General features: G+C 39.7%; 2 protein-coding genes across 3 annotated transcripts; one reads left to right on the plus strand and one right to left on the minus strand.

Annotated features, from left to right (window-relative positions):
- Positions 1-3,353: 3,353 nt before the first annotated feature.
- On the plus strand, positions 3,354-29,052 carry LOC125399859 (cytochrome P450 3A31-like). Its single transcript, XM_048433470.3, has 13 exons — positions 3,354-3,599; positions 4,988-5,081; positions 7,680-7,732; positions 12,717-12,816; positions 16,323-16,436; positions 16,525-16,613; positions 16,911-17,059; positions 20,202-20,329; positions 21,228-21,297; positions 23,297-23,457; positions 24,040-24,266; positions 25,712-25,874; positions 28,497-29,052. The coding sequence occupies exons 1-13, from the start codon at positions 3,526-3,528 to the stop codon at positions 28,590-28,592; spliced, it is 1,518 nt and encodes a 505-aa protein (XP_048289427.2). The 5' UTR covers positions 3,354-3,525; the 3' UTR covers positions 28,593-29,052.
- An 8,431-nt stretch (positions 29,053-37,483) lies between these two features.
- Positions 37,484-82,407, minus strand: LOC125399858 (cytochrome P450 3A25). 2 transcript variants are annotated; one of them, XM_087902522.1, is made up of 13 exons: positions 82,229-82,407; positions 80,550-80,643; positions 76,998-77,050; positions 73,966-74,065; positions 59,644-59,757; positions 59,308-59,396; positions 58,925-59,073; positions 57,150-57,277; positions 55,231-55,297; positions 51,726-51,886; positions 41,640-41,866; positions 40,030-40,192; positions 37,484-37,975 (listed from the first exon to the last, which is right to left on the minus strand). In XM_087902522.1, exons 1-13 carry the CDS (start codon positions 82,309-82,311, stop codon positions 37,880-37,882), a joined length of 1,524 nt encoding a protein of 507 aa, XP_087758648.1. In that variant the 5' UTR covers positions 82,312-82,407; the 3' UTR covers positions 37,484-37,879. The 2 variants fall into 2 exon arrangements, with proteins under 2 accessions (XP_087758648.1, XP_085541423.2); XM_085685297.2 differs by lacking the exons at positions 55,231-55,297; positions 57,150-57,277.
- Positions 82,408-134,476: the final 52,069 nt, after the last annotated feature.

Consider the following 134,476-nt stretch of genomic DNA (forward strand, 5'->3'; position numbering starts at 1 on the left):
AACATTTGTTCAACTATATTCATAGCAGCATTATCTGTAATAGCCAGAACCTGGAAACAACCTAGATGCCCTCAATGGAAGAATGCGTAAGGAAAGTGTGGAATATATACATATTAGAGTACTACTCAGCAGTAACAAATAATGATATCTTGAATTTTCATGCAAATGGATGGAAATAGAAAACACCATCCTGAGAGAGATAACCCAGACCCAGAAAGATGAATATGGTATGGACTCACTTATTTGTGGACTTTAGCCATAAACCATGGTCATTAAGCCTGTAGTTCACAAGCCCAAAGAAGCCTAATAAAAAAGTGAACCCAAAGAAAAATGTATATAAATACTCCTGAAATTGGAAGCAAACAAGATTGCAGGGCAAAAGTTGTGAGCTTGGTGGGGTATGGGAGGGTGAGGTTGGGGGAAAGGGTAGAGGGGAAGAGGAAAGGGAAAAGGGAAGGATTGTCAATAGCTTGAGTGAGTGGGATGTTGGAGATGGAGGAAAGGTAGATACAGGAGCAGAGAAGAAGATACCTACATTAAGGGATCCATTTTATGGTTGGCAAGAGGCTTGGATCCAGAGGGGATCCCAGGTTTCCATGGTAATGTCCCCAGCTAGGTCCTTAGACAGTAAAGGAGAGGGTGCCTGAACTGTCCTAGCCCCTCTATCATGCTTATGATTATCTCGAATATCACCATAGAATATCACCGGCAATGGATGAAGACAGAAACAGAGACCCTCATCAAAGCAACGGACTGGCCTCTCAAGGCCCAGTTGAAAGGCAGAAGGAGGGAGAAGATGAGCATGGGAGTCAGGACTGAAAGGAGTTGGTCCACCAACTGAGGCAGTGTGGCTGTTCTAATGGGAGCTCACCAAATCCAGCTGGTCCGGGTCTGATTGAGCATGTGATCAAACCAGTCTCTCTGATTGTGCCTGACAATGGGGGCTGACTGAGAAGCCATTGATAAAGGCACTGGGACTTGTTTCTACAGCATGTTCTTGCTTTTTAGGACCGTAGTCTATATGGATGCACAGCTCCTAAGACCTGGATGTAGGGGGGAGGGCCTTGGACTTCTCACAGGGCAGGGTTCCCTGTCCTCTCAAGCAGGGTAGGAGAGGGAGAAAGGGGTATGGGGGAGTGAGAGGCGATTGAGAAGAGGGAAGGAAGTACAAATAATTGAATGGAAACTAAAAGAAAAAAGAAAATAACAGGAATCATTAAATAAATAAATAAATAAATAAATAAATAAATAAATAAATAAGGGGTATCGCATTGTAGCCTAGGCTAATTAACTTAAACTTGCTATGTAGACAATTTAGTCTTGAACTTCTGATCTTCCTGTCTCTACCGCTGAAGTGCAGGTATTAGCACCACCAACAGGCCCTGTTCTGCAGTGTCGATGATCCAGCCTAGGCTGTGAGTACATGACAAGTGCTCTCTCAACTGAGCTACATAAACAAACAAGAGTATCACATCATACTGTGTTTTACTTAATAACTGACAACTTTACATACGTACATAATGCATTCTGGCTAATATCCCACATTCTCTTATTTCCTCCCACCACTGTCAATCTCATGTTTTCCATGAAAATCTCTTTCCCATATGCCTAAATTCCTTGGTGTCCTGCAGATTAGAACTAGTGCCATCTGTGTGACAGTGGTGTTAGACCTCTCCACTATAGCCTGTGGACTCACCACTCACCAGTGGGCTAACACACAAATGAATACAATGCTTAGGTGTCACTAGTTCAGTAGTAAGTGGTAATGTCTGTCTCTTTGTCATGTTGACCGCTGTTATGGAGTGGCAGGTGTTGAATTTTGGTGGATAGAATGAGTACAAGTATTTGGTTTTTGTTCGTGTGTTTTTCCCTGAGACAGGGTGTCATGTGCCCCAAGCTGTTATCCAATTCTCTAGGTAGTTTTGAATTTCCTCTTTCAATCTGTGATCTCCCACCTCTACTCTCTCAGTCTGGGATTACAGAACTGCACACCAATTATGTGCTGCTGGGGATAGAACCTGAGCTCTGTGACAGCTGAGCTGTCACTCTCCAAGCTGATTCTTATTACTACTCCTTGATTTTCTTTTTCACAAACAAACAAGCATCTGTGGTCTAAAATAAAAATAAAAACTTTACACAGTACATCAGCTTTCATGACACGCATAGTTCATACTGCATGATTTATCCATTTACAGTGTAATTCTCAATGGTTTTAATATGGCTCTACAAAAGCTACACAGTCAGTGATTTTTTTAAAACATTTTCATTACTCAAAAATAAAAGCTGCACGAACATTTACAAACAATTGATCAGAGGGATTCTCCCTATTTTAGGAGGGTCACTTGTTTGTTTTCTAGCCACCTGGCCCTCAGACCCAAAATAACCACACAGAAACTGTATTAATTAAATCACTGCTTGGCCTATTAGCTCTAACATTTTATTGGCTAGCTTTTACATCTTAACTTAACTTATTTACTTATTTTATATTTCACCACGAAGCTTATGGCCTACCAACAAGGTTTCAGCATATCTGTCTCCAGTGGCAGCTCCAGGGCTTCTCCCTACTCTGCCTTCTTCCTCACAGCATTCTGTTTAGTTTTCTCCACCTAGCTAAGTTCTGCCCTGCTATAGGTTCAAAGCAGTTTTTTTAATCATTAATGGTAATCACAGCATAGAGAGGTGGAATTTCACAACATCCTTAACTTTCTCTATAGGCTTTTTTACTGACCCATAGCTGTTAGGGCCACCTGCAGACTTTAGTCTTATTTCCTCCTTTTGTAAGGCATGACATCATTGAACTGTGTAAGCAACTGGTCCATTGGAACATATTAGACTCAGTCCTCTCTGCCAACTCAACTTGACAGGTCTACACTCTATTACATAGTGGTGTGTATTGCCAAGAATATTTTCATAATCTGGTAAGTTGGGTATACAGGAAGACACTTAGTAATGGGCTAGAGGGAAGGAGATAGATATGTGTAAGTCATACTTTAGGAGAAGTGACTTTATTTGTTAGGAGGCAAAGTGAGGACAAATTGTCACAAGTTGCTATTGTTTTGCTGAGTTGACTTGTAAAAAATGACAAAATATCTTTTAGAGAGGGAAAAGGGCATTCTGTAAGGATCTCCATGCAGACGGCAAAATGTATTTTTTAATGAAGCCAGTCTTGGTGAGAGGACATTTCATGTCAATGAATTTGTTTAATTTTTAGTAGAAAGTAAGAACCTTGGTCTTCCAAAATGACAACATCATTTATTGATTCTTCCCAAAACGTTAACTCACAGAACAGCAAAACAAGCTCCTCGTGAACTTTATCATCAGTCAAGGCTAAGAGATACCAAATTCCAAGTGATTCAGAAATGAGCCATCTACTGGCTGGAGCCCTGGCCCTACCTATCATTCCTGATTATAAATACCATAGGCTGGGAGTACTTCAGCACAAGTGAGCAGAAGGCAAGCCCTGGAGAGGGTAGCACACACAACTGGAGGCAGAACACAGAGGGGTACATTGCTGAGAAACAAGCAATGATGGACCTGACTTCAGCCCTCTCACTGGAAACCTGGGTGCTCTTGACAATAAGCTTGATGCTCCTATACCTGTGAGTAACCAGCAAACTCCCTCTCCCACTGTGTCTTTGGTATGGTGTTATATTCAGACATGTATTCTGGTATTGACTAGAAGGTCACAACTGACATAGGAATCAGGGCTAGGAGAGATGGCTCAGTGTTTAAGAACACAGTCTGCTCTTCTAGAGGACCTATTTTTGTATCCTGCATTCCATATGTGGCTCACAATCACCTGCAACTACAGTTCCAGGGTTCACATGCCCTCTGCAGTACACAATATTAAAAATTGATAATAGAACTTGAAAATAACTCTTATAAAAACACATTGAATTTACATGTTCTTATTGGGGCTAGGAGTAGCATGTGAGACAGTGTGTGTGTGTGTGTGTGTGTGTGTGTGTGTGTCTGTGTGTGTGTCTGTGTGTCTGTGTGTCTGTGTCTGTGTCTGTGTGTTTATGTGTAGCTGTGTGTTTATGTGGAGGGGGGTCAGAAGACAACTTTGGGAAGTCAGTTTTCTCCTATTGTGTGGGTCCAGCAGGTAAAGCTCAGATTATCAACATTGGTATCCAGTGCCTTTATAGCGCAGGCTCCTTGAAGGACAGAAATGAAGTGATAACTGAGTTCACCATGCATTTTTAATTCAGTGGAATGAGAATCGATGAGAGCCTATATGTCCTAGGCAAGCACTCTACTACTGAGCTATATTTCTAGTGGTACTAACTCTTAAAGTTAATATTGACATTATAAAGATCTTCTAGAGACACCCTTACACATTGTCAACTCTCTCTTGCTGAAGTCTGGAGGTTTAGTAATAAGAGTTTTTCTTGGGATGATCTGATTTATTGCAAGGAGTCCTTTGTTGGTTGCTGACAGCACTAACCCAAAATAATCGCACAGAAACTGTATTAATTAAAATACTGCTTGGCTCATTATCTCTAACTTCTTATTGGCTAATTCTTACATCTTACTTTAACTCATTTCTAGTAATCTGTATATCACCACAAAACGGTGGTTTACTGGCTAAAATTACCAGTGTCTGTCTCCAGAGGCTCCATGGCTTCTCCTGACTCTGCCCTTCTTTCTCCCAGCATTCAGCCCAGTCTTTCCCGCCTACCTAAGTTCTATCCTGCCAGGCCAAAGCAGTTTCTTTATTCATTAACCAATAAAAGCAACACATAGACACAAGGACCACCGACACCACTGATTAACTTTCATATTCTTCTTATATCCACCAGAACACAGTAGAAACAGACACAAGCCATGTGCTGCAGTGCACACTGGACCCTTCACCCTTTTCCTAGGCTCTCTAGGAACTGGAGAGGCAGCTAAGTTGTTGGTTTGCTTCATGTTTTGGTTTTGGTCATAGTTTTCTCCTCACTTCTGTATGTATGGTGGCAAGTCTTTCTGTTTCCTTTTATAGATTTGGGACCCAAAAACATAACATTTTTAAGAAACAGGGAATTCCTGGACCCAAACCTCTGCCAATTTTAGGGACTCTGCTGAATTACTACAAGGTAAGTGTTGATTCCTGATAGTCAATAATACTTTAGTTCTATTAAATGCTCCTTGGAAGTAAACCCTGAGATTCTAGGTCTTCATTCTGTGTGTTTTCATGAGGCTATAGAATGTCCCAGTGATTCCTCAGGGATCTATTGCCAACTTAAAACTATAAAATATTTGTGTGTGTTTATGCATGTGTGTGTATTTGCTTTGAAGTGTGTATTTATGTATTTGTATGTGCATGAGTGCTCATGTTCATGCAGGTGCATATATATGAATATGCATCTGCATGTAGAAGCCAGGGGTTAGTATTGGGTGTCTTCTTTTTTGATCTTCTTTTCTACTTTGAGTTAGGGTCTCTTACTTGAACTTAGCTCTCTCTGAATTGACTAGTTCAGTTCATCAGTTTATTCCAGGGATCCCTTGTCTCTGCTTCCTGCAAGTGGGGATACTGGAGTGTATAGGAGAAGACCCCTAGTTAGTTTCCAGTTTCCTGGCTAGCTTAGATCCAAAATAATCACACAGAAACTGTATTTATTAAATCACTGCATGGCCCATCAGTTCTAGCTTATTATTGGCTAACTCTTATATTAACTTAACCAATTTCTATTCATCTGTGAATCACCATGAGGTCATGGTGACCAGCAAAGTTTCAACATGTCTATCTCCAGTGGCTCCAAGGCATCTCTCTAACTCTGCCCTTCTCCCTCCCAGCATTATATTTAGTTTTCCCCACCTACCTAAGTTCTGCCCTATCAGTAGAGCAAGGCAGTTTCTTTATTCATTAATGGTAATTACAGCATACTGAGGGAAATCCCACATCAGGAGTGCTTTAACACCTTACTGGCATTTAGACAGATTCTGAGGATCCAAACTCTGTTTTTTTGGTGTGCTGTTTTCACTGAACCATATCCACAGCTCCCATTGTCAAATTTCACCCACATTTATTAATTGTGGGGAGCGTGTGTATGTGTCACATCATGCATTTATAGGTCAAAGGACAATTTGTGAGAGTCAGTTTTCTCTTTCCACCATATGATTTCTAGGGATGAAACTCAAGTTGGCAGCGTTAGTGGCAAACACGTTTTCATTTGGAGCCATCTCACTGGCCCTCCTGTAAGTTTATTGAGCCTCAAGTTTACATTAGATAAAATACACAGATCTCTAGCCCATTTAATCTTGATATTCAGGACATGATGCTCAGGTTTTGTGAGCAAAAGGAAGCTTGTTTCTTACCCAGTGGAGATTCCAGGAAGGCACTTCTGAACTTATTTGAAAAAAATTTTGAGGAAGTTTCCAGCTTCTAGGACATCAACCTGTATTCACTAGATTAAAATTCTTCTTTTTTTGTATCTAGTTCATGAGCTCCATTTTCTCTTTTTGCTGAATATTTCTGAAGCATCAGGTTATCACAGACCTACATATACATATTTAGGGGACTTTTCATTTACTTGAGCTCTTTGCATAATCATTATACCTTGAAGGTGTATCTATAGATCTAACCTCACCATAGTAAAATCTTCATGGCATGTTGGAATTTCTTGAGAATTAGCACTTTGGCTTTGTCTCTACCTATAGGAACTTGTGGACAGACTAGTGATTATTTCTTTCAGAAATGTTTTATTTGTATATATGTGTATCTGTGAGTTTATGTACATAAGTGAAGTATGTACAGAGGCCAAAATAGGACACTTGATTCACAGGAGCCAGAGTTACAGATGGTTATGAGTTGTTGGATATGGGTTATGGGTTCAGTACTTGGACCATCAGGAAGATCAACAAATGTTCTTAACTTATGAGTCACATCTCCAGCCCCACTGACAGATTTTCTATCATGTTTTGCTTGTGTGGTGCTTAAAATAAGACCCATGACTTTAGACACGACAGGCACTAAAATGTACCTACAGTTGCTTCTCTTTCTGTAAAGGAAGCAGCATGTGCACGAATATGAGCAGCCAGTGTGAAAACCTGAGACAAGATGATGGCTGTCAGTCACCTCATGCACCCACTACACAATGTACTTTGTATTTGCATTTAAAAGTATTAAAGGCAAAACCACTGAGAAAAGGATTGTTTAACAAAATAGAAACTTTAGTAATAAGCATGTCATTTTGCCACATTTAAGTCTTGTTGGATCATTTGTAACAAGCCTGATTTGATACCCGACGCATGGTCAATCCACAGCAGACCTTCTCAAGCTCACATCCGGAGAGCTACTAGCAATGCTTGCTCTGCCGTCTGCTCAGCTTTTTCTTCCTAAATTTTCTATGCTAAACTACCACATTCTTTAAAAGGATTTATTATTATTATTATTATTATTTTCATAATCATTATCATCATTAGGTGTGTGTGGTATGTATCTGCTGCTGTGCACATGTGTACGTCTATGACTGTGCATGCAGAGGCCACAGGAAGGGGTTAAGTGTCCTGCCCTCTCACTCTGCCTTTTCCCACTGAGCCATCTTGCTGGTGCCACTGCATCTAATTGAAAAACTTTTCTCTGTCCGAAATGATAAACCTTGTTTCACAGGATTTGAGGGCTTGGTTTTCTGGCAACAGAAGTGTTAGTGCATACAGGACAATAGTGGATTACATGTTATTTCTCTTTACAGGGTGTATGGAAATTTGATGTTGAGTGCCATAAAAAGTTCGGAAAAATATGGGGGTGAGTATTTCTGGAAATTTCTGTGAGTTGACTCTTTTTAAAAGGATGTACTCTACTTTCTCAAGGAAAAATCCAGTCCAGAACTGTAGTATTGCACTTTTCTGTTGTAATGGTGACAACGTGTGTCTTTAAGTGCCATGGATTACAGGTCTAATAATTTTGAGACCATTGAAAACTGTGACTTTGGGACAGGCTTTGAGGTTCCATGAACTCTGGATATCCTGTGTGGGTTTTTTTTATTATTTTATTTACTAAATTTTGGAGGCAGGGTTTTTCTGTGACAGTTCTGGCTGTCCTGGAAGTCACTTTATAGACCAGAATGGTCTCAGTGTCACAGATATCTACCTGCATTTGCTTCTGAGTGCTGGCTGGGATTAAAGTCATGGGCCAACATGGCCAGCAAGGCCTTGTGTTTTATCCAGCACAGGCATCTTATTTTTTTTCTAAAACTTTTTATTACATGAAATACACTGTTTTAAGTCCTTTAATCTGTTCTGATAAATGTGTGATACCACCAGTTGTGGTGGAGCATGCTGGGAGGATTTGCTGAAGGAGTCAGAGTCAGGTAGATCATGAGTTTGAGACCAGCCTGGTTTACACAAGGGTGTGATATCATCTCTTTGCCACATTCACTCATTTCCCTTTAGAAGTGCTTACTCCTTACTCAATGTTGACTTTAGCATATCCATTGACATCAGGGAAAGAAGCACATAGCTAAACCCTTGGGAAAAGATATATGTTTAGCATTTAAAAATCCTTTGCAATGTAGATATTTTGTTATTATGGTTTATATTTTATTTTTCTTCTTGGGGGTCATGTATCATTGTGCATATATGTAGGTCAGAGGAAACTTGTGCTCTACTTCCAGGGTATTGAACTCAGGTTACCAGGCATGGTACAAGTGCTATCTTCTGCTGAGCTATCTATTAGCCCCTGTCAAGATTTTGTTTTTCAGAGACAGGGTTTCTGTGTTTAACAGATCTAGCTATTCTGAAACTAGCTTTACTAGACCAGGAAGGCCTTGAACTCACAGAGATCCACCTGCCTCTGCCTCCTGAGATCTGGAATTAAATAAAGGTGTGTGCTATCACTACCTTGGGCCAAGACTTTTGTTAGAAGTGTATTTCACTTTGTCCTGTCTTCTTGAGCTGACTTTGGAGATGCAATGTATTTAAAAATCAAGTGTTTTTCCTTGAATCTATGTCCTTAATGGTTCTGTAAAGTGTCTGAAGCAGAGGCAGGAATTGTTCACTATCACTGATGCTGGAGTTTGGTTAGATCATTGGAGTAGGTGTCATCATTGTGCTATGAGACAGAAACAAGTGGGAGGAGACTCTGACTCTTCCTGCCTCTTCATCACTTCTCATCCATCCTTAACAGAGGGGTCTTCTGAGATGCATAGCCCATAAAGACCAAGTCACTCAGAGTCAACATAAGGTTTTGTTGTCTGTGTAATGGCCCTGTGTGAATGTCTCCTTGCAGTATTCTTGTTTGTCAACATTTGATAGTGTTTTTTTTAGCTTTTCACTGACCTAATATCTTTTAATTTTATTTATTCATTAATTGCTTTTTAAGAAACTTGATCGCTCTATGTAGCCCTGCTGTCCTGGCATTCATTATGTAGACCAGGTTTATCTTGAACTCAGAGATCTATCACCTTCTGCCTTTCAAGTGTCTAGATTAAAGGAGTGTGTCCTACCTGAACCAAGTAACATTTAATATGAAATATTTTTAACAATCCTCATTAGTTTTATGTGGCTGTATGTATAACAATAAATTTAACTGGACTGACTTACAGAACCATGAGTGAGCAAGAGGGTATTTACAGAAGTGTGTACAACTTAGCAATGTTCACCACTGACATAGACTTCTTGCCCTTCCCCAGAAATTATTTTCTCTTTCATTTTTTTATTATATGTGCTTATGCCTTCCATGGAGCACATGTTAAGGTCAGAGGACAACTTGTGGCAGTCAGTTCTCTCATGCCACCCTGTAGATCCCAGGGATTGGACTGGTGTTGATTGAGCCATTTTGCTTTTCCATTCCGGGAGCTAGCTGTGTGCAAGTCCTCAGACAGGTTCAGGACCTTGAGCTTCCTACTTTTGACTGTCAAATCACCCACAGTGGTGCCCAGGTAGTCCTAGCTGCAGGGAATTCTAGAACATGAAAGACAGCATTGCAGTTTTCCTCTCTACCTCCTGGCTCTAATGTTCTTTCTAGCATTGCTTCTATGTTATCAAAGTCTTGGAGACATTGGTATAGGAGCCTCATGTAAATTTTGTATTTTCATCTGTGTTTTAGTTCAGTATCAAAGCCAGGGCCTGGGGTACTCTACGCAGCCCTTGTAACAACGAGCTACATCCTAAACACAGATACTGAAATATTCGACTATTTTTTTAATTTTATTTTTTAAAAAGCTATCTTTCATATTTTATATACCAATCCTAGTTCTCACTCCCTCCCCTCCTCCCACCTTCTCACCACCTTCTCCCCACCTACTCACCATCCGCTCCATTGCTTTGAGGAAATACCAAGGCCCTCCATACTATATTTAGGCTGAGCAAGATATCCCCCCAACGAGCATGGGTTCCAAAAATCCAGTACAAGCAGTAAGGATGAATCCTGGTGTCACTACAAATGGTCCCTCAGTCTGCCCTAGCCATACAACTGTCACCCACATTATGGGGACGTAGTTTGATCCTATGCTGGTTTCTTCCCTTTCCAACTGGAGTTGGTGAGCTCCTATTAGCTCAGGTAAGCTGTTTCAGTGAGTGTGCCCATCATAGTCTTGACCTCTTTGCTCATATTCTCACTCCTCCCAGTATTTGTCTGGACTTTGGAAGCTCAAATCAAAGCTCTGCTGTGGCTCTCTGCCTCTGCTTCCATCAGTTGCAGGATGAAGGTTCTATGGTAACATTTAAGATATTCATCAATCTGATTACAGGGCAAGGCTAGTTCAGGCACCCTCTCCAAAATGCTTAGGATCTTAGCTGGAGTCATCCTTGTGGAATTCTGGGAATTTCACAGGTGCCAGGTTCTTTGTTATTCCCATAATGGCTCCCTCAATCAAGATATCTTATTCCTTGCTCTCTGTCTCTGTCCTTCCCCCAACTTGACTCTCCCATTCTCTCAAGGTCTCCTCCCACTATCTTACTCCTCTCCTCTTCCCCTTCCACCTTCCCACCTCTCCCCACCCCATGCTTTCAAGTTTTTCAGGAGATCTTGTCTATTTGCCCTTTCCAGGGTGATCTATATATGTTTCTCTTGGGGTTCTCCTCATTACTAAGGTTTTCTGGGCTCTTGGACTACATGGGCTCATTATCTTTTGCTTTACAGCTAGTATCCACTATGAGTGAGCATATACCATGCTCATCTTTCAGGATCTGGGTTAATTAACATAATTTTTTCATTTAAAATTTTAATGTTTTGAGGATTTATTTTAACTTTAAAATATTGAATTTTTACTTTAACATTTTATTTTAAGCATTTAATTATAAATTTTTGTTTAATATTTTATTGTTAAATATATATTTATATTACTTTTATTATATATGTGCATGTATGTAAGTGTATGTCTGCACATGAGTATTGATGATGATGAATGTCAGTGGCATTGGATTAGTCTGGAGCTGTAGTTTCAGATGGTTGTAAGCCAACCAACATGGGTGCTAGCTAGCAACCAAAAGTGAGGTCCTGTGCAAGATCAAAATGTACTCTTAATTGTGATTCCATCTCTCCAGCCCATTGCAGTATTTGAAATATATAAAATTATGTAAAATGGTATAGGCAACTTTCACATATTCACATGTAGACTTAAAATTTCCACCTGTAATTTCTAATGATGATGTCTTCTGGAACTGTTTGTCTTTAAGTGACTCATTGTGTCTTGAATGACTTTACAAAGACTCCACTGTATTCATCCACAGGCTCCTTAAATTAGACTGTGACCTCCTGAGAGAATATGTTGTATAACCAGAGTGAAGGTCATATAAAATGAGAATCAAAGTCTGAATTTGGGGTTCCACTCAGAACCTGGCTTGGGTTAATGCAAACAGAACTTTCTGTCCCATTTGCTCCCACAGACATTTAGTCCCAAAGAAACGAACAGAGGCTTATATAACTATGAACTGTTTGGACTATTAGCTCAAGCTTTTCATTAACTAGCTCTTAAAACTTAAATTAACCCATAATTCTTGTCTATGTTTAGCCACCTGTCTTGGTACCTTTTCTCAGCAAGGCATTCTCATCTTGCTTCCTCTGTGTCTTGCTTATGACTGACTTTCTGTCTTACCTCTTCCCAGAATTCTCCTAGTCTGGTTATCCTGCCAATACTTCCAATCTGACTACAGGGCAATCAGCATTTTATTAAACCAATACAAGTAACAAATCCTTGCAGCATACAAGAGCACAGTCTCACAGCATTAAAAAGCCTCAGGCAAATAATTCTTTGTGAATTTTTACCCCAAATATTGGGCACCAAATGTAGCAGGAAACAGAGATGGATAGTTAGGGTTTAATATGCAGACCAGAAAATCAAAACAGCCAAGCCACCAGAGAGCTCTTAATTCTAAGAAACTTTCAGAATAAAAGAGAGCAAGTACCTGTCTCATCCTAATTTATATCCTTCTGGGATATTAGTACTGGGATTAAAGGTGTGGTCACCACTGTATGGATCTGTTTCTGCAGTGATCTTGTGTAGTCCAGGGTGGCCTTGAACTCACAGAGATCCATCTGCCTCTGTCTCTCAAATTCTGGGATTAAAGGTATATGGCATCCCTGCCTTCCCTTTAGTGTCTTAGTTTATTTTCTGGTATTCAGACAAGCTTTATTTAGAAAACAGAAATAAAATATCACTACAGTTTGATCAGATGTTTTTACCACACAGGTTTTTTGATGGTCCAACACCTCTGTTTGCTATCACAGACCCAGGCATGATCAAGAAAGTACTTGAGAATGAATCCTATTCTGTCTCTCTCCCACACAGGTTGTTTGATGGTCCAATACCCCTGTTTACTATCACAGACCCAGGCATGATAAAGAATGTACTTGTGAAGGAATCCTATTCTGTCTTCACAAACCGACAAGTAAGTAACCTCTGTTTTTAACTTTAAAAAAGGGAAAGATTCATTTTGTTATATTATTTGATTTGTCTATATGGCTGAATGCCACATGTGTGTAGGTTCCTGGGGTGGCCAGAAAAGGGTGTGAGATTCCCTGGATCTGGCATTTCAACCAGTTGTGAGTGGCCTGACAGGGGTGCTGGGAACTGAACCTGGCTCTCACAGAAGAACAGCAAAGACCCTTAACCATTGAGCCATCTTCCAAGCCTCTTGCTTTAATAATGCAAACCTTCACATTTTACTTATTGAATATTTTAGAGAGAGTGTAGCCCCAACTCTCCTGAAACCCACTCTGAAGACAAAGTTTGCCCCAACTTAGCAATCTGCCTGTCTCTACAGGCCTCTGTTTTCCAAGTGCTGGGTTTAATGGAATGTACCAGCCTTGTCTAACAAAACTGGGTATTTGGTTCCTTTTTTTTCTTTTTCTTTTTCAAGACAGGATTCTTCATGCAGCCTTGGCTGCCCTGAAATTCACTTTGTAGACTAGGCTGGCCTCAAATTTACAGAGATCTACTTCCTCTGCCACCTGAGTCCAGGTACAAAGTTGTACAGCACCATGACCTGGCTACTTCTTTTTTTTTTTTTTTCTAAAGTCAAGATAACTTTATGTTGGTTTAATTTAGCAGTCCATATAATGAAATGTCTCTCTCTACTTAGTTTCTTCACAGTCAAAAAATTAAAAAAATACAATAAAATACAATTTCCAGAGTCTCGATGTATATTCCATTTTTTTTTAAAAAAAATGAACTGAAAAATGTGCATAATATGTATTTACAGTGGCTTTCATAATAATATACAAGCAGGATCTAGGAATTCATTTTACTAATACTGATGACTTGAGGAAGTATAAATATACTATATTCTTTTGATCCAGTTGTAGATGAACACTGTTGTCATCTAGATTGTGTTTACATTTCCTGTTTCACGGGTCCATTCTTATGTCTGTGTGGTAAAGTACAGTTTATCACTGGTATAGATTTATGTGGTGACAAACACTCAGAATAGAAAGCAGCTCCTTGACCTGCCATTCTCTCATGCTAGTCCATTAGATACCACATAGGGCCTGCCTTCTTCTCTCCATTTGTATCTACTTCCATTCCCAGTGAATTATGCAGTCAGTGTGCAGTCTGATCATTATTCACCTGGTCTGTCTGTGTGTATTTGCTTGTGTGCAAATTATACCCCTTTGAGATTATCTCTCAAATCTTTGTTTTATCTAATGTTAATTTTGTGTGAGATATGATTCTGAGCTCAATATTCTTTCTATTTTTTATAATCATGGCTACCCCACTGTTCTATCAGGAGAAACCTATTGGTTCTCTAAATGCCATAGTTCCTGGGTATTGAACTCAGGTTGTTGGACTTAGCTGCAAGCACATTTATCTAATGAGTCATCTCTCTGCCCCTCTTTCAGCCTTTGATCTGGTGAAGTTAAATGAAGGACTAGTTTGCAGCTACCCTTCATCAAGGGAAGTCACTTCCTTCTGTTGACTGAGGTTATTACTTACCCGGTTTCCACAATTGTTAAGTCACAAAGAAATTGCACAGAGGTCTACATTAGTTATAAACAGATTTGCCAGTAGCCAGGTAGGAAGTATAGGTGGGACAACCAGACAGGAAGTAGTATCGAGTCAATGAGAATAGGAGAAATCTGGGAAGAAGAAAGTTCTAGAGGATGCAAGGCTGGCCCAGCCATAGAAGAAGCAAGATATGACTACCTCACTGAAAAAGGTACTGAGCCATGTGACTAACACAGATAAAACTAATGGGCTAATGTAAATTGTAAGAGTTAATAAGAAGCCTGAGACACTAAGCCAATCAGTTTATAACTAATGTAGACCTCTGTGTGATTTCTTTGGGACTTAACAATTGCGGGAACCAGGCAGGAGAAAACCCTCAGTCAACAACTTCCATTGCTTCCTGTTGTGCTGAGTGCTTTAATATAAGAGCAGTTGGGAGACTCCACATTGTATAAAATATAAGTGTTGTGGAAGATTTATTAAGGGGGCTGTTTGTTTGTTTCTCTGCTGCCCAGACTCCAAAATAACCACACAGAAAATGTATTAATTAAATCACTACTTGGCCTATTAGCTCTAACTTCTTATTGACTAGCTTTTGCATCTTAATTTAACCCATTTCCATTATTTGATGTTTTACCATAAGGCTCGTGTCCTACCAGCAATGTTCCAGCATGTCTGTCTCCAGTGGCAACTCCATGGCTTTTCATTAACTCTGCCTTCTTCCTCCTAGCATTCAGTTTAGTTTTCCCCACCTACTTAAGTTCTGCCTTGCTCAGGCCTAAGACACCTGCTTTATCAGCCAATGGTATTCACATCATTCAGCGGGGAATCCCACACCAGAATAGAAGGAAATTCCCACCAGGGAAATTATATTTTCCCTCTTATCAGTGCACAATGAAGTATGGAAAGAGACATCTTCAGCACTACTTTTAAATAAACAAACAACCCCAAACCAAACAAACCAGGGTCTAGGGAGATGACCGAGAAACTGACAGCTCTGAAAGAGGTTGGGGGGTTTGTTGCCTACATCCACATCTAGTGATTAACAAGTATTTGTAACTCCTACTTCAAAAGTTCCAACTCTCCTTGGTCTCTGAATACACTGCACACACATATGCATACATTCACATCACATACAGACAGACATGTAAAAATAGTAATGTGCATCTTTAAAACTCAAATTCCAAATCCTTTGAGTTTCTCACGCTAAGGAGATGCTCAGTGGATAAAGGACCAGAATTTGGATCCCAGCATCACTTAAAAACTGGGCATAGCAACAGGCATGTGTTACTTCAGAGCTCTGTTTGGAAATAGATAGGTCCTAGGGACTTGCTGGAAAGCTACACTAGCCAAACCAGAACCTTCTAGATTTACTAAGGGACCCTGTCTCAAACAAGGAGGTGGAGAGTCGTAGAGGAAGATTCCAGACCTCTGGTATCTAAATGAGCATGCAGACTGGTACTCTAGTCTATACACACACAAACACACAGACATACACAGATACACACAAGCACAAACACACGCACATACCCTATCAAGAAATCCCTTTTCTTGTTGCTTATGTTGTGAATACAGAGCTGGGAGAACTTGTTTGATGAAAGATAACTTTCTATCTGCCCATTTTCCATCTACATAGCTCTGAAGAATCCACTAAAATTTTTGTACCCATCTTCTACCTCAACCCTGGAACTAATTTTCCAACCAAAGAGACATCTACATTTAGAAGGATCCTGGAATGAAAAGATTTAAAATCTCAACAGGCAGACCAGTGAGCACCTGATTTCTTAAAGGTTGTAGGAAATTCTGACTATCTTTGCATCTGGTATAAGGCTTGATCCATAGTAAACAGTCAATAAGTAATTGTTATACACCAATATCCACTTAGCACTCCTGTAACCATGAGAAGTTCTGGACTTACAGAGATAAATATTTGTATTTTTTGGACTCTAGGATTTGGGCCCAGTGGGGATAATGAGTAAATCCATCTCCATATCTAAGGATGAGGAGTGGAAGAGACTTCGAGCCTTGCTATCTCCCACCTTCACCAGTGGAAAACTCAAAGAGGTGACTTAAATGACTTCTAGCTGAAATGTTTGTGTGACTTGAGTTTCCACACCTAACAATCATGGATGCCTTTGTGTTTTGTACTTAGATGTTCCCCATCATTGAACAGTATGGAGATATATTGGTAAAATACTTGAGAAGAGAGGGAGAGAAAGGCAAGCCTCTCAACATGAAAGAGTGAGTAGTGGTACATCCACTGTGGTTCAAGGAGAGGAAGGGCAGCAGGGACAGAGGGTCATCCTTCTGTGTGTCTCACATGTTCAGCTGCTCATTTATCCCTTTTAGACACTGGATGACAAATGTACAGTTGAGAAAGAAACATGAGAGTGCTCAGCTCACAAGGATATAGGGTGGGTAGGAGGGGAAGGTGCTTGATCAATACTGAGGTGAGGTGGCTTAGCCTGTGTTGGCCAAGAATCTGAATATTTCAGACTTCTTGCTCATGTGTTAAATTCCATGTCTCTCTCTCCTCAGAGTGTTTGGAGCCTACAGCATGGATGTGATCACAAGCACAGCATTTGGTGTGAACATCGATTCTCTCAACAACCCAAAGGACCCTTTTGTGGCAAAGGCCAGGAAACTCATAAAAATAAGTTTTTTCGACCCGTTATTCGTGTCATCAAGTATGTGTGATGGGTTTTCTGACTTTGGACCACTGCTCTTGTTTGTAACCATGTTTTTCATTTCTGTTTTTTTCTTCCACATTTACCAAAACTAACAGCTCTATTGGGATAAATTTCACTCCCTTAATGACAAAATCCAATATTTTTTAATGCATTCAAAGATATGTAACCCATTACTTTTATTTTGGAACTTCATTCTTATTTTAGACAGGGTATAATTGTGTTGCTATAGCCTGCCTGAAAGCTACTATGTAGACCAGGTTGACTTTGAATTTAAAGTGATTCCTCCACCTCTGTGTACTGAGTGCTGGGATTACAGATTTAAGCCATCACTCCTAGCTTTGTTTTGGAATTATTTTATGTATCCTCTGAGAGTATCATACAGGTAGACAATCTATCTTGATTATACCCTCCCCTAATTTTCACCTCCCACTTCCCTGGGACAACTCAGCACATCTTCCTCCAAACTTATGTCCAATTCTCTGTTTTAGTCACCCATTCAGTTAAATCAGCACTGCCTGCTAGATTGCTGACCAATATAATTGGTACAATCTCATGCAGGTTGTCAGTTAACCAGTGGGCCGTGACATGTCCTGGATATAACATTTCACACCACCCCTCTCTGGCTCTTACTTTATTTCTTTACCCTTCCTCATGATGGTCCTCTAGCCTGGAGTGATGGGGGTGTTGATATAGATGCTTCAGGTAGGACTCGTCACTCAACCCTCACTTATTCTCAACTCTTTGATCACTCAGGGGTCTGCACTGACTGATGGTCCATATGGCCCATCATCAATGTCAACTGCAGAGTAATTTGTTCTACCATGTTGCATATTTGCACCATCATCCTTCAAGCAGCCTTGACCTGAGCAACCACCAATTCACTGTCTGTATATTTACATATTCTGAGTATTTCACATCAATAGGATCTTAGACTATGCTATCTCTGTGACAGGCCTCTGTCATTTAGTATACTATTAACGGAAGCAAGCATCACTGTCTCCTGTGTCTATGAGCAAGTAATATTCTAATCTGCTGTAATAGACACTGAAGCAAGTATTACATATTTGCTATGATTTTTTTTCTGTTATGACTCTTTGTATACAAGATTGTGTTTCAATATTTGTTTTTATGTTTTAGATTATACCTTCAGAATCATTGTTGCTGAGTCACAAAGTAGTCCCATTTTTAAAACATTAAACAACTGAGTTTATGTTTTTCACAGTAGCAGCAGTATTTTTTATGTCTTCTAGAAATGCAGGAGAGTTCCATGTCCCACTCAACACTTGGCTTGCCCATGGCTTTGATCATTGCCACTTAGTGGATGTGCTGAATGTTGGACCTGTAGCTTTGATTAGCAGGACTGAATTTCCCCAGTCCTAATTCAGTTAAGAAACAAAGTTGATGTGTTAATGTCTGTTTAAATTGTGAGTTTGAGGCCAGACTGGTCTATAAGGGCTAATTCCAGGACAGGCTCAAAAGCTACAGTGAAACCCTGTCTCAAAAATCAAAAAAAAAAAAAAGAAAAAGAAAGAAAGAAAAAAATTATCTGTCTTTCATTGCTGAATTGCTTTGATATTTTAAAAAGATTTATATATTTTATTTTGCATATACTGTGTTTTGATTGCATGAATGTTCACCACATCCATGAATTTCCTGCTGAGGCTGTAAAAGGTCCTGGAACTAGAGTTGCACATGGTTGAGAGCAGCCAAGTGGGTTCTGGGAAACAAATCTGGATCCTCTGCATTCATTCCTTATAGGCTAGTCTCTGGAAGTGATGGCGATTGTGTGATTTTACTTTCTATGTGAGTTTGGGTCACCGGCCTTTGAACTTGTCTTTAAAGGAGTGCTGGGTACCAAATTCAGATACTGTGCTTACATAGAAAATGTTTTAACAATGAGTCATCTCTCTGGCTCTGGAGTTAGTAGTTTTAAAATTTTATTTTATAATGCAAAGTTTGATTATTTGAGATTCAAAACTGTAAGGCTGCAAACCTCTCTCTGTCTTTTCTCTGCATGATCTTGGTTTATCTTCATTTCATAATTTTTTGAGACAGTTTCAATTCATTTGCTGTGTGGAGGAGATCCTAGAATCTCATGCATGCTAGGCATGTACTCTATCATGAACTGTATTTCAACAAATTTTCCCATCACTACCTGGAGTTCTTTGACATATTTTTATTTGATAAGAGTGTATTGATTAATTGGACATACCTCTGACTTTCCTCAGATCCTTTATGGTGCTAGTTTAAACAAAACTATATTATGTCAGTTGAGAAACAAATGAGATTTTGGCTCTTCTTTCTTATTTTTTCGATAATAACAAATTTATTTATTTATTTGTGCATGTGTGTGTGTGGTTGTGTGTTAAACCTTTCTGTGACTTCACACCTCACAAATAATGACTCAGAGACTTAGTATTAATTATAAAAAGTTAGCTTTACCTTATATTTTACCCAACTAGCTCTTGCATCTTAAATTGACCCTTTTTTTAATCTATGTTCTGTCATATGGCTTTATTAGCTATCCTCGGTACTGTATGTCTGACTTCTTCAGTGCTTCCCGGGGTATCTCTGCATCACTTTGTCTTACAGTTTATCTTTTCCCCAAGAAGTCCTGACTGTTAGTTATTGGCCATTAGTTCTTTTTTAAACCAACCATAATGACATATCATCACACAGTGTAAGTGAATATTCCACAACGTGTGTGTGTGTGTGTGTGTGTGTGTGTGTGTGTGCGCGCGCGCGCGCACCTTGGTGTTTGTGTGGTGTGTGGCATGTGGAGATCAGAGGACAACTTACAGTAGTTGGTTCTCTCCTTCCACAGTGTGGGTTGCAGGGATCAAATTCAGGTTGTTGGACTTTTCTGCAGGACTCTTTAGGTGTTGAACCATGTCAATGGTTCCTCTCTATATTTTGGATCCACACAAAATTCAGGGGCACAGTTAAAACCAAGAGTTAAATTTATTCCTACAGTTACTCCAGAGTGCAGGAGGAGCATTATGATGGTGAACCAGTGTGAGCAAGGTCACAGTGAGAATGATCTGCTTGAGACACTGATAACTTATTCTTTGGATTGCTTCATGATTTCTCTAAATGAAACTTGCATTTCCACTAAAACATTTTTATCTTTCTTTTTCAGGACTCTTTCCATTTCTCATCCCAATATATGAAATGCTAAATGTCTCCATGTTTCCAAAGGATTCTGTAGCATTTTTTAAAAAATTTGTAGGGAGAATGAAAGAAAATAGCTTGGATACTAACCAGAAGGTAAAAAGTGGTGGCCTCATGAGAGGAAAAGGATTTGACAGTGGGTTGAACTGTGAATATGTCAGCTGTGTATTTTCCATCATCAATCACTAAAGTTATCCAGAGAAGGCTAGATTTACAGAGATAGAAGGAGCACTTATTTTTTTTCTGGAGGATGAGAAGATGGAGTTTTGAAAAATTGATTTAGAATAAACCAGAAATTAACACTTAGCAGTAACAATGAAAACAAATGTGTCCTGCATAAGGACTGAAATAAAATAATCATAAATCATAAGACCTGTGCAAGATTAACACCACAAAATATCCGCCTTATAGGAGAGAGAGAAACTTTTTAATCCCTATGCCTAATTGAGGAACTATAGGCATTTGATAAACACAGAGGGTAGGTGTGGCCAACAGTAGCTTACCCATGCACCAGTGTGTGACCCCACAGGAAATAACATATAAACAGTATCAATTGGACTCATTGGGATATTAAAAAGAAAAGGTCATGAAGTTTGAGGGAAGAAACATTGCAAGGATATAACAGGAATTGAATGGAGCAAGTGGTGGGGTAGGTATGATCATATTTTATTGAAAAAATTTATGAAATTCTCTAAGAATACACAAAAATGATTAAAATGGGGGATACTATTTTCAAAGAATCAGTTATTGCTTTAAAATGTACTTATTGTAATTTATTGCAAGAGTGGTTGTTAGTGTACACGTATTGCTTCCTGGTTTAGCCACTGGTGTTTTTGTTCTATGATGACTGAAGCAACACTAGGCACGCTTGTGAATTTAAGGGAGCTACATTTTCAGAAAGGAGGTTAAGATTCTGCACTCCTGGTCCACCTCTGACCTCTGACCTTACCAACCATTGACCTTCAATTTTTGCAACTTCTCTTTCTGCTTCCAGCACCGAGTGAATTTTCTTCAGCTGATGATGAACACTCAAAGTAATTCCAAAGACAAGGAGTCTCATAAAGGTAACCAATGACTCCCTGGCCTAGGGACAAGGAAGATCTCATGGACTGAGCAGTTCATTCAGAAAATGTGTGGGAAGATTTTTTTTAATAATCCCTCTGTCAGGTTACTGAAAGAAGGACATGGTCATTATCTACATGGAATTGTCTAGAAGTACATGGGCACAAGTTCAGTCCAAACATGAAGGGTAGCCATGATGGGAGTCTTCATTGGTCTCTCTGTGTTATTTGGGTCTGCAAGGTGTTGTTTTTGTCTTTCCAAGAATGACAGACTAAGAACTACCTAGAAAACTAAGTCTACATCCAGTCAGGAGACATGTACCCAAATAGTGTTGATGTTTTCTGGGAGTTTCTGGTGTAAGGGACTCTATCTTAATCTATAGGGAAGATTACTTTACTTTTCTTTGTTATGTTGAATGAGTGGCATCTGAGGAAACCTTGTTTGTACACACACACACTGGTTCTCTTCATTATTTTACTTACTTAAACCCAAATTAAAGAATTCATTTTTTCAGATGGCATATGTATGTGTGTGCCTATTGTATGTGCACATGTGCATATGAATAGGTGAGTGAATGGGTAGCAGAGGAAGTCAACAAGTGTCGTGCTCAATCACTCTCTGCCTTATTGCCTTCATACAGGGTCTCTTATTAAACCTGGAGCTAGTCTGTCAGTCAGCAGGTCCCAGTGATCCATGGATTTGTGGTTACAGGCATGTGTTACCACAGTTGGCTTTTCACATGGGAACTGAGGATTCAAACTCAGGTCCTCATGCTTGTGTAGCAGGTTCTCTTACCCATTGAGTCATCGCTCTAGCCACTATTCTAGGTTTTCATTTTAATTTAAAACCGTTATTATTGTCATGGTTGCAAAATAATGGTATCCCAACTCTAGGTTTAATTCTACATGTGTGCATCCATAGCTAATGTAGAGTAAATCTTCTGTTCTTACATATCTTCTTATTTCTAGTGCACATAATCACTTATATATAGCAATATTATCTTCTAGGGTCCCAAGTTTGCTTGCTAAAGTCATCGTGCACTTTGTGTTAAAATATTCTCTAGTCTTTTCACTTGAAAGCCTTTCATGTGTCCAGATAACTCCAAATTCTTCTATATCTCCTTCTCCTTTTGTGACCAGGTCTTACGTAGCCCAGGCTAATCTCACATTCATGGTGTGCCTGAAAATTACCTTTTTAACGTCTATGCTACCATGCCTAGTTTATATAGTTTTGGAGATGGAACACATGGCTTCATACATGCCAGGTTGATGCTCCACCTACTCCTCAGCCCTTATGTTTCATTTTTTGATAGGTAAAAAAGATGTTAATTTTGAAAATACCCCCTTATTGTGACTTATAGTCCAGTTTTTATTTAGTAGCAAGTACTTACACTAATTGGTAGATAGAATTTGCCAAGAACAGAATCATAACACTCATGGCAAAACGTTTACAACTTCTTGTAACTCAAGCTCTATGGGCTCCAAAACCATCTTCTGTTCTCCATGTGCACTTGTATACATGTATATGCACACACACACACACACACACACACACACACACACACGTAAAATTTAAGCTCTATCAGAGAACTGGAGTTAAGTACCCAGCACCTACCCCTGAAAGCTCATATCCTTCTAAACTCCATCTCCAAGGTATCAGAGTCATCTTCTGTCCTTCATGAGCACCCCTCCACACAGAACTCCTACACAATAAATACACAAAAAATAGAAAAAATCTTAAAAACAGAATAAATAATGTGTCTTGAAGTTATCTAATGTTGATAAGGAACAGATCATAAACCATGGGACATCCTAACTAAAGCAATAATCCCTTCCTCTGGCTGTGTCACATGGATATCAAAGTGATAACAGTCCCAGGGTGACTGAACGGCTTCTCCATATTTATCTATAGGGAAACTGGAGCCTCAATTGATTTGCTTCTCATCTCTTCTGTGTTGGTCCACCCTAACCTGACTTTCCTGAAATATCTTTTTACTTTCAGCCCTGTCTGACATGGAGATCGTAGCCCAAGCAATTATCTTTATTTTTGCTGGCTATGAATCCACCAGCAGCATACTTGCCTTTGCTCTGCATTCACTGGCCACTCACCCTGATATCCAGAAGAAACTTCAAGAGGAGATCAATTTGGCTCTGCCAAATAAGGTGAATGGATGGTGTGAGTATCTGTGTATGTGTGCATGTGTGAGTGTGTGTGTGTGTGTGTGTGTATGTGTGTATCTCTCTCCTACTGGGATTTAAGATGTGGGCCACTGTGTCTGGCTTATGAATGATGTGTATCTGAACTCAGGTCCTCAGGCTTGTATAGTAGACATTTCACTAATTGAGACTTCTTCCCAGCCCTAAGTGTTAGTTAGTTACTCTAACAACTTGTAAGAGGCTGGGTAGATGACTCAATGGATGGTCTTTTGGAGGATCGATTCAGTTTTGATTTCCAGCACCCAGATGGCAGGTATCAGCTGTCTGTAGTGACAGTTACAAGAGATATGGCACTCTCTTTTGAGTTTTGTGGGCACAGTACTCATGTGGCTCAAATAAACATAAGTATCAAAACACCTCCACACATAAAATAAAACAATTAAAGATCCCTTCAGAATGTATTGTAAATACCTAGGTCATTTAAAATGCTGAGTTCAGCTTTGGAGCTACTGAGAACTCAAAGGTACAAGGCAGACCTATTGAACATTAAGGCAAAATCCCAGTACAAATCTTTTTCTTTCTTCTCAGGCACCTCCCAACTATGAAAAATTGATAGAGATGGAGTACCTCGACATGGTGTTGAATGAAATCCTCAGATTATATCCAATTGGTTTTAGAATTGAGAGAGTCTGTAAACAGGATGTGGAAATTGATGGTGTGCTTATTCCCAAAGGGTCTGTAGTAGTTATACCAGTTTATGCTCTTCACCATGACCCACAGTACTGGCCAGAGCCTGAGGAATTCCACCCTGAAAGGTACCAGAATCTCAGGCATGGGAACCCACCCTGAGCTATGTTGGACTGTGTATGCTATGGTATCTCTTATAGGAAGATGATTTAAATGTGACTTTGTATACATTTTTATTCTATGAGGAGAATGGCAAGGAAAGGGAAAAAAAACAAAAAAAAGGGGAGAGAGACAAGAAAAATTTGACAATTTAAATAAAGAGTGATTTTTTTTCCTCCTTCCTCAAGTAGTAAATGACTGAAGTGTGAGACAGGAGCCCATTTTCCTTCAGTCTAACTGATGTGCGCTTTTCAGGCATGTAACGCAGCATTATTCTGAATGAACGTTTAGATTTAAAAATGTATTTTTTATCTTTTTTTCATTCGTTGACAATTGTATGCATATATAGAGTATTTTTGGTCATTTCCACCTGACATTGCCCTGCCTTTTCTCCCTGCCACTAGTGTTGAATCTCTACATGTTGCCATCAAGTCTTCCTCCTGCTTTTACTAGTTCCTTTTTTCTTGTGACTCATAAGTTTAATTAGTGTTGCTTGAATAAATGTAGATCTAGGAGTTAATTACTGGAGTATGGACTAATCACCCATTGTAGCTACTCTATTGAAGAGAATTTTCCCCTCTTCCGGCAACTATTCATTGTCAAAAACTTTTTACTGAGATGAAACTTCTTGAAATTATTCCACATACATGAAGGAATACATCAACATATTCTAGCCTTGTGTAAGCAACCACAGCTGCTGGGTTGTGTCCGGCTCAGAAGATAATATTTCACAGCACCCTTTTTATTCCATGGCTCTTACATTTTTCAGCTTCCTCTTCTGAGATGTTCCATAGCTTTTGGTGGGGATGATTTAGACATTCCATTAAGTACTGAGTACTCCACCATCACTCACCCTCAGCATTTTGAATAGTTAATGGTTTCTGTGTTAAATGTCTCCTTGGGAAAGCAGAAGCTTCTCTGACCAAAACTGAGAGCAGCACTAATTTTTGTGTATAAACAAATATTTAGAAGACAGTTTAATGACAAACCCATTTAGCAAAACAACAGTAGTACATTCTCCCCGAGAGCCTATGACCACCCTAGCCATTGGATTTTGACAAAATTTACAGTATCAGGCATTAATATCCCCTATAAATTGGAACTCCAATGCAATCAGAGAGTGATTAATTACCTCTAACCCATAAAACCACTATTGTATGCATATTGGGCACACAGGATGCATTTTCTCTCAAGCAGCATTTGTTTCATCTACCTTATGGGAAGCCTTATAGGACAAAGAAAATGGGAAGGACTTTAGTGTACATTTCTCAGAGTCAAATACCTGGAAGCAGAAGTTCAACAAATCTTTCTCAAACAGCATGTATTTAATTGGTTAGATGTCTAAAAGAAACTTCACATATGTAGCTCTTCTGTACCTATTCTTTGCTAACTTGTCATTCATGTGTGTCTCCAGGTTTTGCAAGGAGAATAAGGGCAATATCGATCCTTATGTATACATGCCCTTTGGGAATGGACCCAGGAACTGCATTGGCATGAGGTTTGCTCTCATGAGCATGAAACTTGCTCTCACTAAAGTCCTTCAGAACTTCTCCTTCCTGCCTTGTAAGGAAACACAGGTGAGGGAGAAAACAATCTCAATAAATAATGTTCTCAATTGAAGGTTAAATGTAGGGAAATTAATCCACTTCTTTGAGTTTTGCTAATTTGTTTTACGGACAAATGAGTTATTTGTACCCAGGGGTCTTTTGTTCTGTGTCAATAAAGAGTCAACCTGTAACACTCTGATAAGTTAGTACAGGTCAGTATGAAAAGATTATATGTATTCTGTTTAAAGTTCTAATCATGCCCATAGGAGTTTGAGTATCATGTGCTAGCAAGAGGTGCAGGGATCATGACTTCATTGGGTAGTGTTCTCTTCTACAAGAACTAAAAGAAGCCCTCCTCTGACAATCTTGTCAATGCCTGACTGTACATTAGGATCGCTGAGGAACTTTAAAGCTCATATATGGGGTCTGAGATGTTTCTCAGTTGGCAAAGTTCTTACCTAGCATTCACAAAGCCCTGGTTCCCATGCACAGTACTGCATGAATTAGCTGTGGTTTTGTCTTCCTGTAATTCTTGCGCTTAAAAGGTGGATGCAAGAAGATCAGAAGTCCAAGTAATTATTGGTCACTTAGTGAATTTGAAGCCAGCATAGATTACATGAAATCTGGCCTCAAAAGAAAAACAGAAACCTATGATTCCTGGCCAGTTCTGAAACCCTAAAATAATTCACCCATAGTATGGCTTTAAAAGCTCATTGCTGACTCAGCATGTGAGAGCAATTTGAGAATCATTATATTAAAGCACAATTGCTAGGGCTCATGAGATGGTTCTTATCTCATGATACTTATAAAACACTTGGTGCTCTCAGAAATGATCTGGGTTCAGTTCCAAGTTCCCACATGATGGTTCACAATCATTTGCAACTCCAGGTACAGGGGCTTTTATATGCTTCTATTACTTCTGTGAGACTGCACATGTGTGATATACATGCATATGTGCAGACAAAACATTCCTAAACACAAAATGAAAATAAATATATCTTTCCAAAGTTCCTATTTATGATGAGCTCTAACTTCATGGAGTATCTTGGCTGTTATGCCTCAATTCTCTGGGATTCTTTCTCCAGAAAACAGGTAGTTGTCATATTTCCATAAATCATGTATCTTCCCACATTTATTCTGCTCTTCTACCTTAAGTTCTTGTTCATTCCCCAAATCAATATTCTTCTTGGGTTTCTTTCCTCATTTATTTTATTCTCTTCTTTTGGCTTCCACAGGCTGTTTTCATCACCTATGCTAATGTTTCATCATTAAAGCCACCAGTTTGATTCTTTTTATTCTCTCTATATGGAAGAATATAATTTCTTTTTTATATCACCTCATACCATTTCTTCCACAAACTACAAATCATTTTTGAGGAAAGTATGTACATTGAAAGTCTTTAGTAAATGGCTTAAAGTATGGTTAACAATTATAATGTTCTTACAAGAAAACATTAAGCCAGTAAAACCTTTAACAGACACCATTAGTATGCATATTTTATACACATGTGCTTTATATACCTCTATGGAAAACAGTTAAAATACAATATATACATATACCTCTATGGAAAACTGCTTAAAATCGTAAATATGATTACAAATATGATGGAGCATTTGGAGAAAGAGTTTATATTTTTCTGAAAAACTTATTCCTATTCATGCAAAGGGATATAGCTAATTTATAGGACTTCTGTATTAGGCTATGACTTCTCTTTGTCAGTTAGTTTTATTTGCGGAAGAATAGAAAATGAAAATGTTTATTCCGTGATTTGTGGCTTAAGGTAGTTGTGTAGTTTTACCTCCACACAACCTCACTTATTTTACTATTTTCACAATGAATTACTTAAACCATAAGCATGTAGAGGGATTCAGACAGACAAAGCAAGGTTCTAGTTTTGAGAGCCCATGAAACACCTGACATGGGAAGATGCACTGGGAAGCTCTAGTCATCTTAAACATAATATTTCTATATATTCATGACAACTTTTCTCCCCTTCCTTGTCCTGTGATCAGAAGGTAACTCTGCTGGAGGCATTCCTCCACCATCTCTGAATAACACGAGACTAAAGCATGATGGAAAAACCAGAAGAACTTGGAATTCTTCATGCACCCCATCCGTGGAACACAAGAGTAGACTCTTGAAAAGCAAGCAAATATCTTTCCTCCTAAAGCCTTGTATAGAATGGGTTCAACTGTAGTGGCAACATATATTTTAGTATCTGAGGACTGTCCACAGACTTGAAAAGTATCGTCTCATAGTTAGCTTGCAAGTATCAACAAACCAAAAATAGCATTTCAGGGCTTAGAAAATAATATGACAAAATAACTAGGAATCAGGTTTTAAAATGTTAAACTTGTCTTTTTTACTCTGAATTAACACAGAAGAGAAATAACTTAAATCAACATGACTTCATCTCAGGTCCTATATACAGTAGATTCTCAATCAGCATTTTACCCAAATGCATGGTTTGGATGTATGCTCTCACTATCTAATTGACACATCTTGGAGAATAAGGAAGTCAAAATACTTTATCTTAAATGCAGCTTTTAGGTTTCTGCAAAGAATTATCATCTTGAGTTTTTTTAAGCATTTTTTGGGGATTGTTGTTGGTTCACTCACTGATTTTTTCATGTTTTTCTTACACTGTTGCAGATCCCTCTGAAATTAAGCCAAAAAATAATGCTTCAACCAGATAAACCCATTGTTCTAAAGGTTGTGCCACGGGATGCAACAATGAATGGAGCATGACTTTCCATCAAGGAGTTTTGTGTTATTCCTCAAGAAGGTGGTGTTTAAGAACATTGAAATCTTTAATTTGCTTTATGAATAAAACCCAGGTGATAATGGGGTTTAATTGAATGGCCTTGATGGATCACTATGAGCTTTCATACATGAATCGAGCTTTCTCAGTGTCAATACTAAATGTAAAAAAATGACTAAGTCAGTGACAGAATGAGAAATTCATCTTCACTGGTCCTCTTGGGACCATCTCAATCCATTGTCTCCATCCGTTTCTTTGAGCTCTTTTGAGAGTAATCTTGCCTCTGCAATTTGATCAATAACAGTTTTTTAATGAAACTGTGAAGCATTGTGACAACTCTTCTTGTATTATTGATATGATGCTTAGTTGCAAAATTCTACAATAAACGTTACACTGAAAATGTAAACATCTCTTTTAAAAAATAAATACATTTGTTTGCTTGCTTTCCATCCTGGCCAGTTTCTTCTCCCTCCTCTCCTCCCAGTCTGTTTCCCTACAACCCTGTTCTGTTTTTATTTCCCAGTCCACTCCTCCCCTGTTTCTGTTTAGGAAAGGGCAGGTCTCCCATGAGAAGTATGAATAAAACAAAGGATATGAAGTTGCAGTAAGACTAAGCTCCTCCACATTTATCAGGGTTGGACTGAATAAGAAGCAGGGTTTCAAAAGCTAGGAAAAGAATCAGACACAGCCCCTGCTCTCTCTGTTAAGAGAGACCAAACTACACAATACTAACACACATGCAGAGTTCCTAGGTCAGTCCTATGCAGGCTCCCTGGTTTTCAGTTTAGTCTCTGTGTGTTCCTACAAGGTCAGGTTAGCTGATTCTGTGAGTTTTATTGTGGTGCCCTTGACTCCTCTGGCTCCTACAATCCTTTCTCCCCCTTTTCTGCAGGATTTGCTGAACTCTACCTAATGTTTGTCTGTGGGGCTTCATCTTTTTATATCTGTTTTTGGATGAGGTTTCTCTAGTGATTATTGAGCTAGGAACCAGTCTGGTCACAAACAATGGCCAATTAAGGGTATATGTCTGCTTTTTCTAAGAGTCTTAGCTGGAGATATCCTTGTAAATTTCTGGGAGATTCCCTTGCATCAGGTTTTTACCTACCCTGAAATGCTCTTCTATTTGCAGTAGGCTCAGTAAATTCCCCCTCTGTGTTCCTACAACCTGATTGCTCATGTTCCCTTACCTACGCACCCTCAGATCACTCAAAAAATCTCTTCTCTTTCCCCTTCACAGGATATCTGGCCATCCTACCTATACAGACTTATTTAAAATTCCATTTTATATTAATTGAGAGCTTCATATTTTGATTATAAGAATTCATTTTCTCAACTCCTACCAGGTCCTCCTCTACCTTCCTTTCCATCCAACTTTATATTCTCTCCAAATATTTCAAACCAAACCAAACCATGACCTCTAGTTCATGTTGAACAGTTATCCTAGGTGTGAGGCCTACACTGAAACGTAGTTGGCAACCCTAGTGTCACCCCACTGATAAAACTGACTTTCCCTCCTTCTGTGGTTATAAGTTGACAACATCTCCTTGATAAGGGGTATAATGCTTAGCTCCGGTATGCTAGGATTTTGTCTGTTTTGAGCTTGTGGACTTCATATGAATTCTATCACAGTCTCTGTGATTTCATATGTTCACTTGCCATGCTGTGTAGTAGGAGAAGTGGGCCACATCCTGCCACCTGGCTAGCTTAAACCCTGAGATAACCACACAGAAATTGTATTCATTAAATTACTGCTTGGTCCATAATCTCTAGCCTCATATTGGCTAACTTTCACATCTTGATTCTACCCATTTTAAATAATCTGTATGTCATCACGAGGTCGTGACTTACCGGGAATGATTAGGCATGTCTGACCTGGATGCTTCATGGCGGCTCTCTCTGCCTGCCTTCTTTCTGCCAACATTCAGTTCACTTTTCCCCACCTATCTCTGCCCTATTAAAAGGCCAAGGCAATTTCTTTATTTAACTAATGAAAGCAACACAAATACAGAAGGACCTCCTACACCATTTCCCTTTTTTCTGTTTAAATAAAAATGGCTTTCACTTTAACATAGTAAAGTTACATATAATAAAACAGTTATCAAGCAAGAATTATAGCTACAATATTTATATATACTTTTTCTTTTATCATAACAAATGGAAACTGTAACTATAACTACCTATCTATTCTTCAACTCTATCAAAGACTCCAGAAGGATATAATATTTAACTAAGTAAATGAGAAGTAAGCAACTTTCAAGACATTGTGTTGCCTGTACAGTCACCCAAAGTTCTTCTGTACCATTGGGGCATCCATCTTCAGCCTACAGGGCCATAGTATCCAGCAAACTTTTTCATGAAGCAAGAAATTTCAAAGACAGTTCAGTCACTTTCTTCTGTATCCTGCAGAATGTCTTGCAGACTCTTTCATGAATCAGGAACCCTGAAGGATCATCTCACCCTTAGGCAAGTTTAACTGTCTTCTCTCTGCAGGTTCTTTGTGTCCAGTTAAGCAGTCCAGGCAAGAACACTTTCTTGCCCATATGGCTGACCAACTCCATAAGGAGCCTCTTTGATGCCCATTTTATTCTTGAAGTAGATTGGTGCTGCCAGGAGCAGACATGTCTCATTGACATGAAAATCCCTAAGTTATTAGAACATTAAATGCCATATTCTATAGTCTTTGAGAGATATGAAGAATACCTATCTAACTGGAATATATCTCTATATATCTAGAAAATCTAACTAACATGACTACAAGCTTGACTATTATTGATGATTATCCATTAACAACCTATATTTCTAATTATGCATTACAGTTTTTAAATGAACTACACAAACACAAAATCTTTATAAAGGTAAAAAATACACATACATATAACAAAATTGACCTTAAATTTATATCACTAAAGCAAAATCCATACCAATGAAAATTATCCATATCTATATCATATTCCCCTTTAAATGTAAAAGAATATTTATAAACAATATTTGGGAATATGGGTGCAGTTTTTTCTCTCTAAACAGCTTCCTGCTGTATGGGGGCCTGTTAATCTGGTCTTTCATGGTATATCCTGCATGCTAGCTTCATCTCAGTCAGCAGTTGAGCAAAGTAAGTTTTTGAGGGTATTTATGGCAAACCTTTTAGGAGGGTGTATCAATATGGTCTATCATACCATATCATATTGGTATGATAGATACCATATCATGTCATATTGGCCTGGAAGCAATCTACAGGTTCTCATCTTCTGTGAAAACAAAAGAAGAACCTCTTTTCCAAAGCATCATATCCTTAGACCCAAATTTTGAAGTCAAGATATATTTATAATATACATGCTGGTTTACCTTGGCAGCCCATATAATGAAATGTCTCTCTGCATTTTTAGCTCCTTTACAGTAAAAAAAAATTAAAGAAAACACAACATATATAATCCAGATTTTCAGGAGAGGGAAAAGCGAGGCAGGGAGGAGGTGGGAATTTTTAATAAATTAAAAAAATTGAAACCTATAATCAAAAAAATAAAATAAAATCAGGGAAAGGTAAAATAATAATAATAATAATCCAGACTCTCTGTGAATTTTCCATTTTTATGTGGCTTATTTTTTCTTTACTTCTTTTAATCTCTAACTATCTGTACTCTGTCTCTTTAAAGACTTTATCCTTTTTTAAAGCATTAACTTTATTTTATAACTTTTTAAAACCTTTCTTCGTCTTTCTCCCAAGCCTACGTTAGTCTATCTAACACTTTGACCCATTTAGAGGTCTTTTATGTCTGAATCTGTCCAATTGTATTGTCTTTAATTCTCTACTGTCTTGAGGAGCTTTTAAAATTCTAAACAGCTTGGTTGCAGCTGCTCTGGATGTTGGCTCCACCTCTCTCCAATTTCAAAATGGTGGATGTACCATTTCTGTTAGCTCTAGGGCTGCCAGGTAGGAGTCACTCTCAGCCCTTTAACTCTGAGACTTAGCGTGCAGCACATAAACTCTTTTTATTTGAGTTACAGCCAAATCAGCCATGCAGAGCACAGCACAGCCTGGAAACATCTCTGTGTATGGCAGCAGGAATCCATCATGCTCTCCCGCCTGCCTTACCCTGATCCTGTTGTCTGCCCAGATGGAGAGCACTGAGTCATTGGCATGGTCTCAGAGTGCTTTCTTTCCAATCTCGAGTGGGCACATAAACATCCAGTCCCACCAAAGGCATTGAAATGTTTAATAGCTGGCATTTGTACGGGCGGCCCAGCCCAGGAAGTCACGTTTTACAACTGCACAGCTTTTTTTCCTCCTGTGGCTGCTGAGTCAGGAAAACTTCTCTGCAGCAGCCTGCCAGCAAACAGCAAAAGGCTGTATTAAACTCTATATTTGTGTCTAGAATTTCTTTTCCAGCCCTCTCAGGTTTAACATGGAGTCAGTTTACCATGTTGGAGAGTCAATCTGTAATAGGAGTGGGCCATGTCCTGCCACCTGGCTAAGTTAACCCCTATAAGAACCACACAGAAATTGTATTCATTAAATTACTGCTTGGCCCATAAGCTCTAACCTCATATTGGCTAACTCTCACATCTTGATTCTACCCATTTTTAATAATCTGTATGTCGTCACGAGGTTGTGGCTTACCGGGAAAGATTCAGCATGTATGACCTGGCCGCTTCATGGTGGCTCTCTCTGCCTGCCTTCTTTCTCCCAGCATTCAGTTCTCTCTTCCCCACCTATCTAAGTTCTGCCCTATCAAAAGGCCAAGGCAGTTTGTTTATTTAACCAATGAAAGCAACACAGATACAGAAGGACCTTCTATGCCAATTCTGTGTCTGGAAAATGTTGTTTTCTTGAAGTCACCCACTGCTTTGGCTCCTAGAACCTTTCTCCCTTCTATTCCACATAGAACCCTGAGGCTTGAGGGGATGGGTATGATATAGACATCATGGCCAGAACTGAGCATTTCAAAGTCTCTTCCTCTCTTTATTTTGATAAGTTGTGGGTTTTCTTGCTAATTACTATCTACTACAAGAAGTTTTTCTGATGAGTGTTGAGTGATGTCCAATTCTATGGAAATAGCAGTATATCATTAGAAATTTTTATTATTATATTAATTTAATAGATTAGTGGAGGTAGGTATTCTCCCAGGACTCAAGGTTTATCTAGTCTCAGGTTCTTGATCTCATTGAACTCCGTGCTGCATATGCATTCTATCTAATAGAATGGGCCTGAAATACCACTTAATATGTGTTTGGCTATTCCCATAACATTTCTACACAATTGCACCAGTGGCCATAGCTTTTAGGCAGATCATTATTGTTACTGACATGGTTCACACTTGGGTGACACTGTAAATTACTTTTCTCATCCAATACAGTGTATGCCACCTTCAACCACTGTGAACACTTTAAAATAACATCAAGAGGGAAGATAGTAATCTGAACCAAGAAGAATCATTAATAAAATACTTTTTATAAATATAATTAAGAATTTTATTTGACATTTTCATAAATGTACACAATGTAATTTGTTCATGTATATATCCTACTTCTCTGATCAAATTCCTTTGAATACTCTTCCAAATCCCCCTCCCAATGCCATGTCTAATTTTCATTTATAAACTACTTAGTCTAAGTAGTGCTGCCCATATGTTCATAGTGTGGCATCATTCACTGGAGCAGAGGCAACTGTCTGGGGCTACACTCCTGGGAAAATTGACTCTCCCTTCTCTAGTAACCATAAATTTTCATGAGGTACTCAGGTATGTGGTTAGAACTGGAAAGCCCCTCCACATCCATTCTAGAAATTTGAACTGGCTGATCTTGTGTGGGTCCAGCAAGTAACCAGAACTTTTGTGACTCCATGAGTGTAATTGTCCTCTCCAGTCCAGAAGACACCAAGAAATTAAACCCTTTTACCTTCTTAGTCACTGGAGTTTGGGTCTGGTTGAGATCTAGTCTTATAAATGCAGGCGAGAGTAACCCTTGTGAACTTTTCCTATTTCTTGGAAATATATTCATTAATTCTGCCATTATTTGTGTGTATGTTGTATGTTTGTGTATATGTTTATGTGTTCACATGTGTGTGCACATGCGTGTAGGCTAGAGGTTGATATGATGGTGTCTTCCTCAATTGCTCTTCGTTTTATTATTTTAACTTATATTTTAGTGTGTGTGCAGTCATGCATATGCATCACGGTGCCTGTGTAGAAGTCATAAGACAACTTGAAGGAGCTGGCTCTTTCCTTCTAATGTGAATCCTGGGAATTGAACCTAAGTTGTAAGACTTGACAGCTGCCACATTTAATGTGTCATCTTGTTGGGCTTCCACTTTATCTTTGAGATGGGGTCTTCAGTGTTTTGAAGCTCATTTCTTGGGGAAGATTATCTGTCCAGAAAGCTCCAGGGATGGTCTTCTCTTGCCTCTACTCACTAGAATTACAGGCATGCACCACCTTACAAACCTTGTCTTTGAGCATGTGTGTACTTCTGGCACAGGAAGGAATTCTGAGCACCTCTTGGATTTTCACAACCTCGGACTATGATATTTCTTCAAAGAACCAAAAACCTGGTCATCTTAAACCAGGAGTTGGGAAATAGGACTGATCATGTTAGCTAGAATATCTCTGTTTCCTAATTCTTTCAGAGAAGTGGGAGCATCTTCCCATCCCTCCTCTATCATTTTTTTCTACCACCTATTTAGAGAAATAGGATTCTAGCACCAAAACACCCTACTCCACCCTGCCTACCTAGAAAGATTCTTTTTTGCTCTGAACAAGTTTCATTTTACTAAGACTGAGAAGCTGGGCTTTCATTATTCAAGATATTCTTTGTAAATTGGTCAGCTTATTTTTTGTTGTGGTTTTGATACAGGATTTCTCTGTTGTCCCAGAACTCATTTAGTAGACTTGAATGACCTTGAACTCACAGAGGTCTGCCTGTTTCTGCCTCCCAAGTCTTGGGATTTAAGGCAAGTACCACCATACCTGGCTAGGTCAATTCATGTTTTACTGTCATGTAATCATTATACATAGCACGTAGTAATATTTTCATTTAAACATATAATGTTCTTTCATCACAATTCTTGACATATCCTCCTTTATTCTTCCTCTTATTATTCATTTTCCTAGACACTTCATCTTCTACTCTTAGGTCAATTCATTTTTAGAAAGTTGCTTTGTGTCTGGCCAAACAAGCAGATCAGCCATCATCCAGAGCAGCAGATGGAAACAAATACAGAGACCCACAGCCAGACATTATGCAAACCTTGGAACACTGATTCCTAAATGGGATGTCTCCACCAAATCCTTGCTTTCAGGACTCAGGGAATCCTGGAAATGAGGAGGCAGAAAGAGTATAAGACCCAGAGGATATGGAGGATGCCCATAAAATAGGCTCTCTATCAATGCATGTATGAATTCACAGAGACTGAGGCTGCATGAAGAGCCTGCACTGTTCAGCACCACGACCTCTCTATATGCATTATGGCTTCCAGTTTAGTGTTTTGATGAGATTCCCGGGTGTGTGAATGAAAGAATCTGACTCCTATACCTTCTCTTAAATTCTTTGTTTTAGTTTAATTTTGTATTTTATTTTATTATCCTTTAGAAACCTATTTGTTTCCTAATGAGATACAGTGAATCTAGATAGGAATTGTGTATATTTGGAACTGGGAGGAGTGGTGAGGAAAGAAAAATAAGAAGGATATATAATGTGTTGCAAAATTGATTTTCAATTGAAAGAATCTCTCCCCAAATAAACAAATGCTCATCCCTACAAAAAATTATCTTATTTAAATTTGTGTGGTTGTGTATGTGTGTTCTTATGTGGGCCTGTGCATGGGTGAACAGTTGCCTGCAGAAGCTAGAAGAAACATCAGGTACTCTAGCACTGAAGCCACCAGTGGGCTCTCTACTCACCAAAGCACAAGCTTCTTGTGTAAGGACATGCCTCAGTGGCGGCTATATAGCTGGCCTGGCCTCACACCCAGCCAGGCTGCCTTCCATGTAGACCTCTTCCCCATACTAGTGGGTCTCAGAGGGACCTCCTTCATGTGCCCCTCACAATGGTTTTAGACTACATGACACAGAAAGAGAATGTAAGGTTGGACATTAAAGTGCAAGAATCCAGTGAGGCTTCTGATACTAAATAAGATGGAACAATCTTTGTTGCCCAATCCATTGATCAGCCAGCAATTTTTATTTATGATACTTGTTATAGGACAGGGAGGAGTTCAAGATTGGTTCTATGTTGGTGTTATTATGATAAGCACCCTGAGAAAAGCACGATAAGGGGAAAGCAGTTTATTCTGGCTTACAGTTCTAGTGGAGAGTAGGTCATTGAGGGAAAGCCAGGGACAGGAGCTAGAAGACTCCACAATTAGGAAGCAGATGGTAATGAGTCCCTGCTGTTCAGCTCCCTTTCTTTACATATATGGTCCTGGATACCAGATGGCACCACCTACAGCAGGTAGGCCTTCACACCTTAGCCAACTCAAACACCCATCACCCACAGGCATGCCTTGAGGTCCTTATCCATCCCAGATTATTCCAGAGTCTCTAAAGTTGACAATAGCAACAACCATGCAATCCAAAGAAGACTGAGGAAACATAGACTATCAGAGAAGTAAGAGGAGATAAAGATGATAAAATAAATCAAGCCTAAAAAAATAATATTAACATTTCACTTCAGTTAAATTAAAAATCCTTCAAGGACTACAAAATTGGACTATGAACAAATTTCTTAAGCAATATGCCATTTCAAAATGGGACAGTGTCAACAATCTTGAGAGTCAAGTGTGGATCCCCAATTGGCTCAAACAATGTGTGACCATGTTTATTGAAAGGATTAGCATCTTGTTTTGTTGATTAAGTGTTTTCCCATTAATGTGTATAATGATATCATATATTTTTGAAAGAGATTTTTATTTATATTTTCAATAACATAAAATTTTTCCAAAAAACAATTTGATATACTTTTACTAACAGTCAATATGATAGTTCCTATTTTCATTAAAAATTATTGATAGAACTATAGAGAAACAGTTATTACATTTAGAGTTCAGAATGGAAGGAATCAATTGTAATCAGTGTAGATGGTCCCAAGAAAATCAGAAAGTGAATCTCCATACCTATCAATCACTTAATTATTTATGTTGAATCACACAATAGATGATACTCTGTATAGACACTGAGCATATTCAATGAATTATTGAACACTCAATCATTGTATGGTGTATTAAATTTGCTAGTGTTTTGCGTACAGCCCTCCTGAAGCACATAACATGGTTCCTGAGGGAAATTCATGATCCAGTTATTGGGTTATCTCTTGACACAACCTTCAGGATGATGGGTTTTTCTGGTTGGAGAATTGGTTGTCTGCTCAACTTTGGCGGGATCTGTAGTAGTTCAACAATCACAGTGAGAAGCAATGGGTGACACACCAGCAACAATAGAAGCAAAGAGAACAGATACATTAAGGAGCATGCTCTATATACATAAAATACTATTTATCAGTATCCTATTTCCTTATTTCACTGAGACTGGATGGGAAAAGCACTTATCTATCTTCTTAATCAGGCAAGTATTAGCTGAGCACCTATTGTGTGTACAGAGCCAGGGAAAAAGTTATGTTGGTTTGTGTTCTTTAGTGATTTAAATTTTAAGTCAACAGGCCAAGTTAAAAGTTGAGATTATTTCATAAACATATGGAAAATGAATTTTGAAGGCAATATAAAGTTACTTTTGCATTCATTGAAGTATAAGGTAATCCTGAGCACGTATCACAATTTTGTTCTTATGGAGTGATTCAATTATCAAAATGCCTGGACACCAGGTTTGCCCATTCTGTTTGATGGTGGACAAGGACTCCAGAAAGCATCGGCCCTTGTTTTCTTAGATTCTAAGGATAATTTGAAAGGGAACCTTGAGTAATTCAAAGTTTTCATATAATCATTTGCCTCAGTTTCTTCAGTCTTGAGGGGATGATGACGTATACAACACAACTGTTTGGTCTTAGTACAGGAAAGGAAAGAAAATTGTCATCAGAGAAGGGTATCAAACTGTGGGTGACTGGAGCTTGACAGCTGTTCCAGAGCCTTGTTTGCTTCCAAGACAAATGCTCTGTCCATCTATTCATCTAAATAAACCCTCACACATTTACAGGACAGCTACATTGCAACTTATATCCACTTATATCCTCCTCGCCTCCCATGAAGAAAGGCAATGGAACAGGAAAGCACTGCATACTTCATGTATGTGTGTTAGAACTTAATTGTCAGGTGGTGATTTACATAGCATTTTCATAGACTTAGTCACCATTCCTTTGCTATAAGGAGACACCATGACCATGACAACTCTAATAAAAGAAAGGATTCAACTGGGAACTTGTGCACAGTTTCAGAAGCTTGGTCCATTATCTTCATGGTGGGGAACATGGCAGCAGGCATGGCAGGTGTAGTGCTGGAAAAGGAGCTGAGAACTACATCTTGATCCACAAGCAGAGAAGACTAGCAGCATTGGGCCTACTGTGGGCTCTAAACACCTCAAAAGCCATCCTTAGTGGCACACATATCCTGTGTCACATCAATGACTTTCAACTTTGGTTGTGGAGACTAACCTGTATGTTTAACAGCCACACTATGGGTGAATCATTTCAACATAGCAGATATGACCAGACATTTTGAATGTTTAAGGCTCTTTAGCAGTTCTAAAGCACAGTCAGTGATTGGGAGCCCCTGACACATGGAAACTTCTCTTAAATCATAGTGACATCCACCAGTCACAAATCAATATAAGGTCTTTATCATATGCTGTGTGCACAATATCTCATCTCCAGTTTATTTGAACTCAATGTCAAGGAGATTTTATTCAGTCATCTCCCACTAATCTGCACTAACTCTAAATGAATTCCTTATTTATGTTTTATTCAGATGCAGTTCAGTATGAAAAGACTCATATCAGACAACAAATACATTCTTTTTTACATACATTATTAAAATGTCAGTGAGCAGAGTGGTGGTTTACATAAGAATGGCCCCCCAAGTTTATGTTTGAATACTTGGTTCCCCAGTTGCTTGGGAAGGATTAGGAGGAGTGGCCTTGCTTTAGGAGGTGTGTCACTGCGGGTGGGCTTTGAGATTCCAAGGGACTAGTGCCATTCATTTACAGTCTCCTCTCTCTGTCTCTCTCTGTCTCTCTCTGTCTCTGTCTCTCTCTGTCTCTCTCTCTCTCTCTAAACTCTCAGATGTACCTGCTGCCATTTCTTCACTCTGCCATCACAAACCTTAATCCTCTGGAACCATAAGCTAATTTAAGCACCTTTTAAGATATAAATTGTCTTAGTCATGGTGTTTTATCACAGCAACAGAAAAATTATCAAGACAAACAATTTATTTGTGTATATAACACTATAAGTTTTTAAATAAAAGCTATTGAGAGTTTTCTGCCTCACCTGTGTTTCTTCACAAGGATGAAGGGTGAAGTTCTGCAGGACACTGATGACAGCCAGTTTCATGCTGATGAGAGCAAACCTCATGCCAAGGCAGTTCCTGGGTCCGTTCCCAAACGGCATGTATATATAAGGATCAATACTGCCCTTGTTCTTCTTGCTGAACCTGGAGACACAGTAGGGATGAAAACAAGGCTATGGAACATCAATCCAAAGAGCTCTCTGTTTAGAGTCGTCACACCCTCAACCAGAGTGGTTCAGTGTACATTTATGGACTTGCAACAGAACCCTTGCTGCAGGTGTCTGACCAATTAATTGTGAGCTAATTACCTCCCTTCCACCCCAAACAGGCATTTTTCTGTGTTATTGAGACAAGTGGAAATGAATGCTTTTTGAAAGAAAGCACATCGTTAAACACAAAATATTCCATTCCAGATGGTGAAGTGTTCTATTCTGAAAGACATATTGGGATTGGCCAAACTGATGGCCAAGAAGTCTCCTGCCTCACACTTTGGAATGGGGAGACAAAAACTCTCTCTATCACTATTGGAAATGCAAATTTCCCCTCCCCCATTACTTCCCTTTCCTCTCATTACATTCCTTTCTTTGTAGCTCCCCCCATTTGTATTTTTCTTGTCCACTTCTTCCTCAGAATTGCTTTTGCTTTCCCCCACTCCCTCCACAGAATGGCTAAAGCCCATTACCTTTCTGGCACACAGGATGAGTCTCTACTGTAGCATCATGAATGACATCCACATCTACATTCTCCACTAAGCTAAAAATATCTACTAAACATGTAGAGCTGAATTTATTGAAATTTGACTTTTCATTGATTGATTATATAACTGAAAAGAAAATATTGTGAAAAAGTGACAAGAACAAGAATAATTGGTGTTTTAAAACTGTTTTGTTAATTTGTAGGGAAAAGAGGTATTTACATATGAAATGCTATGAAATAACGAGAGAGTGTGGGCAAATTAGGTTATATATGGATAGAGAGTTCAGGTAGGTAAACATGAGAAGTGTATTGTAGTAATTATATGGGACTTGGGAGGTGGCTTATGTAGTAAAGTACTTGTCTTGTCCAGTAAGTGTGACAGCCTGGGTTTGTTGCCCAGAACTTACACAGAAAGTTGGGCATGAGGGGGTGTGCCTGTAATCTTAGCAGTGGCAAGATAGGAAGTAGAGATGATCAGATTCCTGGAATGTGCTATCAAGCTGCACACACATTGCTCTCTCTCTCTCTTTCTCTCTCTCTCTCTCTTTCTCTCTCTCTCTCTCTCACACACACACACACACACACACACACACACACAAATACTATAATTCCAAAAGGATTCATAGATGTAAAGAAGGATTCATAGATGTAAAGGGATATAAAATCACATGTATGTGCTTTTCTATAAGAGAAATTATGGTGGTTTGAATATTAATGGCCCCTATAGACTTGTACATTTGAATGCTTAGTCACTAGGGAATGGCACTATTTGAAAGGATTAGAAGGATTATTAGGTGTAGACTTGTTGGAAGAATAGTGTCACTGGAAGTAGTTTTGAGATTTCAAAAGCTCATGTCAAATCCAGTGTCTCTCTCTTCTAACAGAATCTCTGTACCTTTCAGGGCGGAACTCCTCAGGCTCTGGCCAGTACTCAGGATCCCGATGAAGAGGATAGATTGGTATCATAACTATAGTCCCTTTGGGAATCAACATTCCGTTGATTTCCACATCCTTCTTTGAGACCCTCTCTAGTCTGTTAGCAATAGGGTACAATCTGAGAGTTTCATTTACTACCATGTCCAGGTATTCCATGTCCATCAGGGCATCATAGGTGACAGGTGCCTGGGAAGAGGAAACATATGTTTTTTGATGAAGTTTGGAGTCATGTCATATCAAATATATTAGAATCTCAAAGGGCTAACCTCAGTTAGTAAAAGCTTATCCTTAATCACTCTACACTGATGATGACTTTCATGCTGATTATGACCCATTAGGATGTGAAGTATAATTTTTAGCACAGGAGCCATTTGGGTCACTCCTCTGTCCAGATCCCCTCATTGTCATGCACTGATTTCTTACCCATGTGAGCATATATGATTAACATCTTATGACAGTTACACTCAGACATCTCCATAGCTCATCTGTCTACACCAGGGAAATATGCCATGGCAAGAACAAACTCCTCACTCCTGGTCCAACCAGGCTAAAATTGACAATGCTACATCTTGGTAGCTCCTTTGATTATGGGCTTAGTTCAGTGAAAGGTACCATAAAGAATTCTGGGTAAGATGACAAACTTAGAAGCTGTTTCTGTGTGAGTTGGTTACAGAGAAGATTTGAAGGGGAAAAAATATCTTTTCTAGAGAAAGAAAGAGAAGAAGAACTTTTGCAACACACAAAGGAAGTGGCAGGACAGTTGAAAAGTATGAGGGAAAAATGGATGAACTCATTGGAAAGAAGCCAAGCTGAAGTTGGTCCCAGCTGCCCTGTGTCCTAACTTAGGGAGGAAGGTAAGTCAGGGATACTTCAAAAGTCAAAGTGGGCATTCTGATGGAAAGAAACTGGGGCCCTATCTACAAGAGAATCTCCTAGCTCTCACAAGCCTAAAATCCAGTTTGGATCTGGGTGAGATAACAATTGTTTCTATGACACAGAGAGAGTCACTCAGTATGACTCAGGGAACTTATTGTTGCAAAATAACCACTCACTGGAGCTAGCCAATATGGCACAACAACAAGACTTGGATTCTTTAGGTATTTCTAGGCTATATACAGGTGACAATTCATTCCATCTGGGACACACACACAAACACACACACACACACACACACACACACACACACCCTTAGTATATATCTAGAAGTCTCTAAGCCAACACACTACAGAGATACTAGTAAACAGATGTTTATTGTTGCACTCTTCACAATAGCTAAGAAAAGGAACCAAACTTGATGTTCAGCTACAGGAGAATGAAGAAAGCAAATGTGGTACTTATGCAAAACAGAAAGATTTTCTACCACAGAGATGAATGACACCATAAAATCTGCTGGAAACAGGTGCAAGTCAAGATGTTTAGGTCAAGCAAGACAAACCAGACTCAGATAGAGTGCGGACACAGGGAGGAAGGGAAGGAAGGGGAGTATATGTGAAATGAAGGCAGTTCTGCATACTCTTTAAGAGAAGGAAGAAACCTGATAAGAGACCTCAGGGAGAATGAGGGAGGGCAAAGTGGGAGAAGGATGAACATGAATCAGTTTTAATGGCATGTATATAAAAATGCCAGAGTGAAGCACATTGCTTTGTGTACTAACTTTAAAAAGTATATACATTTTAAAATGTTTAAAGCATTTTTCAGTGGGGTCCAAAAGTCACAACTGGATCAATGGATCAGTTGATGCTTCAGGAACTGACAGTGGGCTCTGGAGGAGATGCATTCTGCACTACTTTGCTCAAATAGTCACACAAGCCCTTGATAACTTCACATTACCAAACCTTGCAGTTGGAGCAAAGAGATGAAGACAGTATGGACATTATGGCTGTCATTTAGTGTGACATTCAAAAGACTATCCTATAGATATTTAGAGTTTGGTTTAGGCTGCTAGCGATATTGATTAGGTGGTAAAGGAATTTGCTGACAAGTCTGATGGCCTGAACTGAAACTCCAGAGACCAAATTGTGGAAAGAGAAAAATGATTCATGTAAGTTATTCTCTGACCTCCATACATGTGCAATGGCATGGACACTTATGCACACACACGCTCTCTCTCTCACACACACATACACAGAGTGAATAATTTGTTATAATAATATTTTTACTTTGGAGCTAGAGACATGAGCTCATCGTTGGCTTCTTCACCTCTAGCTGCACCACTGAGTGTATTCCCATACAGCTGGAGCTAGAACAATAGCTATCTGTGAGGGCTTGACCTGGAGACTTCCAAGTGGGTGACAGAACCTATCCAGAACACTGACTGAAATACAAGCAAGGGTCATCAGACAGCACCGACACTCAAATTATTAAAGTTATTCAAGTTAGCACTCAAGGCTTCAGAGAGGAAGTAGTCTGATATACTATCTAAACCACAGAAAAGAAAAGAATCCCTAGTTGATTCACACACCACATATATAACTATAATGCTATTGGACTGAACAGCAGAGCAATTGAGAATAGTTTCAAGCCAGCCAGCTGAGACCAGTGAAGGTCAACCTAAAAACAGACATATCAGGGACTGCACCCCGACTACATCAGCAGAATAATTGTTCAGACACTGAGGGACTATTCCTTTTTCTTAAGTGTCACACAGGTTTTCTTGGTGTCTCTTATTTAGTATTTTTGTCATAATAAATAAAGATAAAGATATATCAGAGCTTCAGAGGGGTGAGTGTGCTTCGGGCCCGCGGCAGGGGCCCTGTGAGGAGGAGTTAGGACTTTCCCCGACCCCATAGACTCCCAGGTCAGCCTGCTCTGCTGGTTCCAGCCTGCTAGCGCCTCCGCCAGCCATCCCAGCTTCCATCCAGAGGGCCATCAGAGGGGTGAGTGTGATTCCGGCCCGCGGCAGGGGCCCGGCGAGGAGGAGCTAGGACCTTCCCCGACCCCATAGACTCCCAGGTCAGCCTGCTCTGCTGGCTCCACACTGATAGCGCCTCCGCCAGCCATCCCAGCTTCCATCCAGAGGGCCTTCAGAGGGGTGGGTGTGCTTCGGGCCTGCGGCAGGGGCCCTGCGAGGAGGAGCTAGGACCTTCCCCGACCCCATAGACTCCCAGGTCAGCCTGCTCTGCTGGCTCCAGCCTGCTAGCACCTCCGACAGCCATCCCAGCTTTCATCCAGAGGGCCATCAGTGGGGTGAGTGTGATTCCGGCCCACGGCAGGGGCCCGGCGAGGAGGAGCTAGGACTTTCCCCGACCCCATAGACTCCCAGGTCATCCTGCGCTGCTGGCTCCACCCTGATAATGCCTCCGCCAGCCATTCCAGCTTCCATCCAGAGGGCCTTCAGAGGGGTGAGGGTGCTTCCGGCCCACGGCAGGGGCCCGGCGAGGAGGAGCTAGGACCTTCCCCGACCCCATAGACTCTCAGGTCAGCCTGCTCTGCTGGCTCCGCCCTGCTAGCAACTCCTCCAGCCATCCCAGCTTCCATCCAGAGGACCTTCAGAGGGGCGAGTGTGCTTCGGGCCCGCGGCAGGGGCCCGGTGAGGAGGAGCTAGGACTTTCCCCGACCCCATAGACTCCCAGGTCAACCTGCAGTGCTGGTTCCACCCTGCTAAACTCTCCCGCCTGCCATCCCAGCTTCCATCCAGGTACAAATTTCTATATTTCTCCCCTCCCACTGGGGCCATAAAATCTCCCCAGCTCAGCTGCCTTGCACACTGGTCCTGCTCTGTAGGCACATCCCGGAAAGAGGGAGTGCATGTACTTCAATAGCCTGCCTGAGGAAAGGTAGGCATTCTATCAGTGAACTCCCTGCCCAACAAGGGAACCTGACCTGCTACCAGAAGTTCTAATAGAGAGCATTTGAACGAAGAGATGGGCAGATGCCAAGGCAAGACCTCCTCCAACAATCTGAAAAACAACATGAAAATATCAGATCCCAACGACCCTACAACAGAAGGATTTAAACACTCTAACCCAGATGAAGTGGAAAAAAGTGCCATTATGAAAGCAATAGAGTCCCTTAAACAGGATATGAATAATTCCCTTAAGGAACTGGTCAAGAAGTATAACAAAAAGTTTGAAGAAATGAGTATAGAAATGGATGAGAAATATAACAAAAAGTTTGAAGAAATAAGTAAATCCGTGAATGAGACCCTGAGAAACCAAGAAAAAACAATCAAACAAGTAAAGGAAACAGTCCAAGTATTGAAAACTGAAATGGAGGCAATGAAGAAAACACAAAACGAGAACCGGCTGGATATGGAAAACCTAGGTAAACGAGCGGAGACTACAGAATCAAGCATAACCAATAGAATACAAGAGATAGAAGAACGAATCTCAGATTCTGAAAATACCATAGAGAAAATAAATGCTCTGGTCAAAGAAAACAGCAAATTCAACAAATTCTCTTCACAAAACATTCAGGAAATCTGGGACACAATAAAAAAACCAAATCTAAGAATAATAGGGATTGAAGAAGGAGAAGAACTGCAGATCAAAGGCCCAGAAAATATATTTAACAAAATTATAGAAGAAAACTTTCCCAATCTAAAGAACGATATTCCTATGAAGGTTCAAGAAGCATACAGAACGCTGAATAGACTGGATCAAAAAAAAAGTCCCCTCGCCATATAATAATCAAAACACAAAACATCCAGATTAAAGAAAGAATATTAAGAGCTGCAAAGGAAAAATGTCAAGTGACTTATAAAGGTAAACCTATCAGGCTTACACCAGACTTCTCTATGGAAACTATGAAAGCCAGAAGATCCTGGATAGAGATACTGCAGAAACTAAGAGACCAGGGATGCAAACCCAGACTACTATACCCAGCCAAGCTATCGTTCACTATCAACGGAGAAAACAAAATATTCCAGGATAAAAATAAATTTAAACAATTCGTAGCCACAAATCCATCCCTACAGAAAGTAATAGAAGGAAAACTGCAACCCAAGGAATCCAACATTGCCATCACTGCCTACAATAACTCAGACATCTAGCGACCCGTCACATCTACAACTCAAAGAAGAGAAACACACAAACTCTACTACACACACACACACACACACACACACACACATAATAAACGGAATCAACAACCGCTGGTCATTAATATCTCTTAATATTAATGGACTCAACTCACCTATAAAAAGGCACAGACTTAGAGACTGGATAAGAAAACAGGATCCAACATTCTGCTGTTTACAAGAAACACACCTCAACCACAGAGATAGACATCTACTCAGAGTAAAGGGTTGGGAAAAGGTTTTCCAAGCAAACGGACCTAAGAAACAAGCTGGTGTGGCCATTCTAATATCTAACAAAATTGACTTCAAACTAAAATCAGTCAGAAGAGATGGTGATGGGCATTTCATACTCTTAACAGGAACAATTAATCAGGAGAAAGTCTCAATCCTGAATATCTACGCCCCTAATATAAAAGCACCCACTTATGTAAAAGAAAAGCTTTTAGAACTCAAGGCAGTGATCAAACCACACACAATAATAGTAGGAGACTTCAACACACCTCTCTCACCAATGGACAGATCAATAAAACAGAAACTCAACAGAGAAATAAGAGAATTGCTAGAGGTAATGAATCAAATGGACTTAACAGATATCTATAGAACATTCTACCCAAAAAGGAAAGAATATACCTTCTTCTCTGCAGCTCATGGAATCTTCTCGAAAATTGACCACATACTTGGTAACAAAGCAAACTTACACAGATACAAAAGAATATTTGTAATCACCTGTGTCTTGTTGGATCACCACGGAATAAAGTTAGAACTCAATAACAATTCAAATTCCAGAAAGCCTACAAATGTGTGGAAGTTGAACAGTCAACTACTGAATCATCCTTGGGTCAAGGAAGAAATAAAGAAAGAAATTAAAGTCTTCCTTTAATTTAATGAAAATAAAGACACAACATACTCAAACCTATGGGACACAATGAAAGCAGTTCTAAGAGGAAAGTTCATAGCACTAAGTGCCTAATTAAAGAAAACGGAGAAAGCATATATTGGAGATTTAAAAGCACACCTAAAAGCTCTGGAAAAAAAAGAAGCAGACTCTCCCAGGAGGAGTAGAAGACTGGAAATAATCAAACTGAAGGCTGAAATCAACAAAATAGAAACACAGAAAACAATCCAAAAAATCAACGAAACAAAAAGTTGGTTCTTGGAGAAAATCAACAAGATTGACAAACCCCTAGCCAAACTAATCAAACGGCAGAGAGAGAACACTCAAATTAATAAGATCAGAAATGAAAAGGGGGACATAACAACAGACACAGTGGAAATTCAGAGAATCATTAGATCTTACTACGAGAGTTTATATGCCACAAAGTTGGAAAATGTACAAGAAATGGATTGGTTTTTAGATAAATACCATTTGCCAAAGTTAAATCAAGAGCAAGTGAACAATCTAAATAGACCTGTTAGTCGCAAAGAATTAGAAGCTGTTATCAAAAAACTCCCCACCAAAAAAAGCCCAGGTCCAGATGGTTTCAATGCAGAATTCTACCAGAACTTCCAGGAAGAGCTAATACCTATACTCCTTAATGTATTTCACAATATAGAAACAGAAGAATCATTGCCAAACTCTTTTTATGAAGCTACAATTACCCTGATACCAAAACCACACAAAGACACAACCATGAAAGAGAATTACAGACCAATTTCACTCATGAACATTGACGCCAAAATACTCAATAAAATACTGGCAAACCGAATCCAAGAATACATTAGAAAAATTATCCATTATGATCAAGTGGGCTTCATCCCAGAGATGCAGGGCTGGTTCAACATACGCAAATCTATCAATGTAATCCATCATATAAATAAATTGAAAGAAAAAAACCATATGATCATTTCATTGGATGCTGAAAAAGCATTTGACAAAATTCAACACCCCTTTATGATAAAGGTGCTGGAGAGATTGGGTATACGAGGAACATACCTAAATATAATAAAAGCAATATATAGTAAGCCGACAGCTAACCTCAAATTGAATGGAGAGAAACTCAAAGCCATTCCACTAAAATCAGGAGCACGACAAGGCTGTCCACTCTCACCATACCTCTTCAATATAGTGCTTCAGGTACTAGCAATAGCAATAAGACAAAATAAGCGGATCAAGGGGATTCAAATGGGAAAGGATGAAGTTAAACTTTCATTATTTGCAGACGATATGATAGTGTACATAAGCGACCCCAAAAATTCTACCAAAGAACTCCTACAGCTGATAAACACCTTTAGTAATGTGGCAGGATACAAGATAAACTCCCAAAAATCGATTGCCCTCCTATACACAAAGGATAAAGAAGCAGAGAGGGAAATCAGAGAAACATCACCTTTCATGATAGCCACAAATAGCATAAAATATCTTGGGGTAACTCTAACCAAGGAAGTGAAAGACCTATTTGACAAGAACTGTATGTCCTTGAAGAAAGAAATTGAGGAGGATACCAGAAAATGGAAAGATCTCCCCTGTTCATGGATTGGGAGAATCAACGTAGTAAAAATGGCAATTCTACCAAAAGCAATCTATAGATTCAACTCAATTCCCATCAAAATCCCATCAAACTTCTTTACAGACCTTGACAGAAAAATAATCAAATTTATATGGCAAAACAAAAAAACCCAGGATAGCCAAAACAATCTTATACAATAAAGGAACTTCTGGAGGCATTACCATCCCTGACTTCAAACTCTATTACAGAGCAACAGTATTGAAAACAGCTTGGTATTGGCATAACAACAGAGAAGTCGACCTATGGAATCAAATAGAAGACCCGGGTATTAACCCACAAACATATGAACACCTGATATTTGACAAGGGAGCTAAAGGCATACAATGGAAGAAGGAAAGCATCTTTAACAAATGGTGCTGGCATAACTGGATGTCAACCTGTAGAAGAATGAAAATCGATCCATATCTATCACCATGCACAAAACTCAAGTCCAAATGGATTAAAGACCTCAACATTAATCTGACCACTTTGAAACTGATAGAAGAGAAAGTGGGAAGTAGTCTACAAGATATAGGCACAGGAGACCAGTTCCTAAGCAGAACCCCAGGAGCTCAGACAATAAGAGAAGCAATGAATAAATGGGACCTCCTGAAACTGAGAAGCTTCTGTAAAGCAAAGGACACTGTAAGTAAGACCAAAAGGCTACCTTCCGACTGGGAGATCTTCACAAATCCCTCATCAGACAAAGGTCTGTTCTCCAAAATATACAAAGAACTCAAGAAACTAGACACTAAAACTCTAAATAACCCAATTAAAAAATGGGGTACTGTACTGAACAGAGAATTCACAACAGATGAACTTCGAATGGCCAAAAGGCACTTAAGGTCATGCTCAACCTCCTTAGCGATCAGGGAAATGCAAATCAAAACCACTTTGAGATACCATCTTACACCTGTCAGAATAGCTAAAGTCAAAAACACCAATGATAGCCTATGCTGGAGAGGATGTGGGGTGAGGGGAACACTCATCCATTGTTGGTGGGAATGCAAACTCATGCAGCCACTGTGGAAATCAGTGTGGCGGTTTCTCAGGAAACTGGGAGTCAACCTCCCTCAGGACCCAGCAATTCCACTCTTGGGTATATACCCTAGAGATTCCCTAACATACTACAAAAGCATTTGTTCTACTATGTTCATAGCAGCACTATTTGTAATAGCCAGAACCTGGAAACAGCCTAGGTGCCCCTCAATAGAAGAATGGTTAAAAAAGGTGTGGAACATATACACATTAGAGTTTTACTCAGCGGTAAAAAACAATGACATCTTGAATTTTGCATGCAAATGGATGGAAATAGAAAATGCTTTACTGAGTGAGTTAAGCCAGACCCAAAAAGAGGAACATGGTATGTACTCACTCATAAGTGGATTCTAACCATAATTAAAGGTCTTTGAGCCTATTATTCGTGATCCTAGGGAAGCTAAATAAGAAAGTAAACCTGATGAAGATTATTTAGCTACCTGCCAGGAGGTAGGAAATAGACAAGAGTCCCAGGTAACCTCGGGTGCATGGGGGGGGGGGGTGGGAGGGTTGTTGGAAGGGGAGAGGGTTAGAGAGAAGGGAGTAGGGGAGGAATGGGGAAAGCTCGGTGGCCTGGGAGGGGGAGAGTGAGGAAGGTTGAATATGGGATCAGGGAAGAATATATTTCAAATAAGGGAGTCATTTTCGGTTTTACAGGAGACTTGATTATATATGGGATCCCAGGTCCAAGGAGAGATCCCCAGATTGTTCTCTGGACAGAGAAGAGGGTGCCTGAACCGGCCGTGGCCCATCACCATACTGATGAATATTTTGCTTATCACCATAGATCCTTCATCTGGCGGAGGACGGCGATACAGACGGAGACCCACATTGGAGCACCGGACTGAGCCCCCCAAGGTCCAAATGAGGAGCAGAAGGAGGAAGAACATGAAAAAGAAAATCAGGACTGCGAGGGATGCTATCACCCACTGATACAAGGGAACGGATCTAATGAGAGTTTACCAAGGCCAGTTGAACTGGGACTGAATGAGGACATGATCTAACCAGATTCTCGGAATTTGGCCGGATTCTCTGAATGTGGCTGGCCCAAAGTCTTTCTGAAAAGCCATTGACTATGATACTGGGACTTGTTTCCTCTGCATATACTGGATTTTGGGGATCCAGTATGTTTGGATACTCACCTTCCTGGACCTGGAGGGAGGGGGGAGGAACTTGAACTTCCCACAGGGCAGGAAACACTGACTGCCCTAAGGGATGAAGAGGGAGGAGGAGAGGGAGTGGGGGGAGTGGGAGGGTGTTGGGAAGAGGGGCGGAAATGGAAACTTTTATAATTTAATAAAGTTCACTCTCAAAAAAAAAAAGATATATCAGAGCCAGTACCATATTTCTATGGGTTGCATTCATCTCCTATGTCCCTCTCTTTGTTTCTCTTAGACTCTTGTTGAGTTGTAGAACTATTGCGTGGCCCTCCATAAAAATTCTCATTGCATGTGCTTGTTAGTCCTTTACCTCTGCCCTCCCTCTCTGGGTACCATTCACTCACCTTATCAGGCAGAACTCTATCAATCTCATCCTGAAGTTTCTTCTGCACATCAGGGTGGGTGGCCAGCTCATACATAATGAAGGAAATGGACGTGCTTGTGGCGTCATAGCCAGCAAAAATGAAAATAACAGTTTGTGCTGCCATTTCTAGATCAGAAAGAGCTAAAAGGAAAAAAACATTGCAGATAAGGAAGATCAAAGCAGAACATCACAGTTGAGATGAGAAGAAATTCAAATGGCACTCCTCACTGTCTGGGAAAGAACAGAGAAAAGCAAAACAGGGTCATTGGAGCTGAGTTCCACTCTGGTGTCTGTCTGATATATCAGGAAATGGTCAAATTATTTTTAAATATAATTTTATGGTTATGGGTGTTTTATCTGTACATAAGTCTGTGTACCACATGGAACCCTGGTGCCCACAGAGGCTAGGAGAGGGCACCAGATACCTTGCTGCTGAAATTACAGCTAACTGTGAGCTCCTGTGTAGGTGTTGTGAACTGAATCTAGGTCCTCTGGAAGAGCAGACAGTGCTCTTAACTGCTGAGCCATCTCTCCAGTCCCAAGGCTGGACTAAAAATTATTTTAATCCAGGTTGAGCTAAGATCTATATTATTGGTGATGAAATATTAGGCCAAATTCATATCATCACAATTGGGCAATTTCAAGAGAAATAATTCTCTCTAACCAATACTATTATCACAGTGGGGAATGAAAACAAAAGTGTTGCGGTACTTGACAGTGACTGACAACTTGACAAGATCTAGAGTCACCTAAAAGATGAGCTTCCAGGCATAGTGTTTTGATGTTATCTATATTAATTTGCTTCCTGATAGGCCTGTATGCTTTATTGTTATTAGGTTAACTGACATGGAAAGACCTATCTTGTTTCTAAGCATTTCTTTTCATTTTTATTTGTGTGAGTGTGTGCATGCACAGGCCAAACAATGGTGTCAGATCCCTGGAGCTGGAGTTACAAGTGATTGTGAGCTGCCTATCATGGGTCTTGGCAAACAAGCTCAGGTCCTCTGGAAGAGCAGCAAGTATCCATGACTGTTGAGTCACCTTGTCACTCCTGGAAGATCTATCTTAACTGAGTTACCATTCCATAAGCTGACCTCCTGGGCTTAATAAAAAGGAGAGAGAAAGCTGAGTACTTGAGTTCATGTTTTCTGACTGTGGATGCGGTGTGACCAGCTGGCTCAAGTTTCTACTGTCATGGTTTTTCCACCATGATGGACCATACCTTCAAAATGTGAGTCAAGAAAAAAAAACCTTCCTTAAAATGCTTCTGTCAATTATTTTGACATAGGAATAATATAAATAACTAATTCAAATACTGTAGCTAGCAGTAAAATATGGAATCCCTTTGCTACCTAAAAAAAAATATTTAAGTGATTTTCATTAAAATATAGGTGCCAAATGTTTGTTATGTCAATGATTCACAGAATGAAAATTCAGGAATTTTCCATCCAAACACCTTTGAGGGAGCAGGAGAGATGGTTCAGTGGTTAAGAGTACTTGATGCTCTTGCTGGGAACCCGGATTTGATTCCCATTCTTTACACGGTAGTTCAACATTGCCAGTAACTCCAGTTGTAGGTGATCCAATGTCTTCTTATCATTCATAGGTGCCGGAACGCAAGTGGTATATATATATATATATATATATATATATATATATATATATATATACATACAAACATTTATACATCTAAACTAGACATTAATCTTTAAAAAATAGGAATCCCTAAACACTTTAGAGGAGACTCAAAAAATAACATGTGGCTACAGGGAAACGCCTGCTTTCAGATGTGGTCCATGGATCAGCAACATCTAGGAGCTTATTAGAGGCACACAATTCCAAACCTCTATAGTGGAGGGGTGTGGGTAGTGTGGTGGACATTACATGTATTCACTGGAGTTTATTGGAGATCTTTGGTTTTCCTCTCAATTCTTTTATAAAGAGAAATTGCTCTAAAAATTAAGGTCGCTTATAGGAATCAAAAATTAAATAAGGGTTGGTAAGATGGCTTAGTGAATAAAGGTACTTGCTGAGCAAGTCAGATGGATTGAATTTGATTCCTGTATCCATGTAAAGTAGACAGAAAACCCTGACTCTACAAGTTACCCTGTGACCTCCACTTGCATAACATAGCAGGAGTACTTCCTCATACTCCAACACAAATGATTAATAATAACAATAAATTTAAATTAAAGGGGTCGGGAGAGGTGGTTCAGTGAGTAAGAGTGCCTTTTGTGCCAATGGGAGGTTCTCAGTTCAAATCACCAGAACTCACATAAATAGGTGAACATGTGTTCTTGCAAACCCATCAAGGAAGGGAAATGGAGACAAGAGGGTCACTGGGTCTTTCTGGGTGCCAGACTAGATCCACATGCATCTAGAGACCCTGCACCAAATGAATAAGACAGAGAGTAACTAGCAAAATGCCAACATTCTCCTCTGGTCTTTGTGAGCCCATGTGCATGTGTGCGCCACACACACACACACACACACACACACACAGAAAAACTAAAAATAACAAAAAGGACCCACCATAACATACAAAACAGCCCTGAGTGAATATGCATATGAGAGCTGAATGCAAAGTAACTAGTGGTTAAAGGAAAGTAACAGGGAATGCATGAGATCACAGTGATAGAAACAACTGAACAAAATTTAGATAATTGATAGAATTAAAAGTAGAGGACATTCCTTTACACTTGGTAATGACTGGTAAGCATAGAATAAATGGTAGTAGAAAAGTCATTATTCTGTAGCTATAACAATAATAATAGCTTTCATCACAAAGTATTCACAGAGATAAGAAATCAGGGGGTTAAAAGAATTAAGAAGAGCAGGGTATATAGTTTCCCAGATGCTATTTACAAAGAGCAGAATAAATTGCAGATTAAGCTGCTGAACACAATTGCACCACTCTTTCCCAGGGATTACCCTCATTAATGGACAGTGCACTTTGATTGGGGCCTAGATGCAAATGCCCAGTAGAGATACAGAATTAGTGGGAATGAAAGGAACTGAGAATCAGACTCTTCTCTGAAAGATGACCCAGTGCTAATGAGGACTTCCAGGAACAAAATATATCTTTCTGGCAGCCCTACAGGCTCTGGTCCATTTACACCACTGTACTTCTATAAAGCTACATTGTTCACCATAGATATTATCAATGTGAACATCTTTCTTTTTTTAGAATATTTATTTATTATGTATACAATATTCTGTCTTTGTGAATGCCTGTAGGCCAGAATAGGGCACCAGGTCTCATTGCAGATGGTTGTGAGCCACCATGTGGTTGCTGGGAATTGAACTCAGGACCTTTGGAAGAGCACTCAATGCTTTTAACCTCTGAGCCATCTCTCCAGCCCCCGTGAACATCTTTCTGAAATTTGTAAGAATTGCTTCTATCCTGGACCACCCCATGCATATGTTCTGATACTCTCTTCTCTCTGAGTTTCTTGATTCACACACCATGAAGTATCCTGGGTTACCTTTCTGGGACTCTTTGCCTTCTGAGTTCTGAGTGTTCATCATTAGCTGAAGAAAATCCACTCGGGTCTGGAAGGAGAATGGAAAAAGTCAATGATAAATATTGAGTTGAGAGGTCAGACTTGAAACAAGGGTTCAGAACTTCACTACCTTTCTGATAATATGGATAATATGGTGACCTGAAGTCCACAAGTATGGGTTGAGTCACCAATGAATATAAGCATCTATGCAGTGAAGAAATTGCTCAGTGATTAAGAACACTGAATGCTCTTGCAGAGAACCTGAGTTCAGTTTCTAGTACCCACAAGGTGAATCACAACCACTTGTAACTACAGTTCCAGGGGGTCTTATGCCCTCTTCTGGCCTCTGCAGGAACTGCACACATGTAGTGTACAGGCATACAGGTGAGCAAAACACCTGTACACTTAAAATTTAAAGGAAAACTAAAGACTCTGTCAGCAAGCCTTGGAGAACAATACATTTCCTGGGAGAAATGCAGCTTTTGGTCTTTCATCTCCTGATGTAAGTTTCTCTGGCTTTTGAGCAGATTCCTGGCCAAAGAGTTGCTGGATCCTTCTCTCATCATGCTTGCTCAGGAAAGTCCCTGAATGCCAGCTCTCTCGGTTCTCTTACCACAGTACTCAGTCAGCAACACCCTTGATTAATTCTATCTCTACTCTCACTGCCAAGTTTTAGGTGAGCATCTCCTGACTCTCAAACACTCTATACACTTTATAATGCCAAGTGTCATAACAGGTGCCCTTCTCCATAATTTCCAGACAACATTTTTGGGGCCTCCAGGCCACATAATGCAGAACTAGGTAAGCAGCCTGAAAATTGATTGTCCAGAGAAAGTATTTAACTAATGGGTGAATGGCTTCTGGTCTCACTGACAAGAAAATATCTACACACAAAGAAAGAGGTATTCAGATTTAACATAAGCCAATCTCCACCAGGTATGACCATGCTTCTTTTGAAGAATATATCAAAATAAGAGGTTTAAAATTAAAAACACTCTTTTGATGATGTAAACTTTAGGGGGAGAATAACAGTAGTAGTTATATTTTCTAAATATGAATACTATTTTTAACTTCTTTCAATGAAATGCAGTGGCAATGTTTTTACTTAATTAGTACTTATCTTAGAGAATAGCAATTTCACTCTTTTTGACAAATGTGAAACTATTTCTCTCAATAATTCTCATATAGAATCACACATCATCTTTTTCTTCTCCCTAAAATATAAACATTACCTTACTCTAAGTGTAGTTTTCTTTATTCATTTTTAAGAGAACCCAGAGTAAAGTACATAAATCATATACTCACAGCCTGATGCATGATCAAATCCTGAGCATCATGACCAAACCATGAGCATTATAACCAACCCTGAACATTGTGACAAAAACCCCTAGCATTTTCACCAAACTCCAAGCATCATGACCAAACACTGAGCATTGTTACCAAACCCTGAGCATCATTACTAAGTCCTGAGCATCATAACTTAGTCCTGAGCATTATGACCAACGCTAAGCATCATTACCAAACCCTTAACATTGTGGTCTAAACCCCCAAGCATTATGACAAAACCCTGAGTATCATTACCAAACCCTAAGCATCATGACCAAATCCTGAGCAACATTACCAAGTCATGAGCATCATAACTAAGTCCTGATCATCATGAACAAAACCTGAGCATCATTACCAAACCCTGAACATTGTGACCAAAACTCCCAAGCATTATTTCCGAATCCTGAGTATCATCACCAAACTCTGAAGACCATGACCAAACCCTGAGCATCATGACCAAACCCTGAACATCATGACCAAATCCTGAGCTTCATTGATAAATCCTGAGTATCATTATCAAATCCTGAGCATCATGACAAAACCCTGATCACCATGAAAGCAGCATCAAAATTTACCTTCTGGTTTGAATCAAGGCGATTTTTCTTCACGCTTGTTACAAATTTTTTGAAAAAGTTCACTGATTGTCTTGGAAAAATGGAAAGACTTAGTAACTCATATATTGGAGTAAGAAATGGAAACAGAACTACAGAGAAAAAATAAATGCAGAGAATAAGTAACCAAGGTTTTTCCAACATCAACTGATATGTCTACAATGCAATCTCTATATTAAAGGCTCAGGTAAAATCATGTATGAGGGAGTAGAAAGGGTATAAATCTAATATATGAGAAGGTCTGCTGTGAGATTGCATCTTCCAGACACAACATAGAAACTGGACCCATGAAATCTCAATAATATGGTTGTTTAAATAATATCTGTGCAATGATAACACTAGTTGACATGTCAATGTAGATGTGGAACCCCCGACAGTTCTTACCTCTAGATGAAGAGCCATAGGAAATTAATGACTATTGAGAGAAAGAATGATTTTTCTCCAAGGATGAGTCCCAGATAGGTGATCCAAAACCAAGTAGTTAACCAAAAGCATGTATATAAGGGCAATACTAAATGAATTCTGTAGGATATATACATGTGCATATATCTATATATAACCATTATAGTTATAAGGGAAGAGTCATGGATTTATGGAGTTGGGGACATGAGTGGAATTGGGGGTACTATAGATAATGAAAATATATACTCATGTATAAAATTTTTTTTAAAAAAAGTACTTTAAATAATCTCCCATAATGTTTGACTCCTAAATGTACCCTAAGATGGCAATAATAAAAAAATCATAAAGAAAAAAAGTGAAGTTTCAGATGGGATGGTGCTGTAAGAACTCCTTCAGTCAGTAGCCTTTAAGACACCAGCTCACTTAGGTGTGGCCGTTTATACTATAAATGCCTATGTAAGGCAAGCGCCCACTCTCTCTCCTGCCTTCTGGATTTGGTTCCTGTTCCCTGTTTGTGCAGAAGCCTGTGATTTTTGAGTCTACTCCTAAATAAATAACCCTTTATTATGTGCAGTTCTGATCTAGTGTGGGATGATTTTGTAACTTCCATTTTCATCTGGCCCCCAACGTGGGTGAAATATGGAGAAAAATGGAACCCTTATGACATACTGGCAGCAAAACAAACAAAAACTTCTGAAAAAATTTCAGTTACCCAAAAAGCCAGATAAAAATATTCTCTATAATTCACTAATTCCACACCAGCTTCCTACTCAAAAACCATGAAAAAAATGTCCAGTCATCAAATGGTTCAGAATATGAGTGAACATAGGAGTGCCAACAAACAGGTCTATTGAATATATGATGTTAAATGATGAAAACTAATTGCCAAATTCCATATAGTCTATAAAATATTTGTATTGTGTTTTAATGTTATGCTTAGAATAGGCAGTTCTACAGGAATAGACAGTTAATGGAACATCTCTTATGGTGAGGAGGAATGGGAGATGAGAATTAAAAGATGTAGTATTGCATGGAAAACACATTTCTGATTGACAATGGTGATGAGTACATGTCCCATTGGTGAACAAAAATTGAATTATACATTTTAAATAGTTGAACATTTTACATGTGAACTATTTCTCAGTTATGGTGTTATTTTAATTGGTGTGTAGAAGGGAGAAATACAAAGAAAGAAGAAGCAGGGTGGTGTTGATGCACACCTTTAATCCCAGCACTCAAGGAGAGAGAGGCAGGCAAATTATCTTTGAGTTCAAGGCCATCCTAGTCTACAGAAGGAGATTTGGGACAAAAAGAGAGAGAAGAAATAGTGTACATACCTATAGAAAGAAGAAATGGATCAAAAGCTGAAAACTTTAAAATCTTCTTGGCTTTCTGCACAAAGGGATCTTGTGGGTTGTTGAGGGAATCAACGTTCACTCCAAATGATGTGCCAGTGATCACATCCATGCTATAAGCTCCAAGGATACTGAATAAATAGAGACATGGGAATGAACATTTACATCTGGGGCAGCTCTTATTTCTGAGCTACCCAGGCAGGGAGCCACACAGTCAGAACCTCCTGCTGCATCGGCAGTGAAGTCAAGGTTTCTATAACTCTCACACATGGGACCTTTGTCTGTGGTTGGTTTGCAGATGTCATTTTCCTGTAGTTGAGGGGATGCTAAGTGCTTGCAGTCCTATCAACCACATCACCACTTACTCTTTCATGTTGACATGCTTCCCTTTCTCTTCTTCTCTTCTCAAGTTTTTCACCAATGTATCTCCATACTCTCCAATTATGGGAAACATCTAAGCATAAAACACAACATTTGTAGGTAAATATGGAAACTTGGGTACCAGAAAGACAACTTGTTCCCAGTAACAAAGCAATGAGTAGGATGTTACAGTGGATTTTATAATGGATGCTCTGGGTATGAAGATGAAAGACCATATTATAGGTGTTGTAATGCAGAGGACCGACACTTGGAAAAGGACTATGGGCTAGTTTTCTACCTGTTCCTAGATTCATTTCAGTAAATGCCCTATCCATCATCACCTCCTTGAGTTTTCCACTGGTGAATGTTGGAGACAGCAGTGTTCGAAGTCGCTTCCATTCTTCATCCTCAGATACAGTGATAGCCTTTTTCATAAATCCCACTGGCCCGAAAGACTAGAGATAAAACAGAAAGAATAGTTATCATATTAAAGTTATGGTAATATTCACAATTCTATAAAGTTGGTTAACCAAACATAATTTGGTTAACAAATATTTCTGACTGTTAAATGTCTGGACATTACTAGATGCTCAACAATCTTCTTTAATTTGTCTGTAATTCCTCTACATGGAGGTGACACCATACATCTGGCATTGCTTTACATCTTTCTATGACTGTCTCACTTTAAAAGAAAGTCACCCTCACAAAATACAAAAGAACAGATAGGACATACCTACAGCATCCTTTAAAGCTATGCAGACAAAAGTGGATTAGTGACAGACAGCAACTGGCCTTGACAAAGTAGTAGCTCAAGTCAGTTTCTCATCGACATCTGTCAACAGTACAAACAATTGAATGCTTTGAAGCTGAGTTCTTAAAAAAGCAATTGATGATATAAAATATTTATTTGATATTTCAAGGAATAATGTCGTGGTATAGAAATAGTTTTATCTTAATTTTATATATAGGGGCATGAGAAAAATTAAATCTATCCTCTGCTAAAAATGTTCTTCAACCATGTATATCTATGAACATTGGATCAATGGAACACACACACACACACACAGTTTTTTGTTATTGTTTTGTTTTGTTTTGTGCCCAAGTCTCACTATGAAGCTCTTTCTGTCCTGTAACTCACTGTGTAGACCAGATTGGCCTTGAACTTACCGATATCCTCCTGCTTATGCCTCTCAAGCACTGAGATTAAGGGCATGCATTGTCACACTTGGCTCCCAGAACTGTAATTTGTGCTAATAGGGACACATCGAATGTTCTTTCAAGACAAAAGTCTAGGATAGCACATGCACACGGAATTCTTCCTCTTCATGAAACAGGATGATACAAAGTTCTTCAATTAACTTCACACTTAATGATGAAATTTTGAATGTTTCATCCATTGATCTGTAGCACCTTTAAAATGTCTGCTATGTCAGCCTGGTCTATAGAGTGAGGTCCAGGACAGCCATACTATACAGAGAAACCCTGCCTCAAAAAACCAAAAAAAAAAGTTGGTAGCAGAAGATACAATGGAGGGATAAGTGTGTTCCTGACCACCACACAAGTCCAGTAAGGGAACATACAATTCTCCTGCCATCCTTATCTCCCTGGCTATTCCGAAGGGGCGGCTTCCCCCAGCTAAACCCTCTCTCCTCCTACCCCATCCCGGCTTTCATCCTGGAACCCCTACCCTTCCTCTCCCCCTTTTTCGGGGAATGAAATTCTTCAACTCAGCCTGTGTGGGTGCTGCCATGATGGGTTAGTGAGTGCAAACGGGAGGGAGTTCCTTTGTTTTAGTAGCCTGCCTACAGCAAGGTAGGACTGCATGCAAAGTGATTCCTGGATAGCAAGGGGCACTAATCCAGTAGTGGAAAACCCAGCAGAGGGAAGAGCCATTGGAGAGCATCTGAAGGAAGAGATGGGCAGGCACCAAGGCAAGAATTCCTCCAACAATCTGAAAAACAACATGAAAACACCAGATTCCAGCGAACTTACGACAGAAGGACTTGAACACCCTATTCCGGAAGAAGTGGAAAACAGTGTCATTATGAAAGCAATAGAGTCTCTTAAACAGGGTATGAATAACTCACTTAAAGAAACAGAGGAGAAATAAAACAAAAAGATTGAAGAAATGAGTAAAGAAATGGAAGAGAAATATAACAAAAACTTTGAAGAAATGAGTAAATTCGTAAATGATACCCTGGGAAACCAAGAAAAAACAATCAAACAGGTAATGGAATCAGTTCAAGGATTGAAAACTGAAACGTAGGCAATGGAGAAAACACAAGCCGAGAGCCGGCTGGATATGGAAAATCTAAGTAAACAACCAGAGACTTCAGGAACAAGCATAACCAATAGAAAACAAGAGATAGAAGAACGAATCTCAGATTATGAAGACACCATAGAGAAAATAAACGCTCTGACCAAAGAAAACAGCAAATCCAACAAATTCTCATCACAAAACATTCAGAAAATATGGGACATAATAAAAAAAACAAATCTAAGAACAATAGGAGTAGAAGAAGGAGAAGAATTGCAGATCAAAAGTCCAGAATATATATTCAACAAAATTATAGAAGAAAACTTTCCCAACCTTAAGAAAGATATTCCTATGAAGGTTCAAGAAGCATACAGAACACTGAATAGACTGGATCAGAAAAAAACATCCCCTCACCATATAATAATCAAAACACAAAGCATTAAGATTAAAGAAAGGATATTAAGAGCTGCAAAGGAAAAAGGTGAAGTAACTTATAAAGGTAAACCTATCAGACTTACACCAGACTTCTCTATGGAAACCATGAAAGCCAGAAGGTCATGGATAGAGGTACTGCAGAAACTAAGAGACCATGGATGCAAGCCCAGACTACTATACTCAGCCAAGCTATTGTTCATTATCAATGGAGAAAACAAAATATTCCAGGATAAAAACAAATTTAAACAATATGTAGCCACAAATTCAGCCTTACAGAAAGTAATAGAAGGAAAATCACAACCAAAGGAGTCCAACAATGCACACAATAACTCAGACATCTAGCGTCCCTTCACCAGCACTACTCAAATAAGGGAAACACACAAACACTACCACCCCAAAAAAATAATAACTGGAGTTAACAACCACTGGTCCTTAAGATCACCTAATATCAATGGACTCAATACACCTATAAAAAGGCACAGGCTAAAAAATTGGATACAAATACAGGATCCTACATTCTGCTGTTTACAAGAAACACACATCAACCACAAAGACAGACATCTACTCAGAGTATAGGGTTGGGAAAAGGTTTATCAAGCCAATGGATCTAAGAAACAAGCAGGTGTGGTCATACTAATTTCTAACAAAGTTGATTTCAAACTAAAATCAATCACAAGAGATGGAGATGGACATTTCATACTCATAACAGAAATAATTCATCAGGAGGAAGTCTCAATCCTGAATATCTATGCCACTAATATAAAGGCACCCACATATGTAAAAGAAACTCTTCTGGAACTCAAGGCAGTCATCAAACCACACACACTAATAGTAGGAGACTTCAACACACCTCTCTCACCAATGGACAGGTCAATCAGGCAGAAACATAACAGAGAAATAGGAGAATTATTGAAAGTATTGAATCAAATGGACTTAACAGACATCTATAGAACACTCCACCCAAATAGGAAAGAATATGCCTTCTTCTCTGCAGCTCATGGAACCTTCTCGAAAATTGACCACATACTTGGTAACAAAACAAACTTCCACAGATACAAAAAAATATTAGTAACCACCGGTGTCTTCTCAGATCACCATGGATTAAACTTAGAGTTCAACAACAATGCTACCCCCAGGAAGCCAACAAACTCATGGAAGTTGAACAGTCAATTACTAAATCACCCCTGGGTCAAGGAAGAAATAAAGAAAGAAATTAAAGTCTTCCTTGAATTTAATGAAAATAAAGACACAACATACTCAAACCTATGGGACACTATGAAAGCAGTACTAAGAGGAAAGTTTCAATAAAATACTGGCAAACCGAATCCAAGAACACATTAGAAAAATCATCCATTACGATAAAGTAGGCTTCATCCCAGAGATGCAGGGCTGGTTCAACATACGCAAATCTATCAATGTAATCCATCATATAAATAAACTGAAACAATAATCAAGTTTGTTTGGAAAAACAAAAAACCCAGGATAGCCAAAACAATCTTATACAATAAAGGAACTTCAGGAGGCATTACCATCCCTGACTTCAAACTCTATTACAGAGCTACAGTATTGAAAACAGCTTGGTATTGGCATAAGAACAGAGAAGTCGACCTATGGAATCGAATAGAAGACCCGGATATTAACCCACAAACCTATGAGCACCTAATTTTTGACAAGGGAGCTAAAGGTATACAATGGAAGAAGGAAAGCATCTTTAACAAATGGTGCTGGCATAACTGGATGTCAACCTGTAGAAGGATGAAAATAGATCCATACCTATCACCATGCACAAAACTCAGGTCCAAATGGATTAAAGACATCAACATTAATCCGTCCACTTTGAACCTGATAGAAGAGAAAGTGGGAAGTAGTCTACAAGATTTAGGCACAGGAGGCCTCTTCCTAAGTAGGACCCCAGCAGCACAGACAATAAGAGAAACAATGAATAAATGGGATCTACTGAAACTGAGAAGCTTCTGTAAAGCAAAGGACACTGTAAGTAAGACAAAAAGGCTGCCTTCTGACTGGGAGAAGATCTTCACCAACCCCTCATCAGACAAAGGTCTGATCTCCAAAATATACAAAGAACTCAAGAAACTAGGCACTAAATCTCTAAATAACCCAATTAAAAAATGGGGTACTGAACTGAACAGAGAATTCACAACAGATGAACTTCGAATGGCCAGAAGACACTTAAGGTCATGCTCAACCTCCTTAGCGATCAGGGAAATGCAAATCAAAACCACTTTGAGATACCATCTTACACCTGTCAGAATAGCTAAAGTCAAAAACACCAATGATAGCCTATGCTGGAGAGGATGTGGGGTGAGGGGAACACTCATCCATTGTTGGTGGGAATGCAAACTCGTGCAGCCACTGTGGAAATCAGTGTGGCGGTTTCTCAGGAAACTGGGAGTCAACCTCCCTCAGGACCCAGCAATTCCACTCTTGGGAATTTACCCTAGAGATTCCCTAGCATACAACAAAAGCATTTGTTCAACTATGTTCATAGCAGCACTATTTGTAATAGCCAGACCTGGAAACAGCCGAGGTGCCCCTCAATAGAAGAATGGTTAAAAAAGGTGTGGAACATATACACGTTAGAGTTTTACTCAGCGGTAAAAAATAATGACATCTTGAATTTTGCATGCAAATGGATGGACATAGAAAACGCTTTACTGAGTGAGGTAAGCCAGACCCAAAAAGAGGAACACGGTATGTACTCACTCATAAGTGGATTCTAACCATAATTTAAAGGTATTTGAGCCTATTTTTCGTGATCCTAGAGAAGCTAAATAAGAAGACGATCCTGATGAAGATTATTTAGCTATCCGCCAGGAGGTAGGAAATAGTCAAGAGTCCCAGGTAACCTTGGGTGCATGGGGGGGGGAGGGTTGTTGGAAGGGGAGAGGGTTAGAGAGAAGGGAGTAGGGGAGGAATGGAGAAAGCTCGGTTGACCAGGATGGGGGGAAGGGGGGAAGGATGAATAAGGGATCAGGGAAGAATATATTTCAACTAAGGGAGTCATTTTAGGGTTTATAGGAAACTTGATTATATATGGGATCCCAGGTCCAAGGAGAGATCCCCAGATTGTTCTCTGGACAGAGGAGAGGGTGCCTGAACCGGCCTTGGCCCACAACCATACTGTTGAATATTTTGCATGTCACCATAGAACCCTCATCTGGCGATGGATGGAGATGGAGGCGGAGAACCTCGTTGGAACACTGGACCTAGCTCCCTAGGTCCAAATGAGAGGCAGAAGGAAAGAGATCATGAGCTATGAAGGCAAGGGCACAGGAAACCTTCATCCGACATTGGATGGCGATACAGATGGAGACCCATATTGGAACACCGAACTGAGCACTCCACAGTCCAAATGAGGAACAGAATGATGAAGAAAATAAAAAAAGTAATCAGGACTGCGAGAGATGCGAGCACCCACTGATACAAGGGGACTGATATAATGGGAGTTCACCAAGGCCTGTTGGACTGGGACTGAACGAGGACATGATCCAGCCAGATTCTCTGAATGTGGCTGGCCCGGAGCCTTTTTGAAAAGCCGTTGACAATGACACTGGGACTTGCTTCCTCTGCATGTACTGGATTTTGGCTCTCCAGTCTGTTTGGACTCTCACCTTCCCTGGACCTGGAGGGAGGGGGGAGGAACTCGGGCTTCCCACAGGGCAGGAAACCCTGACTGATCTGGGGGATAGAGAGGGAGGGGGAGAGGGAGTGGGGGGAGTGGGAGGGTGTTGGGAGGAGGGGCTGAAATGGAAACTTTTATAATTTAATAATAAAAGAAAAGAAGAAGAAGAAGAAGAAGAAGAAGAAGAAGAAGAAGAAGAAGAAGAAGAAGAAGAAGAAGAAGAAGAAGAAGAAGAAGAAGAAATAATAGTGGTAATCCTGATGGGAAAGTATGTCATATCAGGGCAGAAGCAACGAACTTTCTGGAGAAAGACAAGTGGCCAGAATGCCTGGGCCACACTCCACTTTGCTGACTCAGAATCAGTTCACAGTAAGATAATGTGACGATGTCTGTCTATTAGGTGGAAGAGATATGTAGTTTTTTTCTGTGCAGTAGGGCTGCTGAAAACATGTGGAATTTTTTAGAACCCACCAGAGTTCTAGAGCAATCAATAAACCATCCAAGTCACATAGCACAGGAAAGGCAAGTACTCTCGTCTGCCCGGAGAGAGCAGGACTGGGACAGTTAGCAATGGTTACAGTGAAAGGACTAAGCCTGAAACTAGAGAGAAGACAGTGCTGAGGCTCCAGCGGGCTGACCAGCTGTAGACGAAAGAGAAGATGGGCTTTTAGGAGATGCAAGCATTGTGAACTGGGAAGAGAAGAGAGGAGAAAGGGCCAAGTGACAGTACTGAGTTGGTATTGTTACAAAGACAATAAAGGCATGAGATTATAGTCACTTCAATAACCATAATAAGATTCCACAATGCCAAGCAAGTGAGGAAACTGGACTGTTACTGTGCTCAACTTTTGAAAAGGGAGCTGTGCCAAGAGAGTAAAGACAAGCCAAATCAATGGGTAGATGGGCACTGAACTTCATCAACATTAACTGCTGCTTCCTAAAAACTGCTATTAAGGAAAATAAAAAGGCCAGCTACCAACTGGGAAAAGATTCTTGGCCAACACGGATCTGACGGAAGCTTGGGCCAAAATCTATAAAGAACTCTTAGAATATAATAAAAGACAAACTGATTTTTTAAAAGAGAAAAAAAAATTAAAAAAAAAATAAAAAATAAAAATAAATTTAAACAATTCGTAGCCACAAATCCATCCCTACAGAAAGTAATAGAAGGAAAATCACAACCCAAGGAATTCAACATTGCCATCACTGCCTACAATAGCCCAGACATCTAGCGACCCTTCACAACCACAACTCAGAGAAGAGAAACACACAAACTCTACTACACACACACACACACATAATAAACAGAATCAACAACCACTGGTCATTAATATCTCTTAATATTAATGGACTCAACTCACCTATAAAAAGGCACAGACTTAGAGACTGGATAAGAAAACAGGATCCAACATTCTGCTGTTTACAAGAAACACACCTCAACCACAGAGATAGACATCTACTCAGAGTAAAGGGTTGGGAAAAGGTTTTCCAAGCAAACGGACCTAAGAAACAAGCTGGTGTGGCCATTCTAATATCTAACAAAATTGACTTCAAACTAAAATCAGTCAGAAGAGATGGTGATGGACATTTCATACTCTTAACAGGAACAATTAATCAGGAGAAAGTCTCAATCCTGAATATCTACGCCCCTAATATAAAAGCACCCACTTATGTAAAAGAAAAGCTTTTAGAACTCAAGGCAGTCATCAAACCACACACACTAATAATAGGAGACTTCAACACACCTCTCTCACCAATGGACAGATCAATAAAACAGAAACTCAACAGAGAAATAAGAGAATTGCTAGAAGTAACGAATCAAATGGACTTAACAGATATCTATAGAACATTCTACCCAAAAAGGAAAGAATATACCTTCTTCTCTGCAGCTCATAGAACCTTCTCGAAAATTGACCACATACTTGGTAACAAAGCAAACTTACACAGATACAAAAGAATATTTGTAATCACCTGTGTCTTGTCGGATCACCACGGAATAAAGTTAGAACTTAATAACAATTCGAATTCCAGAAAGTCTACAAATGTGTGGAAGTTGAACAGTCAACTACTGAATCATCCTTGGGTCAAGGAAGAAATAAAGAAAGAAATTAAAGTCTTCCTTTAATTTAATGAAAATAAAGACACAACATACTCAAACCTATGGGACACAATGAAAGCAGTTCTAAGAGGAAAGTTCATAGCACTAAGTGCCCAATTAAAGAAAACGGAGAAAGCATATATTGGAGACTTAACAGCACACCTCAAACCTCTGGAAAAAAAAGAAACAGACTCTCCCAGGAGGAGTAGAAGATTGGAAATAATCAAACTGAAGGCTGAAATCAACAAAATAGAAACACAGAAAACAATCCAAAAAATCAACGAAACAAAAAGTTGGTTCTTGGAGAAAATCAACAAGATTGACAAACCCCTAGCCAAACTAATCAAATGGCAGAGAGAGAACACTCAAATTAATAAGATCAGAAATGAAAAGGGGGACATAACAACAGACACAGTGGAAATTCAGAGAATCATTAGATCTTACTACGAGAGTTTATATGCCACAAAGTTGGAAAATGTACAAGAAATGGATTGGTTTTTAGATAAATACCATTTGCCAAAGTTAAATCAAGAGCAAGTGAACAATCTAAATAGACCTGTTAGTCGCAAAGAATTAGAAGCTGTTATCAAAAAACTCCCCACCAAAAAAAGCCCAGGTCCAGATGGTTTCAATGCAGAATTCTACCAGAACTTCCAGGAAGAGCTAATACCTATACTCCTTAATGTATTTCACAATATAGAAACAGAAGAATCATTGCCAAACTCTTTTTATGAAGCTACAATTACCCTGATACCAAAACCACACAAAGACACAACCATGAAAGAGAATTACAGACCAATTTCACTCATGAACATTGACGCCAAAATACTCAATAAAATACTGGCAAACCGAATCCAAGAATACATTAGAAAAATTATCCATTATGATCAAGTGGGCTTCATCCCAGAGATGCAGGGCTGGTTCAACATACGCAAATCTATCAATGTAATCCATCATATAAATAAATTGAAAGAAAAAAACCATATGATCATTTCATTGGATGCTGAAAAAGCATTTGACAAAATTCAACACCCCTTTATGATAAAGGTGCTGGAGAGATTGGGTATACGAGGAACATACCTAAATATAATAAAAGCAATATATAGTAAGCCGACAGCTAACCTCAAATTGAACGGAGAGAAACTCAAAGCCATTCCACTAAAATCAGGAGCATGACAAGGCTGTCCACTCTCACCATACCTCTTCAATATAGTGCTTCAAGTACTAGCAATAGCAATAAGACAAAATAAGCGGATCAAGGGGATTCAAATGGGAAAGGATGAAGTTAAACTTTCATTATTTGCAGACGATATGATAGTGTACATAAGCGACCCCAAAAATTCTACCAAAGAACTCCTACAGCTGATAAACACCTTTAGTAATGTGGCAGGATACAAGATAAACTCCAAAAAATCGAGTGCCCTCCTATACACAAAGGATAAAGAAGCAGAGAGGGAAATCAGAGAAACATCACCTTTCATGATAGCCACAAATAGCATAAAATATCTTGGGGTAACTCTAACCAAGGAAGTGAAAGACCTATTTGACAAGAACTGTATGTCCTTGAAGAAAGAAATTGAGGAGGATACCAGAAAATGGAAAGATCTCCCCTGTTCATGGATTGGGAGAATCAACGTAGTAAAAATGGCAATTCTACCAAAAGCAATCTATAGATTCAACTCAATTCCCATCAAAATCCCATCAAACTTCTTCACAGACCTTGACAGAAAAATAATCAAATTTATATGGCAAAACAAAAAAAACCCAGGATAGCCAAAACAATCTTATACAATAAAGGAACTTCTGGAGGCATTACCATCCCTGACTTCAAACTCTATTACAGAGCAACAGTATTGAAAACAGCTTGGTATTGGCATAACAACAGAGAAGTCGACCTATGGAATCAAATAGAAGACCCGGGTATTAACCCACAAACATATGAACACCTGATATTTGACAAGGGAGCTAAAGGCATACAATGGAAGAAGGAAAGCATCTTTAACAAATGGTGCTGGCATAACTGGATGTCAACCTGTAGAAGAATGAAAATAGATCCATATCTATCACCATGCACAAAACTCAAGTCCAAATGGATTAAAGACCTCAACATTAATCTGACCACTTTGAAACTGATAGAAGAGAAAGTGGGAAGTAGTCTACAAGATATAGGCACAGGAGACCAGTTCCTAAGCAGAACCCCAGGAGCTCAGACAATAAGAGAAGCAATGAATAAATGGGACCTCCTGAAACTGAGAAGCTTCTGTAAAGCAAAGGACACTGTAAGTAAGACCAAAAGGCTACCTTCCGACTGGGAGAAGATCTTCACAAATCCCTCATCAGACAAAGGTCTGTTCTCCAAAATATACAAAGAACTCAAGAAACTAGACACTAAAACTCTAAATAACCCAATTAAAAAATGGGGTACTGTACTGAACAGAGAATTCACAACAGATGAACTTCGAATGGCCAAAAGGCACTTAAGGTCATGCTCAACCTCCTTAGCGATCAGGGAAATGCAAATCAAAACCACTTTGAGATACCATCTTACACCTGTCAGAATAGCTAAAGTCAAAAACACCAATGATAGCCTATGCTGGAGAGGATGTGGGGTGAGGGGAACACTCATCCATTGTTGGTGGGAATGCAAACTCGTGCAGCCACTGTGGAAATCAGTGTGGCGGTTTCTCAGGAAACTGGGAGTCAACCTCCCTCAGGACCCAGCAATTCCACTCTTGGGTATATACCCTAGAGATTCCCCAACATACTACAAAAGCATTTGTTCTACCATGTTCATAGCAGCACTATTTGTAATAGCCAGAACCTGGAAACAGCCGAGGTGCCCCTCAATAGAAGAATGGTTAAAAAGGGTGTGGAACATATACACATTAGAGTTTTACTCAGCGGTAAAAAACAATGACATCTTGAATTTTGCATGCAAATGGATGGAAATAGAAAATGCTTTACTGAGTGAGGTAAGCCAGACCCAAAAAGAGGAACACGGTATGTATTCACTCATAAGTGGATTCTAACCATAATTAAATGTCTTTGAGCCTATTATTCGTGATCCTAGAAAAGCTAAATAAGAAGATAAACCTGAAGATTATTTAGCTACCCGCCAGGAGGTAGGAAATAGACAAGAGTCCCAGGTAACCTCGGGTGCATGGGGGGGGGGGGAGGGTTGTTGGAAGGGGAGAGGGTTAGAGAGAAGGGAGTAGGGGAGGAATGGGGAAAGCTCGGTGGCCTGGGAGGGGGAGAGTGAGGAACGTTGAATATGGGATCAGGGAAGAATATATTTCAAATAAGGGAGTCATTTTCGGGTTTACAGGAGACTTGATTATATATGGGATCCCAGGTCCAAGGAGAGATCCCCAGATTGTTCTCTGGACAGAGGAGAGGGTGCCTGAACCGGCCTTGACCCATAACCATACTGATATATATTTTGCTTATCACCACAGATCCTTTATCTGGCGAAGGACGGCGACACAGACGGAGACCCACATTGGAGCACCGGACTGAGCCCCCCAAGGTCCAAATGAGGAGCAGAAGGAGGAAGAACATGAAAAAGAAAATCAGGACTGCGAGGGATGCTATCACCCACTGATACAAGGGAACTGATCTAATGAGAGTTTACCAAGGCCAGTTGGACTGGGAGTGAACGAGCACGTGATCTAACCAGATTCTCGGAATTTGGCCGGATTCTCTGAATGTGGCTGGCCCAAAGTCTTTCTGAAAAGCCACTGACTATGATACTGGGACTTGTTTCCTCTGCATATACTGGATTTTGGGGATCCAGTATGTTTGGATACTCACCTGCCTGGACCTGGAGGGAGGGGGGAGGAACTTGAACTTCCCACAGGGCAGGAAACACTGACTGCCCTAAGGGATGAAGAGGGAGGAGGAGAGGGAGTGGGGGGAGTGGGAGGGTGTTGGGAAGAGGGGCGGAAATGGAAACTTTTATAATTTAATAAAATTTACTCTAAAAAAAAAAAAAGAAAAGAAAACAGGTAAAGGACTGGAAATGGATGGTACAATATGAATCTTTACCTGAGTTCCATACTTTATACTCCAAATTCCAAACACATCATAGATAATTAATGTAAATTTTGAAATAATACGCACATGTTGTTTAAAAAGATAAGAATGTTAGGCATGTCTGAGGATGTAGCTCAGTTGGCAACATGCTTGCCTCGTATGCATAAAGTCTTGAGCTTGATCCTCAGAGCTGCATATCCCAAGTAGAGTGGCATAAGCCCACAATAGCAGCACTTGAGAGGTTGAAAGTTGAGGCAGGGACATTTAAAACCTTATTAAAAGAAGAGTGCTGTGCAAAATATAATCATACTTGACCCCAAAAGCACAACTATGAAAAGAAAAATGGATTAGACTCCACAAAAAGAAAAGATAGGTGATTCATGGCTACTATAACACACTTGCTTATAAAGTGTGAAGAAACAGTGCTGTGCCTTTACTATGTGGTTGTCACATAAACTTAGATAAGTGACAATGTGCAGAGAGCTACACACATACATACACAAATCACAGAAATGGAAATAAGCTGTGGATGATATTAATGCCAATCTTTTGGTATAGCAGTTGTGCCCTAGGTAGTTTTAATTGTCAACTTGGCACAGCCTAGAGTCATTTGAGAGGCGAACCTGGACTGAGGAATTGCTCATATCAGACTGACCTGTGGACATGTCTGCAAGAGATTAAACTGACTAGGAATTGATGCAGTAAGGACCAGTCCACTATGGACAGAACTATCCCTAGGCAGGTGATCTTGAGCTTTATAAGGACGTTAGCTAAGTGTGAGTCTGAGCAAGCCACTGAGTAGATTTTCTTCATGGTTTTTGCTTCAAGGCTCCTGTTTGAGCTCCTGTTCTGACTTTGTTCAGTCATAGACTGTGGCTTGGAAGTGTCAGCTACTGAACCCTTTCCTCTGCTAACTTGCTTTTGGTCAGAGTGTATTTTCAAAGCAACAGAAAGGATAGTAAAAAAAGCAGAACTATATTATATTTGTAATATAATAAGAAAGAGCAAAACATGAAGAGTACCAAGAACTTTCCTGAGTCCATATGGTGGTGAATCTTTAAAATTTAATTGAATATAAATTTTTGTGGTGGATTGTTGTTGCTTGTTTTGACTCTTTACTTTTTTACTTTTTTGTCTCTTTGGGTCTTCTGGGATGCCCATCACACAAATCCCAAATAAATCACATGTAGGGAGTCTTATTCTTTCTATCTCTTTATTTTTGAGCTCTGGATGTGTTGGAACTTACTCTGTATAACAGGCTGGTGTTGAACTCACAGAGATCTGCCTGCTTCTGCCTCCCAAGTTCTGGAATTAAAGGTGAGTGTCACCATCACCCATCTTATTCTTTCTTATGAATGTTGTGCCTTAGCTTGGCTTTTTCTTGCCAACTTTTCTTAAATTATCCCACCTATCTTTTGCCTCTAGCCTTTTTACCTTTCTCTATTTCTGGAAATCTTTCCTATCCTTCTTATTTCTTGTCTGGCTGCGTGACTGGATGACTGGTCCCCAGAATCCTCCTCTCCTCCTATTCTCATTGCTTGATCCCCCTATATCTCTTTTTCTCCTTCTATTTATTCTCTCTGATTGCCATCCTTAACTGTCCTTTCTCTTGCCTTGCTATGTATTAGGTCTTTTAAACAGGCAAAATAACACAGCTTCACAGAGTTATACAAATGCAACATAAAAGAATGCAACACATCTAAGCATCATTAAACAAATGGTCCACAGCATAAACAAATGTAACAAATCTTAAACCATTATTCTACAAAAGTAGATAATTGTGGTGGTTTGAACAGGAATGGTCCCCATACCCTCATAGTTTTGAATGCTTGATCATTAAGGAATGGTGCTGCTTGACAGAGATTAGGAGGTGCAGCTTTGTTGGAAGAGGTCTGTCACTAGAGATGAGACCTGTGGTTTCAGAAGCCCAAGCTAGGCCCAGTGTTTCTTTCTTCTTACTGTATGTCAATTTGGATGTAGAACTTTTAGCTACCTCTCCAGCATCATATCTGCCTGCATGCTGCTATGCTTTCCACCATGATGACAATGGACTAAACCTCTGAAATTGTAAGCCAGCTTCAATTAAATGTTTTATGTATTAAGAGTCACCATGATCATGGTGTCTCTTCACAGGAATAAAACATTATTAAAAATAAAACAATAGTAAAGATTTATATTTCTTCAAAAAGAACACCTACCCGATGGTTTGTGAAGATGGAGTAGCATTCTTTCACCAGCACTATTTTGATGATCTCTGGATCCGTGATAGCCAGCACAGGCTGTTGGCCGTCATATAATCTGAGGAGGAAAATCAGGTGGATTGAACCTCAGAAATCAGATTCTGCACCTGGGACTCCAGACTCTACCCCTGAGGCTGCACAGGCCACTCTCTAAGCTCTATGAAGCACAGTAACATGAAACCCTACTTCAAGTTCTGACTATAGAAGCCACTGGAGTCTTGCAAAATGAAGGTTAGTGTGGCTAAAACAGGGAAGAGACACTTAGGATGAAACAGCTCTTCAAAGACATCCTTATTAAGAATGAACACTGGAACATCAGTTAAGGCTAGGCGTTAAACATTCATGGTTATTACCAATACCATTCTTAAATGTTTAAATATTTCAGTATCAGTGTTGGACAGGTGGCTCAGTGGTAGAGCCCTTCACTATCAAGTATGTGGCACTGGGTTTGACACCCCAAGAGATAAAAACAATTCAGAGAAAATGAAAAAATGATTCCAAAATCAAAACAGAGTGTATCAGAGGGAACTAATCAGAGTTCCTAAAAATGTTGCAGGAGCAGTTGCTTTGGGTCAACAAAGGGCAGCACAGCCTGTGCTTGGCATTGAATCACATGGTCTCTAAGGATTGCATCACCTCAGAAGATCCTGTGGCAACGTCTATGGTTTCTGAGGATGGAGGAGAGGAGATGAAGACGCAGAGCCTCCTCCCACTTCCTTGTGTCTCACAGCACAATGGTGGCACTTCCTCCAAGCCTCTGACAGGGAAGGGCTTTGTCACAAGCTCAGCCACTCAGCAAAACTGCTGAAGGCTTAATCTTGAAGGGGTAAACAGTGGCTTAAAAACTCACTTCATTTCTTCTTCAATATCAGCAGAATTCAATGGACAGGAAATATCCATATATTCTATTCTAGCAATAATTCTTATCTTGAAATTGATAGTGGACCAAAATCAAAATAGTGGTACAGATGTCCCATGTAAGGTTGAGCAATATGGAGTCTCTTGTCTTCATACTGCCCAGTGTGGATGGATCTCTATGTCAGTCATGACCTACTGAAGCAAGGATCTCTGCTGATGAGCACTGAGAAACAAACTAATCTCTGGGCCTGAAGACAAGTCATCTGGAGTACATTCAGTGCTGTGTCTAGTTTGCAGAGTGATAGTAGATCCTCCTTCCAAGGCTCAAGAATGATAGCAGAGGAGGTATAGAAAGATTCTAAGAGCTTGAGGCAGAAGACAATAAGGAAACTGTCTTCTGGACTCATATGAACTCACAGTGGTTGTGACAGCACTCGCAAGTACTTCTTAAGCCAGAAAAAAATCCCAGCATAGAGAATGAAGGTGGGCCGGAAGTACCATCCTTAGCTGACAAGCCAGTGAAGATGGCTGGAAGGCTAATCCCATTTCCTCCTCTCCAATTCCTACCATTACTGTTCCCCTCCAATTTCATGTGATCTTTCTTTTTTATAACCTTCTCTGTTTACTTAATGCTGTCAGTGTGTTGATGTGCATAGAGTCATCTATTAGAGCATGGGGTAGCCATGCAGGGGCCCCATCTCTGAAGAAAGCTTGTTCTCTTATGAGCCATGCTTTGCCAATTTCTCAGCTAGGGGTGAGACTTCCTGACCATGTCCCCCCACCATGCTGGGATTTTGTCTGACTTGATCTTGTGTAGCTTGATAGGCCACAGGTCCAAAATGGACAATAACAAACCAACTGCCAAATACTTATTACACCTATAGATTAGCACACGTCTCAGCCTTCATCAGAGAAGCTTATTTTAGCACACTGGTTCTCAACTTGCGAGTTGTGAGCATCGGAAAATACATATTTTTTAAAGACCTTAGGAATTGATATGCCTATCAGTAGCAAAATTAATGTTATAAAGTAGAAACAAAAATAAACTTATGGTTGGGGGTTCCTAAAACAATCAGAAAAGACAATCTCTGATGGTCATGACCCAACAGTTGAGAACTGCTGTTTTGGCAGAAGATGGTGACTAGCATAGAGACCCACAACTAGTCGACATGCATAAAATAAGATTGTGGTGTGCTTGTTCCTAAATGGGGCATCTCTGTCACACCCTTTCTTAGTCTGGGTTACCATTGTTGCAATGAAATGCTATGACGCAAATAAGTTAGGGAGGAAAAGGTCTGTTTGGTTTACAATTTCATGCCACAGTTCATCACTGAAGGAAGTCAGGACAAGAACTCACATAGGGCAGGGTTCTGGAGGCAGGAGCTGTTGCAGAAGCCATGGAGGGTTGCTGTGTACTGGCTTGCTCCTCATGCCTTGCTTAGCCTGCCTTCTTATAGAACCCAGAACCACCAAGCCAGGGGTGGCACCACTTACAATGGACTGGGCCCTTGCATATCAATAACTAATTAAGAAAATGCTCTACAGCTGGGTATTGTAGAGGCATTTTCTAACTAAGGTTCCCTTTTTTTCAGATGACTTTACTTTTATCAAGTAGCTACAAAATTAGTCAGCATATCCTCTTCCTCCAAGGCTCAGGCATTAACCCTGGAAGATGGGGTTGGAAGAACTGTAAGAGCTGGAGGCTGTAAATGACCCTAGTGAAACTGTTTTCTGGATCCAACAGGGCAGTTCCACATTTGAACTGACACTGGCATGACTACATGCATAGGACTTTCCATGTCTAGGTGAATCTCCATAAGGAAATGCTGTCACATGTTTCTGAGCATGTGCTTACAGGGTTTTTAAGAATGGACTTGATGTACTAGCAGGAAGAGGAAATTAACTGAGCCCAAGGGCTCTTGAGTTACCAAATCACAGAGAGTGCCATGACAGACAACACAACACTCTCAACTGAATTCATACTGTTCAACTTGATGCCTGTGATATGTATCATCTTTATCAGAACAAACCTTCAAAGGTTTTACCCCAAGAACAGTGTATGGACACTGTCCTGCTATGGGAGTTGTGTTATCTCAACAAGCATTCTGAATGGAAGATTTCAGAAGACTCACCCCCATATTTTTCCATACTTCTTATAGCAATATTCGTCAAATTTCCATGTACCCTGGGAAGAGAAGTAAAATGAAATTCATTCTTGTTCTGTTACCTATGAACCCTTCCTAACTAGGGCACAAATGACTCAAGTCTCCTGAAATCGGGCTTCCTGTCTCATTGGCAATCAGATGCAAGTTCTCAATAGAGATATCCGAAGGGATGGGCAGACTAGAGAAGTTGTCTGGAATAACGAGTTTAAGGCTGTTCTTGTACTTTCTCAGGGGTTTAGAAAACTGTAGTAATAGAGAAATGACATTGAGTCTATAGTCCATGATCCTAGAGAAGCTAAGTTATAAGGTGAACCCAAAGAAAAACATATATGGACCCACTTGGGGGTTGGAAACAGACAGGGTCACCTAGAAGGATTGGGAGCATGGGAGTGGGGGTGGTAGAGGAATGGAGGGTTGAAGAGAGCTTGGGGGAATGGAACAGTCAAGATGGAGGGGGGACAGATATGAGAGCAGGGAGAGAGATATCTTGATTGGGGGAGCCATAGTGGGGATGGCGGGAAGCCTGGCTCTGAAGAGGTTCCCAGTAGTCCACAGGTATGGCCCCAGCTAAGACCCTAGTCAATAGTGGAGAGGGTGCCCGTATTCAGATTGATGATGATCTTAAATATCACCATAGAAACATCATCCAGCAAAAGATGGAAACAGAGGCAGAGTCCCACATCAGAGCACTGGACTGAGCTCCCAAGGTCCAGTTGAAGAGTGGAAGGAATGAGAATATGAACAAAGAGGTCAAGACCATGATGGGTTCATTCACTGAAGCAGTTTTCCTGAGCTAATGGGAGCTCACCAACTCCAGAGGGACTGGGAAAAAATAAGCATAAGATCAAGCTAGTCCCTCTGAATGTGGTTGACAGTTGTATGGCTGGGACAGACTGAAGGGCCACTGGCAGTGGCACTGGGATTTGTCTATGCTGCATGTACTGGCTTTTTGGGATCTTATTCTCTTTGGATGTATACCCTGCTCAACCTGGATGCATTGGGGAGGGCCATGGACCTTCCACAGGGCAGGGTGCTTTATCCTCTCTTAGGATTGAAGAGGGTGGGGTAGGAGGGTGTGTTGAGGGAATGGGAGAAGAGGAAGGAGTGGGAATTTGTATTGGTTTTTTTTAAAAAAAATCTAATTAAAAAAGAAAAAAAGATGCAATAAACAAAAACAAAAAGAGAACACTGGTTATTCTTTCAAAGGACCTAAGTTTAATTCCCAGCCATCTGCAACTTCAGCTCCAGGGATCTAAGACCCTCTTCTGGCTTCCTCAGGTGGTGCACAGATGGTATATAGACAGACATCAGGCAAATACACATATTTAAAAATAAAGTAAGAGAGTGACACAGGTCTGCAAATCCTAGCACTCCAGAGGTGGAGGCAGGAGTACAACAAATTTGACAGTTGACATGGGCTGTTTAGTGAGATTTGGTACCTACAGAAACAAACAAACAAATAAATAAATAAACAGATAAATAAATACAGAAATGGGGAAACAACTCTAGAAAGGGGTGAAAAAACAATAGGGAAGGTGTGAATGTGAAAGAATGAGTGGAGACTACGGAAATCACAGACAAATGGAAATGCCCTTTCTACAAGAGGGCAGAGTACAGGAAACTCACTGGGTCTAATTTTTCAGTACTAAAGGTGAGAAATGAAGGCTTCCTATCACTGAGAAACAGCTGTGATGTAGTGCAATGGGCACAGCACCTGCCAAGCTCTCACAAAGCCCTGGTTTGCATCTTTGGAGGCTTGTCGTGGCCACTCCTGCCTTTAATTCTAGGACTTGGGAGGTGGAGACAAGAGGATGAGAAATTCAAGTCATCCTTCCCTACATTGTGAGTTCCAGACCAAGCCTTGGCTACATGAGACCTCATAAGGAAAAGTTTCACTAAAGGAAGTGTGCCTAGCTCTTGGGGGAACGTCTATTAGAGAGTTCAGCTGGGAAGGCTGGAGTTCCCAGTGCATGCCTGGAGGCCTGACTTTACCTCTTGCTTTTTCACTCAGGAGTATTTCTTTTCCACAGGATACACACATGGCATTCTTATGTGAAGAATGAAGTGATAGGAAGCCATGAAGTGATGGTTGTCTCATTTAGAAGTCAGGATTGCAGTAAGCTTCTAGCTATAAAATGTAGAATCTGACAGACAACTAGAGTCTTTGGGGGCATGAAATCTTAGCAGACAGCAGCCCTTGGAACCTAATTTCATTACTTTCTGGCCAGGTTTCAGCCTCAGGCCAGAGTCAGACAAGGCTATCCACCAGGAATCAGTCGTTCCTTGCAGATGGTACCAAATTTTTGGTAATTGTTGCTTAACCACCTTCCTATGGTGATTCCATAAAGCGAGTTCACCTCAGCTCAGAAAAGCAGAATTTGCTGTGGTATCTGAGGGTGGAAAACAAGCACCATTTTGTCTCAGTTGCAGCCACATCCTGCTCACACTGGCGCTCATGGTGCTGCCTTGAAGAAAAAGAATCAACACAGAACACCATTATTGTGTCCAAGCTCCAAAGATGCCCAGGGTACTAAAGCATGCATAGAGCCATTGAAGTAACTGCAGGGAACACAGAAGTCCCTGAGAGGTTTCTGGTAAGGGGGAGTTCCCTGTAGTCAATATACAGGACACCTGCTCCATGGATGCTGCAGAGCTGGCCAGCAGGAAGAAAACTAATGCTGCTCCAGAGTCGGGTGTGAAGTCTAGTGCACACAGGCTGACACCATTCAACCATGACCAGGCATGGTTTCCCATGAGTGCTGGCTTAGGAACCTGTGCCTTCCTGGAGGCTCTCCTGAGGGAAACCTGAGTGTGAAGTCCTGAACACCAGGCTCTAACATGTCTGCAGCCATGGTTTTTTAACCAAAGCAAGTTGGAAGTTTTAAGCAATGTTAGCAAACCCTAAAAGGAAGCCTGTGCACTCTCCTGGTTAGACACAAAGTTTCCAGTGGTCTGACATCCCAGAACTTCCTCCAGAGGACTGTCATTTGCATCTATGGAAGTGATCCATAAATGGATGCATAAGTAGTTGTAGTTGGGCTGAGTGTGTTGGCACAACCTTTTAATCCCAACATTTGGGAAGCAGAGGCAGGAGGATCTTACACACTCAAAGCAAGTCTGATCTACATACAGTTCCAAACCAAGTTGGCTAAATAGTAAGACCCTGACTCCAAAAAGGTCCCAGAAACAGCTCTGCAGTTGGAAGGACTGGCTGCTCCAGCAGAGGAACCAAGTTTAGTCCCCAGCAGCACCCACATGGTGGTTTACAACCATTTGTAACTCCAGTTCTAGGAGACCTAATACCTTCTGTGGACCTCTGCAGGCACTAGGCAGCACTTGAGGGGCAGTGGCAGGTGGATCTCTGTGAGTTTGAGACCAGTCTGGTCTATAGAGCAAGTTCTAGGATAGTCAGACAGTCAGGGCTGTTGCACAGAGAAGCCCTGTCTTAAAAAAAAAAAAAAGAAAAAGAAAGACCAAAAGGAGAAAAGAAATGAATGGAAGCACTTAAACACTACTCACTTCACGATAGGAAAGAATGGTGCCAAATAAAGGCAGAGGTTTTGGTCCAGGAATTCCGAGTTTCTTAAAAATCCTATGAGGATAAGTCCCATATCTGTAAAGTAACAGAGAAATCCAAGTTGTCAGGATTGCGATTGTGACTACACAGGTGAACATGTGTCAGTCATTGACTCAAGAACTGCAATAATCAAACCACTGAAGTATCCTCTAGGCAACAAATAACAGTAAAACCTAAACAACTACAATACCAAAACCTGGATGGCCAAAAGCTTGGAAGGATTTTTAGGGCAGAGAGGACACTGGGAAGAAGATGGGTAGATATGAGGAGAGTTGGCAGACAGACAGAGAGCAAGCAGCAGGGGGAGTGCAGAGTAAAGGTAATAGTCTTGAGGGAAAAACGTAGACTGATAAAAATGGATTAATTTAAATTGTAAGAGCTAGCTATCAAATGAGCTTTCCAAATTAATAATGTCTCTGTGTTGTTATTTAGGAACTGGCAAATGGGACACAAAAATCTGCCTACAAAGCACCTCATCAAGGCCTAATTAGCAACTGGGATTCTTCCCCAAAGATTGTGCTGGATACCTTTTGCTATTAACAAATAAACAATAAATCAAAGAAAACAACAACAAACGCATTTAGTGTAAAGTGGTTTCCATATTGCAAGGTAGAAACACTGGTTGTAGGAAGCAACTGTGTTCCAGATAAAGATCAGAGAAGAGAAGAATGGATGTTGACCTTTCTACAAGAACTGGGGTATTGTACAAATTAAGTTTTTGGTTTGTTTATTTGTTTGTTTGTTTCTTTTATATTAACTTGACTCAAGCTAGAGTCATCTGCGAAGAGGCAACCTTAGATGAGAGATTGTCTCTGTCGGATTGACTTGTGGACAAGTTGTAGGGTATTTTCTTGATTAATTATTGATGTAGAAGGACCTGACACTATGGTGTCATTGGTTCCTGGGTTGTATAAAAGCTGGCAGTGTTCCTCCATGGCTTATGCTTCAGTTCCTGCCTTCAGGTTCCTTCCTTGGCTTCCCTTCATCATGAACTGTAAACTGTTATGTGAAATAAACCCTTTCTTCCTCAATTTGCTGTTGGTCATGGATGGTGTTTATCACAGTAGTAGAAAGCAAATTAGAACAGAGTCACTATGTGACTTTGTGCAAATCGGGTTGGAAGTGTGACAGATGGGAACAAGAAACCAGCCATGTCCACAGGAAACCCGTCATATATACACCACTTAGGCTCACAAAAGAGAGAAGGAAAAGAAAATGAGAAAAAAACACCTAAACAACTAGGCTGTTGGAGTTTCAAAATCTTGGAAAGGCCATGACTGCCAATGTATGTTAGTAAGAAGCAACATAGGGAGAAAGGGCTTATTTTACTGACAATTCTGTGTTGCAGTCTATTGTATCTGGGAAGTTAGGACAGAAACTTGAATATCAAGTCACAGTAAAGAGCACAGAGAGACTAGACAAAACCCTCCAAGCAATAAGATTAGATAGAGTTCTGAGTGGGAGCTCACAGGATGGCCAACGATGATAGGGACTACCTAAGTGCTGATTTGCCACTTTCCCTCCATGATCTCTTTGGCTGTTTTAACAGGAAAAGGAAACAGCCCTGCATATTACACCAAATTCAGTTATAGGTAGGAGAGGAGCCTGGACAGCTACTCACATGTAGACAAGCACCAGGCTGGCAGCCAACAGCACCAAGGTTTCTGTGGATAGGTTGGGGATGAGCTCCATTTCAGCTCTCATTCAAGAGCTCTGGCTCCAAGGTTCCCTCCCAACTGAGAGTCTTGGCGGGCTCCCTTGCTGTGCCCAGCTGAGATCCAGTGAAGCTAGTCTACAGTGTTTAATACTCTGGGAAAGGAGGAGGTGTCAGGGCTACAGCCAGTAGATGGGCCACTTGCACATTGCCTGAACTTGGAGGTGTAGTCCCTCCACGCAGCATTGTGAAAGTGCCAAAGTTCATGAATTTCCCTGCTCTGACCTTTGAGTTTGCATTCTATGTATATTTGTTCTTTCAGAAGCTCAGATCCATTGGTACTACTTTTTTCTAATTTGCAGTTGTGTCCATGGCTATTCTGATTCCAAAACATATTAAATCCACACAATTAAACTGTAGATACTGATCTTTGCCTATGCAAGGCCTTTTTCCTTTAAGACCCCATGTGTCCCTGAAGATGTGAAACCCACGACTGAAAATCACTTCCCATTCTGCACTCCTTTGTTCCTTGGCACAAAATTCCATTCTTTTTCTCTGTACTCTTACATTTCTTTTCTCTTCATGACATTTCACGGCATTCCTTCTTATCCTCCAGCTCCTGCCTTCTTTCCTCCATCTTTTCTGCAGTGCTAGGGAACTGCAGCCTTAGATAGGAGGGTTGATATAGACATCTAATTTATAGTAAGACACTAGCAGTCACTATGTCTCTTTTAATAGATCCTTACTATCGGATCCCAGGCTTTTCCCCTGCTCTGTGAGGCGCAATACGCAAAACGCAAGGACTGTTTATGCTAACCAGCCAAGCTTCCTGCTAGCGTCTGTGCTTGTTCTACCAGCCCAGTTAATCAGCCTTGAGCCTCGTTTTATCTTTGATATCTTAATTTCCCACCTGCAAAGAAGGGTTCCCATGGCGCCTAAACCTCTCTTAACTGTCTGTCACTGTGCTCTTGCTAGCACCCCCTGCCAGTGGAGGAAATCCTCACAGGCACCAGGCTGTTCGCGCTGTGCTCTCACATCTGGCTGGGAGGGAGTTTTCTCTTCTGGGGAAAAGAGTATATTAACCTGGCGGAAGCTAAATAAATTTGGCATTCAGCTATTTCTTGGCGAATGACCCAAATCTGTGTGTGTGTGTGTGTGTGTGTGTGTGTGTCTCTGTTTAACCTCCAGACCCAAGCTCGTGGTGAGGTACAGAAGGCGCGCAATCCATACTGGAAGGAGGGAGGTGCAGATTCGGGTAAAACCCACACTTACAAAATCTGTTGGGTATGTTATGGTGGTATTTTCATTATCATTCTATGGACACAGAGGCAGGAAGAGGTAAAAGAAGTGTTCAAGACAGAACCATGAAGGCAGGAAACAGACAGAATTCTGATGAATTATAATTTTGTAGATAGCATTGTGCTTGTCTTTGAAAAGATTCCTAAGAACCCTGATGATCAAGTCAGCATCACACAAGGTAAATATTTCATTGTACACCTCTTAAAATACTCCTAGTATGGCCAAAATTGTTACAAAATGGCTTTATAAGAACAAAATCCACATGAACATCTTAATATTCATTATTAAATTATATGCATGTTCTTAATTTCCAAGTAGTAGGATGCTATGAGCTACGTTCGAAATGACCAAGTAAGGGGACTTTGAGGTCAGTCAGAGATAGGTATATTAGTTACTTTGCTATTGCTATGAAGTGATGCTATGACTAAGGCAACTTAGAGAAGAAAGAGTTTATTAGGGGCTACAGTTTCAGGGGCCTAGTCCATGGTCATCATGACAGGAAGCAAGACAGCAAGCAGGCAGGCATAGTTCTGAAGCAGTAAGTGAGAGCTTATATATTAAATACAACAGCTGCAAAGTAGAAAGAAAGCTAAGGATGGCATGAACTTTTGGAAGCTTAAAGCTGGATCTGGGTGGTGGTAGCTCATGTCTTTTATTCCAGCACTCAAGAGGCATAGTCATGAATATAGACAGTAGGGATTAGACAGAGAAAGTCTGTCTCAAAAGAAAAAAAGAAAGGAAGGAAGGAAAGAAGAAAAAGAAAGGAAGGAAGGAAAGAAGAAAAAGAAAGGAAGGAAGGAAGTAAAAGGAAGAAAGGAAGGAAGGAAGGAAGGAAGGAAGGAAGGAAGGAAGGAAGGAAGGAAGGAAGGAAGGAAGGAAGGAGTGTCAAATACTACTTTCTAAAAAGGCCACACTTCCTAATCTTTCCAAAATTGCTAGTTGCATTAACTAGGGACATAGTGTTCAAATATATAGACCTTTGGAAGCCATCATCATTCAAAGAACCACAGCAGGTGACTGAAGCTATCCGCCATCTAGAACTTCTTGCAATTAGAGTTAAGACACAAATTATGACAAGTATTGATTGTTGTCAAGTAGTACCATCGGCATGGGATAATCCATGAAAAATATTAAACAAAGACTTCATCTAACCACACGAACTTCATGACTTTCACTTTGTCTTCACTCTGTGTTGGGAACTCTGATGACAGGGATTTGGCTCAGTCCAAATGTACAGCCTTAGGAACAACTCCAGTGCTGGCCTTGGCAAAGTTGCCTTTGACAGCTTTTCCTTAGGCAGTGTACATTAAAATGGAACCTAAATACAGTTATTTATTTAAAATAGTTATGGAAAAGCCACCAATAATGATATGAGCTAATGCTTTCATATAACAGTATCTCACTGACATGTCTTTGTTGATGAAGAAACAAAGATCTCAGCCTTGAATCTTTAGGAGGTTCAGAATTCCTTTCTTCTCCTTTCCTCCTCCTTCTCTTTCCTCCTTTCAAGTTTGCTTGGTATTTTTTTATTCACTTTAAATTTTCAATAATCATACTCCCCCCCATTACCCACCCCATCATCTCCCATGACTCTCACTTATCCTTTTGCCACTCCTACTGACTCTTTCTTTTAAAAATAAATTTATTTTAATATTATGCGTATGAGAGCTTGCCTGAATGCATATCTGTGCAACATGTATGTGCAGTGCCAGAATAGGCCATATGAGAGTATTGGATCCCCTGAAACTTGGATTAAAGAGGGTTCTGGTCTGCCATGTCCATGCTAAGAATTGAACTGGGGTCTTTGTCAAGAGCAGGCAGTGTTCTTAACGGCGGAGCCATCTCTCCAGTTCTTCACTTCTTCTGAACTAGCCTCTCTCACATATCAGGGTCTATTTTGCATGCAGCTCCAGTGCAGTTATCCATAGTTACTGTGTCCATTATTGTAGTGTTCCTGTCAAGTCTAAAAGACAGCATTTCACAGTATTCTCCCCTCATCCTCCATCACTTACAGTCTCATAGGGTCTTCTCTTTAGCATATATAATCTATGGATATGCCATTAACTGCCTTTTATGGTAAGTATACTTGTTACTCCTAGTTTGTACTTGAGGAGAGTCAATTTCAACATCTACACCTGCCTGAGATAGGTTGATTAACGTCTGAACTAACCAAGGCTTCTGAACGAGCTGACATCATACTTTGATATTTAACAAAGATAATATGTGCAAGTCAGCACTATAAAAAGCAAGAGGTAGGTGAAGTTTTGTTCTGTTTTGTTTTTGGCATTCAAACATCTATCTTTTCCTAAAAAAAAATCTATTAAAGTTTTCTCTTAAAATTTATTTTGATCCTATTTCCCCTTCCCCAATTCCTCTCTGATCCCCCCTCCTCTCCCTTCCCACCCTACTTCAATGGTCTCTCTCTCTTCCAAAAAAAACCAGACTGCCTTAATTAGGGTTTAATTTGCTGTGAAGAAACACTATGACCACAGCAACATTTATAAAGAAAAATATTTAATTTGGGTTGACTTATAATTTCAGAGGTTTAGTCCATTATCTTCATGGTGGTGAGCAGGCAGATATCATGTTGGAGAAGGAACTGAGATTTCTACATCTTGATCTGCAGGCAATGGGTACTAAACTTGCCAGGAGCAAAGGCCTGTATTTGGCTATAGTCAAGCCATCTTAGTTCACGAGTTAAGTAAGCTACTCACCAGAAGCTCTCTAGGAAAAGTTCTGGGCCCAGGAAATAACCCAGTATTTCTTTATCTCTCTCCCACGAGTTAAGAATGCCTGCAGACCTGCAGGTCCCAGGCTCCAGAAGTATTGCTCCTGTTAGTTAACATTTACAGACCCTCAGCATTTCTTAATCTTTTCCTGTCAACTAGGAATGTCTCCAGACCTGGCATTACAGTTAGAACAATTGCATAGAAATCTACCCACCCTCTGCCCTTTTGCTATATAATACTCCTGAGAAAAAAATAAAATTTGCAGCTTGATCAAAATACCAACTTGCTGTCCATTTTCTCATGTCTCTCGTCCCTCCATTTCTCTCCTCCAGGGTCTGGGTATCCAATTCGTGTCCCACTGGTAGGGACATAAACTGTGTCCCACACTGGGAGTAGTTTGAGCATAGGAGACTGCAAAGCCCACCCCCACAGTGACACACTTCTTCCAACAAGGCCATACCTACTGCAACAAATGGACACTTCCTAGTAGTGATACTTCCTATGGGGAGCATTACTTTTTACACTACCACATAGACTGTCTTAGTTAGGGTTACTATTGTTACAATGAACTACCATAATCAAAAAGCAAGTTGGGGAGGAAAGGGTTTATTTGCCTTACTGTTCATTATCAAAGGAAGTCAGGACAGGAACTCAAGGAGGGTAGAATTCTGGAGGCAGGAGCTGATTCAGAGGCCATGGAGGAATACTGATGACTAGCTTCTTCAACTTGACTTGCTCAGACTGCTTTCTTATAGAACCCAGGACCACCAGCTCAGGGGTGGCACCATCCAGAATGTGCTGGGCTCTACCCCCCATTAAGGCATCAATAACTAATTAAGAAAATCCCTATAGCTGGATATCATGAAGTCATTTTTTTAATTTTTTTTTCAACTGAGACTCCCTCCTCTCAGATGATTTTAGCTTGTGTCAAGGTGACATGAAACTATTTGGCACAGAGACAAAACAAATCAGTGCCTATGCAGCTTCAAGCCAGGTTGAATATCAGGACTGTGATGGAGAAGTAGATAGGGGCTCCCACCTCTAACCAAGAAGATATTTGCAACTGATAGCCCTTGGCAAAGGAAAAATCCATTTTCTCCAATGAAGTTTCCCTGGGTATTTAACCAGCTCTGGCAGGGCCATGATCAGGAGAAGTTGGCTAACACAAAGAAACTGCTTTTTATGGTTCTTTTTTGATTTATGTTTTCTGGGAGAAAGGATCAGAGAGATCTTGAGTTTCAGTGGCCAAACCTAAAGCTGCTCTGAGGCCTGAGTTTCCAGGGTGAACTAAAGTCCCCTTTTCAATGCTTAGTGGCATGATAACATTAAACTTACAAGGTTAGCTGAGTTTTTCATTTAATATTTAACCAAGTTTACGCAAGTGAGCTAGTATTGTAGGAAAATATCAGTTAGGCGTTGCTATTGATTTTGTTCAAATTGCAACATAGTCTGGCTGACTGCTGGTCTTCATCACCACCACCACCATCTTCTTCTTCCCTGCCACATCTCCTCAGTCTGTAGCCTTGGGTATTTTGCACTTCTCTCACACTATTAGTAACTAACCTGGGAAGTAAGACCATGTAGTTCTAAGAGTCACAGAGCAATTGGGGGGTGAAAATTGTCTCCCCATGTTCAGATGAGTGAGTTAGAGTTCATTGTTTAATAACTTGCTTGTCAAGATAAGCAAGAGAGGGGAGTGTCGTAACTGATGCCAGAAGTAAGGGCATTACAGAAGCAGGATAGAGTACATCTTATTCACAGTTAGAGACACAGAGGGGATTTTAAGTCCTTCTAATCCTCCACATCATTAAGACTTACTTTCACCACTTGAACAAACTGACAATTCTAAATAATAATTCATGGAATTTCTTATGATTCAGCGATGTAAACAGCAAAGTGTTTGAGATGGTTCCTTCTCATGGTGTGAATGCTACTCCTGGAGTATTTTGCTCTGTTGACTTATTCCTGAAGCTGTGCCCCCTGGAAAGAACTGCAGGAATGGCTTTTCATCGAAGAGAGGAGTATCAACTGTGGATGAGGTGATTATGGTTTTTGATGCTGTTGTGTAAGGAAAAGGTAACCCCTACTTACCTCATCTGACTAACCAAGAGCAGATGGCAGAAACATTCCTCCACAGTGCAACTTGGTAAAGCAGTGAGGTTATTGGGGTCACTGATAGAAATACAGGTGAGGGGTGATTTACTGGATCAAGCCCTACACAAAGGCAGCTACATATCCAAAACCCAACTCTGGGATAGGTGACAATTCACACAAACCACATCTTTGGGACACAATGTACAACTTGCAGACATTGGAGAGGTCAGTCTCTCCTCCAGGAAGAGAATTCTCTTCTCCTCAGCAAGTGTTTATTTTCTCTTACTTGTAGAGGAGCCTTGCTGACCTTCTTAGTTTCAGCATAAGGGTGTTTACTTCATGAATCCTTGGAGCTTCCTTCCTTTCTCTAGGAGGGAATGTTTCAGTTCAAAGCAACTGTTATTCATCAGATGCTGCAAACTTCTCTCCACCTACTATGGTACTCCACTAAAGGAGGGCTGTGGGTGAAACCAGGAGAGAAACATTCCATTTCTTAGAGATATAAAATAGACCACTCACTTGGGATGAATGGAGAAAATTCTCCATGGGAGAATGGCTGAGCTGGAGATCAGTCCTCAAAAGCAATGTAAAGGGACTACATGTGGACAAAATTATTCACAATATCAATTGAATCTGGTGTTGCTATCTTGGGGGTGGACGATGGATGGACAACAAGTAGAACAAGGAGATAAAATAACAGACAGATGATCAACAAATACTATGTAGACCTATACAAAAAGTAGGTAGACAGATCTTCAGGAATTAGAAACTAGGGATTATTAGTTGCACAGCTTCATGTAAATCAAGGTTGTAAATTTAATTTCCCCAGAGGTGGAGTAAAGATTCACATTTATATTTCCTGGACCGAATGTCAATACCCCATCTCTTGAAAGAAAAGAAACCTTGATGTGGAGATGGGCCCAGGAATTCAGCTCTTTCTGTTCTTCTGTTTTTGTTTTGCTTTAGCTCCATATTTAGTGCTGGCTAGTTTTTAGTGTGAATTTGGTAGAGTAACCCAGAGTCATCTACGAAGAGGGGATCCCAATTTAAGACCTGACTATATCAGACTGGCCTGAGGGTATGCCTGTGGGGGCATAGTATTGATTAATAAATGATGCAAAACAGCCTCCCCTCAGCATCTGCAGCAGGGTCTTCAGTGTTCCACTGGACTCTACCCTGCCCCCACTGTCGTCCTTTTGTCTCCTGTATCCTTGGAATACCAACTATCCCTATTTCAGTGCTGAGGAGTCCCAACCAGAGGGGTGAGTCTGGGCTATTCAGGGCAGACTGTCCTGGAAGAGAGCACAGCCCCTCCCCCCTACCTCAGCTTATGCTGCAGGGTCTTCTGTGTTCCCCTGGACTTTACCCTGCCATCATGGTTGCCCTTTTGTCTCCTGTGTCCTTGGAATATCAACTATCCCAATTTCAGTGCTGAGGAGTTCTATCCAGAAAGATGAGTGTGTGCTAGCCGGGGCGGACTGTCCCAGAAAAGAGCACAGCCCTCCCCCCTCAGCCCCTGCGGCAGGGTCTTCTGCATTCCACTTGACCCTAACCTGCCACCAAGGTCACTCTTCTGTCTCCTGTGTCCTTGGAATACCAACTACGCCTACTTCACTGCTGAGGAGTTCCATCCAGAGAGGAAGAGATGGGCAGGCGCCAATGGAAGAATTCTTCCAACAACCGGAAAGGCAACATGACATCACCAGAATTCAGGGATCATGAAACTAGAAGAATTGAACACTTTATTCCAGAAGAAATATAAGAAATCGACTCTAAGTGGAACTATATGAAAATAATAGAGGAACGTAAACAGGAGGTGAAAATCTGCTGTAAACAAATGGAAGAGAAGCATAACAAAAAGTTTGAAGAAATGAGGAAATCTGTAAATGAAATCATGGGAAACCAAGAAAAAACAATCAAACAGGTAATGGAAACAGTTCAAGAATTGAAAACAGAAACAGAGGCAATGAAGAAAATAAAAACCGAGGGCCGGCTAGATACGGAATATCTAGGTAAACAAACAGAGACTTCAGAAACAAGCATAACCAATAGAATACAAGAGATAGAAGAACAAATCTCAGATTCTGAAGACACCATAGAGAAAATAAACACTCTGACTAAAGAAAACAGCAAATCCAACAAATTCTCATCACAAAACATTCAGGAAATGTGGGACACAATAAAAAAAACAAATCTAAAACTAATAGGGGTAGAAGAAGGAGAAGAATTGCAGACCAAAGGCCCAGAAAATATATTCAACAAATTATAGAAGAAAACTTCCCCACCCTAAAGAACGATATCCCTATAAAGGTTCAAGAAGCATACAGAACACCGAATAGACTGGATCAAAAGAAAACATCTCGTCACCATATAATAATCAAAACAAAAACATTCAGATTAAAGAAAGAATATAAAGAATATTAAGAGCTGCAAAGGAAAATGGTCAAGTAACTTGTAAAGGTAAACCTATCATACTTACATCGGACTTCTCTATGGAAACCATGAAAGCTAGTAGGTCCTGGATAGGAGGTACTGCAGAAACTAAGAGACCATGGATGCAAGCCCAGACTACTATACCCAGCCAATCTAGCGTTCACTATCAACGAAGAAAACAAAATATTCCAGGATAAAAGCAAATTTAAACAATGCGTACCCACAAATCCAGCCTTACAGAAAGTATTAGAAGGAAAATCACAACCCAAAGAATCCAACATTGCCAATACTGCCTACAATAACTCAGACATCTAGCAATCCTTCACAAGCACAACTCAAATAAGGGAAACACACACTCTACTACACCCTCCCAAAAAAGGAAAACATCCATAGTCAACAACCATTGGTCATTAATATCACTTAATATCAATAGACTCAATTCACCTATAAAAAGGCACAGACTTAGAGATTGGATATGAAAACAGGATCCAACATTCTGCTGTTTACAAGAAACACACCTCAACCACAAAGACAGACACCTACTCAGAGTAAAGGGTTGGGAAAAAGGTTTTTCAAGCAAACGGACCTAAGAAACAAGCAGGTGTGGCCATTCTAATATCTAACAAAATTGACTTCAAACTAAAATCAATCAAAAAAGATGGAGATGGACATTTCATAGTCATAACAGGAACAATTCATCAGGAGGAAGTCTCAATCCTGAATATCGATATTCAGGATTATATGATCCTGAATATAATATATGCCTTTATATTCACTAATATAAAGGCACCCACTTATGTAAAAGAGACACTTCTAGAACTCAAAGCAGTCATCAAACCACACACACTAATAGTAGGAGACTTCAACACACCTTTCCCACCAACGGACAGGTAAATCAGACAGAAACCTAACAGAGAAATAAGAGAATTGTTGGAGGTATTGAATCAAATGGACTTAACAGACATCTATAGAACACTCCACCCAAATAGGAAAGAATATACCTTCTTCTCTGCAGCTCATGGAACCTTCTCGAAAATTGATCACATACTCAGTAACAAAGTAAACTTTCACAGATACAAAAAATAATAGTAATCACCTGTGTTTTGTCAGATCACCACAGAATAAAGTTAGAATTCAATAACAATTCGAACACCAGAAAGCCTACAAACGCGTGGAAGTTGAACAGTCAACCAATGAATCATCCCTGGGTCAAGGAAGAAATAAAGAAAGAAATTAAAGTCTTCCTTAAATTTAATGAAAATAAAGACACAACATACTCAAACCTATGGGACACAATGAAAGCAGTGCTAAGAGGAAAGTTCATAGCACTAAGTGCCCAATTAAAGAAAACGGAGAAAGCACACATTGGAGACTTAGAAGCACACATGAAAGCTCTAGAAAAAAAAGAAGCAGATTCACCCAGGAGGGGTAGATGACTGGAAATAATCAGATTGAGGGCTGAAATCAACAAAATAGAAACACAGACAACAATCCAAGAATCAATGAAACAAAAAGTTGGTTCTTGGAGAAAATCAACAAGATCGACAAACCACTAACCAAACTAATCAAACGGCAGAGAGAGAACATGCAAATTAATAAGATCAGAAATTAAAAGGGGGGCATAACCACAGACACAGAGGAAATTTAGATTATCATTAGATCTTGCTACAAAAGCCTGTATGCCGTAAATTGGAAAATGTAAAGGAAATGAACATTTTTTTTAGGTAAGTACCATACACCAAAATTGAATCAAGAACAGGTGAACAATCTAAATAGACCTGTTAGTCACGAATAATTCGAAGCTGATATCAAAAATCTCCCTACCAAAAGAGCCCAGGACCAGATGCTTTCAATGCAGAATTGTACCAGAACTTCCAGGAAGAGCTAATACCTATACTCCTTAATGTATTCCACAATATAGAAACAGAAGAGTCATTGCCAAACTCCTTTTATGAAGCTACAGTTACCCTAATACCAAACCAAACAAAGACACAACCAAGAAAGAGAATTACAGGCCAATCTCACTCATGAACATCAACGCGAAAATTTTCAATAAAATACTGGCAAACCGAATCCAAGAATACATTAGAAAAATTATCCATTATGATCAAGTAGGCTTCATCCCAGAGATGCAGGACTGGTTCAACATACGCAAATCTATCAATGTAATCCATCATATAAATAAACTGAAAGAAAAAAACCATGTGATCATTTCAATGGATGCTGAAAAGCATTTGACAAAATTCAACATCCCTTTATGATAAAGATGTTGGAGCGATTGGGGATACAAGGATCATACCTAAATATAATAAAAGTTATTTACAGCAAGCCAATAGCTAACATCAAATTGAATGGAGAGAAACTCAAAGCCATTCCATTAAAATCAGGAATATGACAAGGCTGTCCACTCTCTTCATACCTCTTCAATATAGTGCTTGAAGTTCTAGCAATAGCAATAAGACAACATAAGGGGATCAAGGGGATTCGAGTTGGAAAGGATGACGTTAAACTTTCATTATTTGCAGATGATATGATAGTGTACATAAACGACCCCAAAAACTCTACCAATGAACTCCTAAAGCTGAAAAACACATTTAGTAATGTGGCAGGATACAAGATCAACTCCAAAAAATCGGTTGACTTCCTATACACAATGGATAAAGAAGCAGAGAGGGAAATCAGAGAAACATCACCTTTCACGATAGCCACAAATAGCAGAAAGTATCTTGGGGTAACTCTAACCAAGGAAGTGAAAGACCTATTTGACAAGAACTTTAAGTCTTTGAAGAAAGAAATTGAGGAGGATACCAGAAAATAGAAAGATCTCCCTTGCTCTTGGATTGGGAGGATCAACATAGTAAAAATGGCAATTCTACCAAAAGCAATCTATAGATTCAATGCAATCCCCATCAAAATTCCATCAAACTTCTTCACAGACCTTGACAGAACAATAATCAAGTTTATATGGAAAAGCAAAAAACCCAGGATAGCAAAAACAATCTTATACAATAAAGGAACTTCTGGAGGCATTACCATCCCTGACTTCAAACTCTATTACAGAGCTACAGTATTGAAAACAGTTTGGTATTGGCATAAAAACAGAGAAGTTGACCTATGGAATTGAATAGAAGACCTGGATATTAACCCACAAACCTATGAACACCTGATTTTTGACAAGGGAGCAAAGGGTATATGCTGCGGGAGTATCTTCCGCTGCTTCAGCCAATAGTAGCTGAAGCACGAGCCCACAGTGCTGTGGGAGGGACTTCCAATCCGTCAGCCAATAGCCGCTGAAATACCAGCCAACTGGGGCGTGGTATATTTCTCTTTTAAAAAGAGCCACAGATCTCGGCTCAGGCCTCTTGGTTCCGGCGCTTGGTCCCGGCTCCTGCTCCTTGCTCCTGCTCCAGCGACTAGGCTCCCTTCCTGACGGTTTATGGTGTATGTAAGTTTTACCCCCCAAAATAAATAACCCCTTAAAGCATAACTGGTGTGGGATTGATTCACCGTTATTTGGCACCCAGCGTTTGGTTTAAAAACCAACCCACCCTACAACCACCCCACACCCCCACCCCCAGCTACCTGCCACCAGCTGGACTTGGTCAGCTGGGCTTGGCACGAGCCCTCCCTCAGCCATAACCTCCAAGCCTCCCAGGATACACAGGTCCAGACAGTTTCTGCCGGCCTACTTTGCCCTGTTCTACACGGATTTTTAAATTTTTCCTTGCAACATGAGTCAAAGAGCTCACAGCACAAGCTTCCTTTGAAGTTCCATCAAGCTGTTTGAAACCCCTGCCATCCGCCATAACTGATTGGGAGTGCTGCAAGCAACTTGACCCTTAATCCCAGCACAGGGACATGGGGCCCAAAGCACTAGGCCTCTTTAGCAACAGTGCAGTGGCTGTGTCATGACCCTCTGCATCGGGTTGAACAGAGCGGCAGGGCAGGAGAGCCCGGCCAGGGTAGGCCAGGCTGCCTTGTTTATTGGCCACTAGAATCTCTCTGACCTTTTGTGATCTGTGAATTTAACCTCTGGATTTGAGTGTATATATTCTAGAGTTTACTTCCTGATTCGATGCCATTGCCACGTGGATTCAGGTGTGCCCCACCTCCTACTGGCAGGCAACAGTAATTACAGGTAAGATTTTTCTTTTTGGTTGAAAATAAATACAAACATACATACATACAAGTACAATTTCTTTTGATTGAAAATGTCAGAAAATATTACTATCCAAAAGTTCAATGGTTTTTTTAATTGCGCTATGGAGGATATTCTGAAGGATGTCTCTGATATTCCTCTTACTTTGCTATTCCTGGGATCTGTCGCTTTTCTGGTGTTTGGCTATTTTATAAGAAAGATACAGTCCTTATAGACTGAATCTACAATGCTGAGGGCAGAAATTAAAACGTTAAGAACAATTCAGACTGATACCAACCTCCTCAAAAAAGAGTTTGGAGTTCTCAAGGAGGAGACTAGATCTTTGTCTGATATGACTCGGTCAACTGACCAAAATATCAAGAAGGTACAGTCTGATATTGCTTCTTTAGAAGGGATCTTCACTACTTTGGAGGAGGAGACAACCAAAATGACTCGTAACCTCCAGTCCATGACTGTAAGTGCTGAAACATTAGCTGAGAGGATTATAACCATTGAATGTGAAAATTGGACTTTATCAAAAGGGTATGATAGATTAATTGACAGGATTTCCATACAAGAAGGCACAGTACATGCCATGAAGATTGTGTCCAAGGAGGAAATGGTGTCTCTGACAGACAATCTCCATGCCTTAGAATCGTTAATGAAGGCTTTGGAGCATAATAATGGAAAGGAGATTCAGGACTTACAGAAGGCAATGGTGAGCAGATTTACTAAGATTGAGGAAATCATAGACTCTGATGAACAGGAGCAAAAGGTAGAAAGGCAACATTCACCTCAAAAATCTCTCAGTCAACATAGAGTTATACCTGCCTTTCTAGTAATACCATCAGAAAAGATAACCGGCTCCAAAAACCCTAAGGTCATTAAAGAACATACATGGGAGCCTATACGTATGAATGATCTGAAAGAATTTAAACAAGCAGTTGTGAATTATGGACTACATTCATCCTTTGTTAGGGAGATGTTAAAATCCTGGGCTCTGATTGGAACCAGCTCACGTCAGCTGTCCTAGAGAACGGACCTTTATGGCATTTCAAATGCCTATTCAAACAAGAGGCCAGACTTTTACAACAACAAGAATCAGCGAAAGGAATTGAGGTTTCTCTAGATCAAATTCTAGGAGAAGGACTTTACTCTGATCCTCAGGAACAAGCTCTTTATGATGAAAACATTTTATCCATATGTGCTACAGCAGCTCTAAGGGCCTGGGACAGGGTTCAAGACTCAGGTCAGAGAGCAGAATCGTATATCAGGGTCAAACAGGGTCAGAGAGAACCCTTTAGTGACTTTTTACAAAGACTAACTAAGGCTGTACAAATAGGAATACCTGATCCAGAAGCAAGAAATATAGTAATTGAGTCTTTGGCTTATGAGAATGCCAATGTATAATGCAAAAGGATCCTGGGGCCTTTAAAGAAAAGATCAGCGCCTTTAGATGAATGGGTTTTACATACAATGAATGTTGATATATTTGATTATGGCAATGAAACATGGGTGCAAGAAGCGATTTCCAAAGGTAAAAGGAGACATCAGATTACAAAATGCTTTCATTGTGGCAAAAGGGGACACATGAAAAGGGACTGCACACAATGGAAATCCAGGAATAATGCCTCTTCTAGGAATAACAGGAATAGGAGGACTCAGCCCTCAGGTTTATGTAGGAGATGTGGAAAGGGCAGGCATTGGACGAATGAGTGTAGGTCAACAAGAGATAAACAGGGCAACCTGTTGCCATCGGAAAACTCAATAGGGGACCTCTCAAAGGCCCCATGGCAAATGTGGTTCAGTCATTTCCAATCACTGCAGAGAACATGCCTCTTCAGAGAAATTAGAATGCCCCATGCCTGCCGTTAAAAGCAATAACGGCCTGAAGGATGAGTTAAATGTGGTGAATGAATCAAGAAATCTAAGAGGACAAAGTAAACGAATATTCTGGCAGACTTCTATAAATGAACAAAGACCACAGCTAAGAGTGTGTGTATATGGCAAATTTATTACTGGCTTACTGGACACAGGTGCAGATGTAAGTATCATTACTCCAGAGTCTTGGCATCTGGATTGGCCTCTTCAGGAGGTATATATTCAGTTCTTAGAAATTGGAACCCTCTCTCGAGTAAAACAAAGCATGAGATGGGTCAATTGTATAGGTGCAGATGGACAAATAGGAAAACTAAGGCCATATGTAGCAAATATTGCAGTGAATTTATGGGGCCGTGACCTATTGCAGCAATGGAATACCCAAATTAACATTCCTGCTGATTCCAGAGCCTATGTTTCTAAGGACAATATTATAAGATATTACAGATGGCGGAAACCAGCCATTAGAGCTATACAAGAACACAACACAATTGATGGCCCTTCAGAGGTACCAACAGCCATGCCTCTACAATGGTTGACTGAGAAACCAATATGGACTAAACAGTGGCCTTTAGCTGAGGAAAAATTACAGACTTTAGAACAACTGGTACAAGAGCAATTAGATGCTGGACATATTGAAGAATCTACCAGCCCTTGGAACTCTCCTGTATTTGTTGTTAAGAAAAAATCTGGTAAATGGAGAATGGTGACAGATATTAGACCTATCAACAAGGTTATTCAACCTAAGGGACCCCTGCAATCTGGAATTCCTCTGCCCTCCCTTTTACCAAAGGGATGGCTTCTTATCTGAAGCCTCTTATCTTAATCTGAAAGATTGTTTCTTCACTATACCATTACAAGAAAAAGATAGAGAAAAGTTTGCCTTCACAGTGCCTACCTATAATAACTCTCAGCCTGCAAGGAGGTACCAGTGGACCGTCCTCCCACAGGGAATGTTGAACTCTCCCACCCTGTGCCAGTATTTTGTAAGCCAACCATTGAAAATTATACGCAAACAATTTCCTAAGTCCATAATATACCACTATATGGATGATATCCTGATATCTGATCAAAACAAAGACACCTTAGAAAGGCTGTTTGAAGAAGTAAATAGTATTACTTAAATGGGGACTGCAAATTGCTCCTGAAAAAATTCAGAGAGGAGATTCTGTTAATTATTTAGGTTATAAAATAGGCTTACAAAGAATCAAGACTCAAAAGGCACAAATCAGGAGAGACCGGTTACAAAATCTTAATGACTTTCAAAGATTATTAGGAGACATTTCCAGTCTATGACCAGCTGTTGAGATAACACCTGATCTAATAATTCATTTAAACAAAACCTTAGATGGTGACAAAGATTTGAATAGTCCCAGAGAGTTAAGAGCTGAAGCAGAAAAGGAACTGACGATGGTTGAGGAAAAATTACAGGAGGCACATGTAGAGAGGGTGGATCCAAATCTTAGTTGCATTCTAGTCATATTGCCTTCCAGAATTTCTCCTATGGCAATTTTAACGCAGAGGGAAGATACTATTTTAGAGTGGATCTTTTTGCCACACAAACCAAGTAAAAAATTAAAAACTTATGTGGAAAAAGTCTCTGAATTGATTATAAAAGGAAAATTGAGACTTCGTCAATTGGCAGGTATAGACCCAGCAGAAATTATAGTGCCTTTCACTGCTGATGAGATAAAAAATGTTGTGGGAAGACAATGAACCATGGCAAAGAGCTTGTGCTAATTTTTTGGGAGAAATCAATAACAATTACCCAAAAAGCAAGAGACTTAACTTTATAAAGAGAACTTCTTGGATCCTCCCTCGAATTGTCCGTGATGCTCCAATAACCGGAGTCCGTACATTTTATACCGATGCTAATAAATCAGGGAAAGCAGGTTACAAATCAGAAGAATTGAGTAAAGTGGAACAAAGTCCTTATGATTCTGTCCAGAAGGCAGAATTATATGCCATCCTTATGGTGTTTAAGGATTTTAAAGAACCTCTTAATATAATTACTGACTCACAATATGCAGAAAGAGTTATTTTGCATATTGAAACTGCTGAATTTATACCTGATGATACAGAACTGACCTCATTGTTTATCCAGGTACAAGACATGATCAGAAACAGGCTCTGCCCTATGTATATAACACATATCCGATCCCATACAGGTCTGCCAGGTCCTCTAGCACAAAGTAATGTAGATATTGATCAATTATTGATTGGTGTTGTGCTGCAGGCATCTGAATTTCATAAAAAACATCATGTCTATAGCAAAGGCTTGAAAGAGTTTTCTATTACATGGCAACAAGCTAAGGAGATTGTAAAGAAATGCCCTACTTACTCTTTTTATAACCAAACACCATTGCCTGCAGGGACTAATACAAAGGGTATTAAAAGGAATGAAATTTAGCAGATGGATGTGTTTCACTTTCCAGAATTTGGCAAATTAAAATATGTACATCACACCATTGACAGGTACTCAGGTTTCCAATGGGCAACTGCTTTAAGCTCAGAAAAAGCTGATTCAGTAATCACTCATTTATTAGAAGTTATGACCATCATGGGTATACCTACACAGATAAAGATGGATAATGGTCCAGCTTATGTTTCTAGGAAAATGACACGATTTTTTGCTTATTATAATATTAAGCATGTTACAGATATACCATACAATCCCACAGGTCAAGCAGTTATAGAAAGATCAAATCGAACTATAAAAGATATGTTGAACAAACGGAAAGGGGTGGAAAATACCCCCAGGAATAGGTTACATAATGCTTTATTAACCTTGAATTTTCTCAATGCTAATGAGAAGGGGACAACGGCTGCAGAAAGACATTGGATATTGGAAAAGTCTGCTGAATTAAATCAACTAATTTATTTCAAGGATGTGCTGACCTCACAGTGGAAGCCAGGAGATGTGCTGTGTTGGGGAAGGGGTTTTGTTCTTGTTTCCACAGGAGAAGAAAAATTGTGGATACCATCAAAATTAATAAAGGTTAGATCTGAAGAGAAGAAACCTCTTGGAATGGAGAAATGACAGCATCTACAATGATGATGACCATACAGGTGGTAAGAAAAACATAAAATGGGGGCAGGGTTCTGTTCTTGTCTCCACAGGAAAACGCTCATCTTTGAAACATTCAAAGGACCCTGGATGTTTGAATACTGACAGATGGACAAATAACTACCCAATAAGGATTATCAAGAAAACTGAATAGGTTCTGTGAGTATGAAGCTCTGGAATATACTAAATCATATTTCTGAATTTATAGAGCTGGTTTTGGAGTTGGACTCTTGGCTCAGTCCCTCTCTAATTCCACGCCTGTTGTTAGGAGAAAAACCAGAGTTTCTGGAGTTTCTGTCTTATGTCAAGAGCCATGATATGAGACAGAAAGAAATATGAGTTTAGAAAACATCTTTGCTTTTCTTCATATCTATCATACTTTTCATTGAATATGTCTATCATACCTTTCATTGAATATATGTTTGTATATGTCTATATAATTAATGTTGAAGTTTTCCACAATGAACAATGAGTTCTTTCTGCACTGACATTTGAAGTTTCCAGGAAGAAGATGGGACCCCCATAACAACATAACAACAACTCCACTCTGTTGATATGACATCATGATACTGATAGTGTTACTACAAGTCCTGTTTCGGGTATCAGCTTCACAGATGATTCCAACTTGGTTAGCTGAAATGGTGCACATCTTGTACAACATTCTGGCTAGACCTCCACCAAATACTCAGAGACTGTTTGCAATTTTAAAAGACATTGACCTTGAAATTTAACCATCATTTTAGTTTCACAGGATCCTCCAGAAAGAACCATACCCCCATGACAGCTGGAAGTAATTCTAGAGGACGATGTCCCCTCTCTCAGCAAAGTTTGTCCTCAGGTTTAGGAACAATATTTAGGAATTGATTATAATTAGTATACGGTTGAGAGTTGGGAAAGGAATTTTATAAGCTCAGGGATCTTTTGGGAAAAAAAGGGGGGATAATTGGATAGATAATAATGGTATTTCTGAGTTATTGTTTATAGATAATTACATCGGCATATATTGAATATTATATGTATGCAAGCTTCTACCTGTTTAAAACATTTTTTATGTATTGATATATATTGTATTGATATATGTATGCCATATTGCAGTGTACATTTCTACCTCTGATTAAGATACTCATATATTGTTTATGTATTGATAGTTATTGTTTACATTTGGAGGTCATTGTCCTCATTTATTGCACAGTTGTTTATTCTCTTAGTCTTTAAATACATGTTAAGAATTGTAGATCAATAGTCATCTATGTCTGTCATATTTATGGTTAGACTAATCAGGTTCTTTAGATACATAGAGATTATATATAAATAGTCTTCAACCTCTTCGAAGAGCTGTAGAAAATGGCATTTAATTTAATCTTAATGTTCTGTGTAGTGAGACACAATCACTCCTGGCAATACTGACCTATTCCCAAGAGATTGTTGAGCATCAAAGACACTCCACTTGGAGCTTGTCTTCTTGACAAAACTGGCCTCTGGGTATGGAACTGCCCATACCTCAACTACTGACAAATACACAGTATCCAGAAATGGATAAACAGAACTGTCAAATCTTGCCAAGACAGGGTAAGATGGTTTTGAGAAATCTCTTGCCTGTTAAAAATAATCTGTCAGTTATTCTAGGCCTTAGTCAAAGTTGGTTGCTTCAACGCTGCAAACAGGTCTTTGGTGATTGCCCAGGTAGCCAGTTGTCTCTGTGATTTGTTGCATGTTTTGGAAGTTCTTTGATTGCACTTCCTAATTACTCAGGTAACATTATTTCCCTTCTCGGATCTTCTATGGGGTTGAAGACTAGATAAATGTAGCTACTTTCCTCTCATGACTTGGTCAAGTTATTTATTATACAAGACTTTAGCTAGTTAGAATAGGATATTTGTACTTGTTGTATATAATTGTGTAGGTTTGTACTTACTGTATATAATTTCATAGTGGGCTTAGAACTCTCTTACTTAAACAAAAGGGGGAGGTGCTGTGGGAGTATCTTCCGCTGCTTCAGCCAATAGTCGCTGAAGCACGAGCCCACGGTGCTGTGGGAGGGCCTTCCGCTCCGTCAGCCAATAGCCGCTGAAATACCAGCCCACTGGGGCATGATATATTTCTCTTTTAAAAAGAGCCACAGATCTCGGCTCAGGCCTCTTGGTTCCTGCGCTTGGTCCCGGCTCCTGCTCCCAGCTCCTACTCCAGCGACTAGGCTCCCTTCCTGAGGGTTTATGGTGTATATAAGTTTTACCCCCAAAATAAATAACCCCTTAAAGCATAACTGGTGTGGGATTGATTCACCATTAGGTATACAATGGAAGAAGGAAAGCATCATTAACAAATGGTGCTGGCATAATTGGATGTCAACCTGTAGAAGAATGAAAGTAGATCCATATCTATCCCCATGCACAAAACTCAAGTCCAAATGGATTAAAGACATCAACATTAATCTGACCACTTTAACTTAATAGAAAGTGAGAAGTAATCTACAAGACATAGGCACAGGAGACTATTTCTTAGTAGTACCCCAGTAGCACAGACAGTAAGATAATCAATGAATAAATGGGACCTCCTGAAACTGAGAAGCGTCTGTAAAGCAAAGGACACTGTCAGTAAGATAAAAAGGCTACCTCCTGACTGGGAGAAGATCTTCACCAACCCCTCATCAGACAAAGGTCTGATCTCCAAAATATACAAAGAACTCAAGAAACTAGACACTAAAGCTCTAATTAACCCAATTAAAAAATGGAGTAATGAACTGAACAGAGAATTCACAACAGATGAACTTCGAATGGCCAAAAGATACTTAAGGTCATGCTCAACCTCCTTAGCGATCAGGGAAATGCAAATCAAAACAACTTTGAGATACCATCTTACACCTGTCAGAATAGCTAAACTCAAAAATGCCAATGGTAGCCTATGCTGGAGAGGATGTGGAGTGAGGGGAACACTCATTCATTGTTGGTGGGAATGCAAACTTGTGCAGCCACTGTGGAAATCAGTGTGGCGGTTTCTCAGGAAACTGGAAGTCAACCTCCCTCAGGGCCCAGCAATTCCACTCTTGGGAATATACCCAAGAGATGCCCTATCATACTACAAAAGCATTTGTTCAGCTATGTTCATAGCAGCACTATTTGTAATAGCCAGAACATGGAAACAACCTAGGTGCCCCTCAATAAAAGAATGGTTAAAGAAGGTGTGGAACATATATACATTAGAGTTTTACTCAGCGGTAAAAAAAACAATGACATCTTGAATTTTGCATGGAAATGGATGGAAATAGAAAACGCTTTACTGAGTGAGGTAACCCAGACCCCAAAAGAGGAATATGGTATGTACTCACTCATAAGTGGATTCTAGCCTTAATTAAAGGTCTGTGAGCCTATAAAGCATGATCCTAGAGAAGCTAAATAAGAAGGTGAAACTGAAGAAAATCACATAGTTATTGTCCTGGATATTGGAAGTAGACAAGATTGCCAGGCAAACTTGGGTGCACGGGGGGTGGGAGGTGGAAGTAAGGGGAGATGGTTAGAGAGAAGGGAGAAGGGGAGGATTGGTGATAGCTTGGGGAAATGGGATGGGGGGAAGGAGGAATGACGGATATGGGAGCAGGGAAGTATATATCTCAACTAATGGAGTCATTTTAGGGTTTGCAAGTGTCTTGATTCTACAGGGGCTCCCAGGTCCAAGGAGAGGTCCCCAGATTGTTCCCTGGGCAGCAGAGGAGAGGGTACCTGAACTGGCTTTGGCCCATAACCATACTGATGAATATTTTGCATATCACCATAGAACCTTCATATGGCGATGGATGGAGATAGAGACAGAGACACACATTGGAACACTGGTCATAACTCCCTAGGTCCAAATGAGAAGCAGAAGGAGGGAGAACGTGAGCAAGGAAGGCAGGATCAGAGGGAACCTTCATCTGACGATGGATGGAGTTTGAGACAGAGACCTACATTGGAGCACTGGACTGAGAGCTCACCAAGGCCAGCTGGACTGGGTCTGAATAAGCACGTGATCAAACCTGATGCTCTGAATGTGGCCCCTGTGTGCAGGCTCAGAACACAGCGCCGCCCTTCACCAGCATCTGACGTAGATATGCCTTTTCCGTCACGCGCATGCGCCGGGAACCTTTTAAAAGCTAAGGTTTCTGTCTCTCTCTTTCTCCCTCTCCTTCCACTCCCTCACCGTTTTTTCCCTGGGCCCTTCGCACAGATCTGCTTAATAAACTTATACACGTGGGTTTGTTTGTGCCTCGCGTTTTCTCTCCGCAGGACATTTTTAGAGACAAACCCGTCTGCTGAGTTTGAACTCAGGGCTGTGACACTGTACAGTTATTCTCAGTATAGGAAACCTAGTCAGGACAATCAATAGGGTGACACCTTTCTCTGAACACTTTATTTCCTTAGCCTCTTGCCACATGTACTTTTAAGCTCCTAAGCATCTAACCCTCCCAATTTACACAACTGTCTCTCAGGTAGTCTCTTGCCCTAGGGTTGTGGCACATTAAGTTCAGCCTCCTTGTCTTGTGATTGGTCCCTATCTTCTGCCTCCCTGAGCAGCTCAGTTCCCAATGGAAGGTTCTCTGTAAGGATGTCAACTGGCTTCTACTTTCTCAGTCATCCATCGTGACAGCAGGATTCCTCACTGACCAGTGAGTGAAACTCTCAGATTGTATCTGGATGCTAACAGGCTAGACAGGATCTCTAAGAAGGATGTGGAAATCAAAAGGATGTTCATTCCCAAAGGAACTGTAGTTATGGTACCAATATATCCTCTTAATCGGTCCCTGAGTACTGGCCAGAGCCTGAGGAGTTTCCCTCTGAAAGGTACAGAGACCTCAAGGAGGGATTCCCACGAGGAACCAGGCAAATTAAACGAATTATCATGCTGCCTATTGGATATGGCACATGTGTGATTTTGTATCTCTTTGCATCTTTATGTCTTTGAGGAATTAAATCTTTTAAAATTAAGAAATGATAATTATTAAAGCTAATGGTAAATTTAGGCATAGAATACATTAAAAAGAATAAGAATCCTACATATGTAAATTTAGAAATCACTTACATCAACTACTGCCTAGTCACCAAATAAAACATTGATAGATAGATAGATAGATAGATAGATAGATAGATAGATAGATAGATCGAACATAGGTTAGTGAATGATTATAATTTTATCAATAATTTTGGTGCCAATAAAAGGTACTATGATAATTGTAGTCACTTGTGGGTACAGAAATAAGGATTGTGGTAATGACCTAGATTCATTTCATTTTTATCTCGCAGTAGCTCAGCTGAATGGTATGCCAATTTTAGTGTTTTGTTGTTCTGAACCTCCTGTCATTGTTGATTTCTTCCTCAGACTGTCTGCATTTGGTATCACATGTTTCCAGCGAAGGTTAACTGGGGAGGGAAGACCCACCCTGAGTCTGGGCAGCACCATCTCATGAGCTGGTGGTCCTGATTGCTTAAAAAGTGAAGTGGTGGCTTAGTATTAGTATTCATCTGCCTTCTGACTGAAGAGACAATGTGACCAATCACTTTGAACCCCTGTCCCCTGTCTTCCCCATCAGAATGGGTTAGCCCTTAAACAGGAGCCCCAAGATACGCCTCTTCCCTCAAGTATTGTCAGGGATTTTGTCATAGCACTGAGAACAGTCACGAACAGCCCTCCACATTGATTTCCATGACAGCTACACCAGGTCACAGTCTAACCAGTAGTTTACAAGACCTCTCTTCCCTGGTAGCTCTTGTGGCTTTAATGTGACGATTGTGACTAGAATGAGATGGTATCACCACACAATTTTAATTTATATTTCCCAGGGCCTTGCGGAATTGAACTTTTTTTAAATCTTTACTGTATTTTCATAATTTATAGAAGTCTTTATTTAATTCATTGTCCATTCATTGATTGGAAGATTTTTGATGTTTAATTTTCAGAGTTCTTTAAAGACACAAAATATTAATCTGCGTATTGAGAAGTAGTTCTTGAAGATTTTCTCCCATTTGTCAGTCTGTCTCCATATGCTGGGGATTGCATCCTTGCTAATAGAGCAAGATTGTCGTTTCATGTTGTTCTATTTGTTGATTCTTTGGATTATATTGTTTATTGTATTTCTTCTCAAAATGTTCTTGCCATTGCCTGTATCTTGAGGTAGTTTCTGTAGCCTTTCTTCTAGTGGTGTCAGGTATAATCTGAGGGTCTTTGATCCACTTTGTATCAGAATAAAGATGAGAATCTAGTTTCATCCTTGACATGTGAATATCCAGACCTATTTTTAAAAAAGAATTCATTCTTCTCCCATGTATGGCATCTTTGTCAAAAGTAAGTTGGGGGCTGGAGAGATGGCTCAGCAGTTAAGAGAACTTGCTGCTCTGACAGAGGACCCAGGTTTGATTCCCAGTATTTAATCTAATCTGCCACATCACAGCCACCTGTAGCTCAAGCTTCAGAGTATCCAAAGTCCTCTTCTGTCCTCCAAGGGTACTTATATGCACAGTCATATACCCTCACAAGACTACAAATAAAAGCAAAACTCCTTTTACAGAGCAAGGTGTCTGTTTCTATGTGGCTTCATTTCTAGAACCTCTGTCTATTATACTGGTCTACTTTTCTGTTTAATGACAGCATCATTGATGCTCTCGTTTGTCACTTTGCCCAAGTATTGACACCAAATATGATGATAACTTCAGCATTACTTTTTCCTTCTTTGGATTATTTTGGTTATTTGGGGAACTTCTGAGTGTCCTATGAATTGTTGCTTTTTTCTTATTCTATGAGGATATCATTGGACTTTTCATCCAGATTCCCTAGAATCTATGGATAGAGTTTGGTAATATAGATATTTTCTTCTTTAACCCTCTCAATCCATAAGTATGAGATATTTTCCCATTGTCTAGTATCTTAGGTTTTTTTCACTGTAGCTCCTTATGTAGGTTTTATATTTTAAAAGAGACTGTGGATGGGATTTCTCCTCCTCATTTCTAAGAAATATGTAGAGTTTGATTTCCATATAGAATCATGAAAGATTCAGATTTCAGGTAAAGGAAGTAAGTTGCCAAAAGTTAGGAGATGAAACCAGGCCTGGGGGCTCATGACTTCAATACCAGTACTCGGGGTAGGGATAGGTAAATCTCTGAGTTTGAAGTCAGCCTGGTCTACAAAGGAACCCTGTCTAGAAACCTAAACAAAACAAAATGAACAAACAAACACAATGTTAAGGGAGTCTGAAGAGATAGCTCAGCATTTCAGAGCACTAGTTGCTCTTCCAAAAGACCTAGATTCCATTCTCAGTACCCACATTGTAGCTCACACCTATCCATAACTGCAGTTCTAGGGATAACAATGCCTTCTTCTGGCTTTTTTTATGCACCAATCATGCATGTTGTACACATACATACATGTATGTTGTAAGGAGGCTGCGGGCAGGCCTGTTTTTTATCCTGCCCGGCTCCCACATAGCTAGCTTAGTCCCAGAAATAATAACATACAAGTTATATTCATTTAAGCACTGCCTGGCCCATTATCTCTTAGAGAGTTAGTTACTGACTAACTCTCATATCTTGATATTAACCCATTTCTAATAATCTGTAGCACCACGAGGTGGTGGCTTACCGGAAAAGATTTAGCATGTCTGACCTGGTGGCTGGCTCCATGGCGTCTGGCTCATAGCCCTCTTCCCAGCATTTTGTTCTGTTTACTCCGCCTACCTAATTTTCTGTCCTATCAAGGGCCCAAGGCAGTCTCTTTATTGACCAATGAAAATAACACAATAGACAGATAACCCTCCTCCATCATTTCCCCTTTTTCTGTTTAAACAAAAAAGGCTTTCATTTTAACATAGTAAAATTACATATAACAAAACAGTTATCAAGCAAGAATTACAGTCATAATATTTATAACTATATCATAATAATGGAAAACTATAACTACTACTATCCATTCTTTAACTCCATCAAAGGCTCCAGAAGGATATATTACCTAAGTAAGCATGAAGTGAGCAACTTCCAAAACTCTAGAAATGACAGAGACATCTCGCTGCCTGGACAGTTACCCAAAGTTCCTCTGTATCGTTGGGGCACCCATCTTCAGCCTTCAGGCCCATAATATCCAGAGACATTTTTATGAAGCAGGAAATTTCAAAGGCAATTTAGTCACTATCTGCTGTGTCCTGCAGAATGTCTCGCAGACTCTTTTATGAATCAGGAACCCCGAAATATCATCTCATCTTTAGGCAAGTTTAGCAGTCCTCTCTCTGTGGGTTCTCTGTGTCCAGTTTATACAACAGTCCAGGCAAGAACAGTTTCTTGCCCAAATGGCTAACCAACTCCATAAGGAGCCTCTTCGATGCCCTTCTTCCTCTTGAAGTAGATTGGTGTTGCCAGGAGCAGACGTGTCTCATTGTCATGAAAAGTCCTAAGTTATTAAAACATTAAATGCCATGCTCTGTAGTCTTTGAAAGATATGAATGTCTATCTGAAATATATCTGTGCATTTCTAGAAAATCAGACTAACATTACTACAAGCTTGACTATTATCGATATTATCCATTAACAACCTATATTTTCTAATTATACATTATATTTTTAAAATGAACTACACAATCACAATACATCAGTCAAGATCAGAAATATATATACATATAACAAAATTGACCTTAATATCCATACCAATGAAATTATTCATATCTATATCATATCCCCCTTTAAATGTAAAAGAACATTTATAAACAATATTTGGGAATATGGACGTAGTTATTTGTCTCCAAACTTCTTTCTGCTGTATAGGGGCGTAGTTAATCAGGTCTTTTATGGTATAACCTGTCTGCCAGGTTCATCTCAGTTGGCAGTTGAGTGAAGAAATTTTTTGAGGGTGTTCACAGAAACCTTTTAGGAGGGCGTGGTCTATCATACCATATTGGGATAGAAGCAATCCACAGGGTCTCATCCTCTGTGAAAACAAAAGAAGAACCTCCTTTTTAAAGTATCATATTTTTAGATACAAATTCTGAAGTCAAGGTATTTTTAAAATATCTATCTTGGATTAGTTTAGCAGCATTTATAAACAAAAGTCTTTTATCAGCTGTTGCTCCTTTCTCAGCATTTAAACAATTTAAAGAGAGCATAATAGCATACAGTATCAAGATTTTTTGTGTATTTTTCATCTTTATGCAGCTTTATTTTTAACCTCTATTTTTTTTTTATTTTTATTTTTACTTTTTGACATAGGTTCTCTGTATATCTTTGTTCTGGAATAACTCTGTAGACCAGGCTGTCCTTGAACTCATAGAGATCTGTCTGTCTCTGCTCCCCAGTGCTGGGATTAAAGGCATGTGCTATCATACCTTGAACTCAGAGATCCTTTTGTCTCTGCCTCCCAGGCATTGGGATTAAAGGTGTGTACTACCACACCTTGAGGTCATAGAGGTCAATCTACCTCTGCTTCCCAAGTGTTGGGATTAAAGGTGTGTACCACCATATCCAACTACTTTCTTTCTTCCTCTTTTACCCTAAGAACTTTAACCTTTAGCCTGCATATATTTTTAACACATAGTAAATCATTTAGAGGTTTTTTTTGTCTTTGAACCTCTCTTTACTGTATCTCTCTCTCTTTTTTATGACCACATGAGTCTAAAACCGTGGCTTTGACGGTTAGACCCAGTCCATTTTTTAGCTTTCCAGACTCATATTAGAGGTACCATTGGAGCCTTTTACTGCCACAACTCTATGGCGTTTCAAGGTCCCTGCCAGCAAACAAGCTGGAGCATTCTGCTCACAGACCACACTCAGTCGGACTGCCTGCCTGAAAGAGTCAGAGTTTGCCCTGGCAGGACGGCCCAGAAAGACGGCATTTTAAAACAGCGCAGCGTTTTTCCTGCTACGACTGAAAACCGAAAAGCATGCGTTCAGCTTTTCATCAATACCATTTAAGTGTTTCGCGGCAGGACCTCTTAATGAGCTACAAAGTTTTGCAGCTAAAGCTGAGTCAGGAAGCCTCTCTTAAATGAGAGCATTGCTTGCCTCTAGCAAGCAGAACAGACCCGAGAAATTGCTGCCACCAAGAAAACATGCTTTACTCTATTCTTTCCCAAACTTTCTTAAGCTTTCTGTGGATTCAGTTATCCACGTGGGCGCCATCTGTTGTAAGGAGGCTGCGGGCAGGCCTGCTTTTCATCCTGCCCGGCTCCCACATAGCTAGCTTAGTCCCAGAAATAATAACATACAAGTTATATTCATTTAAGCACTGCCTGGCCCATTATCTCTTAGAGAGTTAGTTACTGACTAACTCTCATATCTTGATATTAACCCATTTCTAATAATCTGTAGCACCACGAGGTGGTGGCTTACCGGAAAAGATTTAGCATGTCTGACCTGGTGGCTGGCTCCATGGCGTCTGGCTCATAGCCCTCTTCCCAGCATTTTGTTCTGTTTACTCCGCCTACCTAATTTTCTGTCCTATCAAGGGCCCAAGGCAGTCTCTTTATTGACCAATGAAAATAACACAATAGACAGATAACCCTCCTCCATCACATGTAGACAAAACACTACGTAGGGGAGGAACCTCAGCGTCTCCTTGTTTGAGTGCATTCTGTATGTGGCTCTAGTAGGAACACTCAGTGGTACCTTGCTATCTTTATGGGTTGTGTATGTTTCCTTCTCTCCTGAGAGGAGAGGGGCACTTGGCTTTTGTAAGACCTGTTAGGTATCTGCTGAGAGAGTAACTATGGTGACAAGAAGCAGAGTATCAACCAGATTTGCCTTAGGTCTGGATGCTTCTTTTTGTAGCTTTGGCTTTGCAATGGCAGATGCTGATGCTGGTGTCCCAGAGTACCAGACGGATTTTCATCTGCTTTCATTTCAGTTCTGTACATGTTCCATTCACCCTTCTGCTACTGTGATAAAAACAAAACAAACAAAAACTCAGACCAAAAGCATTTTTAAATAAATAATTAATTTTTAAAAATCTTTTCTCATTTTGTATACCTATCCCACTCACTCCTTCCCCTCCTCCTGCTCTCTTCACCTTACCTCCCACTTCATCCCTCACCCATTCTTCAGAGAGGGTAAGACTTCCCATGCGGTTTCACCAAAACCTATCACATTGCTTCAAGGCAGGACCAAGGCCCTCTCCACCATATCTAGGATGAGAAAGGTATGCCTCTGAAGAGACTGGGTTCCAAAAGGTCAGTAAAAGCAGTAGGGGTAAATTCTGGTCTTGCTTCCAGTGGTCCCACAGTCTGCCCGAGCTATACAACTGTCACCAGCATTCAGAAGGCCTAGTATGGTCCTATGCTGGTTCCTTTGCTGTCACACCAGAGTAGGCAAGCTCCTATATGCTCAGGTAAGCTGTTTCAGTGGGTATCTGCATCATGGTCTTGATCCTGTTGCTCATTTTATTGTTCCTTCCTCTCTTCATTTGGACTATGGGAGCTCAGCCCACTGTTCCACTGTGAAACTCTGCATCTACTTCCATCAGTTGCTGGTTGAAGTTCTATGATGACCTTTAAGACAGTCATCAATCTGACTACAGGGCAAGGCCAGTTCAGGTATTCTTTCCACAATTGCTTAGGATCTTAGCTGGGATCATCCTTGTGGAGCCCTGGGAATTTCACAACTGATAAGTTTCTTGTTAGCCCCAAAATGGCTCCCTCAATCAAGATATATATACATATATGTGTGTGTGTGTGTATGTATATGTATATGTATATGTATTTTTTTGCTCTCCATTTCTGTCCTTCCCTATATTGACTATTCCTTTCCTTCAAGTTCTCCTCTCCACTTCCCTTCACCCTTTCTCCTCCCCTTCTGCCTTCTCTTCTTAAATGACCTCCACGCTCTCAATATTCTCAGTAGATTTTCTCTATTTCCCTTTCCCAGGGTAATCCGTGTATGTTTCTGTTAGGGTTCTCCTTGTTACCTAGCTTCTCTGGGTTTGTGGACTATAGGCTGGTTACTCCTAGCTTTACATCTAATATCCACTTGTGAGTGAATACATACCATGTTTGTCTTTCTGGGTCTGGGTTACCTCACTCAGAATGACTTTTTCTAGTTCCATTCATTTGCATGCAAATTTTCAAGATGTCATTTTTTTTTTCCACTGAGTAGTGCCCCATTGTGTGAATGCACCACATTTTCTTTTTCCACCTTTTTGGTTGAGTGACATTTAGGTTGTTCCCATGTTCTGCTTCTAAAAATAATGCTGGTATGAGCAAAGTTGAGCAAATGCCTTATGGCGTGATTGAGCATCCTTTGGTATATGCCCAAGAGTGGTATCACTGGGTCTTAGGGTAGGTTGATTCTCTGTTTAGACCTGTACCCCATTTTTGATGGGATAATTTGGTAATTGGATGTCTAATTTCTTGAGTTCTTTATATATTTTGAAGATTAGTTCTGTTTTACGGGGGTTGGTGAAGATATTTTCCCATTCAGTACGCTTGGTCTTGCCTGGAAGTGAAGTGTCAGACTTTCTTGACTCCCCATGGAAAACCTTAGACTTTCTGAGGAGTAGATGGGGAGTTAGGGTGGAAGAAAGGTGGAGGGAGTAGAAGAAGAGGAGGGAGTAGGAATAGAGATAGTTATGCAAAATGAGAAAAGATTGTATTTTTAAAAATTCTTAATAATAAAAGAAAAAATCAAATAAAATTAAAAAAGAAAAATAATCCATTAGCTCTAATTTAAATTTTCAGCATGCATACCCACTCATCAGTAGATTTTTATATTAGGAAACTGAGGGTAAAATTGGGTGTAAAAAATTAATCAGGGGGCTGGAGAGATGGCTCAGTGGTTAAGAACACTGACTGATCTTCCAGAGGTCCTGAGTTCAATTCCCAGAAACCACGTGGTAGCTCACAACCAGCTATAATGAGATCTAGTGCCCTCTTCTGTCCTACAGGCAGGATAAATAAATAAATAAATCTTAAAAAAAATCAGGCAGTTGTTTAGCCAGGCGGTGGTGGCACATGCCTTTAATCCCAGCACTCAAGAGGCAGAGGCAGGTGGATCTCTGTGAGTAGGCGGCCAGCCTGGTCTACAAGAGCTAGCTCCAGGACAGGCTCCAAAGCTACAGAGAAACCCTGTCTCGAAAAACTGAAAAAAAAAAGAAAAGAAAGAAATTAATCAGCACCTTTGGTGATCAAACAATCCTAACAAAAAATGCATGTTAGCTAATAATAATTGGACTGCTTTGTTCTTGCTCACTGACCTCAAAGAGTTCGACACCTCAACTCTGTGCCTTTCTAAAACATTGGTTTAGTGTTGGGAAAAAAATGCTGCAACTCCTTCCAGGCTAGGCTTGGACTGGTCATTGAGAAGGGAAAACAGTCTAGTTAGTTAGTGTCCTCCAATCCCTCTGGCTTTTATTGGGGGACTGACAAGTGAAGAGAGCTATGTGAAAGTATTTAGTCCATTAGTCAACTTGGAAGCTGGTGCAGACAGAGTGCAGAAAGGGGAGGGAAGGAAGCAACATGAGAGATTTCCTGATTTGGCAGCAGTTAAAATTAGCAATATGGAGTCTTGTAATCAATTTTAGATGATTGATAAATGGCATGACTGACCATTTCTTGGGGTCCACAGAACAGAGTAATGAAAAATTTTGATAAAGAACTGACTTTATCATGAAAACAAATTGCTGTCGTTATCCTATCACAACCAAAATAGAGGATCTATGTAAAATGATGCGTCCTAACAGGACTGTTGTCCCAATTTACTCAGGCAATCTCGTCTATTTCCTTTTCCCAGAAGGATCCATGTATGTTTCTGTTAGGGTTCTTTTTGTTGATTAGCTTCTCTGGGGTTGTGGACTGTAGGCTGGTTACCCTTAGCTTTACATCTAATATCCACTTATGAGTGAGTACATACTCTGTTCATCTTTCTGGGTCTGGGATACTCAGGATAATTTTTTTCTAGTTCCATCCATTTGTACTAAAATTTCAAGATGTCATTATTTTTTTCCCCACCGAGTAGTGCTCCATTGTAAAAATGTACCACATGTTCTTTTTCCATTCTTTGGTTGAGTGACATTTAGGTGGTTTCCCAGTTCTGGCTCTTAAAAATAATACTGGTATGAACAAAGTTGAGCAAATGCTTTATGACATGATTGAACATACTCTGGTATATGCCTAAGAGTGGTATCACTGGGTCTTGAGGTAGTTGATTCTGCAGTTTTTGAGAAACTGCCATGCAGACTTCCAAAGTGGCTGCACAAGTTTGCACTCCCACAGGCAATGGAGGAGTGTTCCCCTTACTGTGCATCCTCTCCATAAACCAAGTTTTGTATTCATAAAAATTGCTATATTATTATGAGTTTGTGTTGCTTTAGGTGCTGTCTGTGCAGAGACAGTTTTAGTTTTCTGTTCCTGATCTTAGAGACTTGTCTTTCCTTATTTCTATGCATATCTCCGTTTTCCATTTGTTGCTATCGTCATGTTTTTGTTTGTGATGCTTAAGTGATTTATATGGTTAATAAAATGGTTTTTAAAACTTTCTCATATATTATTGTCACTTTTCCTTAAATAGTTTCACCTGTCTACATGATGTAGACTAGAGTCATCTGAAGGAACATCATTTGAGGGCATGCCCACTCAGAATCACAAGTTACTATGTCTGTGAGAAATTGTGTTGATTGATTACTGATGTAGGAAGGCTACTTCACTAAGTGGCAATACTCATTAGCAAATGGGGCTGGACTAGAAAGAGAGCTAGCTGAGCATGAGACAGTGACCAAGTGAGAGAGAAAGCTAGTAAAAACATTTTGCCATGATTTTCACTTCATTTGCTAACTTCAGTTTCTATCCAAGCTCCAAAAATGATAGATTGCGATGATATCAGCCAAGTAAACCCTGAGATGCTTTAGGTTAGAACCTAATCACAGTAAGTAACTAGTAAGTTATAACAAAATATCGTAGACAAGAGTGATATTATTACTGCAAAGGACCCGGGATCGATGACTTTTGAAAGATTGTTGAAGATATTAGGACTTTAGATGCAAAATTCCTAGAAAAGTATACACAGAACTTCACTGGTTATTCTCATGGTACTGGGAAGATGGGAGTGTTTAGTGTAGTGCAGACAGTGAAGGTCGAGTTCATAGGATTTCAGTGGGAAATAGACTGTAAGAAAAATTAAGCTAGAGGTCATTTGTATTATACTATTGCCCCAAATAATTTTTACTTTCTCCATTACCTGAGAAATTGAGACAAAATTAAAAATTAAAGGGCTTATTTCTTAGACAAAATTTAATTCTGTTGGATGGTTATTACTTATGACTCATTCAGATTTATAGTGAAAAATGAAACAAGTGGGACAGAAAGAAATGAAAAGTCTGTTTGGTAGAGTAAAAACACTGGGTAGTTTCAGATGGCAGTCCTGTAGAGAAACACGCAGAAACTTTGAAATGGATTGTCACCATTAAAGAAAAGCCCATTGCTCTAGAGTTGAAGACCTGCAAAGTGCTCTAAGGGTCACATTCCATCCTGATTAACCTTTAATTGATGGAAGGAGTAAGCAAAGTGATTCCTAGTTCCAGGAATCAACTTCATATCAACCTACTGTAACTCTGGTCCAAGCAACTCTGGTAGGGTCGATCACAACTCAGAAACCAAACTTGACATGATACCCCATGTTATACTGTTCTGGGAACAATAAAGATACCAAATGTAAAGGTCATGGATTCTTCTTCTGTGGGTTCAGTTCAACACTGTTGCACCAATCTGCATTTGGCAGGAACAGAAACCTAGTGAGAAGCTTTTGAGAGTTGATTGTATGAAGCTAGGAAGATGAAGGCTGTGTTCTTTTGAGAAAACAGGATAGTGACATACCTAAGCTATGAGGCATTTGCACGGATATCTGAAAACAGAGAGTGGGAATAGCAAATGAAAGACATGAATGAAAAGTTGCAAGTATAGAACTATCTAAGTTCTTTGAGAATGAAGCCCCGTGTATCTGAAACAGAATTACAGGAATTGTTTTGGTTTTGTTTTATTTGTTTTTTATTCTGCTGAATTTTAGTATTGCTTTGGTCCAGTCTTCCCCCACTGTGTCCACATTCCTCTTTCTTTCCTTTATAAAATTCTTCTCTCATGCAATGCATCTCAACTATAGTTTTCCTTCCCTTCAGTCCTCTCAGTTCCCTCCCCTGTTCCTCTCTCCTCCAAATTTCCTCCTTCTCCATTTCCCTTCTTAAAAGAGAAGACCCTCCAGGGATACCAACCAAACATGGAATATCAAGTTACAATAATTCTAGGAATAAATCCTTATATCAAGTCCTGAAGAGGTAACCCAATTGCTGCGGGAGCTCCTTCCGCTCCTTCAACCAATAGCTGCTGAGATACCAGCCCATTGGGGTGTGGTCTCTCTCTCTTTAAAAAGGCAGTGGCTATCCTCCACTCTCTCTCTCTGGCTTCTGGCTCTGCTTCTGGCTCCTAGACTCCTTTCCTGTTCGCCCTGAGGGGCTGTTGTCTGGAACAGTAATCTGTAAGTTTGTTCCCCTTTGAATAAATAACCATTCTATTAATCATAATTCCAAACTGGTGTGGGATTGTTTGTGACTTACACCTACATCTGGCACCCCACGTTTGGTTGTAGAACCCCCTCCTCCCCGCTCAACTACTTGCCGCCTAGTCACGAGCCCTCCCTCAGCTGCGGACTGTGCCCTGTGTGTGGAGCCAGCAGTTCAATTAAACCCCACGCCCCCCAAGCTCCAAAGTCTCTGCCTGCCTGGTTTGCTCTTTTCTGAGTTGTTTCTAAATTTCCCTTGTAAGTGCGTGTTTTAGTGGCGTGAATCGGAATGACTCGGTCACGTGGAGGCATACACGGCTTCCGGGTTGCTCTTTTCTTAGTTGTTTCTAAATTTCCCTTGTAAGTGCATGTTTTAGTGGCGTGAATCAGAATGACTCGGTCACGTGGAGGCATACGCGGCTTCCGGGTTGCTCTTTTCTACCCCTGGATTCTGGGTTTCAGGTTCCGTGTATGGAATTAATTTAATTACATTTTCTCAACACCACAGAGTCTTTCCTCCATCTCTTTTTTTATTTTGGTGAAGCTTTCCTCTGTAATCCTGTTTACTTACCTAGATTTTTCATTTCCAGAATTCATTGAGTTTGTGCTTTTTTATTCCTTATATTTCCATTTTCAGGTCTTGAATATTTTTGTCCATTTCCTTCAACTGCTTGTTTTTTCTTGGCTTTCTTTAAGGAATTTATCTACTTTCTCCAATATTATGTTTATTATTTTCTTGCCTTCTTTAAGGTATTTGTTCACATTCTCTGTTCAGGACCTCTATCATCTTTATAAGGTTTGTTTTCAGGCCTTGTACTTGCGCTTCAGCTTTGTTGGAGCATTGAAGGTCATTGTAGTAGGATATCTGGGTTCTCGTGGGAACATATGACCCTGGGTGTTGTTTGTGTTCTTCAGCTGGAATTTACGCATCTAGGTTTGTGGTGATTATGAGTCTAGGTTCCTGTTTCTCATTTTGTCTCTTTTGAATGGGTGTGTTGTATGGTAATTTGGTTACAGGTATGGTCTCTGCTCTGTCAGTGAGTCTTAGTGCAAGTTGGGGGCAGAGAAAATGTGAAGAGAGGAGAGTGTATGTGAGCAGTGTGGTGTGGGGGCCTCTGAGAGTAGGGATATCTCTGAGCAGGTGACCTCCAGGGACTTCTCACAGCTGGTGTGTCTTTTGTTCAAACAGCACCTGCACCCATGTTGAGGACTAAGACACAGTAACAAGAATGCAAGTAGGGTTGGGGATAGTTGGAGTGGCATTTCAATTCTATTTTAATAAATAAAGCCTACCTGGAGATCTGAGAGTAAAACGGTCCCACTATTCAGCCTTATAGATCATGTTGTGGTAACATACAACTTTAATCCCAGTCACCACAACAACATACACCTTTAATCTCAGTAGCCACAATAACACGCATTTAATCCCAGTAGCAACAAAAACATGCATTTAATCCCAGTAGCCACAATAACACAAACCTTTAATCCCAGTGGTGCATGCCTTTCATACCATCCCTAGAGAGGAATATAAGATGGAAGGAGACGACAGCTCTCAGACACACAGTCTCAATCTGAGATTCCTGGAGGCAGGATTGCCATTACAGACTAAGGTCAAAGTAACAGCTGACTGGTTTACTTTTCTTATATTCAGGTTGGACTCCAATTTCTGACTCTGAATTTTTATTAGTCATAAACCACATAGTGTTTTGAGGAGGTACTCAAAGAGTAGAGGAGATCCATATGTGGGCAGTCTATCTTGATTTCTAATGTCTTGTGTAGACTCTGTTTCATCAGGGAGTATTTGAGTTCACCTGCCTGTTCCTCTGACTGGTGTGGCCTGCTCTTGAGCACAGGATTTGCACCCAAGTTGGGGTGGGGATATGACTCAGAGATAGTGTCAGGACAGTGGTTGGGGGATTGTGTCTGTGGAAACTAAAGGAATGAAGAAGTTTCATAGACTGCTAGCCTAAGTGTTCATCTGGTTGTGGGATCTGTATGTGAGTATGGGATGTCTGCTAAAGTTGAGGACTGGAATACAGCCTGTCACATTCCTCTTTTTCTAATGAGGAATATATTCTGTGCCATTGTATGTTAGAAAGGTTTACTTTGTTTCTTGATTTTACAAGATGTCACAAGATATTGTCTTGTGTATCAGAAGAAGCTTTGAATACTTGAACAGTGTTGAGGCTGTTAAAGATTGTGAGGGTCATTGATGTTAGACTAAAAGCATTTTCATTTGCTCTCTTTTATTCTTTTTCTTTCTTCTTCTTTCATGCAGTGCATCCTGATCACAGCCTCAACTCTGTCTACTCATCCTACTCCCCCCGCAAATTTCGCACCCCTCCAGACCCACTGTTTCTCTATTTCCCTTCAGAAAAAAAGCATGCTTCACAGGGATATCAAATGAACATATAATAACAAGATACAATAACAGTAAACAGAAACCTTCATATCCAGGCAGGATTAATCAATCCAGTAGGAAGAAAAGCATCCCAAGGGCAGACAAAACTGTCAGGAAACACCCACACTCCTACTGTTAGGAGTCCCAGAAAATCATCAAGCTAAGCAACTACAGCATGCATGCAGAGAACTCAGAACCTGCAAGATCCATAATTGCTGTATCAGGCTATCTGAGCCCATATAATCTTTGCTTAGTTGGTTCTGTGGGCTGTGTTCTTCTGGTGTCCTTTAAACCTCCAGCTTCTAAAATCCTCCACCCAAATTTCTGCAGAGTTCCAAGATCTCCAGCTAGTCTTTAGGTTAAGATCTCTGCATCTGCCACAATCAGCTGCTGGAAAAAGCCCCTCTGATGACAATTAGGCTAGGAAACCAATCTATGACTATATCAGATTAGAACCAGGATTCATTATGTTGTCCATTTTTTTTTTCTTTTTGGTTACTTGTATTTTGTTCCACTCTAAATCTCTGAGCCATCCAACTTCTTGTTCCTTGCCATACAGTTAATGTTAGGCAGGGTTGCCACTTTTGGCTTGGGCCTCATATTAGTCTAGTTATTGGTTTGCCACTACACCATTATAAGCCACCAATTCCCTGGTATATGTTCCAGAAGGAACAAATGTATGTTGAATATTATATGTCTGTCCCTATTTCCTAGGTCCACAATGGGATCCATATGTGATTACAGAAGTTGGCTACTTCAGGCTTTATATTCTTAGTTACTGGGAGTCCTCACTAGGGTCACTCTCATAGATTACAGAAAGTTTCTTCAGCACTAGGTTTCCACATCAACCCTAAAAGCTTTCTTATTCCTCTCATCTCTCCCTGTATTCTCTCCTTTTGTCCCTCCATTACTTCCATGATTCTTTCTATAGATGCTCCAAGTCCAACCACAAATTCTAATCTATTTCCTCTTCCAGCGGAATATCTATGTATCCCCTACTACAGACATCATTGTTATTTAGCCTCTATGAGTCCATGGATTATATTCTGATGATTCTTTACTCAACAGATAATATCTACTTACAAGTAAGTATGTATCATGTTTTTTATGTAGTTTGGGTTTACTTGCTCAGAAGGAAAAAGAACTGAAGAAACTATACATCAGCAAATCAAGTAATCCAATAAAAATACAGTACAGATCTAAACAAAACATTCTAAATAAATGAATCTAAACTGGTTTAGAATCACTTAGCTAAATATTCAACGTCCTTAGCCATCACAGAAATGCAAATCCAAACTACTTTAAGAATTTACCTTACATCTGTCAGAATGGCTAATGTCAATAACACAAGTGAGAGCTCATATTGTCATGGAGGTGGCACAAGACAAACACACCTCCAATGCTCCTGGTAGTCAAAACCTGTATAGCCAGTTTGGAAATCCAAATGGCAGTTCCTCATATAATTGAGACTCTATCTATCTCAAGACTAAGCTACAGCACTGTGGTAGTTCAAATGTAGTTGGCCACCATAATCTCATAAGGAGTGGGAGTAGGAGAACGAGTCACATTTTATGAGTAGGCATGGCCTTGTTAGATGGGTGTCACTGTTGGGATGGTATTTGGGTTCTCTTATTTTCAGGATACTTCCCAGTGTGTCAGTCAACTTCCTGTTGCCTATGAATTAAAACCTAAGTACTCTCAGCTCTAGCATCACATCTGGCTGCCTATTGACATGCTCCCAGTCATAATGACAATTGACTCTACCTCTGAAATTGTAAATGAAATACCTCAATTAAATGATCCTGTAGTCATGGTGACACTTCCCAGCAATAAAACCCTAACTAAAACAGAATTTGATTCCAGGGATTACGGTATTGCTGTGCTAGGCCTGACCATACTTTTGATTGAAATAATATGGACTTTGGCTTAGGAAAAGAGTAGAATGTTTTAAGTACTGTATAATGGGGAATGCTAGTAGGAGCATGGTAGAAAATGGCCTTGAAAATTGTGTGAAATATTGAGAGTTAACTCACAGGGATTTAGATGAGAATTTTAGTATGCTGCCTAGAAATCATTCTTGTGAAATTTTGGTGAAGGAAGTACTGCATTTTTCCTTGGTCCAAAGAGTCTGCCTAGGGCTAAAGTAAATGGTTTTTAATTAATTCCATTGGCAAAAGAAATCTTAAAACAGCCTACTGTAGACTCTTTCATGTGGATATCAGTGGTAATTCTAATGAAGATATATAATGAAAGGAGCAATCTGAGGAAGAAAAATATTTGAGGAGAAAGGGATCATCTAAGTGGAATGTTGCTAAATCCTGTGTTCAGTGAGAAAAAAACAGATTAAGAAAAGGAATAAAGGGAGAGGTGACCTGAGGGGGTGGTAGCACACACCTTTGATTCTAGCACTCAGAACATGGAGGCCGGGATACCTCTGTGAGTTCAAGGCCAGTCTGGTCTCCAGAGCAAGTTTCGAGACAGCCAAGCTTAGGCAATGAAAGACAGAAAACTGTGACGATGTAATTAAACAAGGAGCCTTGCTCCAGCTCCAGTAAGCGTCAAAAACTGACAGCTTTGGCCATGTGGTTCTGGCTTTAATGCAAAGGATAGAAAAAAAGAGTTCTGATCCTCTAGTTCTGGTAAGCTGAGGTTGAAGAATCTGCTGTGTTGACCAAGAGATCAGTACTTCAGTGAAAATTTGCATTGCTGGGGTACTTGATGCTCAGCGGCTGAAGCTAAGACATTAGCAATGATTAAGCAACCAATATCACTGATATGAAAAAATCTGGAAAATATTTCCCAAGGGCTCAGATAATGTCTTTCAGAGGTAGCCAAGGCTTTATCTCATGCTGGCAAATGGTAATGTGTGACACCCAGGTGGCACTGATTTTAAAAGCATGGAGGAGTCTGAAGCTTGGAACTGTGAGAGTGCAGGAAAGGCCATCGCTGAAGATGCAGCCTCATTGGCAGTTGAATGCCCAGGACTGTGAGGGTTATGCCAAGAAACTGAAGCTTGGCTCCCTGAGAAGAGCCATAAGAGAATGTAACATGGAGGGGTTTGCTTGTTTGTGTTTTCTGTCCTGCCCGGTTCCCCACAACCAGCTTGTTCCAAACAAAATAACACAGAGGACTCCATAAGTTATAAAGCTGATTGGCCATTAGGTCTAGCCTCTTACTGGCTAACTCTCACATCTTGATTAACCCATTTTTCTGATCTATGTTAGCCATGTGGCTCAGTACCTTTTTCAGTGTGGCAAATCACATCCTGTTGCTTCGGTGATCTGGGCAGGAATGGGAGGAATCAGCTTCCTCCTTCCCAGAATTCTCCTGCTCTCATTACACATTGCATCATTTCCACTTCCTGTCTTGTTTTCCCACCTTCACCTCCTGCCTGGCCAATCAGCGTTTATTTAGAACATGATTGACAGAATACAGACAATTCTCCCGCACCAAGAGAATATGGGTGAAAGTGCAGCCCAGTAGCAACAGAAACCACCAGTGTTTTGGAGATGTGAGTACCATGGAATGACCACCAAGAACAGCAGTGGCAGTGGAATTGAGCCAACCAGAGTCTAGAAGACCATTTGTGTCTACTTCGGAGGGCAGAGCCAGAGACTTGACCCGAGGTCTGTGGAGGATTCCAGAAGATCATGAGTGGATCTTAGATATTGGATGGTTGGAATTTTGTAATTACCCAAGATGTTAGAGATGCCAGGGTCATGGGTTATACCTGCTGAGGAATGCTACTCATGGGGAGTTGAACCAATTAAAGAGAAAGAAGTGTGGTACACTCATCAAAACTGAACAGAATTGGAGACCTGGAGAGCCGTTGGACATAGAAATATCATTACATTGACTTTTTCTTTGTTGTTACTTGTGTTTGGTTCTATACTAGTTCTCTGAGCCATCCAACTACTGGTCCTGCCTATTTAGGTGCTTATACTGGCCATTTGGACCTCAAGTTGGGCCAGTCATTCGTTTGTCACTATACCAATTTCGAGCTACCATTTTTCTGGTATATCTTCCAGACACAACAAGTGTGTGCTGAATATTTTATGGCTGGCTTGGTTTCCTAGTCCCACCACTGGGGGTTGTTTGGGATTACAGAAGATGGACAGTATAGGCTCCTTATTCTTAGTTACTGCCAGTCCTCACTGCAGTTATCCTCATAGTTTGCAGAAAGTTTCAACTGCACTAGGTTTCCACATCAACCCAAAAGCTTTCCTATTTCAGTTATCTATCCATGTGTTCTTTCCTTCTGTCCCTCCATTTACTCCCAGGATCCTTCCTGTTCTTGCTCCAAGTCCAGCCACAAAATCTAGTCCACTTCCTCTTCCCATGGGAGGCACATACCTTTCCCTGATGCAGCCATCCTTGCTACTTAGCCTTTCTAGGTCTGTGGATTGTACTGTGATGATTCTTTACTCAACAGCTAATATCCACTTACAATGAGTACATACCATGTTTGTCTATGTGGTTTGGGTTTACTTGGCTCAGAAGAAAAGAGAACTCAAAAAGATACACATCAACAAGTTAAATAATCCAATAAAAATGCAACACAGATCTAAAGACAGAATTCTAAATTCATGAATCTAAATTGGCTTAGAAACACTTTATTAAATGTTCAACATCCTTAGCCGTCAATAAAATGTAAATCAAAACAGGTTTTAGAATTCACCTTATAACTGTCAGAATAGATAGATTCAGCAACACAAGTGACAACTCATTCAGGCAAGGATATGGATTAAGGAGAACAGTCCTCCATTGGTCATGGGAATGCAAACCTTTATAACCACTATGGAAATCAATATGGTAGTTCCTCAGATAATTGGAAACCTATCTACCTTAAGACTCAACTATACCACTGTGATAGTCTAAATGTAGTTGTTCCACATTATCTCATGGCACTACTAGGAGGTGTGGCTTTTTGGGAGTGGTTATGGTTAAGTCAAGTCATTATCATGAGTATTATAGGAAACTTGACATTTAAACAGTTCAGGGACTATTGCATCCTACGACAATCATTGAAGTTATATTAAATACATTTTCATCACTAGATAACTATGAACATTTAGGGTCCTGGATCAGAATGTAATCAATTCAAGGAAAAGTTCCAAGATGGGATAAAGTAATTGAACACTTGTCTTGGTGCCATTCTTTGTTGTATTTGTGGAGCTTTCCATAGGAAGAGCACTTTGGATGAAATCCTTCATTGGGGATTGGGTTTTTATGTCTTTAGCTTTAATTCGTTTCTGGTTATTTGTGTCCTGCTCTCATGGCTTCACCACCATTATAGATGGTATCAATAAATGACAAAACATAGAGTTGAAGCAATTGCTTTTCACTGGGAAGCCATTTTGTTATCTTGATTTTCCTCTTAATTTTTTATTTTTAGTTTTGGTTTTGAAAGACAATGTTTTTCTGTGTAGCTCTGACTCTCCTGAAAGTAGCTACTTAGACCAAGCTGACCTCAGTTCAGAGATACAAATGATTCTGGCTTCTGCTCAAGGGATTAATGGTGGGCCAACAAACTTGTTTTTATATATTTTTATTGGCTGATGAGCCTGGATTGTTGATTTTTGTACATTCCAAGGATATGCTGCTAAGCTGAATTTTACCTACATCTTGAATTTTGAAGTTTGGTGGATGGTATCATTCTGTTTCCCAGGATAGCAGTATCCACGATATTAAAACCTGTGCTTTCTGAATCACTGGATTGGAAGTGTATGACATTATACCTGCCTGTTTTTTTTTTAAATTCTATTGAATGAATATGAGTTTTTACCTATATGAATGGGTATGTACCACCTGGTGCCTGTTCCTCAGTGTAGTCAGAATAGGACTCAGAACCCATGAAAGTGATACCACACTAAACATTTTGGGGTTCGGAAAGTTTCTGTATAGCAGATGAAAATCTGACTAGTACAGTATGAGGGTAAAAACCAAACAAATTAACTCACATAAACCCTTTTCTCATGTCCCTTTATTCTATCTATGTCCCTATTGCACACACTGTTCCTTATTCTTTGCTGGTACTACTGTTCTTGCTGTGCATGCTGTTTCTACCTCCCATGAGGATACCAGTCTATGTAATCCACATAGACACTAATAATGGTATTAGCATGTATTACAGAATCATAAAAACCTGGTAGGGCCTGAAAAAGCAACACTCCAGGCAAAGGTGAAACCATGCAGGAAGGGCCCTCATCCAAATGGAAATATATAACATTCCAAACCATTAAATAGAATCAGTAGCCTTCCCTGAACCCTGGACTCTCACACTCCTCACTTCAATCTCTATTGTCATAACCAGTTTTGGGGACACAGAGACTTGTTTGTCATTAGGGACTGTCTTCCTATTGTTTTGAAATTTTTATGTGATCTATTATTGGAGGTAATTTGGGGGGACTGACTTTACATAGATTTGAAAATAAATAAGGTCCCATGGTATAGGGGAAGATGGAAGGTCGCCAAGTACTCATACTCTGCTTAGGTATTTTGGGATGAATCCCTTTCTAAAGGGGAAAAAATGTCACAATCTCACAAGATTTCTACAGAATTGACAATAACTATACAAAATACAAGTATACTTGAAGTTCTGCAAGCAGGTTCTTCATATGGAGTATATACTCCCATGGGCTGTTGATTGGTCTCTCCGTTGTGCATTCACTGAGTAATACTTGTGGTTTCATCTCCCTCTCTTTGTTTCAACTGCTTAGAACAAAAGGTGTAAACTTCAGATATAAAAAGTCCTTAAAGCTTGTTAACAAATGTAGAAAATATTAATGGACCAAAGGATAGAAGCTTCCCCTGTTTGTTTACATATGTTGCCTGGTTACCCAATACTCTATGCCTGCTAGGGAAAAAAAAAATGGTTAAAAAAAGCAGTCTTTGCCTTGCTCATAATTTGTACTGGTTATAAACTTTATCTAATCACTTAAGAATATAGCTTAGCACACAAGTCTCTCCTCCAAATTTCTCAGATAATTTAATCTCTCCCTTAATTAACCTCTTCTCACTCAAAGAGTTAACAGCGGCACTCACTATCTGCAGCCACCTTGAGTCATAAAGTAAGCAGGCAGTTACTGCTGGAGGGTGTTGGGAGGAGGGGCGGAAATGGAAACTTTTATAATTTAATAAAGAATTCCAGTCCTGGTCTCTGCTAGGACTGGAGAATTGCTGATTATAAGGGTATAAAAACTGAAAATCTTTGCAGCATAAAAGACCAAGAAAGAAAACAATAAAAAGATATATTAAGGAAAAAAATCGCATGGGTGGGGACCTAATTTTTACTCTTAAACATTTTCTTTGCCGGTTGCAATGCCTTAGCTAGATGGTGAACTGATCTGACGGACATGTACCCCAAAAGACTGTGTTTACTTTCCTTACCATAGTTAGTAATTATTTTCATAATGGTGATATCAGAAATGGATTCCTTTCCCTGTTTCCCCCTGTAGTATACTCAAGAAAATATCACTCCTATTCTGATATGAAGGCATAAACTGTTATAATGCATGAGGAAATGACTGACAGGTCCCATGGTTGGTGGGAAACAATGGCTTGTGACCCAGTACTGGCCCACAAGGTTTGGGACAAGTGACCTGAGGACTTGGCAGATGGCCTGAGGCCATGGGGGGTCAGAGACAGAGAGATTTACTTTTACAAAATTCCTGCCTTTCTCTTATATTAAAATGGTAGGGAGTTAGGCATGGCAGGTTGAGGCATTAGGACATCAGGTTCTCAAAACTGCTTCCTGCTTATTTGTGGGCATTAAAACTTTCTTGGGTGGCCTGAGAAAATTGGGTGCTGTTTACATCCTGGGGTAGCTGGTTAGCTTGACTCCTGTCCTGTGATGTGAAACTGTCTTGGTATCTCTTGGACCTGACAAGGTTTTGGCAGAATAGAGGACAAAGTTAAATGTAGGAAGTTTTTTTAAGATAAGGAAATTGAAAGGGGTATATCTGACTTGTTTAAGGTGACTCCTTCAAATTGACTCCCTGGAACTCATAAGAATTATTTTAGTTTGTAAAACGTAAATTTTAGACACATACATTGAATGAAAAGCAGCCTATTTATGTCAGAATGACTGTGACAGATATTTTTGTACAATGAAAAATATTTTTAGAGAATGACCAATGAACAGTATCTTTAGAGAATTACTAAAATGAATTTTAAATCTTGATCTGGCAGTAGTGGTAGTACTCTGCCAGAGTTATATTAACGGCTTGTTAGCATTTTATTGTTGATGTTAAAACTATCAAAGGCAGTGTGAGAGAGAAATTTGATAACTTGTGTATGTCCTCAGATCTTTATAACTTGCAGGTACACACCTTAACTATTTGCATTTGTATATTTTAAAACACCCTTTATTTAGAATATATTAAGAAGTTGTTCTGAAATTTGATTGGTGGAGTTGTCCTTTTTAACTGGCAAAAACTTTCAGCTGACAAACTACATCATAGATCTTTGAGAAGGATAAAATTTTACTTGAGTTTTGATTTTAAAAATGACAGAGAATTTCCTAAATTGGCTACCTAGAGCCACTCCTTGGGATCTTTTATGGTTTTCGAGAGCAGGAGCTTCAGGACTGTATTTGTTATTGCTGTTTAGACAGGGGTATAGAAGATCCATTGGTTAGGAAATCTGCAAAAAGACAAGCCTGTCCTACCCTGATCAGCTAGGCCATCAATTACATTTCATTCTTCGTACATATCAGGAGTTCTTCAAGAGTTTAGAAAAAAGGTGGTACTCCCCAGATTTTAGTGCTTTCACATGATGAAGTGAACTGCAGATGGATGATGTTCTGTGCCCATTCATCCTGTTTTTTGTTTGTTTGTTTGTTATCTTGAGGAGATGGGTTGCTACTAGTAGGAGTCAATCTTTCTCTCTGTTATGAAAAACCTTTTACTAATTAAGCATTTAGATGCCATATTCCCCATATTGCTGAGGACTTGAGACCTTTTGATTTGGTATATATAAGTTATGAGTACAATATAGGATCTGCCTGGAGAGCTGTGTTCAAGCTTGTCTTAGTACTACTTTTTAACTTAACAAGTGAGATACTTGTGAAAGAAGAAAAAACTGATTGCAATAAAATCTTAATGGTAAAACTGGAAATAGTGGAGAACAGCTCACAGAAAAGGCTGTAGGTTAACTTTTAAAACATTGTTAAATGGAAGCTCACCAAGGCCAGCTGGACTGGGAGTGTTGGAGCATGTGATCAAAATAGACATTCTGAATGTGGCTGGCAATGAAGGCTGACTGAGAAGCCAAGGACAATGGCACTGGGTTTTGATTCTACTGCAGGGACTGACTTTGTTGGAGCCTGATTTGTTTGGATGCTCACCTTTATAGAACTGGATGGAGGGGGAGAACCTGGGACTTCCCATGGGGCAGGGAACCCTAACTGCTCTTAGGACTAGAGAGGTAGGGGGAGATGAGGAAGGGGAGGAAAAAGGGAGGTGGGGAGGAGATGGAAATGTTTAATAAAAAAATAAAAAATAAAACATTTTTAACAGTAAGTACATGTACAGATTTGCATAGTTGAATTTAAATTTTATACACATATACACACAGGGTTAAAGCTGTCTTATATTTATACATACAGATAACTCAAAAGTCACATGCACACACATGTATCAAACAAGAGATGGGTGAATTGGATGCTTTGGTGTGCCCTACTAAAAGCATGCCACTGTGCAAAACACACAGGTAACAGAGTCAATAAGAGGAACTTAGATACAAAAATGTAAGTAAACAACATTACAGGAATACCTCAGTAAAGGTGGCAACTCGGTTGCTTGAAACTGTTTTCAAATAAATCTCATGGATATTATATTATCTGGCATCTCTAATATTCCCATAGAAGGAATTATCTTTGGTCATTGAAGATGAAGTGACAAATGGATAACTAATGAGGACAAAAAGATACACAGAACTTCAACTAATTAACATATCCATAAGACATGAAGCTAAACTGTAAAATATTCAGATGACTGCTGATTATCCTACATTATTACATCTCTACTAGTTTGAGGAATATGTTGCTTTGAATACACATATGAGGTATTTAATGTTTCTTATATTCTCTTCTATTAAGTATTTTAACATTAACTTTGCTAAAATGTGTTGACAAACAGCAAATGTTGGGGTATATCATCTACCCTTGGATTATTCTCAAGAGACTGACACATGAGAAGTATGAGTTCAACTGTATCCATGATTAATTATTGACATACATGCTAGACTGGTTAGCAAACAACATCTCAAGGAAATTTGTGAAAATATTGAAAACAAAATATGAAATATAATCCTCTACCCTTTCACAGACATGTTTACTTGAAAAACATGATCACGCACTGCCTGATATTTAAATAAATAATGTATCACTTATAAAATGAACATCTCAAGCTATTTATTTCATCAGAAAACTATCATTCTGTGAGTAGAAGCTATACAAAAACACAGAAAGAACACAAAGACCACAAACTAAACTTTACTAAATGGATTTGCTATATGTATAGAACACTTTAACATCTATACCAAACATTGCTAAGTATAAACCACAATGCAGTGATGAAGTGGTGTCCGCCATCTGTCTCTTTTATTTGTTTGTTTGTTTTGAGACAGGGTTTCTCTGTAACTTTGAAGCCTGTCCTGAGCCAGGCGACAGTGATGCATGCCTTTAATCCCAGCACTAGGGAGGCAGAGGCAGGCGGATCTCTGAGAGTTTGAGGCCAGCCTGGTCTACAAGAGCTAGCTCCAGGACAGGCTCCAAAGCTAGAGAGAAACCCTGTCTCAAAAAAAACAAAAAACAAAACAAAACAAAACAGAAGAGTGTTTTCTTTTGCACGAGTTCTTCCCTGCTACCTGATATCAAGATAAGATAATACAAAAAAGATTTAAAATATTCACGGGGCTAGAGACATGAACAAGTAGGTATGGCAAATTCATTGCCAGGGAGAACATCAGGTATTTGAGAACAGGAATACACAAGGGTCTAACCTTCTTGGGAACAAGAATGAACATTCACGTACCACAAAGAGACACACTGACACTATGTAATTAAAATTAAATCAAATCTGTAACCAAAGAGATTTTAACTCATGAATGTTTGAATCCTATAAGTATTCATTCCAGTAACCAATGTGCTGAGGTATTTAAAGGCTTAGTTACAGAGTTTTTCTTCATCATGAATGGATTCATGTAAAAGAAAGTAAGCATGTAGACCTGAAGTTAGAGAAATAAATCCTTCTTAATTGGTGGCAGCATTGTTTATGAAGACTTAAGAAATACTCTGGTGCTGGAAAAACTATGTCACTGGGGTTGTGCCTGAGAGTTTATATTCCCTCACCATTTCCAGTTCCCACTCTCTGTTCATGCTACAGGATGAGGATGTGAGTTCTTGGATTCTAACTTTAGCTTGTTGCCCTGACACTTTCATGATGATCCTGTATCCTTCTGGAACCCAGGATCAAATTAAAATCTTTCATAAATTGATATGGTCATTATTATTTATCAAAGAAACAGAAAAGGCACTAATATATATCTATAATATTTTGCATCTGGAAAAGTTTATTTATGTAATTGAAGAATACTGTGAGATCAAAAAGGGTTACATTATCAATAAATTCACAGGATTTTGTCCATATGATTTTGCAGATACAAAGAAAATGGAGAACTCACAATGCTTGAATAAAGACTTTTTCCCCAATTTTATGTAAGTAAGTGTGTTTCTGAAGATATTTCCAAAACATGTACAGTTATATGACCTTCAGTATGGATCTTCAGGTCCTGAGAGAGTACTGAGATATGCAAAGACTTAATAGACCTATTATCCACTAAAGTTTTACACTTGTATAAAGATTACCATGAAGAGGAAAATTTTACCACACTGATTACATTTAAAGAGTTTCTCTGGCCAAGCTGTAGTAGCACATGCCTTTAATTCCAGCACGTAGGAGGCAGAAACAGGCAAATCTCTGACTTCAAGGCCAGTCTATTCTATAGAGTGAGTTCCAATGAAGTTGAAAGTCTAATTAAATATAAACTTGTATCATATTGAAGTTTATTCAATGTTCAAATATTAAATAACCTTTATATATCTTCTCATTATTCTGAGAGAGTTCCTGTCATTCTTTCCATATCCCTATGCTCACTTGCATGTGTTCAGGGTGACATATAATATTATTATTAAAGGAAGAACAAATAAAAGGTTTATCCCTTGAATTCACAGTTTGACTCTCTGCTCTTCACAGATATATGGTATAGGCATTAAGGTTTTTCTGCAAGAAGACTTTTTGACTCTCATAATTTAACCCTTTCAACAAGATTGGCAAAGTAACAAATATATGAGTAACATTAGCTATACTATAGAATCTATAAATCTTAGATAGTTTTGGACATATCCTTATCATCCATTCAATGCTTACACCTTGAACAATATCTGAATGCTATGAAACTAAATGGATTGGCAGTTCTACAGCATAGTTCTCATGGGGCTATGATTCAAATGCTGGTATCAGTTAAGGCATTGTTGCCTATTCTTCTGTTTTAGAGGAATGCCTTGAAAATGCAAACCAACTGCCTAATACTGAGACATATGATTTAGTGAGAAATTAATAATGATCAAAATACTTTAAGCAATGCATATTTTTACTGTTGCTTTTCTTTAAATCTTCCAGGACACATTAAAATTTCTTCAGAGACAAATTTGTATCAAGTTGTACATGAAAATTACCTTCTATATCTTCTAGCACAATTGACAATGTTCTTCAAAATTATGGTCTTCCCAACTGTAGCCTAAAATATAGTACCAGTAAATGTATGAAATATTATTGAAATAGTACAAAATTTAATATCTTAAGTGAACCATGCTTTAGTATTTCATCTCATTCTTACTCTATCTCAATCAAATTTACACAAGGGTAACAGTAACCAAGACATAGTTGTCCCCTTATTTTAAAGTGAGAAGGGTAATTCCCAATCTTACCTACAGCAGGGATATGCCTGTATTTCTCCAGCATCACACCTTTGTACAGATTCTTCTGGGAAGGAATTAGCAAAGCCCTGAGTGAAGTCAATGTGCACTTCATCATAGGTCACTGCATTCTGGAATAATCCAATCAACAGTAAGACAATAAGTGATCCTGACATTGTAAATGGATACTTCTTTTCAATAATATATTTAGATAATTTTCCATGACATAGGCATTATACTGTAATCACCAAATCACTTTAGAAGGAAACTGAAGAGGAGGGTCACATGTCTTTCCTTGGCACATTAAATATGATAGTTTTGAAAAACAGGCCACTGAACAACATACAGAAAGAGAGAACTAGAAAACCAACACTACTGAGAACATATCAGAGAAATGTTATGTACAATTATTAACTGGAAAACAGATAGGAAACCTTGTTATATTAGCTCATTCTTTCAATCTCAGCACTCAATGTAAAAACAAACGAATTAAATTGAGTTGGATACCAGTCAAAGCCTATTCAGTGAGTTACAGGTAAGCCAGAGTAACAAACAAATAAAGCTGGTCCCCTTCCAAAAAAAATCATTTAAACAAAAAGTGTAAAAAATTATCAGAAGTTTTTACTAATGTTTCTTCAAAAAGTTTTATATTCATTTTAGTTTTGAATTCATCTTCCAGAATATGCAATGGCTCAGCTTAAACTGAGCCATAATAAGATCTTACTAAAAGGGTGTTCATGTTTAACAGTTACAAATAGTCCAAAGGAAACATCAGCACTGTAAATGTTGATAATAGTAACATAGAGCAGGAGAGATGACTCAAAACTCAAGAGGATTTGCTAGTCTTGCAGATAGGTGGGCTCAATTGCCAGTACTTACATGGGGGCTTATAACTATCCATTACTTCAAATTTATGGGTACTAAAACCTCTTCTGACTATTATGAGGAACAGACACGGATGTGGTACATACCCGTGCATATCTGAAAAATTCATATTCATTCAATTGAATTCAGAGCAACACTACCAAAAAAAAGCAGGCAGGTAGAATATCACACATCTGAAATCCAATGACTCAGAAGGCACAGGTGTTAATGACATGGATACTGCTATCCTGGGAAAGAGAATGACACCCTCCAATAAATTTCAAAGTTCAAGATGGGGATAAAGTTCAGCAAAGCAGCTAATGCTTGAAATGTACAAAAACCTGCATTCCAGAATGATGAGCCAATAAAAAATACAATAAAACCAACTATGTTGGCCCACATTTAATCCCACTGTGCAGAAGCCAAAATCATCATCAGCGTGGCATAAGGAGCTACTTTCAGAAAAATCGAGCTACAGAGAGAAACATTGACTTTCAAAAATAAAACTAAAAACAAAAAGTGTAATAAAAATCACACCTAACATTGAACTGCAATTGCTTCAACTGTAGGTTTAGTGATATCATCTATCCTGTCCCAGATCCCTAAATATGCATAGTCATCTCATGATTAAAAAGTATTTAGTCTTGCTTCAACGACTACCATAGGTTGGAACACTCCCTGAACGGTTTAAATCCCTTGTCTCATATAATACTCATGATAATTACTTGACTTAGCCAGTAACCACACCAAAAAAGTCTACTCGTACATCCTACAAGTACAACTCCCTATGAGATTATGGGGCCCAACTACATTCAAACTACTAATGTGGTGTAGGTTCGTCTTGAGGTAGATAGATTCTTAATTATCTGAGGAACTGTCATATTGATTTCCATACTGGATATACAAGTTTGCATTCCTAGCAGCAACTGAGGAGAGTTCTTGTTCCACATCCTTGCATCCTTGCCTGTATGAGTGTTACTGAACCTAACCATACTGACCGGTATAAGATGAATTCTAAAAGTTGTTTTGATTTACATTTCATTGATGACTAAGAATCTTGAACATTTAGTTAAGTGTTGAGATTCATCTATTTAGAATTCTTTATTTAGACCTGTACTGAATTTTTATTGGATTATTTAATTTGTTGATGTGTAGCTTTTTGAGTTCTTTTTCTTTCTGAGCAAGTAAATGCAAACCACATAACCAAACATGATGTGTACTGACTTGTAAGTGGATATTAGCTATAGAGTAAAGAATAATCACAGTACAATCCACAGACCCAGAGAAGGTAAGTAACAAGGATGGCTGTATCAGGGGATAGAATGGAGCCCCCACAGAAAGAGGAGATAGACTAGATTTGTGTGTGTACTTGAAGCAAGAACAGGAAGGATCACGGGAGTAAAGAGAGGGACAGAGGGAGAGAACAGATGGAGAGATGACGGAAATAGGAAAGTTTTCATGGGTGATGTGAAAACCAGGTGAGTAGAAACATCCTGCAACCACGAAGGTGACTCTAGTAAGGACTGGCAGTAACTAAGAATATGGAGCCTGAACTGGCCATCTTCTGTAATCACATACAGTACCCAGTGCTGGGACTAGGAAACCAAGTCAATCATAAAATATTCAACACACACTTGTTCTATATGGAAGATATTTCAAGGAAAAGGTGGCTCAAAATTGATATAGTGTCAAACAAATGACTGGCTTAACTTAAGGCACAAATGGCCAGTATAAGCACCTAGATGGGCATGACCAGAAGTTGAGTGACTCAGAGAACTAGGGTAAAACCAAATACAAGTGACAGAAAATTAAAAAAAAAAAAAAGCCCATTGTAATGGTTCCTATCTCTTTG

The sequence above is a fragment of the Myodes glareolus genome, chromosome 2 (genome assembly GCF_982192425.1).
Source record: "Myodes glareolus chromosome 2, mMyoGla1.1, whole genome shotgun sequence".
Taxonomy (NCBI): Eukaryota; Metazoa; Chordata; class Mammalia; order Rodentia; family Cricetidae; genus Myodes; species Myodes glareolus.

Coding starts and splice junctions, on each gene's coding strand:
- LOC125399858 (XM_087902522.1), bottom strand. CDS start 82,311: ATGAGAGCTGAAATGGAGCTCATCCCCAACCTATCCACAGAAACCTTG. Junction 59,397..59,643: donor CCAGTGGAAAACTCAAGGAG/GTGATGATGGAT, acceptor TTTTATGCTTAG/ATGTTTCCCATAATTGGAGA. Junction 37,976..40,029: donor ATCCTTGTGAAGAAACACAG/GTGAGGCAGAAA, acceptor GAACTACTACAG/ATCCCGCCAAAGTTGAGCAG.
- LOC125399859 (XM_048433470.3), top strand. CDS start 3,526: ATGATGGACCTGACTTCAGCCCTCTCACTGGAAACCTGGGTGCTCTTG. Junction 7,733..12,716: donor AAGTTCGGAAAAATATGGGG/GTGAGTATTTCT, acceptor TCTCCCACACAG/GTTGTTTGATGGTCCAATAC. Junction 17,060..20,201: donor CCCGTTATTCGTGTCATCAA/GTATGTGTGATG, acceptor TTTCTTTTTCAG/GACTCTTTCCATTTCTCATC.